The 144,179-nt window shown below is 35.6% G+C and overlaps 8 protein-coding genes, 1 non-coding gene and 9 pseudogenes across 11 annotated transcripts; 9 read left to right on the top strand and 9 right to left on the bottom strand.

Moving 5' to 3' along the window:
- Positions 1-13,572: 13,572 nt before the first annotated feature.
- On the top strand, positions 13,573-18,747 carry LOC120186824 (annotated as a pseudogene).
- A 496-nt stretch (positions 18,748-19,243) lies between these two features.
- Positions 19,244-21,042, top strand: LOC120186958 (annotated as a pseudogene).
- Positions 21,043-21,577: 535 nt separating this feature from the next.
- Positions 21,578-22,469, top strand: LOC120186863. The gene has a single exon (XM_039190697.1). It carries the CDS (start codon positions 21,725-21,727, stop codon positions 22,352-22,354), a length of 630 nt encoding a protein of 209 aa, XP_039046628.1. The 5' UTR covers positions 21,578-21,724; the 3' UTR covers positions 22,355-22,469.
- A 6,979-nt stretch (positions 22,470-29,448) lies between these two features.
- On the bottom strand, positions 29,449-41,264 carry LOC120186911. Its single transcript, XM_039190741.1, has 7 exons — positions 40,740-41,264; positions 40,489-40,654; positions 40,052-40,131; positions 39,123-39,230; positions 38,416-38,844; positions 29,984-30,151; positions 29,449-29,479 (listed from the first exon to the last, which is right to left on the bottom strand). Exons 1-5 carry the CDS (start codon positions 40,892-40,894, stop codon positions 38,751-38,753), a joined length of 603 nt encoding a protein of 200 aa, XP_039046672.1. The 5' UTR covers positions 40,895-41,264; the 3' UTR covers positions 29,449-29,479; positions 29,984-30,151; positions 38,416-38,750.
- A 179-nt stretch (positions 41,265-41,443) lies between these two features.
- On the bottom strand, positions 41,444-41,516 carry TRNAA-CGC. Its single transcript has one exon. It is a non-coding gene; the product is annotated as a tRNA-Ala (tRNA).
- Positions 41,517-42,030: 514 nt separating this feature from the next.
- Positions 42,031-48,544, bottom strand: LOC120186957 (annotated as a pseudogene).
- Positions 48,545-60,288: 11,744 nt separating this feature from the next.
- On the bottom strand, positions 60,289-64,359 carry LOC120186888 (putative E3 ubiquitin-protein ligase UBR7). 3 transcript variants are annotated; one of them, XM_039190719.1, is made up of 6 exons: positions 64,116-64,359; positions 63,857-63,993; positions 63,218-63,376; positions 62,123-62,383; positions 60,884-61,543; positions 60,289-60,598 (listed from the first exon to the last, which is right to left on the bottom strand). In XM_039190719.1, exons 2-6 carry the CDS (start codon positions 63,935-63,937, stop codon positions 60,512-60,514), a joined length of 1,248 nt encoding a protein of 415 aa, XP_039046650.1. In that variant the 5' UTR covers positions 63,938-63,993; positions 64,116-64,359; the 3' UTR covers positions 60,289-60,511. The 3 variants fall into 3 exon arrangements, with proteins under 3 accessions (XP_039046650.1, XP_039046651.1, XP_039046652.1); XM_039190720.1 differs by having other exon boundaries at positions 63,857-63,987; XM_039190721.1 differs by having other exon boundaries at positions 63,857-63,952.
- Positions 64,360-71,702: 7,343 nt separating this feature from the next.
- Positions 71,703-72,976, top strand: LOC120186814 (annotated as a pseudogene).
- Positions 72,977-73,826: 850 nt separating this feature from the next.
- Positions 73,827-75,799, top strand: LOC120186956 (mitochondrial inner membrane protein OXA1-like). Its single transcript, XM_039190762.1, has 7 exons — positions 73,827-73,970; positions 74,049-74,107; positions 74,639-74,714; positions 74,812-74,943; positions 75,043-75,150; positions 75,324-75,378; positions 75,506-75,799. The coding sequence occupies exons 1-7, from the start codon at positions 73,827-73,829 to the stop codon at positions 75,781-75,783; spliced, it is 852 nt and encodes a 283-aa protein (XP_039046693.1). The 3' UTR covers positions 75,784-75,799.
- A 279-nt stretch (positions 75,800-76,078) lies between these two features.
- LOC120186809 lies at positions 76,079-79,794 on the bottom strand (annotated as a pseudogene).
- A 19,173-nt stretch (positions 79,795-98,967) lies between these two features.
- Positions 98,968-100,162, top strand: LOC120186811 (ethylene-responsive transcription factor ERF061-like). The gene has a single exon (XM_039190652.1). It carries the CDS (start codon positions 99,076-99,078, stop codon positions 99,988-99,990), a length of 915 nt encoding a protein of 304 aa, XP_039046583.1. The 5' UTR covers positions 98,968-99,075; the 3' UTR covers positions 99,991-100,162.
- A 1,208-nt stretch (positions 100,163-101,370) lies between these two features.
- Positions 101,371-105,550, bottom strand: LOC120186810 (DNA primase small subunit-like). Its single transcript, XM_039190651.1, has 15 exons — positions 105,376-105,550; positions 105,215-105,265; positions 104,951-105,126; positions 104,736-104,813; positions 104,512-104,623; positions 104,216-104,300; positions 104,065-104,116; positions 103,908-103,969; positions 103,713-103,828; positions 103,510-103,631; positions 102,773-102,841; positions 102,536-102,593; positions 102,204-102,277; positions 101,963-102,011; positions 101,371-101,626 (listed from the first exon to the last, which is right to left on the bottom strand). Exons 1-15 carry the CDS (start codon positions 105,485-105,487, stop codon positions 101,484-101,486), a joined length of 1,359 nt encoding a protein of 452 aa, XP_039046582.1. The 5' UTR covers positions 105,488-105,550; the 3' UTR covers positions 101,371-101,483.
- Positions 105,551-108,232: 2,682 nt separating this feature from the next.
- Positions 108,233-110,689, top strand: LOC120186813 (annotated as a pseudogene).
- A 714-nt stretch (positions 110,690-111,403) lies between these two features.
- Positions 111,404-112,075, bottom strand: LOC120186954. Its single transcript, XM_039190761.1, has 2 exons — positions 111,656-112,075; positions 111,404-111,625 (listed from the first exon to the last, which is right to left on the bottom strand). Exons 1-2 carry the CDS (start codon positions 112,073-112,075, stop codon positions 111,404-111,406), a joined length of 642 nt encoding a protein of 213 aa, XP_039046692.1.
- Positions 112,076-112,481: 406 nt separating this feature from the next.
- Positions 112,482-113,379, bottom strand: LOC120186812 (hornerin-like). Its single transcript, XM_039190654.1, has 2 exons — positions 112,726-113,379; positions 112,482-112,603 (listed from the first exon to the last, which is right to left on the bottom strand). The coding sequence occupies exons 1-2, from the start codon at positions 113,362-113,364 to the stop codon at positions 112,580-112,582; spliced, it is 663 nt and encodes a 220-aa protein (XP_039046585.1). The 5' UTR covers positions 113,365-113,379; the 3' UTR covers positions 112,482-112,579.
- Positions 113,380-114,560: 1,181 nt separating this feature from the next.
- Positions 114,561-115,950, bottom strand: LOC120186903 (annotated as a pseudogene).
- Positions 115,951-119,234: 3,284 nt separating this feature from the next.
- Positions 119,235-120,782, top strand: LOC120186901 (annotated as a pseudogene).
- Positions 120,783-127,066: 6,284 nt separating this feature from the next.
- Positions 127,067-127,899, top strand: LOC120186953 (annotated as a pseudogene).
- Positions 127,900-144,179: the final 16,280 nt, after the last annotated feature.

Below are 144,179 nucleotides of genomic sequence, written 5' to 3'. Positions count from 1 at the left end.
AAACCTCTCCAAATACAACCAACTCTCTGATCTTGTGGAACCTTACATCAATATGTTTAGTTCTAGCACGATACACCTGATTCTTAGCCAAGTGAATAGCACTTTGATTATCACAAAGCAACTGAACTCCACCTTGTTGAACACCCAACTCCTTCACTAAACCAGTAAGCCATAAAGCTTCTTTTGCAGCTTCATCCGCTGCCATGTACTCAGCTTCAGTTGTAGATAGAGCCACAACAGATTGAACAGTAGACTTCCAACAAATAGGCCCTCCACCAAGAGTAAAGACATACCCTGTCGTAGATCTTCTATTATCCAAGTCACCTGCATAGTCTGAATCCACATATCCTACAACCAAAGGATTATCCCGCTGACTCCCAAAAACAATTCCATGTCCCACAGTACCCTTTAAGTACCGAAAGATCCACTTGACTGCTTCCCAATATTGCTTACCAGGTTTAGACATGTACTTACAAACTTGACTAACATCATGAGCTAAATCAGGATGAGTACATACCATCGCATACATCAAGCAGCCAACAACATTAGAATACGGAACCTTTGCCATATCTTCAGCTTCCTTATCTGTTTTAGGGCACTGTTCTGATGAGAGCTTAAAGTGATTCGCCAATGGAGTGCTAACTAGTTTCGCGCTGCTCATCGCAAACCTTTCTAGCATTTTCTCAACATAACCCTGTTGAGATAGCCGCAGTTTCCTTGAGTCTCTGTCCCTGCAAATTTCCATTCCAAGAATTTTCTTTGCAGCACCTAAATCTTTCATATCAAATTCCTGACTCAATAAAGTTTTCAAACCGATAACATCATCCATGTTCTTCGCAGCAATCAACATACAGTAATAGAAAAATAAAAGAACCATCATCAAGGCTCTTAACATAGACACAACAATCATACTCACATCGGTTGTAGCCAATCTTGATCATATAGGAGTCAAACCGTTTATACCACTGTCTCGGAGACTGTTTCAACCCGAACAAAGATTTCTTCAATCTGTAAACTAAATGCTCGTTTCCAGGTTGAGTGAAACCTTCAGGTTGCCGCATGTAGATCTGCTCCTCTAAATCACCATGCAAAAAAACAGTTTTAACATCCATCTGCTCTAAATGCAAATCCCAACTAGCCACCAATACAAGTACTGCTCGGATTGAAGTGTGCCTGACCACAGGAGAAAAGATTTCATCATAATCAACTCCTTTCTGCTGTGAAAAACCCTTCGCTACCAAACGAGCCTTGAACTTCTCCCCCTCTTTTTCTGTTACTGCTGGTTTCTTCTTATACACCCATTTGCAACCAATCGGCTTCTTACCCTCATGAAGGGGAACTAACTCCCATGTGCGATTGTGATTCAAAGACTCAATCTCCTCAACCATGGCTGCCATCCACTTGTCGTTTTCCTGACTAGTAACGGCATCATGAAAAGTAATCGGATCATCACTGCTAACAATAAGTGCAAAAGATACCAGGTCTTCAAAACCCAATCTGTTCGGAGGCTTTATATTCGTCCGTCTCACCCTGTCTCTGGCGAGACTATAATCCTGCAAATCATCCGTAGTGGAACCACCAGAAGTCGGTTGAGAAGTTTCTGGTTTCTCAACTGGAAACTGCTCGAAATCCACCACTGTTCATCAAAAACGACATCTCTACTAATCACAACTTTCTTCGCAACTGGATCCCAGAACTTGAATCCTTTGACACCTTTCTTGTAACCCAGAAAAATGCACTCCTTCGATTTTGCATCAAGTTTAGATCTCTCATCAGCAGGTACATGCACATAAGCAGGACAATAAAAAATCTGTAAGTTATCAAAACTAACATCATGACCGGTCCATACCTCTTCTGCAACTTTCCCAGCCAGCGATGCCCTTGGCGATCTGTTGATAAGGTAACACGCCATGTTAACAGCCTCAGCCCAGAAGTGTTTGGGAAGCCCCGCATTCAACCGTAAACATCTGGCTCTTTCATTCAACGACCTGTTCATTCGTTCCGTAACACCCATTCTGTTGTGGTGTCTTGCGCACTGTAAAATGCCTCTGAATCCCATGCTCCTTACAAAATTGTAGGAACTGTGAATATGTGTACTTCATACCATTATCAGACCGCAAACACTTGATTTTTCGTCCTGTTTGGTTTTCTACCTCAGCTTTCCACAGCTTGAACTTCTCAAAAACTTCAGATTTCTGTTTCAAAAAATACACCCAAACTTTCCGTGAAAAATCATCAGTAAAAGTAACATAGTACCTAGATCCACCCAAAGACGATGTCGTGGAAGGCCCCCATACATCAGAATGCACATAATCAAGAATCCCTTGAGTTGTGTGCTTCGCAGTCTTAAAACGGACTTTAGTATGTTTACCAAGAACACAATACTTGCAAAAATCGAGCTTACAGCTTTTGACACCATGCAACAAGTTTCTCTTGTGTAATTCTGCCATACCACGTTCACTAAGATGAGCAAGGCGCATATGCCACAATTTTGTCGTATCATCACAGGACTCAACAGAGTGAACTCCACCTGCAACGGTACTCCCTAACAATCTGTAGATATTCCCTGCAATCATCTTACCTTTCATCACAGTCAATGCTCCTTTAACAATCCGAATGGTTTCCCTATCCTCGTCAGCCTTAGGGATAAAACCATTCTTGTGCAAAGTGCCCAAGGAAATCAAATTCTTCTTCAAGTCTGGGATATGTCGAACACCACTCAATGTCCGAACGGAGCCATCGTGCATCTTAATTCTGACATCACCAATACCAACAATATTGCAACATCGATCATCACCCAAATAAACCGAACCAGAATTAACCGGCCCTGCATGTCGAAAACCATTCCCTATTTGGCGTGATGTGATAAGAACATCCAGAATCAAGAATCCAAGCATTCGTCAATTGTGTCGTTGAAATAGAAAGCATATCACCCTCACTGCAATCAAAATTATCATCCTCGACCACGTTCACAGACTTTGATGAGCCATCACGCTTCTCATCAGTCTGCTTTTTCAACTTTGGACAGTCTCGCTTCATATGTCCCGCCTCCTTGCACTTGTAACAGTGAATCGTCTTCTTATCCCTGGATTTGGATCTGCAATTCCGCTTCCCGGACCCTGCCTTCTCTGGCTTCCGTCCACGATCTCGATTACCCTTGACATATAAGCTATCGGCTTGAGAGCTTTCCCCTGCATTCTGCTTCCGCTGGTTGTGAGCCAACAAGGCTGCAGTAATCTCCTCAACGTTGATAGTCTCTTTCCCATATGTAAGAGTAGTCACCATGTGTTCGTAAGAGGGAGGCAACGAACACAACAGAATCATCGCTCTGTCTTCATCCTCAATTTTCACATCAAGCCGAGCCAGATCAGAAACGATTTGATTGAAGACATTCACGTGTTGTGCCAAATCGTGATCGTCCTGCATCTTCAGCCCATACAGTCTCTGCTTCAGATACAGTTTTGTCGTTAAGGATTTGGACATAAACTGACTTTCCAACTTCCTCCAAATTTCGTCTGGAGACGATAGATGCATGACGTGATACATGACCTCGTCCGCCAAGCATAATCGTATGGTTCCTGCCGCTCGCTGCTGCAATTCTTCCCAATCTTCCTCATCCATCGACGACGACTTTGTAGGTCGCAAAGCCTTCAAGATCCCTTGCTGCGCCAATAGATCCTTCACCCTCGTTTGCTATAATCCGAAGTTACCCTGACCATCGAATTTCGCGACTTCAAATTTTGCTCCTGACATCTGATACCAATTGTTGACGAAAACGGGTAAAGAAAACAAAAGAACACGAGAATTTTACGAGGTTCGGCAATGTGCTTACGTCCTCGGTGCCTAGGCGGCGCTAGAAGTTTTATTCAATGATATTTTAGGCCTAGGTTACATCTCTATTTATAATAGAAAACCCTGGTACATAATTACAAAATCAACCATGTACCGTACCGCGGGGGCGCAGCCCCCACACCCCTAACCCTCCTGTCCTCTTTACTGGTATATTTATGAACCATACCTAACAGGATTTGCCTTACAACTTTGTCGTTTTGAATTATAGTTAAGTTATGGTATACTAATTTGTTCTTTTAACTGTTGAAATAGTTTATTATCGTAAAGAAATCAAAGAAACCGACCACGGAATGGGTCTGACTAATAGATTTGATACAAATGGATCAGAATCAGATCTCACCCATTTAACCATAAAGATGTGTCAAATATTATAATCTTGATTAAGAATGATTAACAAATAAGTCAAGCAGGGTGTAGGAACACCGCCATTTGTCACCTTTACCTTCGTTGGTCATACCAAATCTCAATCAATCACCTAAATAAAGCAACACAACAATATAAAATTTAATCAAAGCCATACACACCCTCTCCTAGAAAACATAATGTATAGTACCACCCATTTTAATTTCCAGAATTTATGTTTCCCTTTTTGATGTAAGGTTTTTTAATGTAAGATTAACGTGCATCATCTTTTTAGTTCATGGTATTTTTTATTTATTGGAACGTTGGACAAGAAATCCGATGTTAAAGGATCATTATAATATCGTGTTGCGAGATTACTATCTTTTTTTTTTAACCGAAGAGTGACTAGAACATAAAATCTAAAACTGGATTACTACATCTTCATGATCTTTTGATTCTTTTCAATGAAAAATTAATTCTCTAATCTTTTAAAGTCGTTATAAACTACCCAATCTACATGATTGGAGATATGTATAACGAGTGGTGTGGTTGAGACTAGCCTTCTGCTATGATTCTATCTCCCTTCGTTTCCCTATAGGATGTTTGGTTCACGGCATAAAATATTATCAGGGGAATGGAATTCTCATTCCCCCGTTTGGTTAGCCAGTAATCTTATTCCCAATAATCTTTTATTACCAACAGTAGATTTTTTGGGGTATATTACCGGGAATGTGATTATCACATTCCCTTAGGTATTGTTGGATTACCGACATTTTGGACTAAAATGGCCTTAAAAAAATTTCTTTCAAAATTATCATTCTTCTGTCGTTGAATAATAAAAATTCAATGAAAGTTAAATTATAAATTTATCCTTAAACAATTTTATATTTACAAAAAAAATCCATAATTAGAATTTTATATGAAGTTCAGGGGTTAAAATAAAATTTTACCCTTTCATTAAACCTATTTATCTTTTCAATTTTGTAAAAAATTATATAAATTTTATGAATTTTTTAAAGAAAATATATAAATTAATTATAGTAATATTATAGTAGAATTCAACTTGTTAAAAAAACAAATATATAATAAGGATCATTTGGTAAAATATACATTCCAATAATATTTTATTCCTTTAACCAAACACGGTAATCTTACATTCCTACTAAAAGAACCAAACACAAAATATAACATTCCCAGTAATTATATTCCCTGGTAATCTTTTATTCCCTGGTAATCTTTTATTCCCACTGATAATCTTACATTTTGTGAACCAAACGCACCATAACAAAGTTCTTTAGAGGCTAGGTTAGGATTCTTTATAAGGCCCATCGTTCCTCCTACTTATGTTTTGTTGGGCTTTTTTTAAGTCTTCCAGTTTACCTTAAAAATCATTATTTAAAATCATAGAGTTTGTTGGTCTAAATATAAACCACGTCGCAAATAAGCTTCTATATGATGATGCAAATGGACCAACGCAAGCCATATGGAAAGGTTCTAATAAAAAGATGTACAATGGGCTAAAGAAACATCGATCTCCTTCACGTGAGTGACAACCTTCCGTGGTCTCTCATGTGTGCACTTATTATGCTCATTATGATCTCACCCTCTTTTTTCTAATAAAAAGCAAAAGCGAAATCACCTACGAGAAAGAGAGAGATTCACGTGAATAAAAGGGAAAGGAACTATGACAAATATCTATGTTTTTTTGAAAGATAATTAATAGATATAATTTGGTTTCATAGGTACACCATGTGCCCTAAAGTTTAAGCTTAGTTTAGAAGCTTCATCATTCACTTTGTGACTACCCCAAAATCAAAATTAATGGGTTTAGAGTTCCATTTTTGATTTGATTGAAAGTTCAATAAGTGCAATAAAAAAGGTTGTAATGTCTCAAACTTTCTTGTGAGACACCATTGATGATAGCTTCATTATAAGTCTCCGAAAGTAGTCTGACCCTTCGATTACAGCCTACAGGAACGACATTGCAACTTAATTATGATTTCACTGTAAAGCTAAGTATTAATGAAACCAAACAAAACCATATTAAGTGGATTAAGGGTCCCTCTCCAAACCTAGTTAGAAAGGTAAGAGTACACTATCTTTCCTGATAATAATCCTCCTCTTTATGATTATCTCTCCCAAATTCCAATGCAAATTTATATATATATATTTCACCAACTTAGCATGTAGTAGTAGAATGAAAGTTATTATTGACAACAAAAGAGTTTTCTTTGCTGTGAACGGTTCATTTTTTGTGTCTTGGTTTTTCATGAAGAGATATTGTTGATGAAAAGATAGTAATTAACTGGTAAACGATAATTATCATGAGAAAGAAGAAGGATCATTTAATTGTAAACAATTCCGATAAAGAAGGATAAGACGATAAGAGTGTGTTGTAAAAAAAGACAACTCCTCACTTATGCTAAAGGATATGTATAGTGACTTTAAGTGTGTAAGTTGCGGGATCATCATGACTATTAATAGGTTGAAGATCTTATCTACACAATATGATTGGTTGATGGAATGTTGACAACTTTTGATGTGTTTTCTTGGACCTCCAAAGCCCCTATCTCTTAAGATGTAACAGAAGTCATAAAGAGAAAACAATTACAAATTAATTAATTGAATCGATAAATTTTATTTTAAAAAATTCGGATCAAACTTTTAGTCGTCCACATACCGAAACATACGTAAAAGGAAGAGGAACGAAATGATACGTAACAGTATGAGGAAGTGGCAGAAGTCAATATACGTAAACATAGTAATCGGTGGTGCTTAGATTTTCTGGGTTTGGGGGATCGTGGTCTGTGGTTAAGCTCATGCATTTAGCCTATTTCACGCCCAACACATGACATGAGCAGCTTTAAAGCAAAGTAATAAAAAGAGGAGATGCAAAGCAATACATATACACCTATATTTGGGTTCTTTCTCGGCTGATAAGCTTTCATTTCTCTATCTCCACGTAGCACCTTGACGCCATGATTCTAGTTTAATTCTCCACCTAAAACCTTCTTTCCCCCTTTTTTATTTAACTTTATATGTAGAATTAATATAAGTTTATTATAAAGCAGAATAATAATCTATGTCTACTAATACCAATTAATATATATGCATCAATTTTGATGTTATTAACTTGGGAATTGAGAGAACAATATTAGGGTTAAGTGTTTGATTGTAGTGAGTAAAAAAATTAACTTAATTTTGATAATCTATTTGTTTATCATCCTAAAACCTAATAGAACTTCAATTAAATCTATAATTAATGTTGTTGTAAATTAATTTTTATACTTTTTTTATAATTTAACCTTTTTAGATTATTACATGTGTAAAAATTTTGGAAGTTTTTAAATAAATTTATAATTTGATTTTTTTTTTGAAATTTTAGAATCATCGTTTCTATTTAAATTTTATAATTTGTTTATAAAATTTTTGGGGGTTTTTTAAATAAATATTTGTATAATTTGTAAAAATAAATTTTTGATAATCTATTAGACCGCTTGAATAACTCAGTTAGCTTAAGTAAATATTTTAACGGTAATGATATGATATTTGTCATTAAAAAATAAATAAAACTATCGAGATGATAATTTTTTAAAATGATAATGTTGTATTACCTTATGATGACATATAAGCATCATCATTATTTTTTTGATGACGTGGACCAAAACGGAATCAAAATATAATATTAGATATGATTTTAAAATAATAATAAGATGACCAAAACAGAAATATAATACTAGGTTGATGATTAAATACTGAATTTACCCTAAAATTTTATGTCTATTTCGTATCATTTAAAATAATTTATAATAGTTAGAAAAAGTGATAGATTGATGTAGACTACAAAATAGTTTTATTTAAGCTTACGGAAACGCATAGAAAATTTTATACGAGTCTAAAGCATGATTTTGTTGTTGTTAAAATGTCATTTTCCAGTGATTAGCACATAATTCATTAAAACAATAAATTATTTAGTCGGACCTGACCGTTGGCTTTGGCGCATGGTTTTGAGATATGTTAATTGTTTTCTTGAAAGAGCACTTCTCACCATTTGAATTTTTGAACAAATCCCTCAAATTCAAAAAAGCCTTCAAACCCCTTAAAATGATAAATTTTGTATGTATTTAGTTTCATGAGTTTTCAAGAGATTCTGAAAAAAGCGATATAAGACAGTGAGACAAGTTCATCGATGTTTAGGTGGTCACAAAAGATGTAGGAGAATGGTAGTTTCTAGCGACATATAAAATGGATGAAATTTTTTTAACTTTGATGATAATGACAATGAGATAGAGTAAAAAAATATTTTTTCACTTCTATATCAATACCAAATTATCATGTCATTCTAATGTTAATGGATTAACAACTCAATAATACAGGGTATGTTTGTTTCACATAAAACGTAACTTTTTCCTCATTTTTCGGTGTTTGGTTCACGGAAAACAGGTAGATTGATGTAAAACATTTTTCTGGTCAACAAAATTGTCTTTATATTTTTTGAAAAATGACTTACGGTCTGAATTTTCTTAAGTCATTTTCTGAATTTTTCACTTTAAAGCATAAATACTCAAAAATATTATTTTATGTATTAAATATTGATATAATATTTTAATATCATGTTAATAAAAATATTAATTATTAAAACATTTAAAACATATCAAGTAATATTTTTAATATTATAATAATATATTCAGTTATATTATAATAATATATGATATTATATTTTTATTTTTAGTAATATATAATAAAATAAAAATAAAGTTATATTATTTATTAATTTCATAAAAGAAATATTATTTAATTATTAATAATGAATACTATTATTTTTATTAATATTATATAATGATATAGTAATATTTTAATAAAATACTTCAAAGTGTTTATTAATAATTTAAAACATAATATAATTTTTATTTCAATAGAATATATTAGTTTTAATATTTTTATTTATAAATTTATAGAAATAATATTTTAAAAATAATAATATTAACTTTTTATAATAAATAATATCTTTTATTATATTTGATATTTATAATAAATATTTTTTTTAAAAACTATCAACTAACAAAAAATAGTTTACACAACATCTCTCAAACACCCTAAAACGTTTATTTAATATTAATAAATATTCAGTTTATTATAATAATATATGATATTATTTTTATTTTTAGTAATATATAATAAATAAAATAAAGTTATATTATTTATTAATTTCATAAAAGAAATATTATTTAATTATAATAATGAATACTATTATTTTTATTTAATATTAATATAATGATATAGTATATTTTAAAAAAATACTTCAAATGTGTTTATTAATAATTTAAAAACATAATATAATATTTTTATTTCAATAGAATATATTAGTTTTAATATTTTTATTTATAAATTTATAGAAATAATATTTTAAAAATAATAATATTAACTTTTTATAATAAATAATATCATTTATTATATTTGATATTTAATAAATATTTTTTTAAAAACTATCAACTAACAAAAATAGTTTACACAACATCTCTCAAACACCCTAAAACGTTTTATTTAATATTAATAATATATTCAGTTATATTATAATAATATATGATATTATATTTTTATTTTTAGTAATATATAATAAAATAAAATTAAAGTTATATTATTTATTAATTTCATAAAAGAAATTTTATTTAATTATTAATAATGAATACTATTATTTTTATTTAATATTAATATAATGATATAGTAATATTTTAATAAAAATACTTCAAATGTGTTTATTAATAATTTAAAAACATAATATAATATTTTTATTTCAATAGAATATATTAGTTTTAATATTTTTATTTATAAATTTATAGAAATAATATTTTAAAAATAATAATATTAACTTTTTATAATAAATAATATCATTTATTATATTTGATATTTATAATAAATATTTTTTTAAAAAACTATCAACTAACAAAAAATAGTTTACACAACATCTCTCAAACACCCTAAAACGTTTTATTTAATATTAATAATATATTCAGTTATATTATAATAATATATGATATTATATTTTTATTTTTAGTAATATATAATAAAATAAAATTAAAGTTATATTATTTATTAATTTCATAAAAGAAATTTTATTTAATTATTAATAATGAATACTATTATTTTTATTTAATATTAATATAATGATATAGTAATATTTTAATAAAAATACTTCAAATGTGTTTATTAATAATTTAAAAACATAATATAATATTTTTATTTCAATAGAATATATTAGTTTTAATATTTTTATTTATAAATTTATAGAAATAATATTTTAAAAATAATAATATTAACTTTTTATAATAAATAATATCATTTATTATATTTGATATTTATAATAAATATTTAAAAAAAACTATCAACTAACAAAAAATAGTTTACACAACATCTCTCAAACACCCTAAAACATTTTTTCAGAAAATGTTTTATAGAAAATATAATTAATTTTAAGAAAAATGTTTTGTTACAATCATATCAATTTAAAATTCAATTGTAAAATTGATATTAAATCTAAAGTTAACTGGTATTAGTTGTAATTTATCCGTCCTTTAATCTTTGGATTCGGCCTTCCGAGTTGTGCGTCGGCACTCGGCAGCTATAGCAACTAACGAGTAACGACTACTAACAACTAACAAAGTTGTAAATAGAAAAATACCAATATACCCTTTGGAAACTAACGTTGAAGACTTCATAATTTTTTTTTATTAATTTATAGTGATTACAAGTTGTAATATATATTTTAAAAAATCTCAATCATTTGACAATGAATATTTAAATACTATGCGGTCGTCAGTGTTCGAACTTATAATCTTTAGAGATAACAATCATCATTTAATGCTTTCACCAATATACCTTTCATATTTTTCAGATTACCTTGGGATCGTGGGATCGAGTCTCACGGAGAGTATTTTATAATTCGGAGGTCTCCTACGGAAGCTGCTCTCAATCTGGCGTTGGAGGCAGCCTACTATCCTACCTCCCCCTTACCCCCATTACATATGGGAATAAGGGTAAGCTAATTTTGTTTACAATAATGATATAAATGCCAACAAACTTTGATGAAAATGTAATACCTAAAATTAATTGTTTCTATAACCTATTTATGCAGTTTAAAGACAAAAAAAAGGGGAAATTCATGGACCGTACCAAAATTAATTTATTTGAAATGCATGTGTTTCAAATTGATCTCAATGTTTCTTTAAAACGACTCCAAAGAAAAATGATGTCGAAATGTAATTCAATTACATACATTCACATAAGAAAATTAAAAGTTAGAGAAACAGTGATACTTTGAAATTATTTGAAGATTTACTGAAATTTTTACTGTAGGAATATAACGAAGTAATACTGTAATTTCTATTTAATATTATAATGCAATTTTATTGAAATTAAGGATGGCTTTTATTATCACTGTATAATTATTTTAAATCCTTAAATAATTTTACGAAATAATAATTCTATTTTGATTTTTTTATAGCATGTCACTAAATTAACCGGGATAAGATAACTAAATAATCTTGTAACTTTTGGACTTCCACTATTTAGTTTTGATTCATCGACCGGTTACCGTTTTTTATTTGCCTTTTAACTAGGGATGGCAACCCAACCCGAATCTGACGGATTCCGACCCGACCCGACCCGATCGGGTCGGATTTTTTTTAAAAAAAATTCGGGTTCGGGTCGGGTCGGGTTTTTTTTAAATGCATTGTTCGGGTCGGGTCGGGTTTAGGGTAAAAAAAATCCGACCCGATCTGACCCGAAAAATATATATAATTTTATCTTATATATTTAGGGATAATTACAATAATATCCCTCCATATATAATTTTTTTCAATTAAGTCACTGTTTTCATTGAATTAATTTTTTTTTATTTCGGGTCGGGTCGGGTTTCTAAGTCATATATTCGGGTCGGGTGAAACATTAATTTTGTCGGGTCGGATCGGGTCACGGGTGGAGAACCCTTTCTTCTCGGGTCGGGTCGGGTGGCCCAAAAACCCGACCCGACCCATTGCCATCCCTACTTTTAACCGTATTCCAACTTTATTGCCTACAAATCAGCTGCAATCAATTACTAATTTTCTTCATACAATTGCATGAATTAATTATTCAATTTAATATTTTCCTACTTTACCTTCTACGTCATCATTTATGTTTAATTTGTAGTTTAAAGTTATTCCCTTTTAATATCAAGATAAAGTAAATAAATGGTCTCCGACTAGATGGTGATGCTTTGTTGAATCTACCTACTTTTAAAAGTTATAAAACGGTCTTTCAACTATATGGTATTACTTTTTTGAGTCCCTAACTATTAAAAGTTATACAATGATCACCCGACTATTCATATATTTTAAACTCATCATTTTTCATTTAAAAAATTAACTACAATCTAAGTTGGACGTTAACTTATTGATTGTGATATGATAAAATTTGATCTTAGTAAGCATGTTACGTCTAGTTTATATGACCGTCAATTTTTTAACATAAAAGGGTAAGTTTGGAATATATGAATAGTCGGGTGATCATTTTATAACTTTTAATAATTGAAGGAATAAAAAAATAACATTATATAGTTGAGGGATCATTTGTGTACTTTACCCTTAATATTAATAAATACTCTGCTTTCTGCCCGCTTGAACCTCAACTAGAAGCTACAATATATTCCCAAAATAAACTGCTTTATCAAGCATTGACTGTAAGGCTTTATCAGTCTAATCTTTAAAATTGATAGTGTCCAATAATGATATGTCACAATTTTTTTATTTTGGAGTAAACTGAGATGGAAATAATAACTTAGGGACAAATCGAGACAAAATTGATTCAGGGTCAAAGTGAGGAAATGGTATACTTCATGGACTAAATAATGAATAAGCCATTACTAAATTTGCAAGCTTCCTCCTTCACTCTTTTCTTTAATGATTAAATTAAAAAAATACTTAAACAATGCTATCTTTTTTTAGGTATCTAAATTATTTTTTTGGTCAAATCAAATACTTAAATTATTATATGTAACCATTTTAGGTGTATCAAATTATTTTTATATCAAAATAAGTCTATAAATTATAATTTTTTTGCTTTAAGTCTGTAAAATATTTTTTAAATAATTATTTATTTTTGTATGATGTATTAACATCTTATTAGTCAAAAAATAAATTTTAAATTAAAAATATATTAAAACTTTAAATAATTAAATATAATAATTTAAGTACCTAATTTGATAAAAAAATAATTTAAGTGCCTAAATTAAAAATTAGCATAATTTAGATATTTATTTTACTTTAAATACTTTTTGAATTATTCATTTTTCTTTAATTAAAATGTGCAATCTCTTCGCACCAAACACTGTTAGAACTTAGAAATAGAAAGTGAAAAGAGAGAGAGAAAAGAAGTGAAAGAGCTCTTCTACTTTAGATCTGCTCTCTTTCAATGCTTCCTTGTTCCTGAGTTCTTGACTCGGTCTCGGACTCATCTTGCCATTACCAGCACGTTTCTGTTAGCTGAGCTCAACGTGTAGACCGGTACAATAGGCTTTGTTTTCCCACGCGTCTCAGCACATTTTGATTATTTTTTAGCATTTGATAGAGGAGTCGAACATATGGCATGTTTCCGGTGAATTATGCTGGAGCTCCGGTAAGATTGTGATCTGATATTTTTCCGGAAGAGATGTTTAAGTCGGCGAGATGGAGGAGCGACAAGAACAAGATAAAGGCTGTCTTCAAGTTGCAGTTCCATGCAACTCAAGTACTCTCATTCTTTCTTTAAAAAAAATCCACTTGTTGCATATTTTCTGGAAATTTTATTTAGGCATCTTTATTTGTTAGCTCCATTTCTCAGTGTTTCTAACTGTGCAACTTCATTCCCACAGTACTGAGAATGGATGCAAAATTTGAGAAACTGAAGAAAGAGCAAAACAATTACGACTCTCAGCAAATGTAGTTCAAACAGCGAACAGAGCCTGATTGGACTGTTTCCGAAACTGCTTGAGCTAGTTTGCTTGGTTAAAGATGTTGATCTTTTGAGAGTTTTTTAATGGTTAATAATTAGTTTGTTTTGTAACGCGATTGCATAATTTGAGGAATATTGAATTATTAATTAATTTCTGTATAATTTAGGTGGCGCAGTTAAATGTGCAAACATTGATGATATCCGTGGTTCCTGGCGATGGGGGAAAACCGACTACGAAATTTGAAAAGGCGACGGTTCTGGACGATAATTGTCGATGGGAAAAACCAGTTTACGAGTCCGTTAAATTTGTTCGAGAGCCAAAAACTGGGAAGATCAACGAAAAAATCTATCATTTTATTGTTTCATCAGTAAGACTCTTTTGATGAAATTGTGTTTTTATTTTCTTTAATTGAGATATAAGTAATATTTTATACGATCGTTGTAGGGGTCGGGAAAAGGAGGTTTGGTTGGGGAGGCTTCAATTGATTTTTCTGCTTATGCCGAGGCAATTAAAACTTCTACTGTTTCTCTTCCATTAAAGAATTCGAATTCAAAAGCAATTTTGAATGTTAGTGTACTCTCATCACTCTCTGTGTTTCTCTCTCATAGTTGTTTGTGTCACGTATTACTTCCTCTGTTAGCCTTTTTCTTTCAATGTTTCCTCATAAATATGTTGATTGATGTTTAAAATTTGAATTCAAGCTGTTGGTTTTGAACAGATTTCAATACACAGGCTGCAGGAAAATGGTGATCGAAGGTTATTGTCACTTTTTGTTGAATCCTTATTGCTATTGGAGTTCATTTCTGGAATCTTGGAGTGGTGCCTTTGTTTGAGAGTTTGAGTTTGTGTTGATGGTTTTTTTTTCAGAGAGGTGAAGAAATTGAAGATGCAAGTGTTAAATCACAAGATCGAAGTTTGAAGGCCCACTTGAGCAATGGGATTCAGATGAAAGCATTAAGAACGATACTGTTGAAGTAACGTTCCTATGCCCTATCTCATTTAGTGAATGTGTTCATTATGGGTTTTCTTATTGCTGTTGTTACTTGGGCCATTTCTTCTTCTCTAATCTTTTTTGTCTCTTAATACGTGCTTAATATAAATGGGGATTGAGAATGGATTTGCACGTTTTACTTATTGATTTGATCATTATCTCTCTGATAGGATGCGCCTTTCAGCAAAACCCCCCACAATGTTGAATTGCTTGAGAACCATAGAGGATCAAATGGATCTGACATTACAAGTTCAAGTTCAGATAGTAGCTCACTTGATACTCCAAGGGAGCTTGGAAATGGAATGAGGAATGGCAGAATTGATCAGGACCCTCCTACTTATCTTTCATCAATGAATAACACAGCTACTCCTAAACCGACACCGGTTGCCTCGACAACAATCTACGAGGAGTGGTCAGCAGGTTCGGATCAGCGAATGAGTACTGATGACTCTAATAGTTCTCAGGATACCTTTCCAAGAGAAAACTCCCAACATGGTTCGGATAATGAGATCGATAAGCTCAAGAACGAGGTCATTGCTTTGTCCAGACAAGTTGATGTGTCGGATATGGAATTGCAGACTCTCAGAAAGCAAATTGTGAAGGAGTGCAAAAGGGGGCAAGATCTCTCACGCGAAGTTGTTACTCTGAAAGAAGAGAGAGATGCACTCAAATTAGAGTGTGAGAAACTCAAGTCTTTTCAGAAGCAAATGGACGATGCGAAAGTAAAAAACAGGATCCAGTTTGAGAGTGGGGACCCATGGATTCTTGTTGAAGAAATGAGACAAGAGCTGAATTATGAGAAAGAGATGAACTCCAATCTTCGGTTACAACTGCAGAAGACACAGGAATCAAATGCTGAGTTATTGCTTGCAGTGCAAGAACTAGAGGAGATTTTGGAGGCGAAGAATGTAGAAATTTCAAATCCTCCCGACAATTCTGGATCCAATGGCAATGCTGAGGAAGTGGGAGCAGTTGTCTCAAGAAGCGACTCGGATGAGGATGAAGAGCAGAGGGCATTGGAACAGCTTGTTAAAGAACACAAAGGCCCCAAGGAAACCTCTCTCTTGGAACAAAAGATCGTGGACCTCTGCAGTGAGATAGAGATCCACAAGAGGGATAAAGAGGAGCGTGAGGCACAAATGGAGCAGCTAGCACTTGACTATGAGATACTGAAGCAGGAAAATCACGACATCTCATACAAATTAGAGCAAAGCCAGCTGCAAGAACAACTGAAGTTGCAGTATGAGTGCTCATCATCTTTTGCTAACATAAATGAACTTGAGACCCAAATTGAGTTCCTGGAAAGTGAACTCTATAAGCAGTCGAAAGAATTCTCCAACTCATTAGCCAGTATAAATGAACTGGAAACCCACATCAAAAGCTTGGAGGAAGAGTTGGAGAAACAGACACAGATGTTTGAAACGGATCTAGAATCTATCACACAAGCCAAAGTTGAGCAGGAGCAAAGAGCTATCCAAGCCGAGGAAGCCCTGCGAATGACAAGATGGAAGAATGTAAATACAGCTGAAAGGCTGCAGGAGGAATTTAAAAGACTCTCCATCCAGATGGCTTCTACATTTGATGCAAATGAGAAGGTGGTTACAAAGGCTCTGACTGAATCTAGTGAACTACGCTCACAAAAATTTCAGCTGGAAGAACAGCTCGAGAAAGCTAAAGAAGAGCTCCAATCATTTCGGGAGGATTATGAGACAAAACTCTCTAACCTTTCCAATCAAGTCAGTCTAAAATCAAATCAAATAGAACAGTTGTTGGAGGAAATTGATGACAAGTCTAAGAAATTTGAACAACAAAAGAAGCACGTGGAAGAAGCTAGTGCGGATTTTACCGAGGGATCTCCAACCTAAAAGATGAGATTGAAAAGATGACCATAGAAAAGAATTGCCTCCTTGAACAAGCTGAAAACTTGAGACTTGAGTTGGAACACACAAAAGCATTAGCTAAAGAAACTGAAGTCATGATGCAAAGAGGACATCTAGAAAGAAATGAACTGGTGAGTGCAGTTGCTTTGATGAAAAAAGAAGCTGCTAAATCACTAGAAGAATTGCAAAGCATGAACACCTGAAGGACGAGAAAGAAGCAGAAGTTGAATCTCTACAATCAGAGCTGGATATCCTCAAACTCAGTGCAATAAATTGAAACATTCTCTGTCCGGAGATGAAGCAGAGAAAGAAAACTCAAAAAGCACGTAGCTCAACTAAAAGGTGACCTTAAGAGGAAGGAAAATGCATTTACTGGCATGGAAAAGAAGCTGAAAGAGAGCAATGGAAGAGCAGCGGTTTCTCATGGAACAAGAACACCATTAAGAAACAATAGATCTCCCACGGGTCCTGGCAGTTCTAAAGAGGTTGCAAGCCTGAGGGAGAAAATAAAGTTGCTTGAGGTAAATTTACTCATCCAAATTCTGTATAAAATCAACTTCCACTTTGATTTGTTGCAAATGGTTTAACATCGTTTTGGGGATTCATGATCAGCCACAATCTTTATCATAATATTCCTCTTTCCCTTACTGAGATCAATTTTTCCCTTATAGTTTGTTTCTTCCTCAATGTTGTGCAGTTAAGGAAATCTAATATTCATAATGATTCCTTCATTTTTCATGGCAGGGACAAATAAAGTTAAAGGAAACTGCTTTAGAAACATCCACAATTTTTTTCCTGGAAAAGGAACAGGATCTTCAGAAGAAAATTGACGACTTAGAAAGCCGAGTAGAAGAACTCAACAAGCACAGCGCCAGCTTCTATGAGTACGAACTTCATAAGGTCGGTAACATTGTACCATGATTGAGATGAAAAAGGAAATAAGTAAACATTTTTGAAGTGTCATTACTGAACTTATGTTCTCTCCATAACATTAACTTGACGAGGACAATCTTGAACCCTAAAGATTGTTCATTATGACAAAATTTTGAAGTGTATTTCTTGTTTCGACTTATATCTTGTTTCGAAATGGTAAAAATGCAGGTAGTTAAAGATACTAAGGAAGCAATTGAATCAAATGGCGTTATATCAGATGGGAACTTAAAGGAAAGGTAAGATTTGAAGACAAAGAACTTAATTTTTGTGTCAGTTTTTACTTTCAGGAACAAAATAAAAGGTTTGAGTACGTGATAACTGCTTTCATTGATTTCTTATCTTCAGAAACGACGATGACAGTTTGCCAGTGAAAGAGCAAAAAGCCTGCGTTGTCGATAGAGACAATAGCCAGGATGAATTGATAGAGGAACTAGCAGCATTGAAGGAAAGAAACAAATCCATGGAAAGCGAGTTGAGGGATATGCAAGAGCGATATTCGGAGATAAGCCTGAAATTCGCAGAGGTTGAAGGTGAACGACAACGACTTGTTATGACGGTGCGTAAAATCAAGACCGCTAAGAAGAGCTAAAAGTAATCGATTTCTTCGTCTACAAGGTACCGCAATGTATAGTTGAAGTAGCAGCTGGATTTTACCCACACGGAAATTGCTGGTGAGACGGTTCTTTTCTTATAGTGAAAATAAATTAAGTTGTACAAAAATCAAATACGCATTGACCACACACCTAGTAGTTTCCATACATTGGTAATTTTATTTTTTCCATTTTCCCCTTTCACGTTTGATTCTTGTTCGCATAATTTCATTTGAAAACTTTCATGACCATTTCCATAAATATAATTATTTCATTTTCTGATTAAGTAAACCAACTCTTCTTCTACTCTTTTGGGGCGTTAGATTCCATAAAATTGTTTAATTTAGGACAATTTTCCCTTCTTTTATATAATTAGTTTTTAGATTTTTTTGTGCTGAGAAAATATAATTCTGATTAAAAAGGAAGTTTTGGAGTGAAATTCATTAATTGATCGAGTGATCAATGATGTTCATATTATTTCATCTTATACGGGTTTAAACCTCGGAAATTACCTTAAAATATAACTTCTACCTACCTAATAAAGAGAAAATCTTCGGAGTATATGAAGATTTCCTCTTTCATTAATGACATAATAGCTCATTTCAATTTTCAACTAACGAAAAGAGAAGGATAATTATCTTCCTATAGAAATTAAAACAATTAGATGCTATAAAAATCAATAAAGATCATGGAAATTTTTATACCCGTATTTAAAATTTATCAACTTTCTGCATTTTTTTAATCAATAATTGCTATTTTTATTAAATAAATATAAAATAATAATAACAAGTTGACAAATTAATTTTCTTATAATTCAATTGTGATATATATATTTTTATTATAAATAATTATTAATATAAAAAATAGTACAATAATCTAAAATAAGAGTAGATAAATAAAATAACTATAAAAAATCAAAATAAAGAAACCACGTCAAATAATTGTTGTCGACTATATTCAGCCCAAATAGTTGTCCATTAATTGATTTTAACACTACATTAGTATCTCCTAAGACAAGCCTATTGGTAAGATTAACCTTCAAATACATTTTAGCCACGTACATTACGCAAATTCGCAATGGTATTTCAGTAAAATCGTCCATCCCCCTCTGCTCGTTCTTTGAACTTACCCAAATGACCGTTACTGACACTCTAACGTCGCGGAGCTCTTAATTTCATCTAAAGCTTTTATATAAAGCCAACGGTTAGATTATCGTTCCCCCTTCCCTCTCCCTCGTCGTCGACGGTTCTATTCTGGCGAAAAGATCGTGCAGATCACAACAGAAACGGAAAGGACTGCCAAATTCGGTGGAGTCGTTTGGATCGTCAAAGCCTCGGCTCTCTTTTTTTTATTATTTAAAAAGCTCCCTCTTTTTAACATTTGATTTCTATTCTTTGTCCTTTTGGTAAAGAATCCGTTATCCCTCGTCCTGATATTTTTACCCCTTTTGCACCTTCACATAAGTAACTTGTTTCAGCTATGGTCCGATCTCTCTGACGCCCATTTCAGGGATTGCTTGTTTTTGTTTGGGTCTTTCTTCGTTTCTTCAATTCCTCACCAAAACGTGAAAGAGAGATAACATTTTGCAGAAACATTTCTGTCGTCCGCGTTGCTTGGGGTCCGGTTCGTCGGGACCCGGCTCACTCTGCCGGTGTGCCCCATACATGTATAGTTCAGTGCTTGCACAAAGGATTTAACCATCCTGATGGATTTGAATCTGCACCTGAGAATATTAAGGTAGGATCGTTGCAAATGTTTATGAAGAACTCTGGGAGTTGCGAAGACATGGGTCCTGCATCTTTCCCTGTGGAGGAATTGCATAAGATCAGTGTGTTCGACATAAGAATGGTGAATGCCGATCAGCATGCTGCGAATATCTTATTTCGAAAAGGAGAAGATTGCCGCACCGTGCTTATTCCTATTGGTCACGGCTACTGCCTGCCCGAGAATGTAAGAACGGCAAATGCTGTTAGACATGCTGATAGATAAATTTGAATGTTTGAACTAATCTCCTTTTGCTTTGTTTACAGTTTGAGGATTGCACATTCGATTGGATTTACTGACCACGATCGCGGAAGCCGTACTCCGTGGACACCATTAACTACATAAAGTCGCTGGATGCCGAAAGAGATATCGAACTTCTGAAATATTATGGATGGGATGTTCCTATTGAATGTGCCAACACGCTGCGGATCACCACACAATGCTGTTGAAAAAAGGGGCTGAGCGAGGCCTCACACCTTTCACCATCGGAAGCATCATGTGCAGAGAAACCGTGAACAAGGAATCCGTGATCGAGCAGATCGTCTGCGAAGCTCGGGATTCCTTACTTCCAGACATGAGCGAAACGGCGTTTATGGAAAGAGTCTCTCAAGTCATGGATTCTTGGCTTGACAAGCTCACGAACTGATGCATCACTTAGAATAAATATTGTATGTATTCACCTAACGACGAGTCCATTTCCGTATGGACATCGAATTACACGAACTTCAACGGCTTATCTTCTTTTACACGATCCCGAAGCTTTTCGTGTTTATTTTTTCCCTCCTTTCTTTCGCTCTGTCAAGTATCTGTATATTCAACAGAGAATAAGATAATAAAATACAAAGTATGGTAAGATTCTAAATATATATAGATTGCTGCAGGATCATAGTTCAAAAAGAGCTACAGAACTTGTACAGATGCTGAAGTTCTGAAAAATTTGTTCAAAATTTATCCAGGGAATATTATAAGGTTACATCGTCAATTGCATATGGAAGAAGTAAAGCAAATGATATACATGTACATGATGAACCTATTTTGTGTGTGTATATATATATATATGGAAATAAATGTCAGATGATTTATTAACAAAATAATCTAAGCAAAAACTGTGCTTTTTCTGTGTGGAAAAAGGGTACAAATTGTTTTCTTTCGTACCAATTTGCAGTGTTGACAAATAAGAACGGTGACCATGTGGAGAAAAGGAATCTACAGATTTTTCTTTTGACTCGCTTGGCCCTAGTAATTCAACAAAAGTCTTCACTTTTACCGTTTTACGTCACTTAAATAATTTTCCTTCCCCACTTTCCCTTGTTAAATACACTTTCCTCGCATCCAAACACCCCCTCACTACAGAAATCTTTTTTTTTTCTCCTTGATTTGCTTTCATCCATTTCTTAAAGAAGAAATGGTGAAGCCTCAAAAGCCCCCATCTGGCCGTACAAATCTAGCTTCGTGTATTGTAGCAACGATTTTCTTGATCTTCGTTGTAATAATAGGTCTCATCGTTTACTTCACCCTTTTTAAACCAAAGGATCCGAAGATCTCTGTCAACTCCGTCCAGATTCCGTCGTTCTCAGTCGGTAACAACTCCGTCAGCTTCACTTTCTCCCAATACGTTTCCGTTAAAAACCCTAACCGAGCCGCTTTCTCTCACTACGACAGCTCTATCCAGCTCATTTATTCGGGTTCTCAAGTCGGATTCATGTTCATACCCGCGGGGAAGATCGAAGCGGGTCGGACCCAGATCATGGCCGCAACTTTCTCCGTTCAGTCTTTTCCCTTGGCTGCGCTGAATGAGGCGTCGGCCGCAACAATTCCCATAACTCCAACGACGGGGCCCATCGGTGTTATTGGAGGGTTTGGCGGGAATAACAATGGTTATCGAGTCGGACCCACGATGGAGGTTGAGTCTCGGATGGAGATGGCGGGTCGGACTCGGGTTCTGAATTTCTTCACACATCATGTTGATGCTAAATCTGAATGCAGAGTCACCATTGCAGTGAGTGATGGTTCTGTTTTAGGTTTCCACTGCTGATTTTTTTTTTTTGTCTTTTTTAGTTATGTTAATGTAATTTAAGGGACTGATTAGCCTTTTTCTTTCAAGATTTGTTGAAAGAAGTGTATAAATAGTGCGCAAGTTGTTTTAGGAAGTCAAGCTTTTGTGCTTAAATTTACCCTACTATCTAGGGGGAGAAGGTGCTTCTTAGAAATTGGTGGAACAGTTTAGGCGAATTAGTTGGCACCTAACTGTTTGAATATAGTGTATAATCCGAGTTTAAAAAGATCTAAATTGATTGAAGTTCAAATTTAAATAAATGAACATTTTATATACCTTTTTTTTTAATTAAAAATAGCATATAGTGGTATGCGTTTGATAATGATTTAGTGGGTAAGGAACGGTGATGTTGTTCAAGGCAGGCGGGGCCACAGACAGCAGCAGACATTGAAAGCACCATTCATCATCCAGTTTCCACTAACCTCGAGATTCATGTCTGTCTTTTCGTTTTTCTTTCTTTTAATCCAACAGAATAGTAGTACACATTCCGACGACAAGTGTTTACTATCTCAGTCGTGCATGTCGGTATTCGAGTTTCCGATCCTGCACACAAATGGGAATGAGGTGCAACAAATCCAAGTGGTTAAGGTGATTTTTTATTAAAAAGGTTCACACGTTAAGGGGCTTCTCCCGTCCAAGATCAAGATATATTTAAAATTCAATTAGTATTTACATATGAATTACATATTGTTTATCAAGATGACGGTTGTATAATTCAAATTCAACCTTACAATTTATTCTTGAATCCCAACAATTTGAACCAACACTCGTTGGACTTGATTTATTATGTATTAAAATTGTATTTTAATGTTAAAAAGATAAATATGAGAGGCAAATTCAATCTTGAGACATGTGAGGAAATATAGTCAAATTTAACCATTAAACAATATTTGTTGAGGAAGTGGTGAGAAACGTTTTTGGAAGGACAAAAACAAAGGGATATGAAAGAAAAACTCAAAATAAAATTGAAATCGTAGGCTAAATTAATAATTATTGGGTGGCAAGCATGGTGCCTAGAGAGTCTAAAAAGAGATAATTTTTCGGTTTTCAAGATTTGAAAGAGGAAGCAGAGAAAGAAGCCTTTTTTACTTCTTATTTCTAAAGGTCTGGGATTCGTGATTTGAATATGAGCTATGAGCTTTTGGATTTTACAATGTTTTCCATATCTGCAGTTTAAGTGCTTGTTGATTTGCTCATTTCTCTGCAGTTCAGGGAACGGGTAACATACAACAAATATTTCAGCACAACCAGGATAAGTATAAGAGAAAATAACCTCAGTGATCAAAAATGTCTTATATATAATATACGATTTTAATCAATTTTTTTTAGATTTGTCAAAATGACCAATTAAATCGGAATGCGATTGATAATTCGCAACGCGATCTCCGGTATCGCAAATCAGTTTCCAGATTCGCAACACGAACTTCGACTATCGCATTGCGATTTACATATTCGCATTGCGATAGTCCAAGTTCGCGTTGCGATTTATTCCAATTTCGTTGCGATAGTCGAAGTTCTCGTTGCGATTTATTCCAAATTCGTTGCGATAGTCGAAGTTCGCGTTGCGATTTATTCCAAGTTCGTTGCGATAGTCCAAAATCGCAACGACGGTATTGCATTTGTTTCTTAAGAATTTTCTCTAAAAAAATAGTATTCGCGCGGACGTGTCGAAGACACGTATGACCACGACCACGACCACAACCCGAGACGGACGGCGGCGGCGCGCGAGAGTCCCCCTTGTTCTCTATCACTCAACAAGGAAGTGGGAAAACCAAGCCTTAAATACCATTCTCAATAGTGTTTCCAATACTATGTGGGATTGAGCATTACCAACACTTGTTCCCAATACTATGTGGGATTGAGCCTTAAATAGTGATATTATTTTTGAATGTTTTGCTTAAAATTACAATAATCGCGATTGATTGTAGATTGACTTTTAATTATGACATATTTAATAGTATAATATTAATGCAATTGGTTGCTGATTCAGTTGTTTTAAAGTGCATGATTTGTTAATTGTTTCCTGAATAATCACATTGTATTGGAAACAAGTGTTGGTAATGCTCAATCCCACATAGTATTGGAAACACTATTGGGAATGGTATTTAAGGCTTGGCTTTTCCACTTCCTTGTTGAGTGATAGAGAACAAGGGGGACTCTCTCGCGCCGCCGCCGTCTCGTCTCGTGGTCGTGGTCGTGGTAATACGTGTCTTCGACACGTCCGCGCGAATACTATCTTTTTAGAGAAAATTTTGGTTGTTCGTATTGCTATAGTCGAAGTTCGCATTGGAAACTGATTTGCGATACCGGAGATTGCGTTGTGAATTATCGATTGCATTGCGATTTAGTTGGTCATTTTGGTAAATCCAAAAAAAGTTGGTTAAAATCGTATATTATAAGACATTTTTGGTCAATGAGGTTATTTTCTCTAAGTACAAACTATCTGGGTAACTCCTAGACCCAACCTAGAAGTTACAACTGAATTAGAGTGACTATATTGATCATAATATGATCCACAAACGAAAATTTTTAATAAGTCGTTCTAAAAATGCTTACCAAATATAAAATCATAAATAAACTCATGTCATATTTTAAGAAGGCTGAAAAGTAAATATTAAACAATATACAGTATATAATCGAGATCATACTTCCGATAGCCAAATTGGTCCTATATCTGGATAATTTGAAAAAAAAAGACAGAAATAGAGTGAGGTACAAGACTCAATGTGTCCTATAAATTTAATCAGGTAATACCGCAATGTAGAAAAATTTTAAGTATAAAATAATAATTAAAATAATAATTGACTAATATTAAAATTTAGAAATTTTACCAGCAGAATGTCCCAATGGAAATTCACAATCTTACATTTCGTTCTGAATTAACAAAATATGCATATTACCTTACAAGGTGACATTAAAAATTGAATACCAAAATCAGAATACGGATTTAACCCTCATATGAGGATCCCAAACAAAGTCAGGACAGAGATATAATCTCATGCAGATGTCAGTACGGGAAATTTATCCCATGCAGATGTCAGAACGGGGAGTTTATCCCATACAGATGTCAAAAAGGGGAATGAGGTCCCATGAAGAATTAGGACAGAGACTAAGCCCATACAGAATCAGGACGGGGAATAAATCACATGTAAATTATGACGGGGTTTATGCCCTCTATAGAGGATCTCATGCAAATATCGTATATGTTTCAACATGCAAATTAATGGTGATATCACAGTATTCAGAAGTCAGATAGTCGTGTATATATAAATATATATAATCAGATCACAATCATGTTTATAGATAACAACATATAACATAACACGTTAAATATATCGAATATGTCAATGTGACACACTTATAAGAGAAAAATACATATCGGTCAGGCCTTATGTTTCTTACGTTTAGTATTAGATCCTATGGAATGTGAACCTCAAAACAATACTAGTCTATGAACACAGAATCCATAATTCTAAACGGTAAAAGACTATAAAATCACTAAATAATATTTACACATATCTCGAGACAAACGAGCATAATTGAGCTGAGTTGAGCGAGAACGATCATGATTAACTAGTGAATGATGCTGAGAAGCATGATCACATTCGGAAATCATATCAAAAAGTGAGTCCAAAATATCACAATTTACTTAATTAAATCATGATGTTAAGCAATAAAAGATGCAAAAAAAGGTTTTTGGGGTCAGAATTTAACCAAGCGTACTCGGGATGTCAAAAAAACATAAAGATAGGTAATTTCGGGAAAAAAATCAACTGTGAAAGACAAAATCAACGGTCAACAGATCAGTCAAACGGGTCGATCAAATGGGTTGGGTCAACGGGTCAGTGACCGGCCTAGCCGGTTCGGTCCAAGGGCAGTTCAGTCATTCCAAACTGTCGGACGAATCCCATGCACGCAAGACGGCGTGTGGGAGTGCATGGGGGACTTTACGGTGGCCGGAAAAAATACCAAATTTTGTAGAAAAATAATTCCAACTACATGGAATCACTTACCGGGGTCAATTTGCGAAAAAGATCGACGAAGATGAGGTTTTTAGTGAAACCCGAACATTCGAAACTTCATCGATTGCAAATGGTGATGGTGAACGAAAATCTAAGGACACCAAACAAACGAAATTGATGAGATGAACGCAGTGGTACCGAAGGTGTCGAACACCTCCTCTCAATTAGCAATGAATTAAAAAAAATAAAAAAATATTTTGTTGAGAGAGAGAAAATAGAGAAAGAACCGACTAAAGTGCCCATTTTTAAAAAAAAAATCAAATGGTAACCCCAAAATTTATGGGTTAGTTACAACCCAAAACCCCATATTTTTAAAGAACCCCAATATACTAGTAAACTTACCAACACTTCAATTTAACCCAATTTTTTTGGGTGTTACAATTTGCATTTATAAAGATTGCACTTCAAGTGCATATCCGGTCTCCACCACTGTTGCATTCCATCAGCCTGCTTGAAATCTTGTGAGGGGTAAGATTCACTGTCAAATATGCCGAAGGGATCAAATGCAGTGGTTCTGCAGCCTCGGCACCCCTTCTCACGACACTTGTTAATAGATCTCTTAATTAATGCTGGGTCGCTAATCTCTCGATGGCCCCGGCTCGGATCTCTTCCATCTTTTCCTATGCTCAAAGTAACCAACATATTCAGAGCACAAGTGGTCTGCAGGGTTCACAAACAGACATGGAGTCCATGTAGACAAAACGGCGAACGGACTTCCGATCAACTTGTTTCGATGTTACCCTTCGTGGCGAGAACGAATCCTGCCGTGATAACACTGCTCGCGAGCCGCTGTCCATGTATAACATTAGTATTTCAAGCACCCTGAACCAAACTAGACCTTCGATGATTCGAATTAGTCCTGCATACGAGTAACATACAACAAATATTTCAAGCACACAAGGCATTATCCACTAGCCAAGATTCAAGTTCTTAGACCTTAAATATCTTGTCGTTTTCTGTTCAACAGGGGAAGAACTTACCAATCTATAGTGTTTAGGTGCAAGGGGCCTGAAAGACCAAAATCTTTGCTCGCGGAGCTCATCACTGCATTTGCAATTCTTCTTCTTTTTGTTTCGATATTTGGAAATGCAAAGCTGCATGCACAAGCCAGTTAACCAAAAGCTGCCTGTAATTACATATGAATGGAACATGCAGTCTAAGGGCTTGCTCAATGAGATGCATTTATCAAGGCCAAGAAAGCATCAATTACAACATACAATGTTCCTAAGATTCAAGAATTCTTCAAAACCAACCATCAAATAGAATCATGGAACTACATTTTTAACATTTCAAAAGCCTAGAACATTGTTGGTCAAATAAATATTCACAAACTGCCATCCCCTCCCCCATATTTATTCAATTAGTTTATATAAAGTACCCTTCAGTAATCTATATTGAAAACTTTGTATCTGATTTATACTAATTATACATGTATATTAAAAGCAAACCCACCAACAAAAATGGCTAAAAAACACAAGAACTGAGTGCATCCTTCTCAAAATTAGCCATGTCACTGAAAGATTAAGGCAAACCCATCAAAGGCAAATGACTAAAACAATCAAACATCAATGCTTCATCGAGATAACAGAAGAAGAAAAAGAAAAGAAATTTCCTATTTACCTTTTGGTGGAATTGAAAATGATTGTGTTTCCTTTTTATATTATCTAAGGGGTTTTTGTAATAAATTTGAAGCAGATGGTTGGTGAAACAGCCATACAGGCATGAAAGTAGGGAGAAAAATGTCTCTGTCATCCAACAGAAGTTTCTAACGACGTGCGAGCTGTCGGGTTTTATTGCGATTCCTGTAACGACCAAGAAAGCAACGGATCCCGTAAGATACAAGCATTGTTTTAGCTTCCTTTTCGTTTCCCCAAAGGATTATTTCTAAAATAGGTATATAAAAAATATGTTATGTTTTTATTTTAATATTTAAAATAATTTTAATTAAATACAAAATTATCATAATTCTTTTATCTAAATATTAAAATATTTTTTTATCTTATTACATACAATTTGCTGCAGAATTACAAGTACCAAAATGAATTACATGAGAAAAATGGAATCCATCGTATAAAGAATAACTTTTGGACCAAGTTGTTGGAGTAGCTCTTGGGGGCAAGTAGTCAAACATATTGATGGTTCAAAGGGTATTGGGATCATTGTCAGGCATCTAATCTCCAATGTTGATTCCTCAACTTCTTTTTCTGATCCAACCAAAATTGAATCTCCTGGACGGAGATAAAGCATGTGATGATCCAACTGAGTGTTGCTTGAATCAGATACTTACTGGCCAGATATCTAAATCTGTTCGGTCGGTATAGATTGGGAACTAAGTAGTCTCTCTGCCTCGTCGTTTGCTTCGGCTTGGAGTTTCCGTTTCTGTATAAACATGTCAGAAGACAATTGATCAAAAAAATTTGAATGGCATGCTGAAGAACATAGCAGAAGGTGGAAGAGAAAAAGGAAAATTGCTTTGACATATAGGGACATGCCTCTTCGAGATTCTCGAGCTCCATGATTTGTTGTATCTGCTCAGCAATGGTTTCCTATAGAAAAAGAAAATTGTCAATCACATTACTTGTATGCTTGCTAAATGCAGAAAAGATATACGTAGACTGGTGCTCACTGCATTGCTTGCTGCTTCGCAGCTAGAACATCAGAGTCCATTTCCACTTCGATTTCGATCATTGAAGAGATCTGATGAGTAAAGGTACCACATATGTTATTCCGATACAATCCATAATGAATGAACATAAAGAAGAGTTGTCAAGGTTTCAATAATAAAAAGACCTACTCTTGCATAACTATCAATGAGTTCAATCCTTCCCCTGAGCGAGTTCTCCAAGCCTTCACGCACCCTTTTGATTCTACTTCTTCGGGCACTGAAAATAGATCACAAAGAAAATATTGTCCCGCTGTACTGAAAATAAATGATGATGGAAAGATGTTTAACTAAAGACCAGAAGGCATAAAATCTGTTAATAACACAGTAATTAATTTGTAAAGAGTTTCACCGATAAGAAGGTTCTCTTACAGCAAAAATTTTGTTCACCAATTGGCACATGCGAGCCAGCATCCACACCTACACCGTAAAAGGAACAAAGCTTCTTGAATAAAACATCAAGCCACCTTAGGATGAACTGATTTAGAAAAACACTATTGACTAATTATTGATTGAGAAGTGTGATCTATCTAACATATTTGGAAAAATAACTTCTTCCAACTTACAACTAGAAGATTAACAGATAGTCCAATCAAGCTCATACTTAGTTCCACACTATGCAGTTCAATTATAACCGTGAAAGAAAAATCATGTCATCATTCAATTTATAGAGAATCAGTCGTACGATCAAATTTAATGACCATCTTTGCAGATGCTCATTTCAAGTTGTTTAGCAGCACTGCTAGTTTTCAAAATGATAATGTGAAGTTGATGAGATGTTGTTTCAGGAATGCCAGGGTGAGAGAAACAAAGAGTTCCATGCACCTTGTGGCCTAAGTCGAAAATCTGAATACCAGGATGCCTAAGTGATGATCTAACTAGAAAAATAGTAGACTATGTGCGGTTGCCATGTCTAGATCGTACCTCTTTTTCAGCAGCTTCTTTTAAGTCCCGGATGCGAGACTGCAGTATGTCATACTGAGATAAAAGCTGCTGTTTGATAGCTGTTGTTTCCACCGATCTTTGAGGAAGCTGTCACCATCGATAACAGAATGAGTATTCATTTATTCTCCCCAAGAAACTTCTTTTCACCTGGCAGTATCCATAGAAATACTGGACTCAGATTCAGAACTGTATTAAATTATCCTCGTTGCCATGAGCAAGAAATAATACCTTACATCACTGAGGTGATACAATCAGGTAATTTTTAGCATTCAAACCAGAAACGTAGAGACTTAATGGTGTGAGAATAGGGATGGTAGATGGGTATAATTTCGTGGATTTCATACCGTACCAGCTCCAATTGGGGTGGGGATGGGTATTAGTTTAGTGGGTAGTGGGCGGGTACAGAGGTAAAAAGTCATACCCGCCGTGGGCAGTGGGTAGGTGATGGGTTTGAGACATTACTTGCCCCGCAAATGCCCGTCCCGTGTCCGCCCGCCCACTATCTATTCACCATATAAATTTTAGATCATTATAAATTTAGGCATAATTTCAAAGATTATTGTATAAATCTTGAGATTTTATAGGACATAACTTGTAATTTAACCAAATGTTAGGGCATAAACATTTTTAGAAGTGAATACCGCGATTTATGTAATCTGTGAGGTTGTTATCATGCATAAATTGAGATAACCTTGAAATTCATGGAGAGAGAGAGAGTTAGAGAGAGAGAGTTAGAGAGAGAGATAGAGTGTCAGAGAGGGAGTGGGTAACAATTTGAGTAAGAGGGTAACTTGGAGAACAGTAAAGGAAATTTTTCAACAACAGGGGAGTGTTCTGCGCGTTTACATTCTGAGCAGTTCTTCTAAGCCAAATTATAGAAACCATACGTTTGCTTTCGTTCAGTTTGCAAAGGAAGATGGGCTGAAGAAGGCGATAACAAATGTCAATGGGATTTGGATAGATGGAAAGAAAGTTTCGGTAGGAGTAGCTAAATACCAGAAGCAGAGGCTCAGTCAAGCTGTTAGTAGTAACGTCAGAAGAGAAGAAGATAAGTTGAAGAAGGGAATGACTCGGAGAAGAAGTGGTGGATCTGAGTTTTTCAATCATTTGAGGGATGACAGATCATATAAGGATGCGTTAGTATCTTATGATGGGCGGAGGGAAGTTCCGGTGAGTAAAGAGCCAAGGGAGGGTCATCCAGGAAAGGAAGCAGGTCTGAGGAATTTGTGGGAGATGCATATTCACTCAGATGATTATGAGTGGGTGAAAAGATCATTAACAGGGATTATCAAATCCCATTTTGAATTGGAGTTCGTAGTGAAGGGGTTGGCCAGTGAAGGGAGCTAAATGGGGTTATTCATGGAATTCTTGTATCTTAACCTTTGGCTCGAAGGAAGAGTTTGAGGAGGCATGGTTGAACAGAAAGGAGGAATGTTCTTTTGGTTTGATTGGCTCGACCCACTTATGAGTATGGATGGTGTCCCGATGGCTTTTTGTTCGGTGGAATTGGTTGGAGTCCCCTTGCTATGTTGGAATGTTCCTTTTCTGGAAAAGCTTGTTTCAAGGTGGGGGAAACTGGTGTGTATTCATGAGTCGACGGTTAGAAGAGAAGATCTGGCGATGGCAAGGGCACTGTTGAGGGTGGCCAGTCCTTATGATATTCAGGAATCTGTTACATTGGGCTCGTATGAGAGATCCTTTAAGGTGAAAATTAATGTGGGATCGGTTAGTACAAAACAGGATAACTCTTCAATAGCAAATTTTACGGTGGCCGATGATGGTGAGTTCAGAGATGAAGCTTCATCGGAGGAGAAAGAAGATAGGTGTTCAGGCGGGGTAGGTAGCTCAAAGTTGCTAGCTGAGGATTCTAGGGACACAATAGACAGATGGTTGGTAGGGGATGTTCGTACAACAGTGGTAGGCTGCAGTGAAAGTCAACATTTAATGTTGCAGGTTGGAGAAGGTCAACCTAGTGGAGGAAAGTTGTCAGATTTTTCAGATGAAGATTTGAATTTTAAAGGGGATTACTGGGGTCTTGGTTTAAGGAATGATATCTTCTTTGAAAGGGAGAAAGCCCAATCAAAAGAGTTGAGTGAGCCCAATTCAAAAACATTGATATTTCCCCTGCTGGGCCAGCTGTTAATTTAATTAAATTGGGCTATGGTCATTATAAGGAGTCTCAGGGGGAAATATTAGGAGTTCAGCAGCATCATGGTTCGGCTGAAACAAATACGCAGAATGTGGATAATGTTCCGTCAGACTTAATCCCAATTTCGATTCCTAGTGGGGTCATTGACTGAGGGACTTCAAAAAAGTCAAAGGATGAAAGGTTAAAGGAAGTAACAGTCCAGGATAATGAAGATAGTAGAGTGGAGGCAACAGAGGTGGTAAAGGAAGCAAGGCTAGTTCATATGGGTAGTAACCAAGGGTTAGGATTATATAAAGACTCTCTTGTAAATGGTTTAAGGAGTCGGAGTCCTTTAGATAATTTGTCTAGAAGTCTACATATAAGGAATGCATCGATAGGAAGGTGGAATGGAGGCTCTATCTCTAGAGTGTATAAAAGAACTAGAGACAGAAAGGTGTGGTTTAACCCGAGCAGGGAAGAAGGAGCATTGCAATCTTTGGAGATGACTGATCATAACAGGATTATAATTGAGCCTATGGCGAGTAATCAATCTCTTCCTGATATTGTGGAGGGAAGATCCATGGGAGTGGAGGAGGTAGGTGGTTCTAGGCACATTTCTGCAAAGGTTAGGAGTGTAAAAGATGTTGTAACAGATTGTCAGTCTGGTCCAGTGGTTAGGGTGGACAAAAGAAGGAAGAGAAGGCTTCTGATCAGGGAAGCTCTGGATGTGGTCAGTCTCCATACTGCACCATCTTCAAATTTCTCGGTATTTTTGGAGGAGGCTTTGGCAACATGGGAAGTCAGTAGAATTTTGGGGATTACATTCAAAGAGAGGAAGAAGGCCTTGGAAAAAATTATAAATTTTGAGAAAGGATTGGATGAAAGCAGGGTAAGGTTGGACTCGGGGGAATAGACTTTTGTCTACTTTTTTGCTCTGAGGCTTTGGTTTAACAACAGTCTTCATGATAAAGTTAAAGATTATTTCATGGAATGTAAGAGGTTTTGGTAAGAAGGAAAAATAAAGAGCTTTAGCAACTATGGTCAGGAAGCACAAACCGTGCATCCTCCTTATTCAAGAAACAAAGTTAGTAAATTGTTCTCAGACTCTTAGGAGAAGGATAGGTGGTAGTATTCTGAATGGAGGAATGTTTGTTCTAGCAGTGGGGTCTGCAAGGGGTTTAATGGTTATGTGGAATGATAAGGATTTTGAAGTTCTCAATAGTCACTTAAGTGGTCGATTCATAGCAGTTTTTGGGAAGTTAAGAACACAAGTGAAGAGTGCGTGATTATTAATGTGTATGGTCCTTCCATTGATTCGGAAAAGGCTGAAATTTTCAGGGAACTGTTGGATTTCGTTGCTGCTCAAACCGTGTTAGTCTGCATGGGGGGGATTTTAATGTGTACCTTGATCCGATAGAGAAGTTGGGAAAGTCTCAAAATTGGCTCTCTATTGATATTCTGTGAAATTTCTTGAACCAAACTAACTTGATTCATCTTCCTATGGTAGGGGGAAAGTTTACATGGTGTAATAATAGAGAAGCTTCTACTTGGGTCAGACTTGATAGGTTTCTAATTTCTGGGAATTTTCTGATCTGTTTTCTGAATATTGTGCAGAGCATGTTACCTAGGTCTTTATCAGATCACAATCCCATTGCATTGGAGGAAAAATCTATAGATTGGGGCCCTAAATCGTTGATGCCGGACAGAATAGTGATTATCTTGCAGGCGCTCTAACAAATGATTCACAAGAGAAAATTCGCCCCAAAAAACCATAGAAAAAAGTCTCTAGGGTTTAATAAAATATTATAAAATCAAACAATGCCCAAAATCAGTCCACAAGCCGGACTGTTATAGCAAAAAATCGTCTTTATTCGAATTTTGCCAAAATAGCAAAATCCCGAAAATCACTCTAAATTGAAATTCGAAATAAAATAAGCAATCTCCAAAAATCCGACCTAAATCGAATTTAAAATGTCTTATTAATTGACAATTGAAATATTATCATAAATAGTAAAAAATATCTAAATCTAGTGATTCAGAGGGGAAAACGGCAGAATTTGAGGTTGAAAAAAAGGTCACATGGAGCGTGCGCGTCGAAAAGAGTTTTTCGGATTGGGGTCTTCTGCGCGATTCTGACACCTGTAGCCAAAGTTATGGCCAAAAGACTGAAACATACTCAAAACGACCCCAATGAGAAACATGTCACAATCAATTCCCGCCTTTGCGCTGATCTGCCAATTCATGGTATCTCAGCGCCATCAAGGTGCAATCTGACAGCTCAACATCATCTGTCTCGGATCCCCTTGCATCAACCATTCAGATTTTTTAATTATCTATTAGTGGAGGAAGGTTTTGAGGATTTGGTTAAATCGTCCTTGGATAATTTGCGGGTGAGTAAGAGAAAAAGGGGTATCTTCAGTTTTTTACGAAGAACCAAAAAATCCATCAGAAACTGGTATGGCAGAAAGTTTCATGGGATTTCTGAGTCAATTACAGAATTAGAATTGAAGATTAATGATCTTGAAATTAAGCACAAAGTGGTGTTATCTCCCAACAGGCGTGGGATCAACTGTTACAGTTCAGATCGAACCTTTGGAGGTTGTATAGAATTGAAGAAAGTATTTGGTTCCAGAAATCAAGGGCTAGATGGATCAAAGATGGGGACAGAAACACAAAATTCTTTCATTTGTCTGCGTTAAACAAGAGTAAAAGAAATGAAATTTCAAGTTTGAAGTTTAATGGCTCTGATGTATCTGATCCGCAATTGATTAAGTTGCATATTGCGGATTATTTTAAGGAAGCCTATAATTCTAAGTTAACTTTGGAAGTGGTTGATTTATCTATGGATTTTGCAAAGTTGACAGTGGACCAATCTTCAAAACTTGAGTATTTTTCAGAAAATGAAATATGGCAAGCGATAGCTTCATCGGACAGTTCTAAAGCACCTGGCCTGGATGGCTTCACCATGAGTTTTTTAAAAAAATGTTGGCCTAGCTTAAAGGAGCAGGTTATGAAATTTTTTCAGGATTTCTACTATGGTAGGGTATGGGAACATGGGGTGAATCATGTGTTTATTACGCTCATTCTGAAGAAACTTAATCCGGATAATGTGGAGGACTTTAGACCAATTAGTCTTGTGGGCAGTCTATATAAGATCCTTTCTAAAGTGTTATCCAAGAGATTGAGTTGTTGTGTTGGAGATATCATAAGTCGGTCTCAATATGCATTCATACCGGGGAGACAACTGTTGGACTGCGCTTTTATCGCGAATGAAGGAATTAATTATTGGAGAAAACAAGGGTTGCAAGGGGTTGTTTTAAAAGTCGACTTTCGGAGAGCTTATGATACTGTGGAATGGCCAATTTTATTTAGAGCAATGTCAGAGATGGGTTTAGGCTACAGATGGTCCTCGTGGATTTCTCAGTGCCTTTCGACAGCCTCGATTTCGATTCTAGTTAATGGGTCTCCTTCGGAAGAGTTTTCTATGGCCAAGGGTTTACGACAGGGTTGTAGTCTCTCGCCGCTCTTGTTTAACATAGTTGGTGATATACTCCATTTGATGTTATCCAAAGCAGTCGAAAAGTATTGTTCCAAGGTTTTGTTATTGGGAGAGCTGAAAATTCTACTACATTGTCTCACCTACAGTTTGCGGACGACCTGATCATTTTTTGCCAAGCAAATATAACTCAATCAAGAATGTCATAAGAGTGCTGAGGATTTTAGTGTTATGGCGGGTTTGCATCTAAATTTGGTGAAGAGTAAGTTGTTTGGAATTAACATGGAGGATGAAGTATTAGCAGATTGGGCATCGCAAGTGGGCTGTTCAGTAGGTTATTTTCCAACAGAGTATTTGGGTCTTCCTCTGGGTGCTAAGAGAAATTCAGAGGCTTTATGGGATCCAGTTTTTAGGAATTTTAGTGCTAAACTTGTTGGTTGGAAAGCTTTATGTCTGTCATTGGCCGGTATGACAGTATTATTGAAGTCGGTGCTAACTTCTTTACCAATTTTTTTTCTTATCTCTATTTAAAATGCCTTGCAAAGTTGGTAATAAGTTAAATTCGTTAATGGCTAATTTTCTATGGGGTGACAAAGAGGAAAAGAGGAGAATTCATTGGGTGAATTGGAGTACGGTTTGTAGGCCATTGAATGGAGGCGGTTTAGGTGTCCAAGATTTGAATCTCACCAATCGGGCTCTATTGGGTAAGTGGGTGTGAAAATTAGCCAATGACAAAAATTCCCTATGGAAAAGAGTGTTGTGCAGCGAACACAAGGTTAGTTGCAATAATATGTCTATTAGGGAGGTCACTTATCCGCATTCTTCTTGGATTTTGAGAGGAATTGCTAATAATTACTTGAATGATTCGGTAGGAGATTGTTTTAGATCAAATTCGAAGTTGAAAGTGGGAAATGGAAAGTCCATTTCTTTTTGGAATGATGCATGGGCTAATGAGACTTCTTTAAAATTTCTTTTCCCTAGAATTTTTGTGCTCTCTCCTATTAAATAGGGGAAGATCGTAGATTTTGGAAGCTTTGAACCGAGCGGTTGGGTGTGGAATGTCGAAACTAGAAGGAATTTGTGTGATTGGGAATTGGACCAATGGATGGATTTGATGTCTAAACTGAACGATATCCAATTTTCAGAGCTGGTGGAAGATTCTTTATCGTGGTCTGCTAGTGGAGATGGTCTATATTCGGTCAAATCTTGCAGAAATACTCTTGCCAGTGAGTTGGGGGGTAGTGCTTTGTGGATAGAAGGGGTTTGGATGGGTCTTGCTCCACCTCGGGTGGAAGCTTTCCTTTGGCAGCTCGCACATCAGAAAGTAGCAGTCAAAGCTGAGTTGGTTAAGCGAGGTATACCCCTAGGAGATGATATTTTGTGTCCCTTGTGTAAGAAACAGGAGGAATCAGTGCAACATTTATTTATTTCTTGTTATGTTGTTTGGGAATTATGGAACAAAATAGCTAGTTTTTGGTACATATCGTTGGTGTTATCACAAGATCCTCCTTCGCTTCTTTGTTCATGGGGTGAGTTGAGGGTGAACTCGATGATTTGGAAATTTATCCCGGGAGTAATCTTTTGGTCAATCTGGAAAGTTAGGAATGCAATGGTTTTTGAAGGATCTCTTCTTGACAGAATGTCGTTGTTCTTCATTGTTAGATTCAGGCTTACTAAATGGTTCCTAGCCAAATTTCCTAAAATAACTATTCAGGAGGATGTATTGATTGGTAATCCATCCCTTTCAGATGGATTTTCACTATTGAAAGCTTAAGATCGTCATGTCTTAAGATGGATTCCCCCCCGGTAGATTTCCTAAAGATGAATGTCGACGGAGCTGTTAGGCTTGATGGTTCGGGTGGAGGAATTGGAGGTATAATAAGAGATTGGAATAGTTGTACCCTTTTGACTTTTTCAGAGAATGTTGGTCAAGGAACTCCTCCACTTGCTGAATTAAAAGCTATAAAAAGAGGTATTGAAATTTTTTTGTCTTCATGTTGAGAGTCTATTGGTAGGTTGATCGTTGAGAGTGATTGTTCGTCGGTAGTGGATTGGATTCATTCCGCGGTTCTGGCCCCAGTTTTTTTATCGCATCTAGTTTATCAGATTTCTACTCTTATCATGGGAATGGTTCATTCAGTGAGGTTAATTCCAAGGGCGTGCAATGGAGAGGCAGACAGTTTAGCAAAGAAAGGGATAGGTTGACTGTGTGAGATGATTATTATGGCAGTTGGAGTGTTTAAGTATTATGTACTGGATTTTAGTGTAATTGTTAAATCTTATGTAAACTTTCAGTATCAATAAAAGTTCTAAGGCACTCTTTTCCTCCTTCCGCTGATTAAAGAGCTTATTCTAAAGCTCCATTAATCAAGAAGGGGGTTTTTAACGAGGCCTTCCTTTCTTATAAAAAAGAAAGGTTGTTATCATGCACGTATAGGTGGGTACAAGCAGGTATAGGTGGGTATAGGTAGGTACGAGATGGATGGTGGGTATCCAGTTGGGTAGTGGGTGTGAGGGTGGATTTAAGAATGTACCCACATAGGCGGGTATGGATTTGAAAATTATATTAGCCGTGGGTGGTGAATAGTTAATGGATACAAAAATATTAGATGGATACGGTGATGAAGGAAGGAGTATTCACACCTGCCCGTCCATTTGTCATCCCTATGTGAGAAACATATAGGTAAATTATAGCCTTAATAATGGGTTGGAAGCTCAATTATAACAAGGTTTTATGGTTTTGCAGGCATAACGGTGGAACTAAAGCAAGCCAAGACCATGGTTTACCTGATTTAATTGCGGAAAAATCACAGCATTTAAAGTTGCTCCAACAGCAAGGGTCTCTACAGCAGCCACAGAAAGCAATTTTGGTAAGCTCAGGTCTATTATCCCTGACGCAGCATCTCCCGCAGCCAGAACAGTGAGAAGTGGAATGATAAACTGAGGCTTAAATATGGATATGTTTCCATCTTTTGCAGGGGCTCGTAGTAATTGTGGTTCCCGACCATCTTTGTGGTTTGTCAGGCACATCGGTTCCCCAGGGTAAAAGTTAGGTGCCTTAGGACTAAACTTGAAGGGTCCTACCTCTCTATAAACATTTGAAGGAGCAGCACAAGCAATCGTTACCCTTTCTCCTTGTGCAGGTCCTTGTGCAGGAAGATCAACTGTTTCAGCAGCAAATCTGTGCGTACGGGCCAGACCAGAAGGGGTTTGTACCTAAAATGTCGATGAAGGTGGAACTAATCAAATAAGGTCCAAAGGGGTTTATGTAAGAGAGTTGACAGAAAGTCACTAAAAGTGTTAAATCATATACAGAGGGTTAATATTTAGTTTCCATAATAAGAACATTGTGGAAAAAAAATCCTTTCACCGCTGATGAGATAAATAATAAGAACACATAGCACATTGAATTATACAAAAACCAAGTTTTCAATCCAAAAATGATATTGTCAAATCAGAAAACTGAATGACTAAACAAGGTAGTAAATGCGTACCAGAATAGAGTGAACAGCAGAAGGAACTCTTTGCTTGAAATATCTGCAGAGATTTTAGCCCCCTTTTCCATGCTGGAATCTCCATGCTGCGTTCGGCAGGAGGAGTTCCTTAGAAAAAGTGAATATACCAGCATCAACACCATACACGAACATAGTGTATTATCATCAACACATATTAATTAGTGCATTCATGATTGCGTATGCAATGCAAATTTCAGAAAGTTAAAAGAAAGTGTATCCAACACAGGTAAGTTCAACTTTATTCCTTATCGCAGCTTGCTATCGCTGACTTCTGTTTATCCTTCTCTTCATGTTTCCTCTTTTAAATTTAGCCGGGACTTACGTTTCTGTCTATAAACAGAGATTTTCACGCAGGGAGGATTACTTCAAATTACAGACGCGCATATGAAGACAACATATGAAAATTGTTCAACTATTTCAACTATGTATTTATTGACTATTTATCCATGCATTGTATTTTATCTTTATTTTTAATTTTCTTACTGCCGGAGGTCTTCCACGGAAGCTGCTCTCAACCTGGCGTTGGGGGCAGCCTACTACCCCACCTCCCCTTTACTCCATTGCATATGGGAATAGGGTTTTGTTGTTGTTGTTGTTGTTGGCATAGTTGTTGGACATGAGTATTTCAACAGAAAAAAAAATGAAATGTCTGAATTGCATAGACCAAAACTATCCAGTAAAAGCACTCGACCTTTATTAAAGTCATTTTCAAAGTACTCAAAGAGTGCACTAAACTTTCATGGCTGAGATATGAATACAAACAAAGCTTAAAGCTGAATGCCATGGCAGATAAAAACTTTCGTGGTTCGGAACATAAGGTTCAAACACAAGTCTGGAAAAATCAAATTTACATCTTCTAGGGAAAAGTCAAACATCCCAGAAAGTAAAATATAAAGAAACAAACCAACTTGATTTCTTCTGAATCGACACTCACTATGTTTCCAGAAACTAGCTCATACTTGTAGCGACATTTGGCGCAACATACAATCTGCAAAAATGTATAAATATAGAAAGCAAAATCTTGAGACAATATATGCATAAAGGTTCAAAACCATGCAATTACAACCTAAATGTAGTGGCCGTGGTAGCACTCTTAACAAGCATCAAATCCTGCGATTTGCAAATAAAGAACATTCAATATACCAGCACCAAAAACTAAAATGTATTTTTACTTGAATTCCAAGTTGTGGTTGAGCAACACCAACAGCTATGGAACAATTGGGACACCTTACATCTTTCCCAAAAGGTACATTTGATAAGAGAAACAAAATGACTCAGAAGGTTTTTCCAATCAAAATGATCAAAAGGAACATTTTTTAAGGCTAAAGAAGTTCAAAGTCCATACCTCCTCACTAGGAGAAACTCCAACTCGGCAAACATCATCGATTATTCTAAGAGCATCAGAGACCCTAACCAATGCTGCCAATCCCTGAACTAATGTAGTGTAAATCCCAACATCGGGTCTTGACCATTTCCACCTAACAACCAATGCCTCAGTCTCACTCACACTTATAACCAAAAAAAATGAATAACTACAAGAGAGATTTTTTTAATGTTTGAAGGTCAACCGGAAAAGATTTAAAAAAATGAAGACATGTGTCGAAGCTGGAACGCATGGCATAGAAAACAGACAAAGCCAAGTCAGCATTGTTACGATCAAGTGCGGCGTTTATTATCAGACGACAGTCAGAAACACTCACAACGCCGCCGTTTAGTTGACCGCTGCTTTCACTCTGGTTCTGAGCGATCATTTGGAGTCCTTCTTCGGAATCTTTAGTAGCCGAGACTCTGCTCAGTAACGTCTCGTCTAAAACGGAGGTTTCTTCGACGACGCCGTCTGATTGGTTTTCTTTCACGGAAGCTATGGGTTTGAAAGGTTTAGAATTTGAGAGAAGAAATGGGATTGGAGCGTATAAGGAGAGACGAGAGAGTGGAGTCGTTTTGGGAAAAGTCGGGTAGTTCAGTGTTTGGAGGAGAAAAGCGTGAGAGCCATGGTGAATAAGCTAAGCTCAGACTCATTTTTCGTATGCTTCGCTCTCTTTTTATGTTTGCTTGCTTAGTTTAAAGGGATTTTAAACATTCTTTTTTGGGTTGGGTATCACTGTATCACTTTGGAGGACGGATTGAGATGAGGAATGTAAGGTTCAGACTGCAAATGGATTCATTTGTTTTTTGCTGTTAATGTTCTTTGATAGATTTCCAGCCGTTGATACGGTATTTTATAGAAGGAACTGCCATGGTCATTGACGATGACCATAATAAATAAAAAAATATGATAATGGATGATGGAAAAACAAAATTGGAGGTGCGGGGAATCGAACCCCGTGCCTCTCGCATGCGAAGCGAGCGCTCTACCATATGAGCTACACCCCCAAGTCGTTAACAGATTATAAATTACAATTAATAAATTTACTAGTCTACAGCCTTTTGCTTCTTTTGGAAGAACATGTATATAGTAAAGGGGTACTCACGAGTCACGAGCCATACCATTTAGACGTTATGAAAACAAGAGACGTAATTAGAATTTTTTAGGTGCAATTAATATAAAATATTTGATGCAATTAACTATATAATGCATTTGACAAAATAAATTGTTTTGATGAAGAATTACATTCTTGGGGGTAACATCAGTTTATGGATTGTTCAGAACACTGCACTTGCTTAATAGCATTTTTTTTCCTCCACGGTATGTCAAATAGCTTATTCTAGCTAGCTAGGAGCAGACAGCTTTGAATTTCAGCTAACCTTATGGTTTTCTTAAATACATTCTCCAATCATCATAGTTAATCTGAAGCACACCACCATATCTATGATAGAGATTCATACATGTCCGCTCAATGTTACATTTGTTACTTGTACTCGAGCCTCCCAGTTGCACTATCAATTTTTACATAGAACCATACAACCATTTCTCTGCGTTGCTTGTATAGCTAACCAATTCTTGTGGCTTGAACCACAAGTTGGTTTCATCCTTGGCAGTCTCAGGACCATCACTCCCATGAATTATATTTCTGCGCACCAAAAGAAGAGCTGAATTTAATATACGCGATGAAGAAGTTAGCATATGTAAAATCGACATTAAAAACGGAAGCTTATACCTTCCCACAACCACTGCTAGATCACCTCCGATGGTGCCAGGCTCTGATTTCTGAGGATCTGTTGCTCCTATGAGTTTCCGGCCATATTTGATCACTCCCTCTCCTTCCCAGAACTTAGTGTGGATGAAGTTGACTTAGCTTAGTTAGGTTTGAAGCAAATACAACACGAAGGTGACGTATCTAGTTTCTGTTTACCATGGCAAGAACAGGGCCAGAGCTGAGGAATTCGCACAGGCCATTGAAGAAGGGTCTTTCCTTCAAGTCATCATATAATTTTTCTGGGAAAACTCCATTGATGGCCACAAGCTTGAACCCCTTGCGCTCAGAACGAGATATGATTTCCGAAATCTGGAAAAGAATAAGATGATGACTAATGAGAAGACATCTTAAGTTGGTGTTAAAGATTTGATGAATCCCATTCTCACCAGCCCTCTTTGTACTCCATCTGGCTTGATTGCAATGAAGGTGCGTTCCATCTGATTGAACAAAAAATGGTAAATTATACAGAGAACAGAATGGGAAAAAATGAACAGCCTACACGATTAAAAATAGAGTATTAGTGACACAATTGAAGCATGTAAGTTACGAAAATGATGAAAACACAAACATTCAGGGGTTGGGTTAAGGGGGGAAAGAGTGTGGAATTCATCCACAAAGATTACAATCAGTAAGCCAAGCATCTACGCTGCTAATACTCTTCATTCTGTTTTAGAATTAATTCCAAGAGTAAAAGTAGGTAGCACAATCAACTATGGGGAACCAGCTGTGAAGCCATTGCAGTAGATGGACACGGAATAGAGAGAGAGAGTGCATAGGCAAGAATAAGAAAAGGCAGCAGAATCAAATTAGATCACTACTGCAATACATGATTTTAGCAAGTGCACATTCATTATTCAGGGAATTGAGCACAATGTTGGGAGAAATTTATGGAAGATGGCAAGTCTAAAATGCATCACAATAAAGCATTTCCTCCCTACTGTGCCAATGCAAAGTATAATTTTTGTTGGAGAGGTCCAGGACGCCACAATGCTAAAACTTGGGCAAGGGGCTAGGCTCCTCTTCCTTCACCATATCAATTTTGTTTTACAAGCATGATCCAAATAACAGAAAGTACTACTCCAAATGAAAATAGAGGCATGCATCCGAATCAGATCACATAATTAACAAAACAGAGAACCGGGAAAAAAAGTTAAAAGTCATCCAAACCTGCCATTGGAAGAGCAAGAACTCCTGAAAGCCATGCTCTTGATGCATTAGCAGATGCAGTCCTTGCATGAGCCGTAGCTAAAAGAGGAACTTTACCGCTAAGCGAAACTGCAGCAGCAGCAGCTACAGCTACAGCTCGCCCTTCTACAGACCATAATATGATAGTTAAATTAAATAGCTTAAACCAGAAATGATCATGTGCAACAGTCTTAATATACGGATAAAAAAGTATTACCGGTTTTGCTATTATTTAAATAATAAAATTGGTAAAAAAATTACAGGAAACGTTATTATTTCTATCTAAAATATTAATGTTTTTTAATATTTCTAGTAAAGTATTCAACAATAATAAAACCGATAGAAAAAATGACAAAACCACACTGATATTTTAGGTAGAAATAATAATATTTTAGGTAAATTTTTACCGATTTTATTATTTAAATAATAATAAAACCGATAACACTTTTTTAACCGTATATGCACTATAGAACTTGTCGGACGTTCACGTTGTGTGACTACGGATATTTGTTTGTTTCTTTTCTGATTTGAGATCTGTAATATAATAAAAAAATAATAATAATATCTTAAATTAAAATATTATTAAAAGTTGATTAAGTAAAAATGCATAAGAGGTCCCTATATTTTTTTAAAAATTAATATGACACTCATATTATTATTTTTCTTAATGTGGCTTTAACTCAGAAAATAAATCTAATATGATTACCAACTTTTTTTAACATTAACTATTACGATGCTGACGTGATAATCCACGGTAGTTGATAATGTGACAAATGACATGATAAATGTGTTAAATTGATAACTCAAACATGACAGATAAACTGTCATGTTAGCACCGTGAACTATCACACCAGCAATATAACGATGAACAAAGGAAAATGTTAATCAAATGGTCACATTAGGTTTGTTTTATGAGTTGGAAGATCACATTGAGAAAAAAATGATATAAAGCCATGTTAATTTTTTAAGTACAGAACTTTTATGCCCTTTTGCCTTTTTAAAATTTAAACATATGTTTAATATGATTTCATGTGATAATAGTATTAATTTTAAAATTTATAAGTTTTATTATTTTAGTTTTAGTTTAAAATAACTTATTCAATTTATTTTTTATATTTTAAATTTATTAATTTAATTATTTTCTATGATATTATTAAATAAAGGTGATATAATATATTAGGAGATGAATAAACATTTTAAAAAAATAATAAAAATTAAATTAATATAATTTTAAAATGCTAATAATTAAATTTATAAAATTAATTTTGAATTAGGATAAATTTGATAGAATATATACGTTTTAAGGACTAATTTTTTATTATATTAGATCAATATCATGATTTCATCTAATATTTAACTTGTTAGTAATTGTTTGTACTAATATTTTAATTGAATAATTAAATTATAACTTATAGAAATAAAATAACTCTTTTGTAATCAAATTAATAATTGAGTGATATAATACGTATTTTATCGTAATAATAAATATACTATTATTGTTGTTGTTTCTGTTGATGTGCGGCTGAGATTTGATTGGACTAGGGCTGACGTCACTTTTCTTTGTTCCGCGGTGTGGTTGGGTTGGGTTGGGTTTGGCCAATAAACGCTCTATCCCAACTTGTAATATTAAAAAATATTAGATAAATTATAATCATGATCAATTAATTATACGATATATTCTAATTTACATAACACACTTTTAATCTTATCAATCACACCACTTAACTATTTAAACGATATTAATCAGATTATTGGTAAGGATATTTCTAATCCATAAAGAATCAGGTTTGATTCCCCCATAAACCATCTTTCTTTATTTTATTTTCCTTTGATCAATAAGTGATATATGTAACCATCTGATTTTTTTCATCGAATTAAATAAATTAAAATTAAAAAAATTACTAATCAGATGGCGTCACATGTCACAACAATTCATATCACCATATGATTGCAACATTAAATTATGAAATTAAATTAAAATTAATATTAAATTAATAAAATATATAAATTATAAAGACAATCTATAAGTATATTAATTTTATTAATTTCCATATCATATATACATATAATGTTAATAACATGTTACTTTATTAAAATCATTTAAATAATTTAGTTAATAAAATTAAAAATTAAATTATTACCCAATAATTAAGTTGTGACGAATATAATTTACCAGAAAAATATACAAAATGCTGTGGGCACATTACATAAAAGTAGAATCATATTCATATCACTCACAATAACTTTGTAATGATAAATGTCATCTTCTTCATCAAAAACCTTAGCTGTCTTGGGAAACTAAACAAATGAAAAGGACAATGATAAAGCAGATCTACTTAACTCTTTTGTCAATATTTATTTCCCAAACTACCTGCTGCAAAATCTTCTTTCTATAATATATTATTATATATTATATATTGGGTATTCCCGTTATAAGGGGTCTTTTGATCCGTATTGTCTGTTCATTTGGGGCTTAATCGCAAGAAAAGAATTTTGGAGAGTTGTCTTCTCACAGGGCAAAAGCAGTCAATAAAGCTCTAAAAGTACTATGTTTGGAAACCTTAGCATGCAAAGCTAGTTTATTACAATAAACCCAGGAATCAAACTTCTAATGAATACCAACTCTAAGACAAGTGCTGCTTTATTGGAAATGCCAATCCTATGTACATCAACAAAACAACTGTTAGTGGGATCCCAGTCCCAGTAAAATTCAATGTAAGCTGAGTTCAATGTGCTACATCTAATCTATGTTACACGGACTAGGGGCGAGTATTGAATATATGTATTTGCCCAGCATATTTGGAGGATCCCATACACATGATTGAACCGGACATAGATACTTCAAGGGGAACAAGGAATATGGATAACATGATTTCTGTTTGACCTCTATCCCAATTCCCAAGTTACTGTTAACAAGAGATCCCAATTCCCAAGTTAATGTTAACAAGAGAACTCGTAAATGATATTACGAACCGTTTGGGACTTTAACATCAGAACCCAACTTGCAGTCTGTCTGCAGAGCCGATAACCAGGTGTCCACCTAGGAAAAGAGAACACAATTGTATGAATATGTATTGAAGTTCTATTGTACTTGTCCAGAATTCAACTATGCTCCAAGGGTTTCTTTGATCCTACTTAAAGTCGGTGAAAACAATTTGGAAGGGTTCTCACAAATCACAATCTTCACAACCATCTATAGTCTCCATACTATGAACAAACATGATACGAATCTAAGGGCAACTAGTAAATTTATTTGCTTGCATGAACATATGTTTAATTCTAAAGAAATAAGAACATTTGGCATCAGATCAAAATTCATATATTTTACTAGCTTAAGTGCCAAAGACTGTCACGCAAGTTTTTCTGGTTTCCTCCAATAATTAATTAGCATATCTTCCAACAATTAAGAAAAAGTAAAATGAAGAATTGACATTGATTTGAGATAGAGCGAACTGAAATCTTATTACTACATGTGCTTGGCCGTACTTTACAAAATAACACAAAACTGGAGCAAGAAAAATTTATGAGTTTAGAATGGCACAAATAAATATTGTACTTGTATATATATATATATATTATGTAAGCAAAAACAAGGTATACCTGTACTTTAGAAACATGTGAACACTCGTAACGCAGTCCTTGACAAGTTAAGATATAAAAGGCATATTGTGTCCCTTCATCTTCTCTTACAAAGCTTGGCAGAGAACCTACTTCAACAACATGAGACAAAAGTGTGGAATCTTGAGGGCTCAAATCTGCAAAGTAAGAAGTTGATCAGCAAGTAATGTTCATAATCCACTAGCCTGTGCTATATTTACATTCGACCAGCCTATTTGCATGAATCCTTCATTGTTAGTGGTGATGCTTGACCAAGTTGAGCTAAGAGAATCTTAAAAGACATTATTTGAAACTTTGTGCTCATCAAAGCAGAGAACAATTTAAAACTTGATCACCTTGAATTTGAAATTTCAGCTACTTCTGAAAGGATTTTTTGTCACTTTCCATATTACACCAACCATGTACCATCATGCATCACTGAATCCAGATGCAATTCATAATAGTAAAAGAACAAAAAAGGAGAATACACCAAAGGCTAATCACCTGTGGAGGATAAATAGAAGAATATGCATTGGCCATGAAGAACAACAAATCTAGGAAGCCAGTCATCATATCAATATCATCAACAGGAGCAGGTTCCCCAGGTAAAGCTGTCCACCTCTGTGAATGAAAGATTCATAGAAATATCATTACCCATAACAGTAGCTGTGCATGCAGAGAGGATGCAGTAAGATAGCAAGATGAGCATATTCATACTGTTCGGATGTACAAATAGCCAGAAAGACGCGCAGACCGCAAAATTTCATCGATATGTTCCAACCTGCATATAGCAGAAACATCAATAAAAGAAATGTAGAAATATTGTGTCTAAATCTCAATAGTACACCAATGCTTCTAGGTATGGCGGACATACAATCTCAGGAAAAAAAGAAACCCATAAGTAAACATAGAAAAACCAATGGTTCAGAGACCATTATTTGCTAGGAGAACATCACATAACTTTCAGTTTAAGAAACAATAATTTTGCAATTCTAGAATCAAGTATAACTCTTTCTTATACTAAATCATTATGGAGAGAAATATATAGCTCGTGGATTAAAAGTCAAGATTCAACTCTTCCTTACTGAGCTTTCAAGTAAGCTTCTCTCTCTTCTATATCGGCCAGTTCTGATCTTAGTGATTCCAACTCTGCAGCAGTCAACTGAATCTGTATATGAACATAAAAATTCAGGTGAGCAATGTGCAACTATTAATAAAACCAAATGGCAAGATTCAAAGAGCATATGAACCTTTTCCTGACCATCAGCATCACTCCATGGCAAGCCACGTAAACTGAACAGATTCAACATGGATGCAGCCTTTCTAAATTTTCGCCGAGACCATAAACTGCTACGGGACCTATCCTAAAGCAGAACCAAAAGACATAGTGATAAGATGAACTAGAAATCCTTAGTCTCTTCTCTTTTTGACCTTCAGAAGGTAATACCTCAAAGAATTTCCGGTACTTGATTGTGAATCAGTTGAACTTCTGTTTGAAGAGAGTCACCCCTGGGAGGAGTTGAGACTTGAAAATGATCTGGAATCACCTTTATACTCCCAAAACCGTCATCCATAAAGTTACATTCACTGTAGGATGATTTACAAACTTATTATCAATAAACCAAAAATAGCAGTCAGACTAATACCGTATAACGGAACTTAAGATGTTAGAACAAGCTTCTAAGTCCAAGAAAGGGGATAGAGTATGTGCTTTAATCACTGGCTTATTCAGAAAGCTTTACAACCCGGGGAAATATTCTAGAGAAGCAGATATGAGAAGAATGAGTCCAAATGGTAAGAAAATTAATTTCCAACCCAGAATTCGATTTCTTTCAGAAGAAAACTATAAGTTCTTTCAGAAGTATACAACTAGCTAATCTCTAGAATACAACAAGATGTTTACATATGTGAAAATTCATGACATTTAGGGAATATATCAACCCCAATTATGCACCAGAAGCACCACAGAAAAAAACAGACCTAAAAATCAAAATAATAGTCATCAGTTAGACTTCATATAACTAAAAGTGTTCATATTCATAGCTCTATAGTTTCCTAAGTCCTAACGAGAAATTAATCAGCCAATATAATAATTAACAGGTAGATGGTTTCATCAACAGGAAATAGTCAAACCATTGAATTTCCATTAATTCTATGCATAAATACCGAAATTGGATCCATTAAACCATAACTAACTGCTCAAACAACTAGAAGAAATACGATTCCCATGAAGAGGAAAAAGAAAACAAGTGAAAACCCATGATCAACAACTAAAAGGAAAAGCTAGCCAAAAGAAGAAACCTAATAAGAACAAAATCCCCATTAATCTAAATCCGGTCAAAATAAGTGAATAGCCTAGGTTCTGCAGAGCTTACAGAAACAGTTGATCTCGTGAATCGTGTCAGCAGCAAGGGCAGAAGAAAAGGGAACAAATTCGACAATGATTTGATTAACAGATCGGCCTTTCCTTTTTTATATATTTACCGGTGGAAGAAGACTGTGGGTAGAAGAAAGCTAGGGGAAAAGGACTATGTGTTCCACCAATAATGTTTCGATTTTCGACCACTTTCCTTCCTAACCATCTCCGGTCTGTCGAGCTGTTTATTCGAGTTTTCTTACTCCTATCAGGAAAAGACAATCATACCCCCAGTGTTTATTAAATAAATAGGCTAAACTAGTCAGATGGTCAGCCAACTATTAGCTGCTATCAATTTAATCACTGATTTAGAAAAACTTTTATTTCATTCCCTCATTAAATCCACATTTAATTTGGTACGTCAACTTAAATAAAACAATGATATATATCATGAATCTTATTCTTAAAATTTAAATTCAAGCTTTTTCATGTTAAAATTATTTTGTTTTCAATCATGTAACAATTCTATTGCTTTGATGTAGCAGTCATGCATTTGAGGTTTACTCAAAAGGAACCTTTTTGAAAGTTTACCTTTCCTTCATTTTGTTGTTAAATTGATAGATCTATAAAGGTTGAGTGATCATTCGAGTAATTTATCTAAACAAATAAATAGAATCATAGTGTTGTAAGATAAGGTGGGGTTAGATTAGGATAATGCGGAACATATGTCCCAATCCGTATGATTATGAATCCATGGACCATTGTCGCCTAGTGTATTGCACATTTGGCATTAACTTTAAGTTAATTAATTAACTGTTCATTTTCTCTTTTTGAGAAGTCATTCTCATAATTAGAGTAAAGTATATAAATGGTCATTGATTATAAGATAATATTTTATTGAGTCCTTTAGTTATGAAAAGTTATAAAATGATCATTCGACTGCATGGAGTTGTTTTGTTAAATCCATCGACTGTTAAAAGTTAAAAAATGATCACTCGACTATTTATTATGTTCTAAATTCGTCATTTTCATTAAAATTTTAACAATCATTTGGGTTGGACGTTAACATGTTGACTGAGATATGATAATCATTTAAGATTATAAAATTATATTTTATCGTATATCAGCCAGGTTAGCGTATAACTCAGACTGTCATTTTAACAAAAAAATGATGAGTTTAGAACATAATGAATAGTTGGGTAATCATTTTATAACTTTTAATAGTTGAAAGACTCAACAAAACAACTTCATATAATTAAGGGATCATTTTATAACTTTTAATAATCAATAGACTCATAAAGTATTAAATATATAGTTTACCCTAAATATAATGATCAAGTGTTGTTGGCCACATGTGATTGTCTAATAAGCGATAATTAAGGCTTGTGTATCCCGTCTCCTGGAGGAATAAGTAATTACTCACCCAACATTAAATTATTGGCCATTAGGCCATTTAAGCACCAACCTTTTACCTCATTTTTACTCAACGGATTTTAGAGTTGGTTAAAACGAGGGTTTAATGGCAGCTCAGCCTATCAAACTCTCATGTATGAATTGTGTGCAGTTTTTAAAGCTCAGATTGGAATCATGGGCAATGATACTTCAGGCCATTATGTCATTACAAAATCGAAGTTCCCACATAGTCGGAGGAAGGGGAAGATTAAGAGTCCATGAAATTATCTTCCCTGTTGAAACTTGATCCGATGAACAGAAACAGCCACCCAACTGCCAAAAGTGTGCCAAAAAGGACCTAGAAGGTGTGTAGCAAGCTAAAACAGAGGACAAAAAATCGAATATAAGAATCATTCTGCCAGTATGATTATGTATGACAATATATCGGTTTTAAGCACTTAGCTTGAATGAAACATTTCTAACAACAGAAGACAAGAACAAAGAGACACATCATACAAACAGTTTGACCAACTTAAGATACAGTGCTGATTCATGCACATGACCAGACCCCGTAGAAAACTAGCAACATTTCTTAATTCTTATTGACCAAGCAGAGATAACTAAACAGGGATTGGGCGGGGCCATCCCCCAAAAATGGGTTTAAACACTTATTAGGTTTGATAAGTTTGAAGTTAGGCAATTTGACCCTCTCTATATTTAATCCTAGTTCCGTATCGATTTTATATGCATTTATTTCGGCTTCATAGCATAAAGTCCACATGCACTAAATTCCCTGTTGAATGGATCTCTTAAACAAGTCAGGTTAGTGATACTAAGATGTGCAATGCAGTTAACATATACCCAAAATTTTCATTTTCCTTGAAGCATTCGTGTTAATTCTATGTGCTCGACAGTCGACACAGATACGAGGCCTGATGTTCCAAAGATATAAAACAACTCCAGGTAACATAGGTTAGCATAAATGTTCAATACAGAAAACATTAAAATAATGACAAAAAGGAGCGGTTTGCATACCAAAATAGCCTTCATTTCCTCCTTGGAAACAGGTATTGTTTTGGGTTGAAGAGAAGCTTTGCCCCCAACAGTTGCAGGAGCCTTAGAACTGGAGAAGAAAGTTAGATCACCATCACCTCCAGTTTTGCTACCAGCTCGAGACTGCAATCCAGTTTCTGCAAAATCTTAAAAAAGAGTTGAGTTGGAATTCAATTCTATCTTAAGATTCTCGTGATTATGGAGGATCTAGCTACAAGAGAATTAAGAATGCCATTCTTTATTTTTAAGAAGAGTAATAGTATTTTTCTCTGATTCTTATGGCTTAATCTTAAGGCTCATAATTAGTTATGTCAACACAATATATAATTATATTTAAAGATTTGAACCAACATGTTGGTTCAAGTAATAAGCAGTTTGATATCGCTTAAACATGTCTCGAATTTGAGTCTTTGTGTATAGACAGAAAATCCCCGCTAGGAGACTCATTCACCAAAATCAGTTGTGCGACCCGGGTTGATCCAGACTAATCAGTATGAAGCCTGTTGAATGATGATTGTTAGCTGATGTGTACGGTTAGTTGTATAGTTAAGGAAGTTGTTAGGAGCGGTTGTTAGTTGGTTAGCTGTTGAGCAATTATAAGGGCTGTTGTAAACTCTTGTATATAAGGAGTATTATAGGTCAATAAATGATATGCATTCTCAATCAATATTGTGTTGTTATAGTTGTATTCTCACAAGGTATCAATCGCCATAAGTTCCTGGAGTTTTGTGTTTCTTGTTGTGTAACTCAGAGAGTGCTTGTTAAGTGTTGAAGGTGGTTGATGGATAGTTCGGTATGGTGTTCTTGGTCAAGTAGCGAATCTTTATGTCGTTCTTGTTCTTTTTCTACTGAATGTTCTAATTCAATGTTCATTATTAAGAAAATCAATGTGGTACTCGATGAAACAAATTTCTTGTTGTGGAAACAACAAGTTTTACTTATTGTTCGCAGTCATACACTTGAGCGTCTTCTTACCAGTGCTATGCAGTCTCCACCGGAGATGATTGTTGATGAAGATGGCAGTCTGGTTCCCAATGATGCTTATAATGATTTTGTAGCCCAAGACAGTGCATTAGCATCATGGTTATTGTCTACCATTAGTCCACATCTTCTATCTCAATTTATGGGAGGTGAGACAGCTGCATCGATTTGGGCTACGGTGTTGCAATACTTTGCAACTAGGTCTTCAACCTCGGTGATGAGTCTACATTGTAAACTTCAGTCCCTCAAGAAAGGAGAAGACATCATGCAGATTTATATTGTTAAAGTTAAAGAAATTTACGATGCTTTGGCTTCAAGTAGAAGCCCGATTCCTCTAGTAGGGCATATTGCTAGCATCTTGAAAGGGCTACCGCGTGAATACCAACCGTTTATGGTTGTCATTACGTCGAGTGGTGACATGTTGCCCTTAAATAAGGTCTGTACCATGCTAATAGATGCAGAGACGCAAATCGCTGGTTTTACAGCTCAAGAAGAAACGGTGGTGGCAGCGACTCATGTTGCTCGTGGGACTGGTCTAGGTGATTACTCCAAGCGGTCTTATTCAAGCTATGATAGAGATCATATGACTGCTGCTCGGTCTGGTGGTCGAGTAGGTCGAGGACTAGGCAGACCGCGTATTCAATGCCAGCTTTGTGGTAAAATTGGGCACTTAGTTGATCGGTGTTGGCATCGTTATAATGAATCATTTCATATTGTTAGTAACGATCAATCGAGGTATGATGAAGAATCTGCTCAGGCTCACACTGCTACTTTTGATAAGTGTGCATGTATGTGTTCTTCGAAGGGGTCTCGATCATGTTCTTCGAAGGGGTCTCGATCACATGCTTCATCGAGTGTTGATGTGTCAATGGCTGAACAAGAACAGTGGGTCATTGACTCTAGAGCCACTCACCATGTTACATCGGACTCAGATGTTGTAACTCGCAAAACTGTTTGCAGTAGTCCAGGTAAGCTAGTTGTGGTTAATGGTGCCTTATTACCTGTTGATTTGGTTGGAAGTACGCTCATGAAGTCTGGTTCTAGAGTACTATTAGTTAATGATTTACTTCATGTACCTGGCATAACACAAAACCTATTGTCTGTGTCCAAGTTTGCTAGGGACAACAATGTGGTGTTTGAATTCTATGCACAAGGTTATTGTGTTCGTGATGCAATTAATGGAGAGGTGCTTCTTCAAAGAAGAACGCAAGGACTTTATGTGTTCCCTAGTACTACTATGACAAGTGTTTGTAGAAATGCATGTGTAAATGTTGCTAAGGCTAGTGATGTTTACAGCCTTTGGCGTAGAAGGTTAGGGCATGCAAAGCATGATACTGTTGCTAGTGTATGCAAATCCATTGATGTACAAATTAATAAAAATGTGAATGAAATTTGTGAAGCATGTTGCATTGGAAAAAGCCATAAGTTTCTCTTCTGCTATTCCAAGATTATCTATATTGAACCTTTCCAACTTGTGTATATTGACATATGAGAACCAGCTCATGTAGCTTCAAATGGCTATCACTATTACTTGTCATTTGTTGATGCGTACTCAAGACACACTTGGGTCTATTTTTTGAAAGATCGATCGCAGGCAATAAACACGTTTAAGGTGTTTCAGCAAATGATTGCAACTCAATTTGGCCTAGTTGTGAAGGATGTGCAAAGCGACTGGAGTGAGAGTATCGAAGTCTGTCGGCTGTGTTGTTAAAAGAAGGGATTGCCCATCGTGTTGCCTGTCCCCATACATCCAAACAGAATGGTGTGGTCGAGAGGAAACATCGACACATCATTGAGCTCGCCTTGGTTTTGTTAGCACAAGCTGTTATGCCCTTGCGTTATTGGTACTATGTAGATGTTACTGCATTATTTTTTATTAATCGACTTCCTACTAAGGTTTTGGATGGATTGTCACCTTATGAGAAATTTCTCAGCAAGAAGCCAGATTATGCTTTCATGAAAGTCTTTGGGTGTAAATGCTTTTCTCACTTGAGGTTGTTTCAACAGCACAAACTTGAATTTCGTTCTCAACCGTATATATTCCTTGGTTATAGTCCTCAGCACAAAGGCTATATGTGTTTAGCAGCTAGTGGCAAGATATATGTTTCCATACATGTTATCTTTGATGAGTTTACCTTTCCATTTGCAACGGTTGAAGGGTTGAGTAATACATCTTCATCTAATAAACAAAGGTCTGTAGAACTTGAAGTTGTTGCTGACATGAGGCAATTTCAAATCAACATGGCTGGTGCAGGTCAAGGAACGGCTCCTGATGATATGAATTTGGTTGGCTTGTCTGAAGCAGTTCTACAGGAAGTTGTTAGTGCAGCAGAAGATAGTGTGGATGGAAACTCTGGTTGTGTGGGTCAGGACTTAGCTGACATGGGTGAAACTTCCCTAGAAGCTGCAGTTCAAGAAGATGATGAAGAAGGTGGTAAAATTGGTACAACTGAAGTTGTTGAATCGACAAATCAAAGGTCATCTGTGGCAGTAACTGGTTCGTTTGACAATGTTTTTCCTTTGAGAGATGTCAATGATGTCAGTTTGTTGAATCGACATTCGATGCTGATAAGGAGTAAGTGTGGGGTATTTAAACCTAAGTTTTATGCGGCTAGGTATGATGACATGGAACCTCTTAATGTTCATGAAGCAATTCAGTCACCTCATTAGAGAGCAGTAGTGCATGCAGAGATTGAAGCTTTAAGGAGGAATGGTACGTTGACCCTAGTGAAACTACCTGAAGGACGATCAGTAGTGGGGTGTAAGTGGCTGTTCAAGTTGAAAAAGAACCCTGATGGTTCTATTAGTAGGTATGAAGCTAGATTAGTAGCTAAAGGTTTTCTCAAATGCCAAGACATGATTTTGGTGAAACATTCAGTCCAGTTGTCAGATGTAGTTCTTTCACTAGTTGTTACCAATGGTTGGCAGTTACGCCAGGTGGATGTGAACAATGCGTTTTTGTATGGTGATATGCATGAAGAGGTGTTCATGCAACATCCACCTGGGTTCGAGCAAGTAGTTGTTGATGGTGGTCATTTGGTGTGCATATTAGAAAAGACGTTGTCTAGTTTACGCCAAGCCCCTCGAAATTTGCATTATAAATTAAAGAATTGTCTAGTTAAGATTGGTTTTAAAGAATCTTCAGTAGATACATCTTTTTTTGTCCACTGAGATGATGGACAGTGTGTTTACATACTCGTGTATGTTGATGATATAGTGTTGACTGGAAGCTCCAACAACCAGATTGAAGAAGTAGTGAAATTGCTTGGAAGAGAATTTGCCCTGAAGGATCTTGGTGACCTTCATTATTTTCTAGGCATAGAAGTTAAGCGTTGTGGCAGTTCTTTAATTCTTAGCCAAAGGAAGTTTATCCTATAATTGTTAATGAATACGAAAATGAGCAGTGTCAATCCTGCATCTACACCTATGCTTGTGTCTGCTAAGTTGAGTCAAGATGCGGGGGGTGTTGTTTCAGGATGACTATGAGTATCGAAGCATTGTAGGTGCATTATTATATGCTTGTCACACTCGTCCAGTTATTACCTTCAGTGTTAGTAAGGCAACACAGCAAGAACATCTGGTTGCAGTTAAAAGGATTTTGAGGTATTTGGTGGGAACAATTAATCATGGCCTGGTCATAGCACCTGCATTATCAGGATTCAATGTAGTAGCCTTTGTTGATGTTGATTGGGTTGCAAGCACAGATGATCGCAAGTCTGTCTCTGGCTATTGTGTGTTTGTAGGTGATAGTCTTGTAATGTGGAACTCGAAGAAACAAAAGTCAGTGTCCAGATTGACCATGGAGACTGAGTATAGAAGTGTAGCAAATGTTATTGCTGAAACAAAATGGGTGGATGCTCTCCTAAGTGATTTGGGTGCTGCAAGGCAGAAAATTCCAATAGTTTGGTGTGATAACAGCAGTGTTGTAGCCATGACAGCTAATCATGTCTATCATGCAAAGAGTAAACATCTTGAGCTTGATGTTCATTTCGTTCGTGAGAAGGTGGCATTGAAGCAAGTGTTCGTGAACTATGTGCCAGGAAGCCACCAGGTTCCTGATGGATTCACAAAGCCGTTAGTTGCTACTCGATTTGAAGTGTTTAAAGCCATGCTAAATGTGCAGACTTTCCTTTGGGAGGAAGAAGAAGTGGGGAGAATGTTGAATGATGATTGTTAGCTGATGTGTACGGTTAGTTGTATGGTTAAGGAAGATTTTAGGAGCGGTTGTTAGTTGGTTAGCTGTTGAGCAGTTATAAGGGTTGTTGTAAACTCTTGTATATAAGGAATATTATAGGTCAATAAATGATATGCATTCTCAGTCAATATTTTGTTGTTTTAGTTGTATTCTCACAAAACCGAATCAGGAGGACAATAAAAAAAGAATTGACATAGCCCTCTTGACCTCAGATGAAACTTAGGCAAAAAAGGTCTCCCGATACACTTTTTTAAGACATGGACGTCAATATATCAACCACGCCGTTTGTATCTCTTCTAACTGGTCGAAAGTTTATTTCATACGTACGTTCCAACATCAATCTTATAGTATCGACCTTGGAAACGTTGTATGAATGATTCGGATTACTTTGTTTAACAACCATACAACCTCTAAGCTAAGCCTCCATGCATGTTTTAAAGATCTTGAATCACCTATAATTCTGTGTTTAACATCGAACAATTGAGTCCCTTCTCTTAATTCCTATGGGTGAAGAAAATAAAATGATAAATATTACATAAATTCATGGCTAAAATGATTAAAAAAGTTCTTTAATTACCAAACTATAAACATATACAATTCTCTTGTTAAAATATTATTTAACCGTTAAACATTAATTTTTATAGTTTTGAAACTCAAAACATTAATATAAATTATGATTTTTTTTCTCATTGAAATACTACTATTCACATAAGAGTGAGTAAACAATCAGATTTGCACAAACTAAAAAGGAGAGAGAGAGAGAGTTAAATCCATCTGTATCTAATTCTCCATGAAAGATTGAATATAAAACATCCAAGGTTGCAGTAAAAAGGAGACAGACAGTCATCTATATTCAAAACCAAAAACTCCTAAGACTCGGTTCATAACTCACTAACCCGAAGATCCAGAACAAAAAATGTTAGCAAGGGTGTATTAATAGTTTACAAAAGGAAGGATTGAAGCTTTCATGAACTGATAACATCATCTTCTTCATCTTCTATGATACTCTCCAATGAAGGCCTCCAACAACACTCCACTTTATCTGATCTAGCTTTCTCCATTTCAGCTAAAAGTTCCCCTAACCGATACCCTCCATTACTGTTATTCTTCAGCTTTACTAACAACAACTCGAGCTCCTCTTTTGTAAGCACAATCTTCACCTTCATGCTGCCTTTTACACCTTCGTTTTCCTTCTCAGCAGCTTCACGAATCTCTTCTATTTCTTCTTCTTCAACCTCCTGCCTTGTTCTGAATGTCTTCTCCATACAGTTCCCCATGTTTTTTTCTTCTTTTTTTCAGCTGCAAAAACTTGTGAAATGGGAACGGAATGAGGTATATTTATAAACGAAATTAGGTACTCTAAATCTCCCGTATAATCAACACTGATTTTCTCCTCACGGGACTTGATTTTTCCGCACACTAAGTGACAAACTGAGCAGTCAACTTAATATAAACTAATTACAACTTGGTTTTTTATGGTAGTTGAGTATTAAAAAAACACTTGGCCCTCCATGATCGACCACTGCATTATAATATTTATATATATTGTCGGCATCTGTGTGCAGTGCATGAAGAAATGGTAGAATTTACGTAGACAATGTTCAACTACTTTTGATCTTTTGTTGATCTTAATGAAAACGGATAGTGACAATTAACAATATTATCAATCGTTAATAATCTTGATTTGAAAACACTAGTCTGTGCCTCGTTAAGCATCTTCTTCATCCATTGGGTGAAAGGTTAGAAAATCAAAAGTTACCAAAAGCAAGCACTATACGTTTATCTATAAAGAGAAAGGCCAAAAACAATATGTTTAAAGCATTGATGGTTTAATAAATCGATCTCCTTGGACTTGTTCAACTTTGTTTAATTAGGGTTTTGGTTTCTGTCAAACCACGTGATCAGCAAGCATATCTCTACCGCATGGTGTGGACATAGATTTTATGCACCGAAATTCAGTATTATTTTCAGAAGAAAATTCCTGAAAAATTGTGTGGATCGACCGTTTTGTTTCAACTAAATTGTGTTGTACAAACTGCCAACCAACGCTATTAATAAACCTTTGACACTGATGATTGAGACATGGTTGAAGGAGTTCCCACTTTGTATGAGGTTATCATGACAGAATATCGACGTTGAATATATTTATATTATTTGTTCAACAATTTTTAACAAAAAATGGAACTATATTTTACCACCTTGCTTAACCATTTTTGTTTTTAGGAAGAGGGTTTCGCAATCAAGGGCGTCAAAGCAGTGAAGATTATTAGTCGACAGTCTCCAAAGATTAGGTAGTGGGGAGTGACTGGTTTCAGATTATTTAAATGTTTTACCGTGGAAACACATTAACTTTTTTTTTCCATTTCATCGAGGACATAAATGCAACCTAACAATTTGTCTCCACTTTGTTTTAAATAGATATGTTGACGAATTTGCATATTTTATTTGAATGAAATTATATGATCTCATGGTTAGAGGTGCACAAAAAATTCGAATATCCGATTTTACACAAAAAATATCCGAAACTGGATTTGGGAAAAACCAATTTTTTTTAAACCGGATCGAATATTTTAAAACCAGATAGTATAATCGGTTTAGGAAAAAATTGGACGACCGGATTTTTTACCGGATTAAAAACCGGTTTGAAAAAAATCATGGGGTTTAAAAATCCGGTCTGAGGTTTAAAAAATTGGATGACCGGATTTTTTATCGGATTAAAAACTGGTTACATCATCCGGCCCTCCAAACCGATTATGATCCGAACCGGTTTTTTTATAAACCGGTTTTTTGGCTTAGTGAAAAAACCGGATCAGTTTTTATCCGATCCGGATCGGATTTAAATCCGGCTATGTGCATCTCTACTCATGCTTACCAAACACCATATGAATTGCCATTAGCCTTGTGAAACTATTGCCTTGTGATATGCACAATCATTATTTTGTTTATTTTCCTTCTTTCTCCTGTTCGTCTCGTGACTAACATTATATAGGCCAAAATCTTAACTGAAAATCAATAACAATCAGTCATCTTGATTTATTTAATTAGGGATACTACCTTCTTGCTTGTTGAATATAAAACCTATAGCCTTCATGAATAGTTTAAAAAAATCATTTAAACTGGAAATATACTAGACTACCTATGAAGGGCGGATCCGCCTGCCTACTTTGTTTGAACTCGTAGCACTTAAAACTTTAGTTGGGTCCCAGTATGAGAACAAGCACAGGCGGTTGGGCGTTGGCATGTTTTAACTTGGATAAAACCTACTAAGATATGCATAATGTATGCTAGAAGCATCTTAACAGGGTACATACATATTGTCAAACATAGCACAACTTCAGCTACTACAGAAACATAGTGTGAATACAAAGTCATCAAAGACAACTGCATACGGTTCATAATATTAGAGATAGCAGTTTTATGTTAAAACTCAGCAAGTGCAGTAATAATGTAATATCCACTGAAAAACCTTAAACTACACACGCCGGCGCTTGTTATTAAGGTTCTCGAACATCTGTTTGACATCCGCTGCTGTGATTGCCTTTGAAGGATCAACTGAGCCCTAAAGGGTAGAAAAACAAAAGTATTAAGCATAAATCTCAGATACAGCAGCTAAAGGTACATAAATGAAGAATCTGATGATGAAGGAACATGAAAAAAAAATGCACGGCTTCCTTGGAATATATTCAGCGCAGGTTAGAAACTAAAAAGGTGCACTGCACATTTTATCAAACAAAAAAAAAAGGTGCACTGCACATTTTATCAAAAAAAAAAAAAAAGGTGCACTGCACAATCACGGTCAAGAACAAATAACTACTAAACAAAAGATAGACAATCAATGCCATACCAGGAAGGACCGGAACTCATCTTTGAAATCCGCAATGCCATTCAGAATTTCCATTTTTTCTACATGACCGAGATTGTTAAAGAAATTCAATTCAGCACCCTCCCTTTGCTGCAACTTTTCATCCCTATTTTGCTTGGCATTTTCTTCATACGCTGCTATTGAATCCTCCCTGTCAAGTAGGTAACTGATATTTTTCTGCTTGTAAATGTCGAAGCACTTATCACATTTGCAGAGAGGATCTCTCCAATTCTTAGAAAGAAAGAAGGGTCTACTTTCTGAATCAAGTGATGCAGCCATCCAGTTTGCTACAAGAACACAAGTAGCATTTGAACTGGCAATACTTCCAGATATACTTGAGCTAACATTGCTCTCAGAGCCTTCTCCGACAATGGACTTCTCATCAGATGCAGCTTCACCATTAGTATCAGCAACCAAATGATCCTTTTGGACAGCATCAGAGCACGAATCATTGTAAAGTTTCCCAGCTTCATCGTTAGAAGGGATGTCTTCCACCACAACTTTATTTTTGTCAGCAGCGACAGGCTGTCTCCCAGATGCCAATATGGTTTTAGGATACATAGTCAGAAATGAACAAACCACTGAACATGCCTTGCATATGAAGTCCTCATATAGTGGCTCCCCTTCATCATCTCTAGGAATCTGTCATACAAGTATTTTCAGATCATAATCTGTTACCCAATACCAATAACTCAAAAGAATAGTGCAAGAGCTGCTAAATAGCAGTCGTTTTTTCATTTCCTCCTATGCAATATCCAAGGTCAAGTTAAGCTATTTACATTGCTCAACTTCAATTAAACCAACCATGTAAAAATTCCCCATTCAAAAGTCCTTCAAACAAATAAATTGTCATTAAAATCAATATGTTCACCGAGTTATTCCATGTTTACAAATGAATAGAGTCCATATCCATCTTTAAAGATAATATTTCAGGCCAGAGCAGTGTCAGTGGCATCAAGCTTAATATGAATTGAACTCTAAAGGAGGCAGCAGCAGTATTCACAAAAAGTTGATCATGAGCAGCCTACTGCACATTTCATAATTTTAACAGTGGCAAACAATAATATGGGCTTGTTCAATAGGTCATATCTATATTTTCCAATAATTTTAACAATGAAACCAAAGTATTGTACAATTTTAAAGGATATTTAGGCAAAAACTAGTGAAGAAAAAACCATGATACAAGAATGGAGTACATTCAGTGAGATGCAGCCTACCAACCTCATTGGGAGAGCTGGGACTGATATGCTCCTCGTGAAACCAGTCCTCACACATACAGCACTGCATCATTTCTACTTGTTCCTTGAGATCTGGATCTGGATAGGGGCAATTGCAGGTGCAGTATAGACCTTTGAAGTTGTGATTATATGAATTCTCTGTATTCTCCACATCCTTATTTGGGGAAAGCTTGCATGAGAACTCTCCAAATTTTGAGTTTCCACAATCACATCTAAAATTTCTCTTGGTCCAGAGCTCCAAAACCTTGAATGTGTTGCAAAAATGGAAATCCCTTACATTAATGTAAGCAGATAGAAATGATAGAATTGAATATTTATACGAAGAAAAACAAGTAAAATAAGAACTTTTCTTCGAAGAGCTTGACCAATTGGACACAAATAATATTTCAAGCATAACATATATAACTTAAGTCCAATACTCATGTAACATAGTGCATTTCTCTTATTTTTTCATGATAGCGTAAATAAATTATGTTCAGTACTCAAGACTCAAGTAAGCATGCAGAAATTCAAATCAACATATGAAATGATAAGAATGAAAACCTTGCATGCCACATGTTTTAACCTATATAGAATTGTTAAATCAATTTCTGTGTTCTTCCATTATAGAACATGTTGAAACTCAATAATCTATGACGATCCAAAAAAACCAAGTAATTGGACAGATGATAAAAATATGACCTGAATTCACTACCAAAGAGCAGAGTTAGATACCAGAAACAGCGAGCAGTGTGAATGTTTAATGCAGTTAACGCTGATCCAACAGCAAAGGGATCAATATTATTCCAAGTTAGAAGGACAAAATAAAGAAAAAGCCGCATCAGATGGAAATAATATGGACATAGGAATCAACTCCAATTTTGCAGTCATATTGACTGCTACATGACCCACAAAGAGCAAACCATAACACAACTCAGGTCGTGATCCGCATAAAGCAAAAACAATACACAAACTTCCACTTCAATAAATCATAATTTCAGTCCATCTTAAGAATTGAATCAATAGCAAAAATTAAAGCTTAGCACTAAGAATAAGAGATAACGTCCAATGCATTAAAGAATGGTGCAAAGGAAATTACCTCATGGCCATCATGGCAAGACAAGCAGCAAGCTGTGCAAATTCCAGCATTCCCCTCAGGGGTGCATGCCAAGCAAGAGAAAATTGCCTGTCTCTTCATGTAACCTTTAGAATATGTACACTCATCTCCCTCATCTCCACCCAAAACCAAATCTGCTTCCTTCAGATTAGACAATAAAAAGTTAAATATTGCCCAACAGCATATATAGCTGAAGGAAGCACAACATCACCAATAAAAACAACCAATAGCTAGTTAACTATTCTTATACTTGAGATATACTTGCATCTATTGCTTTTTCAGTATAAATTTAGGATAGAAGATGTGCATTTGAATGATATCATAGTATAAGTTAGATGCATTCCAAGCCAGCATAGAATAAACAGCACTTGAATTCCTGAAATTTTCTCAAAACTTAATCCACGTTCACAATAATTCAGATGTTCAATTTATGTTTTAACCAAAATTTATACTACCTAAAACTTAAATAAACTTGATTTTATCATTTGTAATCAATGAACAAAAAGAGAAAAATATTCCCATGTCCATAAGCGAGAAGAAACAGAAAAGCCCTAACTAAATTCTACAGTTCCTGCAAAACAAAACCCTAAACCCGATATAGAGGGTAGGGAGAGCTTTTACCAACTCTTCTTCTTCGATGCTCTCAAGATATTCGTTGATTGACACAGTCTGCTCACCATCATCGTCGAGATTGGCAGCCATTTCCCTCAAATCACCGTGACAGTCAGAACCAAAATCTCCGCTCTTCGAAACTGAAATTGGAAATGAACAAAAAATAGGGGGAGAAAAAAAAGATAGAAGGATAATTTACTTGTTTGGAGAATCTAGATGTGCCGTATAACGAAAATCCCTAACATTGAAAAAATAATAATAAATATACCTTTTCAACCTCGCAATTAACAGGTTTTGACGGGTCAGTAAGGAATCAGGTTCCTGTAGTACAAACGCGAGAGAGAAGATCAGAGAAAAAGCAAAAACATTTAGGGATTGAGAATTTAGAGCGGATGACTTAAGATGGGGTTTAAAAATACCTAGTAAAATAGAGTAGTAAGGGGCTGAGTAGCATATGGTCATTTTCCCGCCACAAAGTGCCCTAATAGAATCAAATTACGCGGCCCGTTCCCTCAATTTGTTTTCTTTCTCATCTACAAACGGCGCTATGTTTCACAATTTGCTAGTGGATAATACTCCATTTGGACAGGGTGTTCATAATTTGATTAAATCGAATTAATCGATTGAATCAAATTTTAGTCTGTTAAATTTTAAGTTAAATCAATTAATTGTTAGTAGTTTTTTCAACTTTGATTATCGGTTAATTTGGTTTAAAATTAGTTAATTAATAAAATTAATCGAGATAATTAAAATTATTAAATATTTAATATATTATATATATTATTTAGCTTTAGGAATACTTAAACTTCATTTTAATTGAATTAACTAAATAAGCCAAAAATAATAAATATTTAATATACAATATATATTTTTAATATATTATTTATAAACTTCGATTAATTCGATTAACTGATAATTAACCGAACTCAGTTTGATTAGATCAAATTTTTAAGAAAATTTATTAATAAATTTTGGATATTTGGATTGGTGGTTAACTGAATTAACATATTGAATTCCCTTTTTGAATGCAAACGGGCTATGTTTACAATTTGCTAGGGGAATATTCCCCATTATTCCTTCTCACTGGCCCAGAAACTCCATTTAGATGTCTACGGTGAGATTGTTTCACCGCACCATTCTCACTGGTCCCTTTTAACCACTGTTTGACAAAACATGCTCCAGTAGAATCTTTTTCTCTTTCATTTTCACCCTCTATCCTCTAATTGTTTTTATAAATATGAGATAACTATAAAATAATATTTATTTAAAGATTTTCAACACTTAAATAATAAAATCTCGTATCCTTACATATTGATATTTAAATTTGATACTTTAAAAGATAACAATAAATCTTAACAATTAAAATCATTTGATTCTTACTTCTTAAATGTATTTTATTGATTAATTGTTAAATATATTTTAAATTAATTACAATTAACTTTTCTTAGCGTTGTACCAAAAAAAGTTTTCATTTAGTTCGTATATTTAAAGGTTCTCGGGTTATTTATATATGGGTTATTAAAAAAATTATAAAATAATATTTAATAATAAATAAATTATTTTAATATTTTAAAAATAATATTAAGTTTTATGATAAATAATATTATTTATTGTATTTAATATTTGTAATAAATAATTTTTAAAAAACTCATCAACTAGTGGAAAAAATGTTTAAACAACATCATCCAAACATCGTAAAACGTTTTTCAGATGTTTTTTAGAAAAATGTATTTCATTTTCCGGAAAACGTTTTCCAAAAATGTAATTCATTTTATAGAATTCAAATTTCAATAATTCATTTTTCAGAATTCAATTTTCAGAAAACCAAATACAGCTATAGAAACAAACCCTAAGATTCAATCAATTAATGTGACATCTTCAAAATGATTTACAGTTAAACTGTATATAGGGTATTATTTTTAATGTCATCCTTGAACTTTAAAAGTTTAGTGAGCAAAACTAAAACAATATCAATATCTAACAACTAAACAATAGCTTCCCCAAAAAATATGAGTAAACTACACCATTAATCAATAACTTTAGGCATTGTCTTGTTTTGGTCACTAAACTATAAAAATGTTCAGTTATAACATTAAACTTTTCGAATTAGTGTTTTTAGTCATTGAATCGTATTATTGTGATGATGTGATTGTTTCTTTATAACATTAAAAAGTTTAGTGATTCAATCGAATTGGCTTTATATCAACATCTCAGTCCCTGGCAAGTAAATTGAAAATACATCTAACCAAAGCAAGAGGGCTATCCGAAGAAGCGGAAGTGATCAGCTCAAATGCTTCAGTACTGTCAACTTGCAAAATTAGGTGTCGAATACCTCTGTCCCAAACAAGAGACAAACCGTCGAAAATACTCAAAGCTCGGATTGGAGGATAGAGGAGATTCCCAAATACCTGTTCCCATGATGAAATTTTCATTGTGATCCCGTAAAACGCCTCCTGCAGCACCCAAGGTTTGTTGTCTCACCCATCCATCAGTGTTGAGGCAGTGGTAGCGGAGGCAAGGTGACTCCCATTGAACTTCTATGACAGAGGGACTAGAACTTGAAGTTGATGCAGCGTAGTTAGAGGAGTAAGTACATGCCCAAGTCAAGCTCCTATGGAGCAAGGAACAGATGGAAATATGTTCACCTTGGAAAATTTGGTTGTTTCAACACTTCCACGTATGCCATATAATTGAAGCGAATATTTGATTCCACGGCATTGAAGAACCAGCAAAATTAATAAGAGTGGTGGTAGAGAGATTAACCACGACCCAATCTTAGAGCTGAAGATTAAAAAAATTAGAGACACCGCTCCGTCTCACAAGAGAGCTCCACAAAGTCTTGGTAGATTGACAGTCACGAATAATATGCAGCGTCGTTTCCTCATATGAGCAACAGGCTTCGCAAACAGGATCATGAGCAATTCCTCGTTTACATTTGTTAACCTTTGAAAGGATCCTATCATGAGCAACAAGCCAAAGAAAGGTGCGCTATCGTTCAGGAATTTTTTGACTTCGAATCAAAGACCATATGGGGTGAACATTACCCCAAGAGGCAGTAGCAAGAATCTTATAGGCACTTTTAACAGTAAAGACACCATTTGCTTTGTGCTTCCAGTGAACGTGATCCATGCCTAAAGCAGAATTTGACGCAAGGATATTATGAAGATGAGGGATGGCTTGAGTACCCAAAACTGAAAGCAAGCGATGCCAATCCCAATTACCATTACCATCCGAGAAGTTAGCAACAGTAGCATCATCGGATGCAATTGAAGGAAATCGCCGCCATAAGTGTAGGGTCCAAGATTCGGAATCCAAATGTCGTGCCAAAATCAAATAAACTCTCCATTGCCAATCGACCAGGAAAGGTTAGCAAGGAAATTTGTCCAAATTTTGAAAGAGAACGCCATAGAGGGGAGCATGAAGCCCGATGAATGGTGAGAGGAGCCAGAAATGAGACTTTGTATTTTTCGCGCAGGATTTTTATCCAAAGAACACCCGGTGTTGTAACCAAAGCGTTACAAATTTTCCAACATAAAGCTGCATGTGTTGTGTAGTAACTGATGGCGGATCCCCATTCCTCCACATTTATAAGGTTGGCATACAGTATCACATTAAACTAGCGAAAAAGCAGTACCTATATCGTTAGCCTTCCAAATAAAAATGCGGATGAGTTTTTCAATACTCTTGCAAACATGAGCTGACAACAAAGAAGAATGCATGAAATAGGTCGGTATTGCTAATAACACGACTTTTGCCAAAGAGATTCTACCAGCAAGGGAAAGCATTGATGAGGACCAAGTAAAAAGCTTTAGCCTGATCATATCAATGATGGTGTTGTGTTAGAAATAGAATATAATAAAATGTAATTAGTTGGTATTGGTTTAGTCAATATTAACTGAGTTTGTTAAAGGTTGGTTAGTTTGTTAGATCAAGTTGTTAAACTTGGTTTAGTGGTGCTATACAAGTGCTGTTGTAATGGGTTAAAGACTCAAGCATTTTGTAAATCATTTCTTCACATTTAGTATACAGAGTTGCCTCTTTCACAGCTTCTCATCTTCATTCACTGTCAATTACTTTCCTTCGTCTTCTGGTCATCAATGGCACCTTTTTCACATGTTGTGAAGTTTAGAACTTGTGTCATGATAACTCACTGGGATGCCTAGATAGGTGCCCATATCCTCAACATGGCGAAAACCCAAGTGAGAGCTAATGGAGCGTCTCGCGTCTTGAGGAGTATTTGGTGAGAAGAAAATATCAGTCTTCGTTTTGTTGACAGAATGTCCCGAAAAATAGCTGAAAACATCAAGAGTGTGCGCCACAATGGGGGCATGTTCAGAAGTAGCCAGGGCATAAAGAAGAAGGTCATCTGTAAAAAACAGATGAGATAAAGGAGTGCCTAAACGCGAGAGGCGAAAAGGTTTCCAAGGTTAATTAGATGAATCAAACACTCCATAGATAAAATGAAGAGGTGAGGTGATAATGGATCGCCTTGTTGAATATATTTTCCAGGGGTAAAACTCGGACTGAGTTCACCATTTCATTGAACTTGCATAGTGGCCAAAGTGATTAAACCCATGATGAGCGTTACAAGTGAAGGCGAAAACGAGGCATCAATGAGAGTCTCATGGATGAAGTCCCATCTCAAACTGTCGAAAGCTTTCTAGAGGTCGACTTTAATAGCCATCCACCCAAACTTATCCTTCTTTAAGATCATGGAGTGCATAACTTCCTGATTAATAATGATGTTTTCTTGAATGTTCCGTCCGACAATGAAACTAGTTTGATGCTCGCCTACTAGCTTCGAGATAATACTTTGTACTCGTCTTACAATAATTTTTGTAACAAGCTTATAGATAATGGTACATAGGTTTATTGGTCGGACGTCATTAAAGCCTTCGAAGTGAGGAAAATTTCGGAATAAGTACAAGAACGGTACGGTTTAGTGATGGATCCAAAGAACCGCCCATAAAATTGTCTTTAATTAGCTTGCAAACTGAGCTTCCCACAACATCCCAATGTCTTTGAAAGAAGCTGGCATGAATTCCGTCAATGCCGGGTGCTTTAAGAGGGGTCATGGAATTAAGAGCAGCCCGTATTTCATCATCCGAGGGAATGAAATGTAAATAACGGATATCCGCATCAGTTAAACGAGGGAAACAATTGGAGAGCGGGAAAGAGCCCACCACCGAATTGCTATCGGAAAAAAGACCTTTGAAGTGAGAGGTAGCAGCTTCTTTTAAATCCTCATCATTGTCACACCAATCCCCGGAGTGCAATTTGAGCATTTTAACATTGTTCCGCCGACGTTTTGCAATAGCCTTGGAATGAAACAAATTTGGTATTGCGGTCACCAAACTGGATCCAATCAGAAGTTCCTTCTGATCTAAAAGATTTTCAAGCTCACCAAGTAATTTTGCCTCAAGCTTGATTAAATTACGTATCGATGCTGATCCAAAAGCCGTTGAACGCCCCTAAGACGGGCCATGAGCATTTTCTTTCTTTTTCCAATAGAACCAAAAACATTATGATTCCAATCATCAGCAGCTTTAGAGAAGTTTTCGATGACATTGATAATAGGAAGAGAAGAATCCCAATTAGAGCGAAGCATTCGATCAAAATCCATATGTGCAGACCAAAGTAACGAAAGGGAGCCTTCTTCCCCAAGCTGTTACGCGGTTTTGTGCAAGCCATAATTGGAAGGTGGTCGGACTTCATTCTCAATAAATGTAGGATAAAGGAGTCTGGAAAGACCTCGAACCAAAATTTGTTGCAGAGTCCCCGGTCGAGTCGAACATAACTAGCCCCACGGTACCATGGTACCATGGTACCCGAGGTCATATAATTCAGAGTCGATTAACATGCTTTGGAAGTCAGCATCAGGCTTACTAGTTGTTGCACAACCTTTTCGCTCATCATTGGATATTGTTGCGTTAAAATCGCCGATAATTAGCCAGGGCTCAGCAGTGGCGGGGGCGAGCAACCTTGATACGACCATAAAGCCTTTCGTTTACTCGGAGCCGGGCTAGCATAGATAACTGTTGTTCCAAACTATGAGGCGTAAATCCGTGGGCGAAATAAAAGAAAACGAGTCATTCAACCATAGCCGATGATTCTTCAGCTGAAACCAAAGCAACCTCAACATCTGGTAGCGTCATGGTGTCCACGTCAATCGCAGTCGTACATTGAGGTCAATTTTGGGACATGTTCACCTTCTTAGAATAACACTTTTTACCATTTGGATTTTTAGACATGCACTTCATACCTCTTAAATCTAGCAAAATCATTCATTAATGTTTAGGATTGTTACGAAAGATATCAGAAAACCATGATTTTTGATGGCCACAAAAGTAAAGAGAAACATAAATTTGGAGAAAATATGAAGAGGGGAAAATGCAATGTCATATAAAGATGTTTTTTTTTTAATTTCTACGTCATTCGATCATTTCAGCTTTAAAAATCTAATAATACTTAGAGAAAAATAAAATCAAAATCTTAGTGATTAAACATATAATTTACCATATATGCTCCACAAGTGGAAGCACCCCACAAACTATCTAAAGAGTCAAGACCTCAACTCAACTGCCCTACAATCAACCAGTGCTTCATAAAGGCACTGACGGAGCCAGTACATGCTGAGGGGGTGTCAATTGACAACCCAAAAGTTTCTATTTTTTCTTTTTGCCCATATGAATTATATATATATATATAATATAATATAAAAAAATGACACTCCTTTCTAAAAAGTTTTGACACCCTTTAATAAAAAAATTGACTCGACATTAAAAAAATATTTAATAATAAAAAATATAAAACTCATTTTTTCCACTTAAAAATTTATTCATGTAATTTTTAAATGGGTAAATTACATAATTGGTCACTTTCGTTTAAGTTTTGTCTAATTTTCCTAGTTAAATTCAGAAAACATAATATTTGGTAACTTTCATTTTTATTTAAGATTTGATCACTTTTATTTTTTATTTAATTAAGATGTGATCACTGAAGCTTGTATAAGGGGTTTCGACAAACAACCAATTGAATATGTACCCAACTTGATAAAAGAAGAATAAATTATATGTTTAATATTTTAACTATTATTTTTATTTTATTTTGATCATCTAATTATTTTCTTTAAAATTATATATGATGTTACGTTTTAATTTTATTTTGATTAATCATCGTTAATTGTCTAACGATGGTATTATTTTTTTAATAATTTGAAATGAATACAAGATAATATATGTTTGATAGACTCTCCACCATTTAATGATAAACACTCGTAAGTTCCTATAACTATTATCATGTAACTTAAAACATCAACAACTAACAATAATTTTTTAACCAATCTAAAATTTAAATTACTTGACTTAAATAACTTCAAATTAAAAAAAATAGAATACCACGCATAAAACGACTTTAAAGACGAAACCCGGTGCATGCATAATTTCCATGTTTATCAATTATCACGTTTTTCATGAAGTGGCTTCAAATGAATGCAATTTTGTCCTTCATGTCTCCTCAGTATTAATTTTTAGTAAGGTGGTCATTAATGGTAGCAATAGCAACTAGCAACCGTATGCCCCATGCTCCCATTTTCGAATTGTTAAGAAGCCTACTCTTAATTTATAATTTATTTTATAATTTTTAGTCTTGAAAAATATATAATATTAATTTTAAAAAGTAAAGCAAAAGGATATATATATATATATATATAATGATTTTAAAGAAATTATGAAAATTAATTTACTAAGTAGGCTAAGTAGTAAAAAATTATTATTCTAAAGAACTTAAGTTTGGAAAGCTGGAATAGTACATAATATGTATGTATTATTAACAGGCTAAAAGAAAATCTATAAAATTCTTCAACGCTTGTATTTGTTACTTTCCACTCAGCACTAGCAATGTCTTTCATTCGAATTGTCTTCTTCTCCATCTTCCTAATGCTCACTCTTCATCCATCGGCAAGCATTGAATTTTGCCGTGTTTTATGTGGGATTCAGCCGATTCACTTCACTTCCCTTTCCGCCTCAACACCCAACCTAGTCGATGTGGGTATCCCCGCTTCAATCTCTCCTGCAAAAACGAAACGCAAGCCACCCTTACGTTACCATTTTCCGGCGACTTCACCGTCGTAAACACCGACTACATCTTCCAAAACATATGGATCGACGACCCTGATCATTGCACTCCACAGCGTCTTCTGCAGGGACTTAATCTATCTGCCACTCCTTTTGAATTGCTACATCCTCGAAGCTACACGGTTTTCAATTGCTCCTCCTCTGCTTCAGCTACAGAACTAAAACTGCCCGAAGCAAGGTTTGTTTCTTGTCTTAGCGGCACGGATTTCTCGGTCGTGGCGGCTGTACCGACCGAACGGCTTGATTCGTCTGCGTCATTGACGGCGTCGTGTGCGGAGATGGCAGAGGTTTTGGCTCCACTTTCGTGGACTGGTTGGTCGGAACCTGGTGAGGGTATCATGTTGACATGGAAAGAACCTGATTGCAGGTTGTGCGAAAGCAGGGCTGGGACTTGCATGTTCAACAATGATACGGGCTTGGATGTCGGTTGTTCCGGTGGTTTTACCAATGGTATGTTCTATTTTGCAGTGAATGATGCATTAATAATTTTTTGTCCCACGTTAGTACACTTTTCATCAACCAATTGTCTTTTATTATTATTATTTTTATTAAATATAGGCATGAGCATTGAGGCTAAATTTGGCATAATGTTTGGCGTGGGAATACCCCTCTCGCTCATAGTTGGCCTAGTAATTCATCTCAAGGTAGCCCGTCGTCACAATGATCAAAATCCCAACCCGGAAGCATCTTCGGTAGTTAAAGGTCTTGATGGGCGGACCATCGAGTCATATCCGATGACATTGCTCGGTGAAATCCGACGATTGGCGAGGCCGAGCGATAACACTTGCTCTATTTGTCTTTCCGAGTACCGAGCTAAAGAGACATTAAGGACTATTCCGGGTTGCAATCATTATTTCCACGCCGCTTGTATCGACGAGTGGTTGATGTTAAATGTTGCATGCCCCTTGTGTCGTTGTTCACCAGAGAAGCATACCTCCATGGTTGCATCATCTTCTTCGTTACCGTCATAAATCGAAGATTGATTTACAAACAAACATATCTTTATTTTTGTATTTCATATCAAAATTTAAAGAAATTCAAAATATTTTTGTTTCATCCAACTCCTTCATTGTATGAAAAATTCTTATTGAATATTGTTAAATGGTTAGATATAAGGGAAAACAAAATTTGATTCGATTAATTTTTTTCTCGATATTAAAATTTGACTCGTAATTCACAAATTCGATTAGAGTAAAAAATATTTAAAAATGATTTATAAAAATAGGATTAAATAACTTAAAAACTTTAAAAATTAATAGATTATTTTTTTAAGTGTGCATTGGGTCTCTAAAGTTTCATGATATATTTATATCTGAAAAATATGAAGGAACATATTCACATATCGTATATAGTTTTATAAAACCATTTAAATTGTAACTATTTAGTACCACACATTTTAAATAGAAACTTTAATCACTGTATTCAAATCGATTTATATTTCATAAACTCGGTTCCACCCCTTTATAATATGAATACACTGGATAATTTGATGATGCAAATCATGTTCTAGTCTTTTTGTAATACTGCTGACGTTTCTAACAGTCATAACATAATGAAAGAATTGAGAGACATCACCATAGTGTTCTAGTTCTAGAAAATTTAGTCTACCTCTACTTGTCTTTGTACATTTTGGTACCCGCATAAATGCCAAAAAGGAAAACTATTACATTGGCATGGACAAGAGGAAGCATGTGTGGCTATTCCTCTAGATATTCTTTCTTCTTTTGAGTGACTTAAGTTTTGATGCTTAGAGACTGCTAATAGCTTGATTAACCAAAGTGATCTTGCTATTTCATTTTAGTATCGATCTCTGTATTTAGTAATTTGTGTTTATCTTGCAGCTAATGAGGCCACTCATGGAGGAAATAAGGAGCGGATGTCAAGCCAGGTCTGGTGCCATCTTCAACCATAGTCGTGTTATTATTTTGAACCATCTATACTCTATGGACAGCAAGCTGCTTTTTGCTGCGTGCATGATCGTGGAGCATGTTCAGATTCCATGGACAATTTTTTATTTTATTTTATGATAGTGAGTTCTCAACAAATTTCTTCTTATTTTTCTGCAGGCTAGTGATTCCTTGTCAATGACTGACGGTCAAAATGAAATGAAAAAGCTTTTCAAGGAGTAAGCCACTTTTCTATTCGGACAAGGCCATATGCCTGTTGAGAGTACTTGCCGTAATAGATTGTATACCCTTTGGTTCCGTGATTGAATCCTTTAATTGGCTTTTTATGCTATTATCTCTAAACTTTCGGAAGGGCCCTGGTTTGTATTCCGCTTCGATATTTTGTTGAAGGAAAATATGCTGGTAGCTTCACATTGATTGAAATGCGCTTTTAATTTATCTATAACGCTCTTATCCTTCTCCACAACAAACAACTCCAGGCCCTCATCTTAGCCTGACGTCATGATAGGTTCTTAATGTTTAGCATTTATCATGAAATATGTCTCGGGTGATGTTAAATGGATTTATTCTGTAAATATGAAGTTAGAAACACACATTTATTAGGTGTGAACTGTTTTAGATGATAGTTCATTTGGTGGTATTCCCTAGTTTTTGGCTGATCAGAAATGTGCTTGATACTGGCATCCACTTAAATGACATTTTAACTGGTTTTACCTGACAATTTCATTGTTTGTGTTAAATAATTGCAGATATGGTGCGACTCCGTTTACACCGCTGAAAGGGCTTTTTATTCAGGGGCCCATCTTCGTCAGCTTTTTCATGGCTGTAAGAAAAATGTTTTTGTAGTAACTCACTCTGGCTTGGTCTTAGATTGAATATGATACATTTAGAATTATATCTGATGACCTGTCTTTTACTCCAGATTTCAACGATGGCTGAGAAAATCCCATCATTTAAATATGGCGGAGCATATTGGTTTACAGATCTCAGCACTCCAGATAGTTTATACATCCTTCCGGTTTTGACGGCACTGAGTTTTTTGATAACAGTGGAGGTAAGCGTCCTATTTTGTTGGTAACTTAGAGCATCAAGCAACATTTTGCATGCCTATCTGTCGTTTAATCTGTTTTAATCAACTCCTCTATGTCCTCAGTGCAACATGCAAGAAGGTATGGAAGGGAATCCTGCTGCTAAAACTATGAAAAATGTTTCTAGGGTCCTTGCTGCTCTTACTGTTCCGTTTACCATGAGTTTCCCAAAGGTATCACTACTTCCTTTGCCGGCTTCTGCATGTTCTCGTATATGCCATCAGCTGTCAATACGTTAGCAAGCTCATGTAGTACATTTGCATTGCCTACTCTAACAAGCTGGTTTTGGAAAATAATGCCAAATATTTAGCTGCTGTTTATAATTTTCATCTCATTTATTCGGCAGGCCATCTTTTGCTATTGGATCACATCGAATTTGTTTTCCCTTACGTATGGCCTAGGTGAGTCGGTAAATTTCATGATATCAATAAAATATTTTATCGGGAATACCATAAGATATGATTGGCTTTTCCAATATATCTGAGTTGGTCTATAAATCTTTTCCCTTCCAAAATTTTAATTTTGCAGTGCTCAAGGCTCCAGGAGTGAAGAAGGCTTTAGGTGTTCCTGAAATACCGAAGGAAACAACTGTTACCACACAGCGGCCTTCCGTCGATCTGTATACGGCTCTGAAGCAAACTCTCAAACAAGCCAAAACAGCTTCACAACAGTCTACCTCATTTCCTGTTGAGCCAACAAAAGCATCAAACCAAATAGCGTCTACTTCTTCGTCTTCGACCATCAATCAGAGGCTTAGAACTTTAGAGAAACAAGTTAAAGGAAGGAAGAAAAACAAGAAGAGGTGAGAAAAGCTTTCCTTCCGGAAGTGAAATGAGGCTTATTGGTGTTATAGTTAAGGACCGAGAATGATTCTTATATTAGAAATTTTATTTAAAGTGTAGTTTATAATAACGATGGACCGGATCAAATATCGGGAGGGACTAAATTGTTTAGAACATATATCTAATTAAATATTAAAATTTTAAATTTACGAGATAAAGGACATAAGCTACTGCTCTGTAAGTAGAAATAAAAACATATCCCTTGCAATGTTTACTTGTCAATTTTCACTCATTTGACTCTCTCAATCCTATCAATTTCTCCTCCAAGCTTCAATGTTATTTCACCTACAACCCTACTTGAATACCAAAACAACAAGTAAAGTTGAAACTCCCCCTCAACAATGGAAGAAAAGAAAAGAAAAAGGAAACCATTTCCTTGAGTGCATTCTGTATAGCTGCACAATTGTAACACCACAATCCCATAAACCATGTGGAACGTCATCCATTCTTAACCTAAATTGTAGCTTGAAACCGAGACATCAGCAGGAGAAGCAGAATGGATGTATACGAATTCGAGACTTTTTCCGGCAGGTAAAGAGGTGAGCCATTTAGGGAAACCATAAGAATTGCCGGACTTGGTGAGACCCCATATAGGACCATAAAGCTTTGAGATAGAAAGCTTGAGATCCTTTAGTGTTTTGTAGGACTTGTTGGTCACTACTGTGGAATATCTGTAGTATGTTTTTCCCTTGGCATTCCAGGAACTTGTCATCTTCTGCGCTATGGTAATTGGACTAGAAGATGAGGCTGCAATACAAAAATCCCAAAGTTAGTAAGGATCTGTAACCAATGTAGATAACCTCAAACAGATATAAGAACATACCATGAGTTGGAGTCAATTCGGGCTTCGGTGCTGGTTTCGGTTTGGCAATGACTGGATTAGATGTCGGGACAGCCACTGCAGGGAAACCAAGGTCACAATCATCGCGATTGATCGAATACGAGAGAACTCGTTGAAACCATAAAGCTTAATTGGGATATAGTGTTAATTTACCAGGAAGGATTTGGTTATATCTTCCATGACCACCGGCTAGTCTAGCCAGAATGCCAAGGAGAGGAGCATTGTTATAGGTAGCAGGCTCTGTTTGTTCATAATTGTGCCTTTCATCGGCAAAGTTATCATAGGCATCAGGCCCTCCAACTACGGCACCGGTGAGGACGTTAGGATCACTTGCTTTCCTCGTATACCAATTGGCATAACCTTGTCGACAGGCAACGAATTTCGGGTTGACCTTGATCGAAACGATCGAGGAACCTCGGTGATGAACTTGGCGAGGGTAATTGTTTCCATAACCAACCATATAGCTTGTAGCTCTTGGATTGTCTCCGAGAAGGTAATCTACCTGAGAATTCAGCATTACAAAACATCAACAAAAAGAAAACACTTGGTAAAAGGCTTAATCAACGAAGAGATCGGTAATCACCTGAGATTTCGTGAACGCAAGAAGCTGGGATGGCGCGACATTTCCGGCAGCACACTTCAAGCTTCTCCTGGAGGAAGTGAGATAGTCAGAGTAGACAGTTGCTAAGAATGAAGCACTGGTCACGAACTGCATGTTGTTCCATCTTTGTCGGAAAATCAAACCACCCGGAGTCTTCTGAATGTTCCGACTACCTTTTCCGATCAACGAACACATGAAGTACTCTGCCTTCTGATGGTACCTTTCGAAAACCGGCGCATGGTGACCAGCTTTACCTTGCATTGAGAACTGCAGGTGAAGCATAAACCGTTGGTTGCTTGATGAGACATATTAACTACGTAACCCGATAATTGTACAACAATGGGTGAATTTGTTGAAAAATAAAACCTTGGCAACAAGGGTCTGAACCCCCAGCGTACTTGACGTCCCAACCGAACTCGCTCATGGCCCAGCCGGTTCCACCCATTGAGTCACCATTTCTACCAAGATAGTCCAAGTAATATTTATTGTTGCTAGCTTGGTACAGCCATGCAGCAGCCCACAACAACTCGTCCTACACAAATTTCCAACCCAAAACTAATTAATAACAAGAATTTCAAATCTCTGGGTTTGAATATAACATCTTACGTTCTTAAATTTTTATTTTTTTTTATATGAAAAATGAATATTTGTTTAAGATAATTTAGAGAAGCTTACGTTGTAGCCACTGACTGATCGGTAGTATTTTTGAGCAACAGTGATGCTGCTGTCATATTTGCCTCTGTATTTATCAGCAAATTCGAATAACTGGAAATAGAATAATTCAAATGTTAAATAAATAAAAAATCTTGAAATTTGCTGTTGAAGAATATAAGGGTAGGTTGTGTAATACGGGGAGAGACGCATAGGTAGTTTGGGAATATGGGTTTAATTAGGGTAAATTACAATTAGACGTCACTGTATTGTACTCAAATAAACATTTTGGTCAGTAAACTTAAAAAAACAAAATGGTTGTTACACATCAAATTATTATAAAATCATCATTAAATTTTACCAATTTATTACAAAATGGTCATTAAATTTATTGAACGTTTTGTAAAAGTTTAATAAATTGAATGATTATTTTAAGAATTTCGAACTTTCAGTGACCAAAACAATTATTTAAACATAAAGTAGTGATCTCTGGTGTACTTCACCCTTTTTATTTAAGAGTACCGACAGTGTTGACATGTGAGGAAAAGGAACGAATAGCTGTACAATGGACGGTCAAGATCTGCTAGTACGATAGATCTGTACGGTCAAAAAAGACAATTAATTAACCGTAATGGACGGGGCAAAGCGGAGTGCTCCCATGATCCAAATTATGCGCCGAAAAAGTTTACCAGCGTTATATAATTTTTTTTTCAATTTCAAATCAGAACATCCAAACGACACCGTTCTCATGGAAAAGCTACCAACTGTCTTTAACTACCTATTTACTACGGGTCTAAAGCTTTTCGTGTCAGTGTTTGGGAACTGAGGTAAAGCGAGTTTATATATATATATATATATATATATACCTGGTAGGCATGGCGAAGGAGCTCCCTGGAATACGCAGGGTTGGAGCGGCGGAAGACGATTGAGGCGGCGGCCATGGCGGCGGCGGTTTCACCGGCGATATCCGACCCGGGGTTACTTGGGTCGATCTTGTAAGCACGACGGTCGGTTGTCATATCCTCCGGTCTTTGCCAGCAGTAATGGTCACTGTTACCATCTCCCACCTGTAAATAATAAATAGACCAAAATTTAACTGGCATTGAATTGTTAATTTATGGTTTTTTTCTGTGATTCAAAAAGCAATATGAACCTCGCCGTAAAGGACATAAGGACGGGGATGAGCTTTGATGAAGTAGTCAGTTCCCCACTTGACGGCCTCCATGGCATGGCGGAGCTCACCGTTGGCAGCCATTTGTTTACCGTACTCTATTATGCTCCAGGACATCATTGTTACGGTGAATGCCATGGGCAATCCAAACTTCACATTGTCACCTGCATCATAGTACCCCCCTACCAAATCAACCTGCAAAAAAAATTCCCAAACAGATTGGTTTCTAATGGTAATTTTTGGGGGTAAAATTAAAAGAAAATAGAAACAGAATGGGAGCAGAGCTTTTAGCTTACCCCACTAGCCTTGCCGTCATTCAAACCGGAGTTAGCTCTCCATGTGATTCTCTGGTTACGAGGGAGGTAACCGGATCTCTGAGCTTCAAAGAAGAGAATGCTCTTACTCAGAGCTTGGCTATAGTCATGCCCAGCAAATGCAAAAGGAAGGCCAAATATCAGAAACAGAGGAACCATAGAAACCAATCTCATTAACTTCTCCATGTGTATTCGCAGTTATCAGAAGAAGAAGAAAAATCTGTCTCTGCAGCTGAGTATACAGAGTTTGTATACTGCAAAATAGGATTTCCTTAGACTTTCTAAAACTGATAAGAAAAACCCATTTTCATTTAAACAAAGTAGAGGAAATGTGGGTTATGAATTATCAGTTGAAAGTAAAAAAAAAAAAACTTGATAAACACACCAACACCAAGAAACGAGATTGTCAATTGAGAGAGGAACTCAAGTTTCTATATATGGTGGAGAGACGGAAGGTACCGAGAGGCTCCAAAGAGGCAGAGATCAATAAATGAAAAAATATTTTATTAAATTTGAATTATTTTCGTATTACAATATTAGTAAACATTAAACTATTTCAAAATATTTAAAAATAAATTAAAATTAAACTTTAAAAACAATTTAAAATAATAAATTATTCAACGATTAATTTAAAATAATGACTTGCTGAAATTTTCTGAGAGAGACATGTGGCATTTGCTAGGAAACCTGTACTGTAGGCAGCATATCGCGGTTAATTTGGGTTTTTGACTTGTAGGAAACATGCAGCACTTCCCGATATAGTTTTGAAATTAGTTGACTCATCATTATTTCAAACTTTTTAGTCTTTGAGTGGTGTTGATTTGATTTAAATTGCAGTTGTGCTTATGTTTTTTCCCTCGTTGTATTATATTTATTATAATACATCTCACTGTGGAACGTAACCTCTCTTATCCTGAAGAATACGAAGTGGGCAAAAACCCTCGCCATGCCTTAACTTGCCACGCAAGAAACAAAACAATAGTAATTTCTCATATGTAACTCTTCCCGGCAGCAAAGTAACTCTCCGCAGAGCTAATTAATTTGCCTGTTTGTACCCGTTGGTGATTAAAATATTTTAATCAAAACTTTGAATTTTATTTCACAGTTGATGAGTGTAACACAAACTAAAATCAATTCGCATGTGAAAACAATCGTTGAAATCTAAAGGGATCGACTGTGATTTGTGATCTCCCCGCGAGTCACGAACTGGGGACGTTATTTTTTTATTCAAAGTTGGTGCGGAAATTTCTTTTAAAGGGAAGCAAACACAATAGGATAAAGGTGGTGGAGCCATTAATGGGGGCTTCAAAGTCCTCCAAAGAGGTATGAAAGTCCTACACTGAGTTCATTTGCTTTGTTGATGTAAAATTTATATTAAAAATTTAAAAGTTATATTAGAGTGTGAACTTTAAAAGTTATTGTTATAACCATTTTTTTTTTGTAAAACAATTAAATATTATTTTAAAAACGATTATGACTTTAATTAAAAAAAATTGGTGATTATGGATTAATTAAAATTAAATTGAAAATGAGTCGCCATCGACCTTTGGGTTAGGTAGGTCGAATACCGAAAAACGTCTTTTAAAAACAATTTTAAGAAAAATAGTTTTATAAGACAAAAATTTGATCTACGTTACCAAAGATTCATTTAAAACAGGTTCGGGAGTCGGTTACGTGTGGGGAAGGATAAACACCCCTACAACGCCCAAAATTGGTACTGTGTCGCTTACACACCGTCGTAAATGATGGAAATTATAAATCGTATATAAAGTTAAAAATGATCTATTTATCGAACATTGATTAATTTGCTTCGAATTAAATAACTAGAGAAAATTCTTTAACTCGAAAAGAAATATCAAAATTAGTAATCCTCCATCGGGAAAGCTAACTCAAATATTTCTTATCAGTTAAAGAATATTCCCTCCTAATTAATATTTAAAAACGTGAATCGAATACAAAATGAAAATTTAAAATTTACATTCACACAAAATAAAGTGAGTGTCACTTAAAATACCACACATTGCATCATTTTAATAAATTAATTAGTAAAATATACTCGACTTGTTGTAAGTTCCTATGTCGTTAAAATGCCGTATCGGATCGTACCACTTCGACCAAGTAGTACTTTCCACGCCCAATCTACGCATACGTGTTCTTGAAAATATAATCGAATATTTCATACATATATAAAAATATAATGAAAATAAATGTAATTAGAAATACAAAGATTTACATTAAATTAAATTAAACACATTATTTACACAATACAAATAATTAACTAATGAGTAAAATACACATCCATACATAAATGACTAAAAATAAAAAATAAATAACATTACAAACCAAAATAAGATACCAAAAATAAGTAATTAAGGGATTAAAATATGATTAACGGAAATTCAAAGGACTGAATAGTAAATAAATAAAAAAAGTTACAGGACCAAAATAATAAAAACAGAAACATAAAGAACTAAAAAGCTAAAACAAAAAGTTAGAGGACTAAAATGGAAAAACAGAAACTTAAAGGGCCAAATAGAAATTAAACCAAATACTAACAGTGACTAAAATAAAGACTTTACAAATGTCATGACCAAATTAGGATGTCAATGAAAATGAACAATACACTAGCACAGTGACTAAAATGGAAGAATTAAAAATATCATGACCATATTCAAGCAATCACAGAAACATGTAAGATAAGTGACTAAAATAAAATTATTACAAATATGGTTACCAAATTCTAATAACGCAAATAATATAAAATACATGGAATCAGTGATTAAATTGAAATATTTTTAATTTATTAAAACCATTATCAAATATAGACAAAAATGCCATAAAGCATGGATAGTGACTAATATGTAACAGTGAAAAGATAAAGGCTCAAAGTCAAATAAAATGAAACTTCATTCAATGGCTAAATCGTGAGATTACAAAGCTCAAGGACCTACAGAGTAGTTTACCCATATCACGAAAACACGGAATTCCTCCCCCTTGTTAAACGTCGTCGTTTCGGTTTGGAGATATAAGCCCAAAACCGACTTATTTCCTTCCCCATTTCTCATTTGGCTCATCTCAACAAAATAGGGAGAGAGAGAGAGAGCAGAGAACTCTCTCGCCCTTCCCTCATCAGGGAAGGAACAACCGCCCTACACCGGTGGTGGCCACGGCGGCTCACGGCGGAGCCCATGGTGGCCGGATAAAAAAAGGTCCCAAAAGACTCCCTCACTCAACCCCAACCCGAAAAACAACCCCACCTAGCCTAAAACCAAACCTAAACCTTTAGATTTAGGATAGATTACCTTCGAAACACCGAGACTCTGACGACCTCTCGGATTCCACGGTGACTTTGGGGCTCCCCGGCTTCGAACCTAGGTAAATCTCTCCACTCTCTTATTTTTTCGGTTGTGGTTTTTGTTTCTTTTTTCTTTTTTTTCTCTCCTCTTTTCTGGAAACCCGAATGGTCCCCTCATCATCTCTTTCTCTTTTCTTTTATGTTGATCTTTTTGATTGGTGACTGATGGATGGCTGAGTTCGTAGGGAATGATATCCCTATATTAATGCTGATAACTCTTGGATTTGATGAGATTTGTTCCCATTTTTTATATATTTTTTTACTGTGATTTGTTTTGATTGATGACCTCTGTCACTGTTGGTACTGCTCAAGGAATGCTCGGCGTCGGCGAGGGGAAACTCGGCTCAAGCGATGGCTGATATGTCGGTGGAAGCTGAAAAGTCAAGCTGCGGCGGCTGGGAGACCAAGCGGCGGTGGCTTTGATATTTTTAGGGTTTAAAACCCTAACCTGGGGCGATCTGGGCCGTTCATTATCCTCCATATCTGACGGTAGATGTTAGAGGCGGCTGGGGAGATAGGGTGAAACCCTAGCAATGTTGGGTCAACTGTTTGGGCCGGTTGTAATGGGCTTTGGCCTGCCAAAATATGTAAAAATATAATATTAATAAAATAATAATATAAATATAAAAATAATAATTAATAATAATAATTTAAAAAATGCCTGGACAAAAATGGGTGTCTACAGCTGCCCCTCTTTGCGCATTCTTGTATTAACAAGAATAGGGCAAAGATGACAAGACAACACGTTTTTGTCTGATTCTCTTTCTTTTGCCTATAAATTGGATATGTGTGTTGGTGGGGACGACACTGCTCATACGTGATGAAGAGTTCTGGTCGTCTAAGGGTGACTCGGTTCCTACGTGATGAGGAAATCTGGTCAGGGGATGACACTGCTCATACGTGATGAAGAGTTTTTTTTTTGGCCATCTAAGGGTGACTCGGTTCCTACGTGATGAGGAAATCTGGTGAGGGGATGACACTGCTCATACGTGATGAAGAGTTTTTGGCCATCTAAGGGTGATAACTCGGTTCCTACTTGATGAGGACGGCTGGTTATCTATGGTTGACACGGCTTATACGTGATGAAGAGATCAGGTCGAATGATGACACGGTTCCTACGTGATGAGGACGGTTGGCCATCTTTAGGAGTCATGATTTCAAGAGAAACCGATTCAAAGATTTGTTTCAAAAGAAACAGACTCAAAAGATTTGTTTCAAGAAAAACAAGCTCAAAGATAATGTGTTTCAAAAGCAACTGTCTCGAAAGAGACAAAATTCGTTTCAAATGAAACAACTCAAAAGATGACGTTTAAAGGGAATTGTCTCAAGCGAGATAAAATTTGTTTTTAAGGGAAACGTTCTCAAATATCGGTGTTTCATGGGAAACTGTCTCAAATGAGACAAAATTCATTTCAAGGGAAACGATCTCAAAGATGTTTGTTTTGTTTCAAGGGAAACAAATTCAAAGATGGTAAATTTTGTTTTCCAAATAAACAAACTCAAAGATTTTTCTCAAAGAAACTGTCTCGAGAGAAACAAAATTTTGTTTCCAAAGAAAGAGATTCAATGATTTTTTTTAAAGACATTGTCATAAGAGACAAAACTTTGTTTTTCAGAAAATTGTATCTTAGTGAGACAAAATTTTGTTTCCAAAGAAACAGACTCAGATTTTTCTTCAAAAGAAACTGTTTTAAGGGATAAAACCTTGTTTCCAGAGAAACAAACTCAAAGATGATCTTGTTTTAAGAGAAAATGTTTCAAGAGACAAAATTTTGTTTCAAGGGAAACGACTCAAAGATGACATTGAAAGGAAACTGTCTCATGCGAGATAAAATTTGTTTTAATAGAAACGATCTCAAAGGTGGGTATTTTCAAAAGAAGTTGTCTCGAGAGACAAAATTTTGTTTCCAAAGAAACATGCTCAAAGATGGATTACGTCTTAAGTGAGACGAAATTTGTTTCAAAGGAAACAATCCCAAAGGTTATTTTTTCATTAGAAACTATCTCAAGAGAGACAAAATTTGTTTTTAAAGAGATATACTCAAATATGATTTTCAAAAGAAATTTTCCCAAGAGAGACAAAATTTTGTTTCCAAAGAAACAGACTCAAAGATTTTTTTCAAAAGAAACAACTCAAAGATTTTTTTCACGAAATTGTCTCAAGAGAGACAAACTTTGTTTCAAAATAAATAGACTCAAAGATTTTTTTTACGAAATTGTCTCAAGAGAGACAAAACTTTGTTTTAACATAAATAAAACTCAAAGATATTTGTTTCAAAAGAAACAACTCAAAGATTTTTATTCAAAAGGAACAGACTCAAAGATTTATCTCAAGAGAAACTGTCTCAAGAGAGACAAAATTCGTTTTAAGAGAAAAAGATTCAAAGATTGTCGATATTGTTTCTAGGGAAACAATCTCAAAGGTGTTTATTTTTAAAGGGGAAACTGTTTCACGCGAGACGAATCGATTTTGAAAAACTCAAGTGATATTAATTTTGTTTCAAGTACAACAAATTTAAATTTGTATCTCAGAGAAAAAAATGTCTCAAGCGAAACGAAATTTGTTTTGAAATAAACAACAATCTCAAGTGAGATTAATTTTGTTTCATGTGAAGCAAATTTGAAATTTGTATCTCAAAGGAAAAATATCTCAAGCGAGACGAAGTTTGTTTTAAAAGAAACAACAATCTCAAGTGATATTAACTTTGCTTAATGTGAAACAAATTCGAAATTTGTATATCCAAGGGAAAAGGTCTCAAGCGAGACGAAATTTGTTTTTTTAAAGAAATTATCTCAAGCGAGACAAAATTTGTTTTTTAAAAAACTGTCTCAAGCGAGACAAAATTTGTTTTACAAAAGAAATTGCCTATAGTGAGACAACATTTTGTTTCGATAGAAACAATATCAAAGGATACTGATAGTCTGTTTGTTCCTGTTGGCGGATGAAATGTCCTAATTGTTGACTTCAGGAAGTCACATCTGTGGATGTCATTGTTTCTTCAAGTTAGAGACATATGGTCATTTTCGAGCTTTGATTTCCTAAGAGATCAAAATGATGCATTTTTGACTGACTATATTGGATGTTACGATGGATGTCAAGATGAAATTTATTTGATTTTTTTTATTGAATTTGTCCTCAAGAGAAAAATGTCTTTAATGCACCTGATGATAAATGTTTAATGCAACTATGCAAAATCATGTAACATGCATGTATGTGTTGATGTATGTATATATGTATGTATGAGTTGATGTATGTTTCTCAATCTATAAGGAGAATGGTTGCGAGAGCAGTCTTCACTCTATCTTTGATTCGGTTTGTCTTCATTTCCACCAGGGTGTACTCTTTCAAACCTTGACCCGAGACAATTTGTTTTCTTTGCCCCATCAAATTTTGCCCCAAAATAGCTTCTCTTGTCCAGCTTCGATTCTGAGCTTCGGAGATATGTTTGTTGAATTCCAAGATATTTCCGGATAACTTATCTTGTTTGAAAATGTTTTTTTTTGAATTTTCAAAATTTTGAAAAATATTACCTCCTAATTTTCACAATTGAAGCAAATCATAAAACATGAATTCATTGGATATCAAAAGAATCAAATACTATTTTAATCATTGATAGTTACAAATCTTTGACAAATACCAAGATTGACAGGTGGGTTTAGAGGTTGGCTACCTAAATTCTAAGGTGTGTTTCCTCTATTTGGTCATCGTGAAGATCGTGGCATGTCCTTTTTCGTGGTTTGACATTTTGATCAGAGGCGAACAAAATGACACAACTAGCATAATCAAATGCTAGACTCTTTAGAACACTTCTATTTCAGTTCTCTAAAATCTTTCATTTGTTCAGGCTTCGTAGGTTCACCTAGTCAAGGTAGTGCAGAAATATCGGTCTAAAAATAAGATTCCTGAGTGCTCGTGTGAGTTCGACTATAATAGGTGTTCCTCAACTCCCTTAGTCCATATTCACCGAAACTCCTTATTTTAGTAAATTTGATTTGATTTATCATTGTTTAGCTAGCTGAATTCAGCTTTACTGTACATATATATATTTTATAATTGCCTTTGTTCGGCTAGCTGAATTATTCATGTCGTCACAAAGTCTTCGACTTGACAACCACAGTGGAGCATACACCGGATTGCCAAGTACCCGATCAATGTCATGGTTTGAATGTAATCTATTCATAAAGCCAGGGTTTTCGAGTTTCCTCTATAACCAATTGCTTTAGCGGAATAGCTCAGCTTTATTGTATACATAAATATGTTTTTTTTTGTTTACGGATTCCATTTCTTAAGCTCACTGAGGAAAACCTGTTATAGTCTCGGTGTTTGTTGAAGGTCAGAAAATCTCATCGTTAGAGTTCAATTCCCAAGCAACTGACCTAAACTAGATTCACCTACTTGACCATTCCATCTGAGAAGATCATGATCATCATTGAACGTCACTAACAGAAGTAAAAACTAATTTGCTTTGCAATTTCATGTGCTAGTTGCCCTATTTTGTCCGCTCCTAACACATACCTGAATGCCAAGATCGTTGATTGTTCATGCGAGGAGATGGTTAGATTGGTTCCTTCAAGGGAAGGGTATTTGCTTTGATGTATGATTGATTAGGATCAAAGGGTCTTTATTTTTCAAGGGTTCAATCTTGTCATTTGTCAAAGATTTACAACCTCAATTATTAAAATGCTTTTAATTAAAATGATATTCAAAGAATTCAAGATTAAAATTTGCTCATTGTTCATTTCCTAAGAAGGAAGCATTTTATTGAAATTGTTCAAAAGTCAAGTGATTTACAAACATTTAAACATAAGAAGAACAAAAGAAAAACAAATTCAAACAAGATGTCATGCATGAGAATGCAACAAAATCTACTGATGGATACCCCCAGCCGACTCCCGATCAGAATGTCTCGTCATACATTGAACGTCAATACCCCCTGAATCAATCAGATCTTGGACCTTGTGCTTCAACGCCCTACAATTCTCAGTGGTATGTCCTGAGATCCCAATGTGGTAGCTGCATATGGCGTTAATATCATGGCCTTCAGGATATGGGTCAGTTCTTGGTTTGGATTGAACTGGAATCACCAGGTTGTTCTCAATTAACACTGGGAGCAATTCCTCATATGTCATCTAAATTGGATTGATGCATGTCTTTTTACGAAAAACATTATGAGACACGGTCCCCATACTAGCTAAATCCACTAGACTGACCTCAGCTCTTTCCTCAATGTCAATATGGCTAGTACCACATATCTGGCCATTCTTGATAGCTCTTTCAATCATTTCTCCACACATGACTATGTCAGAGAAACTCTTAGTGGCAACCCCTATCATGTAATCAATATAAGGAGACTGTAATGTATCTATGAATAGAGTGATGAACTCTCTTTCAGTCATTGGTGGATGCACTTGAGATGCGACATCCCTCCATCGTTGAGCATATTGTCGGAAACTCTCATCACTCCTCATATCCATATTCTGCAGCATTATTCGATCAGGGATCATATCAATCATGTGCTTGTATTGATTCAGAAAGTTACTAGCCAAATCTTTCCAAGAGCGGACTTGAGCACGACTCAGTTGGTTATACCACCTAGAAGCAGGTCCAGTCAGACTGTTTTGGAAGCAGTGGATCAACATCTGATCATTTTTAGTGTATCCAGTCATCCTTCGAATAAACATCGTGAGATGGACATTAGGGCAACTGGTTCCATCGTACTTTTCAAACTCAGGCATCTTGAATTTGGGCGGGAGCACCAGGTCAGGAACTAGCACTAGTTCTATTGCATCCATCCCGTTGTGAGAGTTTTGTCCTCTCATTCCCTGGAATGTCTTTCTGCACCACTGTTTCAGATTCTCCGGGATCTCGTTATTGACTCTTTTCATTTGGCGGCTTGGAAGCTTATGGGGTGAAATAATTATTTGGGGACTAGCGTGGGCTATCACACATTCGGAGGTTCCTCCGGTCGAGGAAATCTTCTCTTTGCTTCTTCCTTGGTTGAGCTCAGCCATTTTTGTTACCATTTGGCCAACTAGGTCTTTTTGGTTTTGCAGGATACGATCCACAGTGGTCTTTTGCATCTGCTCCATTTTAACCTCCCACTCAACTTGCATCTTTTGCAAACTCTCGTTCAACTCTTTCTTTAATTCCTCAAATTTTGCATCCATTCTTAGTACTGTGTGAATGCAATTGCATAGTTAGAAGTGCTTCCTCAAAGTTTCCAGCAAGGTACGATTAATGCATGTAAACCTGCTTAAATGAATGTTGTGCAAAATGAAATGATGCAAATGCATAAATGTTGATCCCAACGATGAATATCTTAGAATAATTTTCACCAGTGATGAAAGCCTTCACATCACAAGACAATCCACTTTACAGACATGCATTCGCTTAGATGCTGAGTCTGAAATAGATCGCTGCTTCGTCTCGGATCTTCGTCTTCGAAAATGATGCCCCTCAAGCGTTTCTGTAATATGACTCCGTTAATGCCCCGACGATGCGGAAGTCAGTGCGTCAATCCTTGATGACTAGAGATGAAATGATTGTAAATGAAAATCTACTTCTGGAGTATTCTTTGGCTCAATTGATCATCATTTCAGTCTCGGATGCTGCACTATCTTCGAGCGAGTCTTATTCTTGTATTCTAGACTTCTTTTAGCCCTCAATGCATGTCTGTATATGCGACTACTTGATTGAAAACTTTCATCTCTTCTTGTGAAAATTTTCTCTCGAATATCCCCTTGCTGATCAACATTTTCGCATTATGTTATGATGATGCAATGCAAAGAAGAATGAAAAAAAGACACAAACAGCAGAAAATAGATAAGTTAGTGCACGCAAATAAAAGAAAAGAAATTAGTTTGTACATGTAAAATAATTGATACGGATAAAAATGTTATTCAGAGATAAATATAACACCTACCCCGTCATGATATCTACCCGAACATGCCTTCAATAGATAGCAATCCTACCCGGACATGCTTTCTACCCACAATTATCTATTTTCAAGAAATTAGTCCTAACCGCATGATATCTAGTTCGCATACTTTTATTCGAAAAGAAAATAAATTCTACGAACTTAGCAAAAGATAAGGGTTTAGAAACGCTCCTCCTTGGTGTACACTTAGTTTGGGTACCTACTGACGGACATAGGTTCGATATAGCTATACCTAGGGTGACCGTTCTACGGTTCACTATATGCATGGTTTTGGCTCTAACGGGAAAAAGGGACTCGAATTGTCCTTGATGTCGGTGCCCCATTGGGCTGCCAAACCCTCTATCCTCACCCATTACAGGTTTCGAACGGAACGAGTTCAATTCGAGGGGATTCATTGCCTTATACCCGTACGAGGAATAAATCCCTACGAAGGTATAAGGTATGTATCCCATGGGTTATTTGCTAAAACTCATACGAAGAATAAATTCTTACGAGAGTAAAGCATTCACCCCGACTAATTTGGATCGAAGCTCGTGTATAGAGCTTATGTTATGCTAATGCGAGTGATGTGTGTGAGGAGGAACATACCTACCTTCGACCCAAAAGGAAAACAAAACAAGGAAAAAAAATGATAAAATCTTGCCAAAGCTGAAAGCCAAAAATAAATGTTAGTATGACAAAAAACGAAGCAATTAAAAATTTCAATAAACGGATCATAAGTTAACTATGTACTCAAACTTATAATTTCCACTAAGACGACAATGTGTAAGTGACCTACAGCTTGACTCTCTAAAAAAGTTCCCCAGCAGAGTCGCCAAGCTGTTATAACCATTTTTTTTGTAAAACAATTAAATATTATTTTAAAAACGATTATGACTTTAATTAAAAAAAATTAGTGATTATGGATTAATTAAAATTAAATTGAAAATGAGTCACCATCGACCTTTGGGTTAGGTAGGTCGAATACCGAAAAACGTCTTTTAAAAACAATTTTAAGAAAAATAGTTTTATAAGACAAAAATTTGATCTACGTTACCAAAGATTCATTTAAAACAGGTTCGGGAGTCGGTTACGTGTGGGGAAGGATAAACACCCCTACAACGCCCAAAATTGGTACTGTGTCGCTTACACACCGTCGTAAATGATGGAAATTATAAATCGTATATAAAGTTAAAAATGATCTATTTATCGAACATTGATTAATTTGCTTCGAATTAAATAACTAGAGAAAATTCTTTAACTCGAAAAGAAATATCAAAATTAGTAATCCTCCATCGGGAAAGCTAACTCAAATATTTCTTATCAGTTAAAGAATATTCCCTCCTAATTAATATTTAAAAACGTGAATCGAATACAAAATGAAAATTTAAAATTTACATTCACACAAAATAAAGTGAGTGTCACTTAAAATACCACACATTGCATCATTTTAATAAATTAATTAGTAAAATATACTCGACTTGTTGTAAGTTCCTATGTCGTTAAAATGCCGTATCGGATCGTACCACTTCGACCAAGTAGTACTTTCCACGCCCAATCTACGCATACGTGTTCTTGAAAATATAATCGAATATTTCATACATATATAAAAATATAATGAAAATAAATGTAATTAGAAATACAAAGATTTACATTAAATTAAATTAAACACATTATTTACACAATACAAATAATTAACTAATGAGTAAAATACACATCCATACATAAATGACTAAAAATAAAAAATAAATAACATTACAAACCAAAATAAGATACCAAAAATAAGTAATTAAGGGATTAAAATATGATTAACAGAAATTCAAAGGACTGAATAGTAAATAAATAAAAAAAGTTACAGGACCAAAATAATAAAAACAGAAACATAAAGAACTAAAAAGCTAAAACAGAAAGTTAGAGGACTAAAATGGAAAAACAGAAACTTAAAGGGTCAAATAGAAATTAAACCAAATACTAACAGTGACTAAAGTAAAGACTTTACAAATGTCATGGCCAAATTAGGATGTCAATGAAAATGAACAATACACTAGCACAGTGACTAAAATGGAATAATTAAAAATATCATGACCATATTCAAGCAATCACAGAAATATGTAAGATAAGTGACTAAAATAAAATTATTACAAATATGGTGACCAAATTCTAATAACGCAAATAATATAAAATACATGGAATCAGTGATTAAATTGAAATATTTTTAATTTATTAAAACCATTATCAAATATAGACAAAAATGCCATAAAGCATGGATAGTGACTAATATGTAATAGTGACTAATATGTAACAGTGAAAAGATAAAGGCCCAAAACCGGCTTATTTCCTTCCCCATTTCTCATTTGGCTCATCTCAACAAAATAGGGAGAGAGAGAGAGAGCAGAGAACTCTCTCGCCCTTCCCTCATCAGGGAAGGAACAACCGCCCTACACCGGTGGTGGCCACGGCGGCTCACGGCGGAGCCCATGGTGGCCGGATAAAAAAAGGTCCCAAAAGACTCCCTCACTCAACCCCAACCCGAAAAACAACCCCACCTAGCCTAAAACCAAACCTAAACCTTTAGATTTAGGATAGATTACCTTCGAAACACCGAGACTCTGACGACCTCTCGGATTCCACGGTGACTTTGGGGCTCCCCGGCTTCGAACCTAGGTAAATCTCTCCACTCTCTTATTTTTTCGGTTGTGGTTTTTGTTTCTTTTTTTCTTTTTTTTTCTCTCTCCTCTTTTCTGGAAACCCGAATGGTCCCCTCATCATCTCTTTCTCTTTTCTTTTATGTTGATCTTTTTGATTGGTGACTGATGGATGGCTGAGTTCGTAGGGAATGATATCCCTATATTAATGCTGATAACTCTTGGATTTGATGAGATTTGTTCCCATTTTTTATATATTTTTTTTACTGTGATTTGTTTTGATTGATGACCTCTGTCACTGTTGGTACTGCTCAAGGAATGCTCGGCATCGGCGAGGGGAAACTCGGCTCAAGCGATGGCTGATATGTCGGTGAAAGCTGAAAAGTCAAGCTGCGGCGGCTGGGAGACCAAGCGGCGGTGGCTTTGATATTTTTAGGGTTTAAAACCCTAACCTGGGGCGATCTGGGCCGTTCATTATCCTCCAGATCTGACGGTAGATGTTGGAGGCGGCTGGGGAGATAGGGTGAAACCCTAGCAATGTTGGGTCAACTGTTTGGGCCGGTTGTAATGGGCTTTGGCCTGCCAAAATATGTAAAAATATAATATTAATAAAATAATAATATAAATATAAAAATAATAATTAATAATAATAATTTAAAAAAGGCCCGGACAAAAATGGGTGTCTACAGTTATATTAGAAATTTAGAGGATGTAAAATTAGATGACCCGCGGTCTGTTTCGTTGCATCATAGCTACTTGGGAAGCAGGGATGACCAACAAAGCTTCGTTGAAGGCCTGCACAATGTCTGTTTTTAGGCCTTTGGATGCTCCTCGACCATGTGATATCATTAATAGAAAGTAATAAACCATGTAATTATTAAGCACTAGACATGTAATTGAGGAAACTTTGTTGAACGAACGAACCTCAAGAGAAGCAAGGAATCAATGACCATGAGTGTCTAAAAAGCAGTGGAGACGTGGGCTTTTTCTTTTGATTGTAATAAAAGGAAATGATATTGTATTTACTTTTGAGGCATGAGAACAAAGCACGCACACATAAATATTTTATGCATTTCATCCTTTGGAGCCTTGGAGGTGATGGTGACTGACTTTGTAACAAGCGAGTCTATAGGAGGACCCTAGGGAAGGGCACCCCCCACATCATCCAATAGGCGCATGCAAATGGGACAAGAGACCTTTATCTCTGTAGTTTTTTTTTTTTTTTTACTTTTGGTTGGAAACACAAAGATTTCAAGAGAAAATGTCAAGCTTCCTCACTCCATTAATCACTTTAAACACCAGTAAATTTCGAAGCAACCATGGTTGACCTAGAAAAATAAAAACGGTAAACTACTATAGTCACTCACTCATTTTTGCGTATTTGTCAATACCGGATCAATAATTATTTTTAGGTGGACACATAAATATTAACAACATAAATTTTTTGAAAAGGGTGGGTATAAATAAAATTATAAGGTAGACACCATCGATAAATAAATAATTAAGCGAAGAAAATTCGAATATCAGGGTAGGCCCGTGCCCATCCTCAACAACATGTGGCTCCACCAATGGTATATGCATTGGTCATCCAACTACCAGTTCTCTCAAGTCATGTGTTGCATTTTATTTTTATTTTGATAACCTTTTGTTAAAAAATCAACTATGATAATTTTCACATTACTTTTCTCTTTCATCCTCAATAAGTAATTAATTGTTAAAAATTATCACATCATATCACGTAAGGATCATCGTTAATTTTTTAATAGTAAATGATTAAAACAGAAACAAAACACAACATTGGGTAAAAAATTTAAAAATAATAGTTGAATGACTAAAATGGAAATACAAAAATAGGCGGGCCACTAAATAGGTAGTTTACCCAAAATAAAAATATTTTTTTTTATTAATTTGGGATAAATATAAGGTAGTATATGTTTTAAGATAACTCTCAACCATTTGACATTGAACGCTTACACCCATGATATTCCTGATGCTCAAATCTAAGATTTTAAAGAATAACAACAATTCATTTATTACGGAATTCGCTTATTTCGTGTCCAAAATAAAAATATGGGACTTCAAAATGGTTACAATTATGTAGTGAGGCTTGTTGGGATGAAAGCGCAAATCAAGGCAGGTTGAGCTGAAGATACACATGCAGGGCCACCAGGTGGATTGAGCCAATCACGGAGAGGTGGTCCGATCTTACTCGCAATTTTTTCCCCCCAACAGCGTGGAACCATGATTTTGGAGCAAGTGAGGGAAAATGTCCTTTTGCTTTTGACTCCACTAACATTCCTGTGTTTCCCGCCACTGTTTTGTTTGTTCTACTATTAATTGTGGGAGCTTGATTAGGATAAAGTATATAAATGGTCTTCGATTATATGATATTACTTTATTGAGTATCTATACTATCAAAAGTTATAAAATGGTCACAACATAACAAACAACTATCGAATCTCAGATGACAGATTGACATCCAGCTCAAACTATCATCAATTTTTAACGAAAAATGAAGAGTTTGGAACATAATGAATAATCAGGCGACCATTTTGTAACTTCTAATAATTGATGGACTCAACAAAACAACATCCTATAATCGGAAGACTATTTTGTAACTTTTAATAATCATAGGACTTAACAAAGCATTGTGCTAAAGTCGGGAGACCATTTGAGTACTATATCCTTATTATTATTAATATCAACTAAAATACTATAAGAATAACTTAACAATATAACTAGATTATTTAGAATAAAATTACCAATGATTAGCCCATGATTTGCCCTTACCCGAAGGCATATTATATTTGACGGGGGCTCATCCTTGGTCTAATAATGGCCGATGCGTAGCCCATGTTTACTTTTTGCTGTGTTATTTTATCCATTTGAGCCCAATTCAAGATCTGTAGCTTTTCTCCAGGGTGGGTTGGTCCACGTCCAGCCCCATTTTACCAATATTTAACATGTCATCGAGTGACCTCAGTGATAAAAGAATTATTTTTATTCTTTGATGTCTTGGATTCGAGTACTGAAAATACCTAGGGTGTCAACGTTTAATGTCAAATGGTTGAAAGTTATCTTTGAACCGTTTATCCCATACTAATAAAAAAACATCCAACAAACAAAAATTAAGGCAAATATCTTTGGAAAGACATAATATATGATTTAGTAATTACGAGATGAGTTGCATGCATTCCATTCACGGAGGCTTAACATGCGCAAGCCTTTCAACATTATCGAAGCACTGCCTTAATAATTTGATAATTAAAAATAGGCTTAATGCTCAAATAAGTAGGGGTGTGAAAAATTAACCTATCTGGTTGACTTGACTCGCCGACCCGGATAAAAAAATCGGTTAATTTTCTAAAAAAATATCCGGCCGGATCGGCTACCCAGCCCGACACTTTCTGGATTGGGGCCGGGTCACAAAAATTGATTTTTCCAAGCGGTTAAGTTTTTTTATATATTAACTAAATATTTAATTTATAAAATTGAAATCCCTAACAGGATTATATAATATATAATCTCCGATTTAAGGGAAGTGTAGTATTTAGTATTTTACTTTGTATTAAACGTGTATTTTAGATTTATCTCAGTAGAAGATAAGATATTTTGTGAGTTATAATCGTCTCTTGATATAGTCTTCTAATGATATTGTAAATATTAATATTTTAGTTAATCTCTAACTCTAATTTTATTTGTAAATAAGGATAAAGTTTATTTAGTTAGGACTCTTAGATCAACTAGATCTCTAACTCACATATCAACTAGAAATCTAACACCTTTTGTATAAAACCCCTTGTACTGCTTTTATTTTTTCACTGTGAATAAAAGTCTTATTTTCACCAGCAAACACACAATTCTACATTATATTAGTTTAGGTTAGATCCTATTTCTCATTTTTTTTCCCGACATTTAAATTTGTCGGACTATGTAATTCAAAGTTTCGAACATTTAAATGCGTGTGTTTTTTTATTTAATATTTTGAAAAAATCCGGGTACCCGGAACATCCGGGTCGGGACACGGGTCGAGAAATCATCGACCCGGATGTTCCGGTTACCTGAATTTGCACACTCCTACAGATAAGTATACTTTTTTCACCGAATATGTGTATACATTATTTTTTGGCCATTTAGAAGTTTAACGAAACAAATGTTACCCCTTTAGGTGCCCGGACCATCAATGACGTTAATTTTCACCGTTAAGTGACACATGTCATAATATTATAATTTAAAAAAATATATATTATTTATATTTATAAAAAAAAACCCAAATTTCTTTTAAATTACAGAGAAAGGCCTCAAAATCCCCAAATCTTAACACAAACCCTCCGCTGACGGCCTCTCCGGCCACGACCGCCGCTGCAACCGTAGTCTTTGACATCATCCTAGTTATATGTTGTTGTAGTTGTTGCTTATTCACTATCGGAATCACAATTTTCATCCTAGAGTTCACGGTATATAAAACATCGATTTATCGTTGATCGATCGTCAATCAGTCATGATTTCATAGGGGTTTTGGTCGCCGGGGAGAGGGGAAGTCGGATGAAGCTTCTTTGACGGTAAAGGGTGGCGGGCGGTGTGAGTTTAGGGTTTGAAATGAATGTTTTTAAAGTTTAAGGGTTATTTCAAAATTTATGTGTTTTCTTTTTAAAATTTTATATATATTTTTTAAAATTATCATATTGTGACATGTGTCACTTAACAGATGAAACTAACGCCATTGACAGTCCGTGCACCTAAAAGAGTAATGTCTGTAATGTTAGATACTTGGATGAGACAAAAAATAACGTAAACACCTATTTGACAAAAAAATGTAAAATTTGAATACTTATTTAAGCATTAAGCCTTAAAAATAATTTTAAGGATCGCAACTTTAATGTATAGAGATTTCAAAATTGTAACTCCCTCCAATTCTCTTACAAGGCCTTGACTCCGTATATGCTCCGTCCCCGTCTGTGTCAAAATGGCGGTGGGCATGCTTTGCGAAAGCCCCCGACATTAACATATGCGTTTACTTTTTGTCTTGTTTTCACATTTAAGCCTATAAGCTACCTATTTGTATCGTTCTTAGCTTAAAACTTTTCATGTGTGAAATTCATTATATTTAGTTATATATATATATATATATATATATATATATATTAGTATCTCATTAAATAATTTCAGTAGTTAAAGGGAGTATTATTCTTCTTAGAAATCTTAAGTTCGAATAGTTGTGTATGATGTATATGAGCTATCAAAGGCTAAGAGTGATTATGAATAAATACCTATTTTATAATTACTCCAGACTATTTAAAATATTTGTATTGATATAAATAACTTACAGTTTTTTCCAACTATAATATATTATATAAATATTGATGATATTATTATATGATAATAAAATAATATTTAGTATGTGCATATATATATGATATAAACAATATACGATATTTATATGTAATTATGGTCATTTATTATTATTATTAGGATGGCCCCTGTAAGGGTTTTTGACAGAGGGAAATGAAATCATGACACGTGAATATGGGACAGTGTGGTGTAATTTATGTTGTTAGAGGCGGTGAGTGAATGAGAAAGATTGGCGTGTTGGGTCTAGAAGAACCATACGAGTTGAGGTCCGAGTGCTCATATACTTCCAAAACTCTACTTTTTCAACCCCTTCCCGTTTTCAACGATGTATACGTTTTGGCATTGCTGTCTTTTTGCTACAACCTTATACCGACATTGTTGAATTCTGTTTTGGCATAGTGACATTGTTGGATCTAAACCTAAAACTTCCTTGTAATACAAAAGTTGATAACAGAGTTCGATTAGAAGGTGTGGAACCCTAATCCTGTGCGTGTCACCTTTTCAAAACCCTATCTACACGTCATGAATGCTCCATGCCAGAGATTGGATCCCACATTGAAACTGATTGTTTCTGTGTAAAACTGGGCTGAATTTGTGGGAATAGAAATCGGAAAATGAAGCATTTAATACAATGTCTATGGCTGTTACGTTTCTGAACCTAACCATCGACTTCAGGCAGGCCCTGCATTTTAACTAATTCCATGAAAATGGAAGCAAAGGCATTGTCCTGTTGGTTCTCTATGTCGAATATTTAAAACGGTTGATCGGTTTGAGGGTTGGATAAATGTGTGTAAATGCATGAAATAATGAACGGCTGATAATCGTTGAGAGTAATTCATGTGCTATAGGTACGAAAAACCGTAGACTCCGACATAAGAAAAAGAAGTAATGGAAGCACTTTGGACGTTTATGGTGGGACTTACCTATTCCCAACAGAACTGGATATATAATCAGATTCCTGTCTTGTAAGAATGCAACTCAAGTCGCATTGGATGGGTTTTTTCCCGATATGATTTTTATTTTTGAATCTTACCTATTTGACGATTTTACGTACCAACTGACCCCGGAGTTCAAACTAGCAAGGTAACAAGAATCTTGCTACTTTTGGCTTTAACCGTGCAGCTATAAGTACACCAAAGCTGGCCCCGAACCCATACCCATTTATCAACAACAAGCTATTAATTGTGTTCTCTCTCTCTTTCCCTATAATCTGATTCGTTTCTTCAGTTCATTCTTGCCATCTTTTTTGGATCATTTTCTCTGTTTCTCAATCAATATTGTACCTTTTCTTTTTAAAGCTTTGAATTTGTTCTGCAAGGAAACGGGGCTGTATTTTAACAACCCTTCTTTCCTTTACAATTTCCTCTCTGTTTTCATTCGAAATATAACGAATCAGAGAAACACGAGAGATGCAAGAAATCAACCATCCATTTGGTTCCAACAATGGTGCCGATATTGGGTCTTCGGTATCACAGTTGATATTATCAGCAGGCTCCAATACCTTAGATTCAATATTCGCTCGCTGTGAACCATCAACAGCCACCGCCGGCACCGACTCTGTTTGCGAGCCATTAGGCTCTTCGGTCTATCTCCGTCAGAGAGATCTCCTTCAAAAATTCTGCCAAGGAAACGCTTCGTTTTCGCGTAACTTGGTGGAGACTCAGCTTCGAAACTTCCAAAACCCAGCATTAGGAAGCGATTACGTAAGTCCTCAAAAGGCGAAGAAGCTTTACAGGGGTGTGAGGCAGAGGCAGCGGGGCAAATGGGTAGCCGAAATCAGACTCCCGCAAAACAGAGTACGAGTCTGGTTAGGCACTTACGAAACGCCCGAGACGGCAGCTTATGCCTATGACCGTGCGGCGTATAAACTCCGAGGGGAATACGCAAGGTTGAATTTCCCTAATCTCAAGGATCCAACAAAGTTGGGTTTTAGAGATGATGCAACGCTGAGTGCTCTGAAGAACGCGGTGGATGCTAAGATTCAAGCCATTTGTCAAAAGGTAAAAAGAGAAAGAGCTAAAAAGAAGGCCAAAAACGGCAACTCCGATCGTCCTGTTGCTGAAGCCGAGAAAGATGTCAAGGCAATGGAACCGTGTTCGTCGTCCTCGTCTGTATCGGCGGCGGGTTTTAGTGACAATTTAAGCAGCGAATTGCTGTCACCAAGTGCATACGATGATAGGTTTGGGAGATGTGAGAATTCGCCGTCGTCTGTTCCGAGTGATTATACAGTGATGATGGCGGATGAAGCACAGTTTCAGGACTGTTCGCTTGCAAGAATGCCGTCTTTTGATGCTGAATTACTATGGGAGATTCTTGCTAATTAACATCTTAATGCTCTCAATCATTGGTTTAGGTTCTTGTAGTGTTTTTCTTTAGGTATTGTCTCTTCGGCCTTTGTTTTTGTATGGAAGGCATTAGATTTAGGGGTTAAGCATGTTAACTTTTCTCGAGTTGGAAACACACGAATTTGAGCTAGCCTAAGATGTTATTCCCATGTTCCAATTAAGCAAAAAAATATCTGGTTCATGATATAATAATAAAATAATGTTTTAATTTATTAAGACAGCAAATTCATCTTCTAATCTTAGACAAAAACCAAACACTCTTAATTTTTCTTTTATTTAAATAAAACATTTAAATAGCTTTTATTAGTAATTTAAAATCAATTTGAAATTTAACATTCAACCATCGAATGTAAAAACATGATAACTTTTTCACGACAATATGATAAATATATTGAAATGGTAGGCGTATATAATTAAAATTTAAATGTGGAAGGTGAGATATTAAACGAAGTACTTGGTTAATTCCTCGTTTCATATCTTGTTTATTTTTCGTGCAGTTGAAATGTAATCCAAAAACTCAAGTTCGCCATTATTTATAAATATTGTTAAATTCAAATCCCAAAAAATTCATGTTTTATACATGACTTCTAAATTAATATTTTACTTATTTAAAAATATTACATCAACAAATCGAACATAAATTTGAACATTGTCAACTATTAGACTTAAGATTTTAGGTTAGAAAATAAAAGTCGGACTAAATTCCAAATATGCAGAGTACAAGGACTTGTAGCATATTTTGACCAATAAGGGAAGTGCTTAACCATCAATTAGGTGGGCCCAATATAATGAAAAAACAAAAGGGCAGAGCAATAAATCTTATCTGCAAATTGCAATGCAATTATTAAGTGATGATACTATCTGTTGATAAACCGAGTCATTTTGATGGCGGATTGATCTAATGTAATCATACCCTACAAGTTAATTCAGATCACTTTCCTTATCCTGCAAGTGAAAACAACCACGCATACACTTTCTCGGTCATTGGAGAGAAAGAAACCGTGGTCCTCAAATCACCTCCATCGCATTTATAACAAGATTGAAAGATGACTATACACATCGTCACATTAGACAGATATGGTTGAACCGAGTACGACTTCACATTGGCAATGTCTGTATAGTGGTAACCCTGGTGATTAGAAAATAATACTATCAGGTTTCAGGTTTTCTCTTCACCAGTAAATTCTCCTTCTCGGCTTAACCCTTAAACAAAGCCTTTATTAACCTAACTAGTAAAGGCTTCGATTATCGAAAACATAGTAGAAAATGTACATCAAACCACTTCTTAAGGGGCCTTTGATGAACGAGTTAAGAGATGGAGACGTCAATTTATATTCCAGTTTAGAAGCACTTTCCATGACACATGAATCCCGACATTTGATTAAATACACGGAACATAGCATAAATTCATAAACTGATACATCAGAATCGGAACACAGACAGGTTATTTGATTATACTAGTTTAGAAAAGGTTACCAACTGAGGGCATTCTTTGACTGCTGCAGCTTTGCGTTGTAAGAACTTTCTATGCCCTCCTTGCAAGATTTTAGCAGAGGCTGTAAAAATGTTGTTCTGAAAAACTTGACCGACTCTCCAAGTGAGGTTCTATCGCCTTCTGCAATCAATCAAAGCCGGTAATATCAGAAATACTGAGTACTAATTGCAAGTGGCATTATCATTAGCCAAGTTCATGTCACAGCAGCACATCCTAATACATAAGTGATCAATCACATCAGTTTGTAACCCCTTATTGACTCCGGATATCTGATGCCTGACAAAATTGACCCCGATTTATGTCAAAGGGACAAGAGAAGGAAAAAAATAAAGCTACAACATGTTTAAATAAATGCTACTTTTCCCGGTATTTCATCTTCTACTATTTGCAGGCGACTATAAAAGCATACGGACCTAACCATCATAAAAATAACTAACAATGGAAGAATAAACATACCATTATCAGCATCTTGTCTTAGTCCTTCCCTGTTCAGTTCTTCCAGAAGCTGTCGGATAAATAAATCACAAGAATTTTACGCCAATATCTCTAAAAAGGAGCAAGAGCTCATACAGTTTACACAGGAAATGGAGTATAATTATTTTTCTTGGTTGAAATCTGACAAACTACAAAAATTGGATTTGGAAGTCTTCAGCACAAAAATCCGACAGATAAATAAAAGAGTTGATAGCACAAATACCTGGGATAGGGTTGGCACTATAGTTGGATCAAACTCATCACAATTGTTTGGGTCAATTGGAACACAAACACGACCTACAGGAAAAAAATGTTGAAGAACACTAATGACTACCAAAATTCATGCTGGGTTCTGCTCAAACGAAATTTCTTATTCCTACATATCCTGAGAAGAGGAACAGAAAAACATCCCCTATCATGTGGTATTGATATGTATGTCTCCATGCATGCATGTAAAGTGAGCTGACTAGCAAATTACGAAGTGCCCCAACTATGGTTTCTGGCTAATCTTCACATTCATAACAACTGACGTTGAACAGATTTTTCAACACTAACCTGTTTTTGGATGTACACAGAACGGTGCCTTCAGTAAATGGTTCATGTGCTTCGACACCTGACATACAAACAAACATATGAACTTCTTGCTTCAAAGATGCAATTTATAAGTACCAATTTATGAAGTAGGTGGATGTACTTCTAAGATGAATACTGATATTGTTGACAGAGAATGAACTAACAAAATAAGTAAACAAATAAATAAACAAAACCAAAAGGTGTAATACTGTTGCAGACCTCCATATCAAGCCTAGGGTACGTAAATGAAAAGACAATCTCTTCAACACATCTCCGTATGCCTTGTGTCTGGAAAAGGTGAATCATGCAAAACAATTCAAAAAGTTAAAATACAGTAATTCCGCCTCTAAAATAAAACATACGACATCCAGGTGATAAGCATATTTGAGATAATGTGTTTCTAATGAATTTAAACTTGCCCAGGAAAACAATCAAATTGTAATTGATTTTCAGATCATGGACTTATTACTTGATCCAACTCATTTATTGCTGATATTTTCAGAATGACTTTGATTGTGGATGATAAATAAAAAATGTCATGGACTCACTTTGCTGTAGAAACTTGTTTCTAACATGCAGTGGGCTCACCCCCTTTATTGTAAATACTTTAACATGCCTTGGACTCCCTTTAGGATCCATGAGGAATCATTACCAATCTTGAGTCTCAAAAGCCTATCAATCTGTTTGACGGCTATAATCAATTTACGATGGCAGTTTTATCTGTTTAAATATAGCAAACTCATCCTAACTAAGAATATTTTAGCAACACAGTTAGAGAAGTTAATCTAGAAACATATTTAAATCATACAACTGACAAAAGTGAATCAAGTGTTAAATTCACCTATTCAAACAGAATGGTCCATGCCACTGTTTGTGACAAAAATGTTTAAATAGAGGTTTCAACTTTCAACTGCAAGTAGGTTCTTAACACTGATTTTGAGCATACCAATTCATACCTTTTGTTTACCGGATTGCAGGACAGACTTTAGTTGATCCCACCTAACAAGATTTATGTCATCTTTTGACATGGAAGCTCGCTTATTCTCTTGCCACCTCCCCCTAAGTTCAGAAGCAACAGCTGAAAATATAGAACGCACATACATGAGCAACTGCTAAGATAAATGCCATAACTAGCCATCAAAGAGACTATAAATTTTACATGCATCAGGAATCATTTCTAGTATCTTCTCATATCTCTCTTCAGAGGAAAGTAAATTTTGATTTGGAAGCATTTTGGCCTCGAAAAAACCCTTCAGAACTTCAGTATAGGATCTCCTGCAAAGTAAAAATATGCCTCAGAGGAGACTGGAAGTCGAGAGTAAGGAACTTAAAAACAAAATACAATATCACTTACGCCAAGAAAGGATGCAGAACAGGGCCTGGTAAAGATATCTTTTTGTGACTATTTTCATTGCCCTGAAAAGGTACAAAGTTAATGTTTTCTTGGTATTAGGGGGGGGGGGGGAAGGGAAAGCCAAATCCAGATGCATTTCACAGCACTTGTTAATCACCTTGTACACACGGAAATAATCAGCAATAGCTGCCCTCTGTTCATTAGTCAGCCTGTAGAAGTTATGAGAGGAAAATTGATATCTTTATGTGATAATACAGGTAAAGGTATAGCAGAAATAATGTGAAGATTTCAAGGGTTTACTACATTACCTTCTGGCTTTTCCATCGCAAACCCAGCAGTGCACACCACGCCGACCACTATATACCCAGAGAATGTGATTAAATCCGAAGTCATCTACATTATTAGAACTTCAAAGTTAATTGGTGATGTAAGAAAAAGACCTGCACACATCATGCGCACTCAAGAAACCAAATGTGCCTATGTAGTAACGCAGAATTTTTGAAGGACAGCTTAATAACTCAGTCCCAACTAGAATACTGCCAGTTTAGTAAGCCGGCAATGAATTAAAAGTGCATTTAGCAAACCAATGTATTCCAGCTTTTACCTCTGAGAGCAGTATCAATCACTTTAATAGCAATTGTCATTAGAGGCCAGCACTGCAAGCAAACATCTGCTCCTGTGCAGCAATATCTAACATCATCATAATCTGTTATATCCTGGGAAAAGAATACAACATAACTCCAACAAATCAAACAACATGGTCGTTACATGTACTGAGATTGAAAAGTAGGCTAAGATGCTCAGTTTTCTAGAGGTCCAGTAGCTTACAATATCAAAAACCAATTCTCTCTCAACCGGAGTGAAAACATTGTCACCGCTTTGAGCATAAGCATGCCTCTTAGCAGGCTGCAGTACAGACAATAGATCATGAACAACCAATAAAACAACTGACCTGAATAACTAATAAAAACAAAACGGGCAGCTTTAACTCGAAGGGCTCCGAGAGACTATTAAAAATTGCGTAAAGATGAAAGAAATCTTACATCAACGCTATAGACAGGCCCAATATCTATCTTGAACGGACATTTCTCTTTGATGGAATTTTCCAGTTCTATAGCACTGTTGAAAGACTGGAATCGGATATAAATATCATTTTCTAGCGTGAAAGAAAATTCCCTTCTTCCAAAGTAGGACTTGTCACAAGCAGGATGCTTGCCATCTGCAGATACCGCATCGCGATATATATCAATACATGGGGGGGGGGAATTTCAAAGCACAACTTCTAGAATAGAAAAGGATTTTGTTACCATGTCCGTAAGACAACCACTTAAACATATCAGCATGAGGAAATAACTTTCCTGTCATAAAATTGGTTTCAGATTTCAAACACAAGTTCTACAATAAAAGAAATACTCCATTATTCAAGGAGTAAGATGAAAATCTACAAGAGACAAATGAGAATTTTCACCATAGTAGATTCTGAGATAGTTAGCGTCGAATCTATCAGGGACGGCATTTGCTTGCTGAGCTCCATCAATCACCATGTCATCTATTCCGTTTTCAGCTTCTTCTCTCGTCATCTTTGCTTCAAAATGAGGATTAATTTTTTGTTTAATATAAGAATTTGGGAAGATAGAGTTCACAGGAAGAGAGCAGGATGGCGGGAAACGAAACGGAGACTAGGGCAAATAAATAAAACCTTTGGCGGGAAATGTTGGGCCTGAAAACTCCGCCCAAAAAAAATAAGAACCACAAGCCCTAAGTAAGCAATTGTTTTGACTTTCACCACGTCCGTCCAAAAATCCTTGGACCTATCAGAACGGGTAAACTACAATATAAGTCACTTAATTATTTCGATCAATAGATTTTTAAAGATTACAAAATAATTATTAATTTTTTTAAATGAATATAAATATTATTATTAAAATTTTATATTATTATTGTAGTCACTCATCTTCGTCTGGGATTTTGTTTAGTATATATATAATGATAATATAATATAATTTTAAAAATATTTTTTTGAAATATATATAATATATAATTTTAAAAACATTTTTGAAAGCGTATATAATATATAGTTTTTGAAACATTTTTGAAAACGTATATAATATATAGTTTTTGTAAACATTTTTTAGAACGTATATAATATATAGTTTTGGAAATATTTTTGAAAACGTATATAATAGATAGTTTTGAAAACATTTTTGAAAACATATATAATATATAATTTTAAAAACATTTTTAAAAACATATATTATATAGTTTTGAAAACATATATAATATATAGTTTTTAAAAACGCTTTTGAAAACATATAACATATAACTTTGAAAACATTTTTTAAAATAGTTTTGAAAAAAAAATAGTATGTGGTTTTGAAAACATATAATATATAATTTTAAAAACATATATATGTGTTTTTTTAATATATATATATAATTCTTAGAGGCATAATTTATATACTTACATATTATATATTATATATTAATATTAATATTATTTTTGTTTTATTTTATTTTATTTTTGTTATTATTTTTGTTATTATTTCTTTTTTTAGGTCCGTTGGGTCCAAAATTCGGATCCAGAATACAGCCTAATCGGGTAAGCCTAACCCAACAGACATGGCAAGCTCGAGTGGGCTTGACCCAACCTAAAGTATTAGTGTTTTACATTTAACCAAGGGCGCTACAAGAAAAGAAAACGGTTGTGCGCATGGAGGCCACACACCAACGAGTTGGCCGAGATTTTCAGTCGAACGCCCGAGACTGAATCATCACGGGATTTTCGGCCCAATGATGACCTCAACAGAACGTGAACAGGTCGGAAACACAACCCCTTGAAGATCGGGGATGACCCTGAGATAATCGGGGCCCAAACGGGCGATCGAAGGCTATAAAAGTCTCGTCAGGGAGAGATCGAGAACAATACCGAGGAGGCATCACCGAAAAAATTAAAACACCAACCAAGCAACAAATAAACACAAGCAATATCAGCAAAACACACAAAAAACCGAAACACCAAAAGCAATTAGAGTAAAAAAATAATGTTCGAAGCAGAAAAGCAAGGATATCATCGGTTGCGTGGGAATAGGTAAGGTCGGGGGAAGCCATGGATCACTGGAAAAAAGAAGGTCTTCGCCAAAAAAGGTATAACCCGAAACTCGTCTTTAGATCTACGCTGAGCGGGATATTTTTTTCGAACTTTGGGCTTCGATTTCGTGTTCCTGGGGTCGAGAGGAGCATGTTTGTGTTGTTAGAATTTTTTTCGGCCGCCGCGTGACGGTCGGTGGTGGTCCGGACGGTTAGCTACGACGAAGGGAAGGTTGGTGTTCGGTCGGACAGTGTTTTTGAGAGTTTTTTTGCTTTTTTTTCTAAGTTTGGTTTAAAATGTATTTTGGATTTTTTTGGGTATTTATATTTGAGGGATTGATTTGTAAATATGAAATAGTTAAATTATTTCTGCAGTCTCTAATATTTTGATGTGTAATTCATTTTGGTCATCATATGCAATTTTGCCCTCAAATTTTTAATTTATTCAATTTAATCATCATTTATATTTTGCAAATTGGCCACTTAATTTTTTATTTTTTTATTGCAGCGCCAAATTAACTTTAATTTGACCTCCAATTCCTCGTATTTTCCAATTTAACCTTTTAAATTTATTTTTTTATTCAGGCCCTAATTTTTTCCTTTTTATTATTTCATTTTATTATTTAACTTTCATTTGGCTTTGCTTATTTAGGACAAATTTAAAATCGATCAAATGTAAGTAATTCGAATCGAATCCTTAAATTTCAATTTAACTTTTAATTTTCGCAATTAAGGAAACCAAGAAATTAAATTAGTACCGAAAGGACAGTACAAGGGTGTTAATTTTTCATTGACTATAACTGACTCCCGAATTCGACATATTTCTTGTAAAACACATATCAGTTAAGATGATAAATTGAGGTGATCGGTCAACCTAATTATTTTAAATATATATATATATAAATGATCGATGGTGGCTCTTACATGTTTTATTTAAGTCGGAACCCGATTTCGAACCCACCCGAAAGGACGGTTACGACAATTCATGTTAAAATAATAATTTTATGATAATTTAATACATTTAATAATTATTTTACAGCGTTTAAATTTTAAAAATCAAAACAATCAGTGACCCGATCCATAGTTTACCCTATCGAAAACAGCCAAAACCAAAATTCCTGCTGGTAATCACCAATCAGTAGTAATCGCCACGGAAAGTACGAATAAACAATAATAGCAAAAAAACATGTTTTTTTTACAAAATATTAGAAAAAGGGGAAAATACGCTGTATCGGTATCACTTCCCCCAATTTTCTATAATTAATTATCCAGGCGATGAGATGAGAAAGAAGCAATCTGGACCTGGCGATGGCGTTTCATTTCGGATCTTTCTAGGACTCCCCGGTAATCTTACCAGAACCCGCTAACCCTCAGCGTCGGCTTTTGGACCGGTGTTTCCTCTTCTCCCCCTCGGGCTACGGTTTCTGCTAAGGTCACCTCGATGGTGACCAATAATTTATCACCATGAACGGGAACGGGTTTAGTAAGATGGAAGAAGAGTTCATCAAGAGGCACCACAAATTCGAGGTTAAAGAAAATCAGTGCAGCTCTGCGCTCGTGAAGCACATCAAAGCTCCTGTTCATCTCGTATGGTTTTCCTATTTCTTTTTCCTTTTTGTTAAAGAAAATCAGGCTAATAGAACCGATTGGGGTTTTACTGAGTGCTAGGTTCATACATAGATCTGAGAATGTTTTTGGCTGAATTCAGTAAATTTTGGTTTTAGATGTCTATTTTAAATAGCTTAGCTTAACTTTTAGGCGACGTGTTATTGTTGGGATTTTTCCCTCTAAACTTTTTTTTCATTGCATGTGGATTCAATATACGAGGAGTCCGATTATAAGTGGGGATTTGTTAGAATTTCGAATTTTTCATTGAAAATTGAAGCTAGATTAATGGTTCGTTGAATGTTATGTGATATTAAACATTTCTGAAGCGATGGGCATTAGAAATAAACCTTGGGCTATATGAATCGTGTATTATTTTAGAGTTGCAATGTAGAACATTAACAACTTCCATTTAGACTGTGTTTAATTTGACATCCCATATCCAACCTAAATCTTGTGTAGTTACAAATGAAATTACTTTCAGATTAAGTTTGAGGTTTTACCTCACTTTCAGATTAATGAATGAGGTTTTTGATCAATCAGGTCTGGTCATTAGTAAGGAGGTTCGATCAACCACAGAAGTACAAACCATTTGTTAGTATGTGTGTTGTGCAAGGGGACCTTCAAATTGGAAGCGTTAGAGAAGTCAATGTTAAGTGAGGTAGGCCACAACTAGCACTGAAAGGTTAGAGTATCTGGATGACGATGAGCATATTTCGAGTATGACGATTGTTGGAGGAGATCACAGGTTGAAGGTATGAATTTTCTAATTGGTTGAATTAATTACACACCTCACACATAATTGTAAATGCATTGAACTCCAATAAATTTAAGTTTTTCATCATATTGTCTTGACTGAAATATAAGTATTCATCTAAAGTAACTTTTCCCTCCTCTTATTATATAATTTGATAATTTCCTGTAGGATTATGAAATGCATAAATTACTTGAAAATATAACAAGGTTTTGGATATGGTAGCTTGCAACATGCGAGGTGGAGCATTGCCTACGCTAACTTTTTTTCCGATGAATATAATAAGTTAACTTTTTGTAATCAGTCATCTGATAATGTCTGTGACTTGAGTATGAATTGTTAAAATGGTCAAATTCATTGAGCATTTTAGAAGAATTGTCGCGTTTGAGATGGAACATAGCCCTGCAAAACTGGAAATCAGAGTTGTAAAACTGGGGGATATATATCCCTATAAATTGACTAGTAAAATATCTTTCTGCTGAATTTGACTAGTGGAATGAATTTGCTCTGTAATTGCCCTCTGTCTAGGGCAATTTATATGCGTTATGTTGCCTTTTCATCTATCCAAACTATTATGGTTTCTTGTGCTACTAGCACATGACCTGGACCACTTCTTTTTGCGGCTGCCCATAGTTTTCTTTTCCTGGTTTCTTTTCATTTATGTGGAATATTTTTATTTGATACACATACATGAGCAATCAATGTTGTTTATCATGTCATTGAAGATGCGCTTCAGTTCTGTGATATGTTGTTCTGCCACCTTTTCATATTTGAATTTATGAGAATTATATTGTTCCAATTCTGCATCGACCTCCCTATTTTTCTTTATAATTCAATCCTGTACTTTGGTTATGGTCTAATTTGATGAAACTGCAGAACTATTCATCCATTGTAACGGTCCATCCTGAGGTCATTGGTGGCAGAACAGGAACGTTGGTGATTGAGTCTTTTGTGGTGGATGCAATGTACCAGATGGGAACACCAATGATGAAACAAGCTACTTTGTTGAGGCACTGATCAAGTGCAACCTCAAGTCACTGGCTTATGTTTCAGAGCATTTGGCTGTTCAGGATCGCACTGAGCCAATTGAAAGAATGTGAATAGTCGGGGCTGAACTCGTATCATTAGAAGCTGAATAGATAATTCAGGCTACCTTCGGTTTGAGTCAAATCTATTTCCTTATACTTTATGCATCATTTTACCAGAACATTATCTTTAGGTGTGTTGTGTCGATAATAGCATACAATTCAGCTCCATCCTCGGTCTACAACGGATTTCCAAAATGAAGAAACAATTCAGAAATTTCTCTGTTTAATAATATGGTGTTGTATTGGTATCTGGATGTATATATCTGTACGGTAGGAAGTTGATATTCATACTATTAGTTTTGCATGTATAAACCATTCTGCGTTTGGTGGACATATTATATGTTGGTACATGATCTTATTTACTCATTTCCAAAATAATATGTTACACTCCTTATTTTGTATTACTATGTAAAAAATAGTGTATTACTTTATCAGTCAACATGTTAACATCCACCTTAGATGACCGTTAATTTTTAACATAAAAGAACGAGTCTAAAACATAATGAATAGAACAAGTTCAAAATATAATGAATAGTCGGGTGATAATTTTATAACTTTTAATAGTCATGGTACTCGACAAACAATATTATATAGTTAGAGGTCTATTTTATAAATTTTAATAGTAAAAAAGAATCAATAAAGGAGTATCCAATAGTTGAGTACTTTACCCAAAAAAATAATTGAAATTAAAGTTATAAATATATAATTTTATCAATTCAAAATTATATATAATAATATTACAAGTTTAATTGAAACTTATACTAATTTTAAAATTAGTCTGTTATTTTTTAATTTCCATATAAATCTAGAAAAAGGGACGTGTTACAAAGGAAAATACCATATTATTGATCATCGAAGGACGCCATGTTATTTACAACCGATAATGAACTAGTTTAAACACAGCCAAGCAAGAAAAAAAGTTTAGATGGCATGACTTTGATTAAATGGCGTGTATGATACCTTCAAAACTTAATCAAAAACTTGCGAATCCTCTTCACGAACCCTCCCTCGCGCCTTTCATCTTCCTCTCCTCGGCGATGATGGCGACGGGTGTGGTGGTGTTCGTCGTCGTGATCTTGTTCACGTTCTTTGTTATAGTGATGAGGCTTCCTAAAGTACTCTACATGCTCCTTCGACTCGGCGCTGTTGTCGGAAAACCTAGCCCGTCTCGCCTGGATATGGGGACCAAGGCGACGTGACTGATCGGTTTTAAAACCAGTTCTCTCGTCGGGCAGAACCATATCGTTGCCATAAGAAATATAGCGCTTGCGCTGGAGCCGCGGGTTCGAAGGCCTGAACTTTTTGTGGAAATGGCAGTCGTGTTTATGACGGAACGGAACCAACGGATGCCTGGGGAACTGACCGTTTACGGGACGGAAACTGGTCATCGTCAACGGGAAAGAATCCAAGTCGGAGTCGGCTCCCAAGGTTTCATAAAGCTTAATATCAACTGTTTTGGCGGGTTCAGAGTCGCGTTTCTCGCCAGGGACATCGATGACGTTTGTGATTTTATGGCCGGGTTCAGGTAAATCGGTGTCTTCCTGGCTGACGGTCTGTTCCGGTAGAATAAAGCGGGCGCCTGTGACGGTCAAGACGAGAAAAACAACAGTGAACAAAACAACGAGTGGAGCCATTATAGTTAGCGAATTTAACTTTAAAGAAATTATGATTATTATATGAGGTGGGAGGCGAGGTAATGGCGGAAGCGGGCAATGGGGTTGACCGAACACCTGGTTTTAGCATTTTAGGATTGCAGAAAGAGGAATGTTTGAAACAGTCGCATGCCACAAAATAATGTTTTTGACTTTCAACTTCTGTCCGACCATGGTCGCTCAGTTTCATACTGAAAAGTATATACAGGAGAATTTAACAAAGCACTAACTTAACTCATCCAGAGCCAGAGGTCTTATATCAGTATAATTAAGTTTTTATTGGTAAACTTATATCATTAAGCAATAGTATCATATTTCATTACTGATTTTTTGTTACACATACATGATACATTACATATTGAAACATCAAGACACAGAGAGAGATCTTTAATTATTCTTTTGTTCATTCCTTCCCATGGCGATTTTATTTTATATCGTCTGGCTTTTATATCGCCAACATCTTCACCATGTTTGCATATAGTTCCATCATAATACCTTGCTTACGCAGACCTGTAAACCAACCCAAATAGAGAAAACAAATAGTAATCATTAACAAAGAAAACCTGATCAGCTGAAGAACAATGTAGGTTAATATGATTCGTTTATATGTTCTAGGAAAGTAAGATCATTACCGTCCTCTTCCGGTGACCTTCGTCATCACTGTCGCTTTCGCTGTCACTGCTGCTGTTATTACCTGAAAGGCCATTCTTTATCTTCCCTATCAGACCCTTAACCGCCTGGGTGCCTTTCCCGACGAGGCGTCCACGGCCTCCGCTGTTGTAGTGCGACTGTTTGGAATAGTAAACTTCGCTACGATACTCGCAAGTTTCGTTTTCGGTCATTCTATAGGTCATGTTTCCGCCGTGGCCATATGTTTGGGGCTTCCTGTACCCGTTTCCGTGGCCTGACAGTTTGCCGCCGTGTTGCGGCGGGCTATGCTGCATTCCATGGTTATTGAACTTCCCATGGCCGTTGGTTCCGTCATGGCCATAGCCATAACCAGGCTTGGTCTGATGATGATGACCGTGGATTTGAGGTTTCGACATTGCATTTCCGTGGGTGCCATGAGATTTGCCATATCCGTAAGCGGTGTGGGATTCGCTCATTCCATAGGTGGGGCAGCGGATTTGGGCATGGCGTTCGTGTTCACTGTAAGACATTGAATAGCCATTCTGGCATTGGTTCGACTGGGATCCCCAACCGGAACCGCCGCCATAATATCCTTGGCCCAAGCCTTTCTCGGTGGTCTTGTGGCACTGCAAAGAACCCATTGCTGCAATAATCTCTGGAACTCTCTTAGTTTGATATTGCTTGATGACCAACTTGTGCGGAGCACAGTATATATATAGGCATGGTGGATTGGATTCTCTTTCTTAATGGATTACTCCTTATTTATTTATTTATTTATTTATTAGTGGGCATCTAACCACTTTTCTCTGAAAAGAATCTCATTCTCAATGGACGATATGCTATTGATCGAAAGAGAGAATCGACAATTATGTAAGTCATGGAGTCACCGGCCCAGGTTCAACCTTATAGTAATCCCTGTGTTGTTCCCTAATAAGGCTTTAACATTTTTATTAAGTGCATTCTTCTGGTGATAAATCAATTGAATATTCCTTTTGATTGTGTTGTATATATTTATTTAATAATATCTTCAAGTTTATGAATATATTCCTATATATCATTGAAAGTTTTGGAGTCACTCTTTTGATAGTGGCAAAATTTTTATATTTTTTTTCTTTTTCCACTATTTTATCTTTAACGTTGTGTTGTGAATTATCTTTAACATTGTGCTGCCTCTAAATCTGAGGGGAGAAGCGAGAGTTTATTTACTGACAGTAGGAATTGGCAGGTGATCAGTAGTAGGAGGATATGGGACAAGGTGAGAAATAGGAGGAAGAAGGTGAAGTGGCATAAGCTTATCTAATTTCCTTCTCATATTTCTAAGCTTTCTATTATTGTTTGGATGATTCTCTTAGATGGACTGTCGACTAAAGATAAGCTTGGGCGGTTTGGCATTTCTACTTATGTGTTGTGTGGTCTTTGCGGAGTTGAGGGGGGAGACGAGATATTTTTTGTTTTCTTCTTGTTCTTATTCTTGTGGCATTTGGGATGAGCGGAATTACAGGCGTTTTAGGGGCTTCTCGTTCTGTTGATACAATAGTGAATTGTGTAAAGGAGTTTGCCCCATTCATATTGTATAGATCTTGTATAGATAAGAATGATATGATGACTGGGAGGTTGTGTATTAAGTGGGAATTCTTTAATTGTGTGGTTTCTGACCTTGGTTGTGTTTGTTGTAGCAGCTGCTATTCTCTTGTATAATGAATTTCTTGACTTATCCAAAATAAAAAAATAAAATTCATTTATTTGATAACAAGTTTTAAGATTAATTCCCAACATATTATGTATTATTTGTTGATCACCGATGCATATTTATCGGCTTCAACATACAAGCAACAACAATCAACAATTAAGAGAGACGACCACGGCAAGTCGCCTTCCACATTTAACACTATCGTCCAATATGTTCTCCATGTCGTATTTGTACACGAAACCCATCTTCACCAACTTACTCTTGTCCCATGCAATGCCTTCCTTTTCCTCCCCCATCAGCCTGTAAAATCCATTACGATTCAATCAATATGATATAACTTACGTATTAATATTATAGAGATTACTTACTCTTGTGGTATCTGGTGCTGTGGATAATTGTCTCGAAAATGAGCTGCGATTTGTGTGATGGTCGGATTTGCAGCGGCGCAAATGAACCGGCCAGCCATGGAAGGTTTCTCCATTCAGAACACATGAGCTTCACAAACGTCGTCGATGTGAACAATAGGGATCGATCCCAGGAGTTGTTCCATATATTCTAACGCCACGAAAGTGGATAAGTTCCCGATGAGCTGCGAAATCATGACAGCCATACTTGATGGCACGAAGGAAAGAAGAGTCTCTCCTCCAACGAGCCCACAAGCTAGACTCAGGACTTCTAGCTTGCCGCCGTTAGTGTTAGCTTCGCCGTTATACCTCAATGCCTCCTTCTCCGCCAAGGTTTTTGATACGGTATACGTCTATAACATCACAGGAAATTAAAAGTTTTGTTAACCTGAGAATTAGTGTGATTTTTAGTGGAAAAGTGAACAGAAAAAATTTACTGATCCGCAGATACTGAAGGCCATGAGTGGATGCAACATCAAAATGCCTCCAATACGATTCGTTTACGCAAGAGTTGACGTTGAACCCATCTTTCGTCAATGGCGATGCTCCTAGAACTGAAGCCGTGTAGATGATTCGTTTTACGGCCGGCGATTGTAGGCATGACTCGGCGATGCTTCTCACACCTGAAATCGCTGCTTTGATGATTTCCTGCATATGTAATAATAATTTTCAAAGGTTATCTATCTAACTAGATGAAAAAGGAGAAAGACGAATCAATAAACCTGCGAGCTTTGAGTATCTGTTGTTTGCATGGGAGTAGCCACGTGAAACACAAATTCACACCCTTGGATTGCATGTTTGAACTCATGGGGATTGTATATATCAGATTGAAACAAAACCAGATTGGTGGCTGCACCAGGCAGGGACTTTAGAAACCCTACTTTGGATTCATCATCTGCAATTCAAACTATCATCAGAAATTTCATTAACTGTAAGAAAAGAAAAGAAAAAACACATAAATATAGAGAGATGAAAGAGAGAGAGAGAACCCAAGTTTCGTATCGTTGCATGAACCGTGTAGCCTTTTTCGAGGAGCTTCTTAACGAGCCAATAACCTAAATAGCCAGAACCTCCAGTCACGCAGCAGATCTTGCTTGTTTCTTGCTTCTCCATGGATAATATCTTGTTTAATTTCTTCAGGCCATAGTTATAATCATAGAAGAAGATGTGCCAAGTTAATTATCTTTTGTACCTCATCAGATGTCAATTAGACATTGTCAACGAGACATTGTCAACGAAACCATTATATTAAGAATAATATAAGATAAATCCCACACTCAAAGTCAGTCGACCGTTCAGATAAATCATCGGTGTGTTCGATTATGATTTATTATCGGTATATATACACAATTTTGTTTGATGTTAAATTCTTAGACGTTGAAGTTTGAACCCTTTTCCATTCTTCCAAAGAATGACTGTGACTTACATTACATACAATTTATAGACTATACGTTATATATTTACATTAAAATTATTGACACTATGACTTACTAAAGCATTGACTTAATGTATTATTAAAATATATAAAATACAATTGAAAGGTGTATAACATCACGAAATTAATGGAAATTATATTCTACATTCTGTAATCTTGTAAACATCGTAGTTTTAATGTGAAAATTTTGATCACGCTTTTTTATACATTATTTTATAACTGTTAGGAATTGTCTGTCCAACTCAGTTGGTAGAGTACAAGGCTCTTAACCTTGTGGTTGTGGGATCGAGTCCCACGGTGGACAATTCATAATTGCTGGAGGTCTTCCACGGAAGTTGCTCTCAACCTAGCGTTAGGGGCATCTTACTACCCTACCTCCTCCTTACCCCATTACATATGGGAATAGGGTCAGCTAATTTTATAACTGTTAGCTTGATTTTTTTTTCATTTTTAATTAATCAAATGAATATGTTTACTTTAATTATTTTGTTATTAAAACATGAAAAAACTATTAGTATAATTTTTGATAAAAATTGGATACTACTTACTTTAAATTTTTGCTTCTTCTAATCGTGCCCACCAGCAACATTCATCTTTAGATTGGATTTCAACTTCACGACGAATGATATCCAATTCAAGGCTCAACTTCACAACGAATGGGCCATCTACGATTTCAACTTAACGACGAAGGATATCGTGCCCACTAGCAACATTCATCTTTAGATTGGATTTCAACTTCAAGACGAAGGATATTCAATTCAAGTCTCAACTTCACAACGAAGTGGCCATTTACGATTTCAACTTCACAACGAAGGATATCATGCCCACAAGCAACATTCATTTCTAGATCGGATTTCAAGTTCACAACGAAGGATATCCAATTCAAAACTCAACTTCACAGCGAATGAGCTTTCTAGTTTCATTCAGAGTCAATTTCAACTTCACGGTGAAGGATATTGGACTCAAAACAATGCAACTTATACAAGATTGGATTTCAACTTCACGACGAAGGATATCCAATTCAAGGCTCAACTTCATGACGAATGAGCTATCTACGATTTCAATTTCACGGTTGAAAGCATCTCCAAAAACTTGTTGATAAAATCTTTGTTCATTGGATCACTTAATTGTCAAGCTTGAAAATGTTTGCACTAGAGCCATGGGGTTTATGTGGAATTATATTACACTTTTGCTGAGGTATAATTAGGGTTGGGCATGGTACTCGAACTCGACGGGTTTTGATCTGACCTGATCTGATCGGGTTAAGTTTTTTTTTAATTTTCTGGTTCAGGTTGGGTCGGGTTTTTTAAAGGTGATGTTTGGATCAGATCGGATTCAAGTTTAGGGTAAAAAATACCCGAACAGGCCCGACCCAAATTTTTTTTACCTTATATATTTAGTAATAATTACTATAATACCCTTCTATATATGTCTTTTTTAATTAAATCACTGTTTTTATTTAATAAAAATAATATTTTTATTATTTTAAGTCTGGTCGGATAGAAATCGAATTTTATCTAAAAAAATTGGATTAGATTCAAGTCAAATCGTTAGGTGTAATATATGAAATTTTCGGATCGAGTCGGGTTCGCCGAACCCTACCCATGCCCATGCCCACCCTGGACAAATGTAAACCCACTGCGCGAAGTGTTAGTGGATCGAATTTAAATAATAAAAAAGAAACCCTTTAATTTGTCTAATCTGGAAGTTCCACATTGAAGACCCAACAAACACGTACGAATTTAGTTCATAAAGTTGAATTCCGTTCAAATTCATTGAATATGTCTGTCATATTCAGAGAGGATGACCAATTCCTTCCGCCAATAGCCCTTCGCGAGGGAAACTAACCAGCTTTTATAATATTTTAATTGTTTTGTTTACTATTTTTTAATTTGATGATTTAACCTTGACATTATTTTACATTTTTTTCACTTAATCATTAAATAATGAATGAAATTATACAAGACATTTAACTTTTAAAATTTGCGATAAAATCGTTATACATTCAACTTATAAAAATATTTCTGAAATATTTCTCATCACAATTTATCTTAATTTTTTTTATTTCTTTTAAATTTAATCATTTTTTTTCAAATCATAACAATAGAGAGATAAAAAAGGAGTCGAGCAATATATTCATAGTGATATTGAAGTTTGTAGATAAGAGTCATTTTTCTCTAAATTATAGGTTGAAGTTTCATGAGTGTTAACGAGAGATTGAAAAATTTAAACTTATATTGTGATAAAGAAACGATGAGTTGAGTTCATTGGTATCTACAGTGATCGGAAAAGATGTCGAAGAATAACAATTTTAAAAGGGATCCTGACATGAGAATGAAATTTATGAAGCGAGTTTGGGGTCAGGGTAGCTCCACTATGGCTAAAACACCATAGAGTTATGCCTTGCATGTGCTCTCAAAACTACAGTTGTGACTCCAGAAGAAAAATGGAATTCCACCATTAAAAAACTATGAAAGGAAAATAAAAATTTAAGCACGTGAAGAATGAAGGACCATGCATGTATTATAAAAATGGAAACTTCAGTGCACGTAACTCGTAAGCGCTCTATATTTCGCCCACATGGATAAAAGCGGAAAGAACAGAGCAATAACTCGGAATATGGTTTGGAATTTCTTCGCTTCTGTTCTGACTCTCTCCTGAACCTTTACCATTGGTGTCCGATAAAAAGGACAAATAAGCGTCCGTTTTACAAAGGTTTAATTGGTCAGAATTTGCAGTTCAGACCTCTTTCTTTTTAAATTCGTTTTCTTTCAGTCAAATTTCAAACTTTCTACATTCCCACGGCCTTTTTCTTTCCTCCTTTAAAAGCCCCAGTTCAAATTTTGGAGTTCCATGGTTGTTGTTGCTTCTTGCTCTTCACCAGTCAGTTTCTTTCAGTCTCTTTGGCTGCTTCTGCTTCTGTTCTTCATAACCAAATTTTCCTACAATATATCTTTCTCTGAGAACTGTTTCGAAAAAGAAAAATGGAGCATATATGGAACTGGGAGAAGGGGACACTGGTCAACGAGCTGATTCGAGGAATGGAGTTAGCGGAACAGCTAAGGTTGCATTTGGATACAGCGTCTTCTGCTGAATCCAGGGACTTGATTGTACAAGAGATTTTATCTTCATATGATAAAGCTCTTCTGATTTTGAAATTCAATGGCCCTGTGTCTATGGATCAACAGCAGCCGCAACAGTCGCCTCTATCCATCGATGGCGGCTCTCGGAGAGATGATTTGGATAAGGGTAACCAGGATACCAGAGATGCCTCACAGAAGAGGTGAATTCGGAAGCTACAAGTTGTGCTCCTTGTATGTGTATGTTGTTCATTTGATGCTGATGATTCTTGTTTTTGGAATTGGGTTTTTTCAGAAATATGTTGCCTAGATCGACGGACAAGGTGAGAATTACTTCCGAAAGCCTGTTGGAAGGGACTCATGATGATGGCTACAGTTGGAGAAAATACGGCCAAAAAGACATCATGGGAGCCAAATATCCTAGGTGACAACTCCTTTTCCCTTATCGTACTTGAGATGACCTGATCATTGACTAAACACTATATTGATTAGTAAAAATCCTATTTTATACTTTCGCAGAAGCTATTACCGATGCACATACCGGCACACGCAGGATTGTTGGGCAACAAAGCAAGTCCAGAGATCGGAAGAAGATCTCACCATCTTTGAGGTGACTTACAGGGGAGCTCACACATGTGCCCATGGAAACCAGGCGGTTCCACCACCTGCATCACCAGAAAATCACAACATAAATCGACCAACCTTAATAATAACAATAACCAACTATTGCAATCACAAGATATCCTCTCGAGTCTTCAAAACGGCCTAAGGGTCAATACAGAGGGATTAGACAATAGAGAGATGGCACCTTTCTCGTTTCCTTCAACATCATTCGAGTTGCTAAAGAGTGAAAACCTTAGTTTTTCACCTTCAGGAGTACTTGATAACAACAAGATCTTAAGCAACTTTCCTTCACCTTTTATGTCCCCTGCTACACTGAATTAAACTACTTTTCAGCTCCGCAATCTCCAGTGAGCAACTTCGGAGGGATTCTTAATACACATAATTCTGAATCTGATCCAATTATGGACTTGGATTTCTCGCTCGATCAAGTGGAGTTCGATCCAAATTTCCAATTTGACACCCCAGGATTTTTCGACTAATTCTTTTTCACACTCAAAATAAAGAGTAAAGGTAGATGTAGAACTCGGGTTCGACTGACCAGATTAGCCGGTTGCATATGTTCACTCTAGCATTGTTTTCGCCAGGAGCTATTGTACAATACATAAGTCACTTACAATTTCATGTTGACTGCAAGGCTTTTCTCTGATAACAAGTTTTGGTATTTATTCTAATTGCAGTTGCAATAATATCGGTGCGCAAACGTACATAAAAGGTAATGTTGGCTTTATAGAAACCTTCTGGTCAAACACATAATCACTGTAATGTGCTTTAACACTTACTGCAACTTCATTGCAAGCTGCAAATGAGTATTAACTGATGGTCACTTAAATCCTTATAAGTTGTACATAACATCACATAGTATGAAAGGAACAAATCCTGAATTTTAGAAGAGAAGAATCTGTATACAACTGAATGAAAGCATCTACATTCCAATAATCCCTTTAGTAGACACAACATTGCCTGTTTTGACCATCATAAGATGGTATACATAAACAAATAAAACCCTAGTACATATAAGAGATTTTAAACAAGGACACTGAAAATCTGGCAGCATCATTGGTTCTAAATTGGAAAGGCGAAATCTGTTGGGAGAGATTCAGAAATGAACCGACAACCGAGCTCTAGTCAGCAGCAAAGAAGAATTTGTATGTTGCATATGTGCCAAGGGAATCTTTGGAGAACAACAAGAAAGAAGCATTGCCATATTTTTTCAATGATTTCATATTTTTGAAAAGTTTATATCTTAAGCTCTATACCCGAGCTCCAAACCCTATTTAAGTGGGGGTGAAAGCGTCGCATTCGTGTGAATTTATTACCGTGCGGACCTAGCAAGTAGCATTCGAGATTCATATACCTTATGTTTTCGTGTGAATTTATTCACTGTTCGGGCATAAGAGAATGTTTCCTCTCGAGTTTAACTTAGTCTACACAAGCTTGTAATGGGCTTAGGACTAAGGGTATGACAAGCCAAAGGGGGCACCAGCAAGGAGAACTCGAGTACCTTTTTAGAACCTAAACCGGAAACTATAGGGAATTATAACCCACCCAAAACCTCATTTCAAACCCTAGGATATCTGAATTATTTCCTGCTTTATTTTATGTTCAAAGCATGTGAACTAGAAATGTATGCGGTTAGGACTAGTTCAAAATTAACATGCAGGATAGAGATCATGTCCGGGAAGGAATATAAGCATATGGGGTAGATATCATGTGGGGTAGACTTTTAATTTTCATCATTTTTTTATTATCCTTATCTCACTAACTTTTTCCTTTCATTTTTGTTCTTTACATTTTTTATCATTTACATCATTTAAAAGAGGTGTTAATCTACAAAAAACGTGTTTGTTAAACCTAAATAATTTGCATTAATGGACAAAAGGGTTGTAATACAAGAGGTGAAAAACGCAGAGGTCCAACAATGGTCAGAGAGACAATTTGCAAGACAATTCAACCAAAAAGGCGTGGTACCCGCAATAAAATGTGCCACTCTGCTGCATTGCAAAGGAATCAGAACAGACCGGGATTTACATCGAGCACATCAAAAGTCGACCTTTTGAGTTGGCAAAATTTATAGGGGCAAGACGCGAAAAAGGCTATTAACCTGGAGAGTCCCTTTAAAGACAACAAGAGCAGGGTAACAAAACGACAGCTGAAATTAGAGGCCATGGTTGAGGAATTCAAGAAGCAAGCAAGTAAACTTAAGTATTTCCTTTCGATGGAGGCCTCTAATGACGTACTCGTCGGGAACCGGTTCAACAAAAGATGAAAGCCTGAGATGTAGTCATTCGAGACTCCTTGAAACAAGTACAAAAAATAGCTCAACACTTGTACGGTTTAGCCAGAGAAGCCGGAGCGGTTCGACAGGGTCTTCAACCGACAACAGACAAAGGCATAGAACTAGTCAACCTGTTAGAAACTGTTCGGGGTCTAGAGGATTTAATTAGAATATACCTTGAATATTTTTGTCTCTTAAAAGATAAAAAACTTTTGTCCCAATAAAGATTATTTATAATAACATACATGTTTTCGGATCAATGCCTCGAAAATTTCATGCATTTTTGCATTTTGCATCTACATTTCATTTTTAAGCATTTTCATAAACATGAAATTTCTTCATGGAGGATTCGATGAAGTGTTCTTAACCACATGACACCACATGAAGCAAGATTTTAAAATTAAAGAAAAAAATTGAAATCAGTACAGTGGGAGCCTGATCAGCTGATTGTAGGACAGCCTGCCAGGATGATCTGAGAAAAGAGTCCCCATATCCTAAGGGCTATGATGTTAAAGCTGTGTGGGAAGCTCTAGACATTCCTCTGAGAACTGTAAGACACTGAAGCACAAGATTCAAAACCTGATGGATTCAGGGGCATGAACAATCGAAGAAGGGGGATTTGCATCTACCATTTACATTGGGGAGCATTGTCTTGTTTGAACACGTTTTGATCTTTCATGTTTGCCTAATCTTTTAAACGACTGAAGTTATGCTACCTTTTAAGGTGGAATAATTGAACGAGTTTTAATATTTAATTCTTTGAATATTAAATGAATTGAGGATTCTTTTAATTCTTCAAGAATTATAGATTTTTGACATATGACAAGAGTAGACCTATCTTATCATGTCTAAAAACCACAAAATAAAGTACCTTGATTCTTTACCCAAAATAACTCATGGTCATTACCAAAAGACCAGATTTTTATATTATCACCCTTTGAAACTTTTGAACATTGCCTTTATCTTTTTGATGCACAAAGAGTCATACCCATACATTTCTTTGAGTCAATAAAATCACACCATTGTCTTTTTAGACTCAAAATCGACATTTTTATACCATTAAAACCTAAGGCATTGAGTTGTTCATTTGAACATGAGCATTCTTCTAAGACACAACTTGGGGCATCTAACAGGGAGCCTGAACATTGAGACATGTTGAGAGCAAGAACAGAAAGAAGAATTCATTCTAAATAATTCTATCATGCATTAATTACACTGTTTTCATGTGAATAAAATTAATCCTAAAAATCTATCCCCATGGGGATACCTCTTCTGTGAAGACTTCCATGTATGAAATGATGAACGACTTTCTTTCTTTATCGCTTCACAACAGGAGAAAATATATATCCCTTATGTCCCTTTTGAGCCTATAGTATTTTTCTTCTGATTCAACCCTAACCAAGGATCACCCTCCACACTGGGGGGGCAAGGTGAAAGAAATCTGCTCACATGAGTGAAGACATCAATCCAAGGAGATGCCAAAAGGTGAACCAAGTGCCAAGTACGAATATCCAATCAAGAACAAAAAGAGAAGAAGAAAAAAAAAGAGAAAAACAAAGAAAAAAGCAAAAAGAAAATAAAAAAGCAAAAACAAAGGAAAAATAAAGAAAAAAGAAAACAAGACACATATGCCAAGATTCTCTCGATTCAAATGACGCATCGAGATTCAAATTATGAGATTGATCAAGCACAATCATTCTAGAATCACTTCACTCGAAGTTCATGTAGCATCGAGAGAAAATCAAGAGAAACACATATTAGCATATTCAAATTGAGCAAGATAGGATTAAAGGCATCAGAATGAATTGATCATTGGTTCAATACCCAGAAATACTTATTTGGGCATATTTATCCTTTTATTTCATAACCATGAACCATGGCCTACGTTACGTGCCTTAAAAGTCTCTTTTAATCATACATGGACTTATGACCAGAAGATACTATCTTCATATTTCATCCCGCCCATCAGGATTAATCTTTATTTGCAAAAATTTTTCTAAAATCTTTAATGCATGATAGAGGAAAAAACAAAGGGGGGTTCAAGAAGTAGATTCTGATTACGCCTTGAAACCAAAGGAGGATTCGAGTTGAAAACCTAAAAAGGCAGCTCGAATATATAAATTCCTTGATAAGTCATCGCACAATCTGAGTGTGACCATGAAAGCTGGGAGTCGGAGAACACTTACAGTAAAGGAGCATGCGAGCTACCCCATAAAACCATTGAGAATCGAATAAACAAAAATACCAAATCGTTGACCAAACACAATAACCTGAAACTTTTTTTCCTTGTTTAACCATTTACCAAAGATAACTTTGATCTTGGCACTTGTCAAATAGCTATAATTTATTAAGGGATTAACAATGTAATTAATTATTTAATATCCAATCAACTTTAGTTTTATGATTCGTTTCAATTGTAAAACCGTGAAAGGGGCAATATTTTCAAAACTTTTGATTAAACATTTTTCGAAACTCTTTTAATTGATATTTTCAGAACTTTGAAAATAAAAGAGAAAGAAGCATTTTTTTAAACAAGACAATCTCTCTAGAGTGGATCTTGGTAAATGACATGTGACTCTCAGACACAAAACCCATGCTTAGAATCAATGCTGAAGCAAGAAATGAGAAACAATGGGGGCATCTTTGAAGATTCAATATAGAATATTGGGGCATATTTGGGGATTCAACATCCCGATGCGAATTATCAGATCTTCTGAAGGCATTTCCTCCACATGCAGGAACAAACAGACAAAGAATGAGGCTCCATCCAGGAGATAAAAAAGAATTAATTCATGTTGCATGCATCTTAGACATCACATTTATCATTTTTAGCATACATAATTTTTTGCAGCTTTTTGAGTCAAGTGTCAACTTCAAGACGAAAGATACTCGATTCAAAAGCACATTCAAAAGTTGAGGGTGGTTGCTTGACCTCACAGCGAAGGGGCGGCTGTCTGACGACAAAACAACTTTTTGAGTCTCGTTCAGAGTCAATTTCAACTTCACAACGAAGGATATTGGACTCAAAGCGACACAATTTCAACTTCACGATGAAGGATATTTAAGTCAAGGCTCAATTTCACGACAAAGGCGCCATCCACGATTTCAACTCCACGACGGAGGATATCGTGCCCACACAACCACGATTTCAACTTCACGACGAATGATATCCAATTCAAAGCTCAACTTCACGGCGAAGGGGCTTCCCAGTTTCATTCAGAGCCAATTTCAACTTCACGGCGAAGAATATTGGACTCGAAACAATACAAGCTTTGATTTCAACTTCACGACGAAGGATATTCAAGTTAAGACTCAACTTCACAACAAATGGGCCATCCACGGTTTCAAATTCACGACGAAGGGAATCGTGATCACCATTAACATTCATCTTTAGATTGGATTTCAACTTCACGACGAAGGATATCCAATTCAAGGCTCAACTTCACAACGGAGGGGCCATCCACGGTTTCAACTTCACGACGAAGGGAATCGTGCTCACCATCAACATTCATCTTTAGATTGGATTTCAACTTCATGACGAAGGATATCCAATTCAAGGCTCAACTTCACAACGGATGGGCCATCCACGGTTTCAACTTCACGACGAAGGGAATCGTGCTCACCAGCAACATTTATCTTTAGATTTAATTTCAACTTCACGACGAAGGATATCCAATTCAAGGCTCGACTTCACAACGGAGGGGCCATCCACGGTTTCAACTTCACGACGAAGGATATCCAATTTAAGGCTCAACTTCACAACGGAGGGGCCATCCACGGTTTTACCTTTATGACGATGGGAATTGTGCTCACCAACAACATTCATCTTTAGATTGGATTTCAACTTCACGACGAAGGATATCTAATTCGAGGCTCAACTTCACGACGAATGGGCCATCCACGATTTCAACTCTGTGACGGAGGATATCGTGCCCATAAGGAGCAATGCAACCCTTGGATTTCAACTTCACGACGAATGATATCCAATTCGAGGCTTAACTTCACGACGAAAGGGCCATCCACAATTTCAACTTCATGACGGAAGATATTGTACCCACAAGCAGCAATGCAACCCTTGGATTTTAACTTAACGACGAAGGATATCCAATTCGAGGCTCAACTTCATGACGAAGGGGCCATCCACGATTTCAACTTCACGACGAAGTATATCGTGCCCAATGGATCGACTTAGTGTCACAACAAACACTATAAAGTCCCAAATCAAAGAGAACATGACAAAATCTTTTTGTCTTTTTCGTCTTTGTCCTATCCTTGTTAACACAAGAATGCGCAAAGAGGGACAGCTGTAGACACCTGTTTTTATCTAGGTTTTTTTAAATATTATTATTTATTTATTTACTATTATTATCATTATTAATTATTACCTAAAATAATCACCTAAACCACTAAATAAACCAAATACATACTCACTAAACCAACCCACTACCCCATTTCCAAGTTTCTCACAAACACCACCCAACAACCACCACAACCCCATTAACTAAAAAACAAAACCTCATTTTCTAAAAAACAAAACCTCATTTTCTTTTTTGCTTTTTAAGGGGCCACGCAAATATCAACTATTCTTTTTTTGATTGGGAAACGTCTGTGCTTTTAATATAAAAACAGTCTTCTGATCAAAAAGGGGAAGGGGGCACAAACGAAAAGTGACGAAGCATGAATTCCCGTGGCCTGCAGATCCGATCCAAATGTGAAAGGTGGAGTCCTAACTCATCTTTTCCATTTCAAGCCTTTGAAAGAAAAGCAAAAGCCTATTACCTTGTTCCCGCAATGTAAAACCCACCGGCGCCTATTCATCGTTTCGGCTGCGGCGGATGATAAGCTCTCCTCACAACCTCAAAGGCCCTGACCCTCGCAACGCTCTCATTCAAGTCACAAGGGATTCATCAAATTTGTTGGCTCATGAAGCTGCATTTACACTGGGTCAAATGCAAGATACTGAAGCTATTCCTGCTTTAGAAGCTGTTCTAAATGACCTTTCTTTGCATCCCATTGTTCGTCATGAGGCAGCTGAAGCACTTGCTGCGATTGGTTTAGAGAGTAACATTCCTCTTTTGAAGAATAGTTTGGTTCTAGATCCTGCTCCAGAAGTTCAGGAAACGTGCGAATTGAGGAGTTAAAATCTAGCAGTATTGATGATAAATTATCAATGATAGAAACGTCACCTTTTTTGTCAGTTGACCCTGTTGCAGCAGCTCCATCTCATTCATCTGTTGATAAACTTCGGAAGGTGCTATTGGATGAGGAAAGAGGCATGTACGAGAGGTATTCAACTCTCTTTGCTCTCCGAAACCATGGTAGAGAGGAAGCTGTTTCTGCCATTATTAATTTCTTTGGGAACCAAAAGTGTTTTGTTGAAGCATGAGGTTGCTTATGTCTTGGGTCAGTTGCAAAATAAAGCTGCTTCAGCTGCACTTAGCAATATACTGAGGAATGTGGGTGAACACCCAATGGTTAGACATGAACCCGCTGAAGCTCTCGGCTCCAGTGCAGACAATCGAAGTGTAGCGCTGCTCAAGGAATTTGCTAGGGATCCTGAGCCCATCGTCTCTCAGAGCTGTGAAGTCGCTTTTAGCATGCTGGAATTCGAGAGAGCAGGAAAATCATTCGAGTTCCTCTCCATGCAAACTCCTGCGGTCCATTAGAACTGGTAATGATCACATTGTCAAAAAGAACGAGAAAGACGAGAGATGAAGTTTGTGAGGGATTTAAACTTTTTTTCCTTTTTTTATTTTTCTTTTAATTTATTATTATTGTTTTTATTATGTTTTTTTTCTTTTGATTTTTTTAACATTTATTTGTTATTTTTTGTATAACATTTTCGACCATTTTTTAAGAGATTTTTCAACTAATCAAAGGTAATTATTCGAATTGAATTTTAAATTTCAATTTAAATTTTTAATTTTCGCAATTAAAGGCAACCGACAAGTTAATTGGTATCGAAAGGGCGGTTCAAGGGTGCTAATCCTTCTTTGACCGTAACCGACTCCCGAACCCGACATATTTCTGGTACAACGCAGATCAGGTAAGATGGTGTCCGATCCACCTAAATATTTTTAAAGTGATCAGTGACGACTATAACACTCATTTTTCAAGTCGAAGGCCAATTTCGGGCTCCACCCAAAGACGACCGCAACAAGAGAAAATTAGTATAATTGTAACAAAACCACCAATAGAAAAACTAAATTGCAGAGGAAAAACATCCAGTAGTAATAAAGCTTGAATAGAACTAAACCGAATGAAGACATATTTTATTTGTTCCATAACCCTCATTTCTTTTCTGTTTGCATTGAGGAGAATGATAGTACTAAATTGCTGAACCTCAACCGCATTATAGAAACATTGTTATTTTTAGCACATAAAACACACCGTAATGTTCACAACACCCGCAAGCGCGACTCAACCGCAATTTAGTACCATGCCAGAATCCTGTACCCTATCTTTACTGTTTCCCAACATAGATGCATTTAGCAACCGATTGGGTTTCTTTTAAAAACATATAAACATTAAAGAAGACAACAAACTAAATTCATAATATCAATTAGTGCAATGAAATTATATGAAAAAGGAACACACAAAAAATCCCAGAAAGCTCACTGGTGGCGCCGACGAAGACAAGCAGGAAGTAAAAGCCGAAAAGGGTGAGCTTCGGAGCAGACTTGGACTTGGTGATGAAGTACAAGAACCCTACGTAAGGAAACAAAGAAGCTGCAAAAAGTTGTGAAGCAATGCTTTCGGATACAATGTTTGGTGCCCATGAATCCACTGGCAAAAACCACATGTCGTAACCGGTTTTCGCCCTGGCACAATTTTTTTACTTGGCGGGAAAAGTGATGTGAATAAATGGTTTTTAAAATGTTTAAGGAGTCGCCATCGGCCTTTTGGGTCAGGTAGGTTGAATACCTAAAAATCATCTTTTAAAAGAGTTTTTAAGAAAACATTAGTTAAAAGATAAAATTGTCTGCATTTATATCGATTACATTTAGGGAAGGATTAACACCCCTATAAAGCCCAAAATTGGTACTCATTAATTATAAATTGTCTATTTTATTAGAAATTTAAATATTCAAAAATATATTTAATCTATAATCATGTTATTTCAAATTTATTATTATAATTTTAAGAAAATCTATTAATTTATATATATATATATATATATATATATATATATAAATAAGATATTTATTTATTTAAAAATATCAGAAAAGGACTTCTAGGTGCTTTAAGACAACTCTTTCCTTAATATAAAAAAATAAATAACTATTAATAAAATATTTAAAAAATAATTAAAAAGTAGATTAATATATATAATTTATAAAAGTAATATATTTATTTATTTAAAAATATAAGAAAATGAACATCCAGTTGCTTTAAGACTGCCATTTCTTAATATTGAAAATTAAATATATATTAAAATATGATTATTTTTCTTAAAAGTAATTTATAAAATTAATTTTATAAATAGGATTTTAATAGAAAACAAATAAAACAAATAAATATTATATATATTTATATGACTTAAGATAATAATAAAATACTAATTTAAAAGTATTGAAAAATAAAATACAATACAAAATATAAATAAAATTGCAATAAAATTAATAAAATAAATTTAAAAAAACTTATAATATTAAAATATAGATATTGAAATTAAAGATACTAATTCGAAACAATATAAAAGATAGTGATTTAAAGGTGTAATTTACCCTAATTAATTAATTCGGGTTAAAATATAAATCATTAAAATCTAAGGGACTAAATATGTTATTTACTCTAAAGTATATATAATTAGGGCAGGGACTAAATTATAATAAATAGAAATTTGAAGACCGAATTAAAACTTATAAAAATTGATTTTAGTGACTAATTTGTAAGGATACAAAACTAAAAGGTTTGCGGAAAGAGTTTTACCATGTATGAAATTACACAGGAGTCCCTCCCTAAAACGGCGTTGTTTGGGGAGGGATTTAAATACCCCTTAAAACCGGCCTTAGAACCAACCTTTCTCATTTTCCTTTTTTTTTCTTACTAAGAGAGAGAGAGAAAATTTTTTTCTCATCTCTCTCTAACAGACTCCACCCAAGTTCCGGCTGGCCACCGTTTCCGGCACCGATTACTGCCGTCGGTCACCGTCGACAGTGGCCGGATTTACAAAAATTTCCCAAAATGAATATCCCGGTGTCCTAAGACTGAGTATGGTTTTATTTTCCCCTAAAAACACCTAGATCGTCTTAGATCTAAAAGAAACCGAGGTATTTTACCTTCGGTTTTCCGGTGGCTATGGCGACGAGAAGCTTCTTCGAGGGTAAGTCGCTATTTTTTCTCCTCTTTGTCGTTGTTTTGCTTATTGTTTCTTGGTTTGGTATTGTTGTGGATTGCTTGTGTGGTCGTCGTTTTTCTTTCTCTGTTGTTGTATGTTTTTCTCGTTTTCTGCTGTCTCTGTCTTGTTGTGTTTTAATTTTGCAGGGGATGGCCATTTATAGGCCTCGTCAGAGCTTCCTTCGGTCTGGTCCCAAGAGGGCTTTTCGGTGAGTCACCGAACTATGTGGTGACTCACCTTGTAGCTGCGACGTGGGTGGCATATGGCTTTACTGGAGGTTTCGTCGAGGGCGACAGAAGGTGGCTGAGGCACCTGGCAGTAGTTGGTTGAAGCAGTGGCGTCGACAGTGGGGCGTTGGATCACCTGGCAATGGAATCGACGGCTGGGATCTTCAGGAAACCCTAGAAGGGTTAGGGTTTATTTTGGGCCTGATGGGTTTGTTGTAAAACGGGCCTCGGGTTTGTGCCTGAATTTTTTATTTAATAATAATATATATAATAATAATAATAATAATAATAATAATAATAATAATAAAATGAAAATGAAAAATTAATGTCTACAGCTGCCACTCTTTTCTTATTCTTGTGTTAACAAGAATAGAGTAAATACGAAAAAAACAATAATTTTCATTTGGCTTCTTTTGAATAGGATGGAAATATTGAAAACATTCTACCCAGAGGTCTTATGAATAGCCTTGAGGTCTTATCATCTTGCACTGTAGGTTTTACAGATGACCCGAAGGATTTTGATAACATCATGCACTGAAGGGCTTATAGGTGACCCGAAGGTTTTGAAAACATCATGCACTAAGGGATTACAGATGACCCGAAGGTTTTGAAAACATCATGCACTGAAGGGCTTACAGATGACCCGAAGGTTTTGAAAACATCATGCGCTGAAGGGCTTACAGATGACCCGAAGGTTTTGAAAACATCATGCACTGAAGGGCTTACAGATGACCCGAAGGTTTTGATAACATCATGCACTGAAGGGCTTACAGATGACCCGAAGGTTTTGAAAACATCATGCACTGAAGGACTTACATATGACCCGAAGGTTTTGAAAACATCATGCACTGAAGGGCTTACAAATGACCCGAAGGTTTTGATAACATCATACACTGAAGGGCTTACAGATGTGGGAAATAGTTTACTAAGTAAGAAACTATGGAAATCGTTTTCTTACTATTCAACAATTTCATTTTTAGAAAAGATTAAATGAGAAACTTTGGAAATCGTTTTCTCATTGAAATAACTTGTTGATTGGGTAACATGCCCCATTTTAAAATAATGTTTTTTCTGTGGATTGCGTCCATCAATTCTTCAGATGTTTGCGTGATTCCTGCATTTGAGATTTTGAATTTTACCTTCTTCTTGTAAGGTATTTTTCATCATGAATCTTCTTTTTCATACGAAAATCTGAAAAAACTTATGTTTGAATGCAATCAGATGTATCAATGTAATGCATTGTCTATTGTGTAAATGATGTTCTTATGAATGCATGAATGTTGATGCAATCTTCATTTAACTTTAAAGTGGTGAACTTGGTCTTCTTTCACTTGATCATTCATTTCCAGGGTTACCTCTGGATTTCAGTGTAACAACCTATGCCATAAAGCTGAAGAACCATTTGATCAACTAGTATCTTTGTATCTTCTTTGCTTGCATTTAAAATCTCAGAAGAAATATTTCATTTATGGAACTCTTGCCGTAATCAGAATTATGACCTTGATGCCCCATTTTTGTCTTTGATAACATCGACTTTCTTTGTTTGGACTTGTGTATAAATCCAATAAAACTTTCATCTTTGAAAAGAGAATCTATCATCTTTGAGAAAATCTATCATCTTTGAAGAATGTGGATGTAGATATGCCTGACTCAGCAAGGATTAATTAGGAGATCAGCATCTGTTCTGATTTAACTCTAAAAACAAATCACAAGGAAGATTTATCTTAATTCCTTTCATGTCTCCACATTTAATTGGATCTTGAACAAGACAACTTGGACCATATGATGTCGAGATGCTTAACAACAAACTGTCGTTCAACTTTAGTTGGCTCCACTAATTTCTTGTTGTTAAAATTTCTGCTTCCCTTCTGTGGAAAGAAATATTCATTATATCTCACTTCTGACCTTGGGGTTGAAGAAGTCAAACTTTATTTCAGATCAATAAATGAAAACTCCATATGATAGCAACATTGGTTCAGCACCATAATAACTGGTTCGTAAAATATGTGACAATACATTCATCATTTCTCGTGGCTTCTGCTCAGTTTTCGTAAAGCTTTTGATAACACATTCATCCTTTCTTGTGGCTTCTAGCCAGATTTCTGATAAATAAAGCTCTTTGTACAATGTTCAAAGCTTTTCTATGATGTTACAAGACCGCTTGAGCAAAAGTCAGTGGGAATACAAGTGAGATGCATGTTTTCTTCCATAATGAGTGTTGTAGGAAATAGACACACATCAGCTATAGGATCCATGTACAGAAGGAAGTTCATGGAATTCTTACTGCTGGAGATGAAAGAACATTATAAACCAAATAGATGAAAACTCAGTTCATCCTGGCTGGCAATGATAACCCTAGTAACAACGGGAATAAGAGTAACATACGTAAGATGAGCCTCTTTCTTCAATGTCATCAAGTAAGTGAAAACTGATGTGAAAAATGACTTCATAGCCTCAACAACATGATTGAAACTAACTGCCAGGAATCTCAAAGAAATATTTTCAATCATAACCTACACACAAAAGATCAAACTCGAAGTCGAGATCTTGAGGAACTGAACCCTGGATCAAATGGTCTGCATGGAAACCATCTTTATCTATGCAACCTTGATGTATCTTAACAAAGAACACACTGTTATGTGACATATGGTTAAGAAGATTGGGTATTTGAAACCATACTTGCTGAGTAGATATTTTTTTCAACAACAGGACCCTAATGCAACTGCCTGATGAACGAAGAATTATGTATAGTCAGCTCGACTGTCACTGCTTCATCATTTTCAATCTTCATACCTTTCTGTCTCATTGGAAATATTTGCTCAAATCAATGATATTTAACACATGATGATGTGGGCCTTCAGCATGCCCCAACATTTGCTGCTTGTTGATGTGAGTTTTCAAAAATGTCCAAATATTCATGCTGACGTGGGCCTTCAGAATGCCCCACATGAATCAATTATGTTTGAAATGGGCGTTTGAGATGCCCTAATATTTTGCTTCTGATTCACTCTCAATGTCTGTTTGATCTGAATATTATGATCCCCACGACCAATTTTGACAATGCACTATTGTGGATACTTGCGGATTTATCCGTGCCTCAAATCTGTTTATCTTGAATACTCTCATTCTAATGTCACTAAATAGCGGTATTGTTCAGTAGCTTAAAGATTTTTCATGTTGCTACAAACATTTTAAGAAATAATCAATCCTTCTGACGAAAATGTCTGAGATATGTGCCTCTTCTGAATGAGGTGTCCATTTTTTGGATCTGGAGGGATCTAGTCAGACAGAGTGGTATAAATCGTTTGGTAATTCATTCTAGGCCGACACAGTGAACCTTGTTTTCAGCGAAGGCTATTGAAAAATCCGCACCCATGCTACATGTTGATTCTGATAACTATTCATCTGATTATGAAGCGATCTTTCAGGATGATTTCACAGATATTGATAGTTCTTCTGATACCAAGGAAATCCTGAATTCTGATTCTGATGAGGAGAATAAACTGTTATACTTGACGAAAATGGGCTACTCAGGCTGAGGCTTCAATAGCTATGGAGAGATGTGTTCTGGATTTATCAATTACAGAGTTAACAGATTTTATATGTGTTGCTCAAATGGTAAGGCTGCTGACTCACTTCTTCCGGTAGAATATAGGAAGCCATTATGCAATGTCCCCAAGAAAAGGCGAAACTTGGGCTATGATTTTTGAAAAAGGAAGAAGCAGAGGAAGCTTGAAAAGAAGCTTCTTAATGAAGACGATCATGCAGTTCATCTTCCAAATCCAATGATTGGTTTTGGGGTTTCTACCGAACCAGATCAGATAACTCAAAGAACACTTCCAGAAGATGCTATTGGGCCTCCTTATTTCTACTACGAGAACGTGGCACTTGCTCCAGTTGGTGTTTGGACCGAAATGTCACAGTACTTATACAATGTAGAGCCAGAATTTGTAGATTCGAAGTATTTTTGTGCTGCTGCACGAAAAAGGGGCTATATTCATAATCTGCCAATTGAGAACAGATTTCCTCTTATTCCGCTTCCTCCACTCACCATATATGATGCTTTTCTATTGACAACAAAATGGAGGCCTTCCTGGGATCCAAAAACAAAGTTGAACTGTTTACAAACATGTACAGGAAGTGCCAAATTGACAGAAAGGATTTGTAAAGCTCTTGAAGCTTATAACGATGAGCCACCTTCGAGTGTCCAGAAGTATGTTCTTGATGAGTGTCGAAAATGAAATCTGTTAGAAGGAATAAAGTTGTTCCACTTGAACCTGATGAGGTGGAAATGCTTCTAGATTTCCCTAAAAATCATACATGAGGAAGAGGATCTACTAGAGACATATTCCCCAGTGGTATCAATGTCCTGTCTCTTTTCTCTGAGATCAATGATGCAGAGGTTGCCTTCTACTGTCTTGGCATATATTTGGAGATAGATGTACAAGAAATGAATGGTGATCGGTTGGAGCAATTGATGAGATGTACTGATTCGACCTTGTTGTTGGTGGCATCCAGTGTAACAACCTTATCGGAAGAAATAAACATCATCAGGATGAACTAGAAGATTTTTGTTGGTGCATTTCCTTGCAATGACTGCTACAGTGACTGTCTCTTCTGCTGCTTCAAGATACACACCTACATATCTCACTCTTCTCGAACAATGGAAAGGTTTAGTGGATGGTAAAACTGGTTATCTTTACTCTTGGAATCTTGTAACCAAGGTTACCCAATATGAAAGATCTATAAGTATAGAATCTGTTCCAATGTCTTATTCTGTTCTGTACCATAAGTTCTCAAATTCAAGTTCAGTAATCTTCTGAAGGACATAATGGATATAATCCTAATAAGGAAAAATGATCGACATGGAAGAGGCAGCAATGATGCATCAAGATCTGAACCAGTATCACGGTATAACCAAAATGCAAGTGGTGACTTGTTCATTCCCATAATATACCTTAATGGGACTTATGACTCTGTGATTGGAGAATCTGCGAGAGACATGAATTGATGGCTGGGGAAAATAATTTGTCTGATGATGCTTATCGCCCTCAATATGAAATAAATGATAATATTTCTTGATGAACTGCTAATAATGTCACAGGAAAGAGTCACAAGTTCAATTCTCTAGACTTTCTGGCTCATTGAACCATTTGCTTTCAAGAATACTTCATCATTCTAACATCACTTTCTTTTTCTGCAATAGAAGTAGAATAAGCAATAATTTGCTTCAAGAACCTTCCTCATTTGAGACTGTCCTGTTTGAAAATGTTTTTCTCATTTCTTTATTGAATAATGACAGAATTTTTGTAAAGTATTGCCTTTTACAGGTTCACAATGGAATCAAATCATAAGCAATGAGTTTAATGAATATCAAATAAATCAACAAAACTTTTAAATCATTCAAAAATCATAGTCATATGGCAATGTCAAAATTATTGACTGATTTAAGGTGTAGGTTGATTCTGGTAAAGTAAGGTCTCTCAGGTTAGTCCAGCCTATATGTCTCTTTGGGTTTCCACTAACTTGAAGAAATGATTGTTATGCTCATCTCGTAGAGATACTTTTCATTGTTATGCTCATCTCGTAGAGATACTTCTTGTTTCCAGACTCTCAGGAATGTCTTTAGGATGTGTGGTGCTTCATTAAGAGATTAAGATCGTCTCTTATGTCGTTGTTGCCCCATTTAATATTCGAGCCGCCTTTTCAGGTTTTCAACTTGAATTCTCCTTTGGTTTCAAAATGTTATTTAAAAATTTACATTTTGAACCCCCCTTTTATCATTTTTCATATCATGCATTAAAGATTTAAAAAACCATTTTTTGCAAATAAAAATCAATCTTGAGAGGCTGAATGAAATCTGAAGATAGTCTCTTTCACATAGAAATCCATGTATGATTAGAATGGACTTTTCAGGTACGTAACGTAGGCTAGGGATTATGGTTACAAAAGAAAGGGATAAAAAGGCTCAAACAAATGTTTTAAGGGTAATTGAACCAATGATCAATTCATTCTGATGCCTTTAATCTTGCATTGCTTGACTTGGATCTGTTTTGCTGGGGATTTTCCATAAGATTTATTCATCTCCAGCATTTCTCGTACTTCTTATTGAATATGAATCTTTGAACTTATTGCACTTGATCAACCTTGTAGCTCGAGGCTCAATAAGTCACCCATCTTGATTCAAATTTTTTTCATTTTTTCCTTTTTTCTTTTATTTACTTTATTTTCATTTTTTCCTCTTTTTTTATAGATGAGTATAGGACTTCAATTGCTTTGAGCACCTCATTTTCCTCTTGCATTTTGGAAATTCTTTCGTTATTCTTGAATGGATTGATCTTCAAGCACTTTGCATTTGATCTACCTTGTAGTTCAAAACTCTCTCCATTTCATGAAGATTTGCCTTTGTAATTGACAATCTTTATTCCTGTGAGCAGATATTCTTCTTCTTTCCTTCCAAGGTGGAGGGTGATCATTGGTTAAGGTTGAATCAGAGAAAAAAATATTATAGGCTCAAAAGGGGATAACAAAGGATATATATACATATATTTGAAAGGATAAATGAAACAATGTCATTCGTCATCTCATACACAGAAGCCTTTGTAAAAAGAGTTATTCCCAGGGGGATGAATATTCAAGATTAATATTTATTTACATGAAAACAATTTAATTAATGCATGATATATTTATCTAAATCAATTTTTCTTCTTCTTCTTTGAGTATGCCCCAATCACTTGAAATTATATTCGATAAGTTGATCCATGATGCCTCATTTCGTCTCTTATTGTAGGAAGATTCACGAATAATTTGAAAGTTTGGTTCTTTTGAGTTTTTTGATTTCACTGTAAAAAAATGATGGTTTTGTATATGGAAGGACAAAGGTGTGACTTTGGAAGTCGTGTATATAGTGGAAGGTAATGAACCAATCAACTCTGCTTGAGAAGGTAAACATCTGGATTTGGTGTCTCAAAAACAGGTAAAGACGTGACTTCATAGTCTCAGATGTATTGTATGGTCAAGATTTGGTTTTAGTAAGGATCAAGTAATTGGCATTGGATGGGATATGGAAGGTATAATTTTACCACTTGTCAAAGATCTATAATTCTTGAAAAAGAATATTTAATCTACTTGATACTAAAAAATTTCAAGATTAAAATTTGATTCTTTGCTCATATCCATAAAAGCAACACAAGTTTATTTATTGCACACCAAGACATAGAAATGAACAAAAACATGTTCAAACAAGATGCTGAAAATAGAAAGGTACTATAGTGGTAGATAACAACTTCCACTTGTTTTTTTATCATGCCTCATTACTCCTATAATGTTGGGTGTGTAATTAGACTAGGGTTCTTATCCTTATTTGCCCACCATTTCTTAATCATTTCTTGTGTCAAGACTCCTTTGTCAACAAGTATCTTTATTTCTTTTAACAATGGTCTACAATTACCCGTAGAGTGCCCAGATATCCCCAAGTGGAAATCACAAACACTACATTGATCATAACTATGAGCAGAAGGGTTTGGTGTCACTTTCGTTGGTCTTGGTGTGATGTATTGACCTTTAATCAAAAGAGGGTACAAGTCTGAAATGGAAGTTTGGAACACTTACAAAGTTTTTCTTGATCGCATGACTTTCTTTGGTCGATCCGAACAAATACTTGCTCTTTTTCTTTTGAAGTAGCTGGGATTCTGGATGCGATATTCATTCACATAATTCGCTTTCGCTTTTTGATACGTTGGGCTCTTGGATGTGACTTTTGAGTTTCCTTAGTTGATTACATTTTCAATTAATTCTCCACTTGTCATAAAATTCTCGAATTCCTTCGTCTGATTTGCCTGCATTAACTCGAAGAAATGAGCGGGAAGGGAATCACGAAACATATGTGATATATCTTCTTCTAACATGGGAGGTTGAACTTGTGCTGCCACTCCTCTCCATCTTAAGGCATAATTCTTAAACCCTTAATTGGTTTTCATCTTTACTCCTTGAAGATTCATACGTGTTGGAGCTAAGCCTTTAGTATACCCTGTCAATTTTTCTGGCCACTGATCTTGTAGTCTTTTATAAGATTGATCCATTATTTTCATGATGATGTACAATAATATGAATGAATGGTCTCAATTTTACTATTACAGAACATTTCATGAATTATTTATATGTTTTTATAATTAATGTGTATAACAATACTTAAATAAATAAAAAATGCGAAAATGTATAAATGCAAATTGTGCAATGCAAAGATGTAAACATAAAAGTATGAATATAAAATGAAAATGCAAAGATGTAAAATGCAAATGCATGTATGAAAAGGTGTTACTCAAGAGTGATCATCTTAGAACATATTTCATTGAACACAAAAGTTTCCGTGCATCAAACAAAACTTTTACATGTAGGGGATAACTTTCACTCCTAACTTCTCTATTTCCCTTAAAAGCCAAATTAACTTCCACTCATGCTCAGGTGTGGAGTTATCAATCTACCTTAATTCTCTCGTGAAGCCAGCTAAGTCCACCATCTTATGAGCCACATTGTTTGCTTGAGCAGCAGCTTCCTTCATGATATTGTCTTTTTCCTTTATCTTTTGTGTCAACTCTCGAAGTTGTAGACAATGTTGTTCATTTTCTCTTGTGAGAGAATCTTTATGTTCAAGAAGTTCTCGTACAAGATATCCATAATCATCTAAACATTTCTTCAATGTCTTGTTCTTGTCCATAGTGGCTTTTAATTCAGTATCGATCTCAAGCTGATGAATATGATATGATGCTTCCATGTTGGTTATAGCACTATTCAAGCTTTGATTTTTGACTTGACATTTTCCCAATTCAATGACAGTTGTATTGCGTCTTACTTCTGCAACTCTTAAATCGTGAGAAAACTTCTTGGCTCGACTTTCATGTATGTCACATTTCTTTTTCAGTTTGGTGACCCCTATTATCCATTCTTCTGGGGTGTTTCCTATGCCAACATTTTGAAAAGCTTGACTGCCCTTCTGTAAATCTTCTTGCATGGTTTCCATTTTGGTGCTCAATTTATCGTTTTTAATCTTTAAATGACGTATTTGAGCCTTAGACCTCAGCAAATCTTCTTCATTCTGGGCGCCCCTACTGATATTCTTTCCTTTGGCCACTTTTGGTATTAATCTAGTAGGATCTTCAGTTACCAAACTAGGTCGATCATTTATCATAAATTGTAAGGTTCCATGATCCAAAAGACTTTGGACTTGTCGTTTGAAGGCAAGACAATTCTCAATGGTATGTCCTTGAGCTCCGGCATGATATTCACAATAAACGTTGATGTCATACCAATTCGGATACGGAGGTTGAAACGGTTTTATGTAGTACGGAGCCACTTCTCGTGCTTCAAGTAGCTTATCATATAACTCTTTATATGATATAGGGGTAACATCAAAATGAGAATCAACTTTTGTCTTGGATTAAACTTGAGTTTTAGACATCGGGAGCAAATTAAATTTTGATGATTTCAGATTGCATGATTTCATCTCATCATTAGGAGCTTTTATAGTTGTCACCACTTCTTTAGTATCTCTAGATAGTCTGTGAATACGAATGATGACTGTATGTGATTGGTTAGGATCATAAGCTCCTTGTATATATGAGATTGCAAGATTATGTTCATTGACCTCTCTCTCTTTTTGTGCAGGGGTCTCTTTTCCTTTGGCTAAAACAATTATTCTTCCCATCATCTTGGACATCTGCTCTCTTATTTCTCGTATCTCCTTTTGCTCTTCAATGGGCATACGATCTTTGGGTGCATAGCTCTCCTCTATTCTCGGAGTTCCCTCATGATGCCTTTCCTTGGCTGCGTCATATTTTGTTTGATCATAAAACTTTTTGTCCATATATGATTTCTTTCCAATTTGATGAATAGTCTTTCAAGTCAACACCTTTTGGTTATGCCATGATCATGCAATGCAAACAAAATAAATCAATACAAACAAGTTAGAGCAGAATAAAATGCATGGAAAAAATAAGAAAAAAAATAAAATGGTTAGTACCAACTAATGGGAAGAAAAAAATTTCTATTTATCAAGGTATAAATCCTAACCTCATGCTTTCTAGTTCCATGCCTTGTTTGGAAAAATTAACCTAACTGCATGATTTCTAGTTTGCATGCATTTATTCAGGAAAAAGAAAAGAAAAGAAATTAAATGCTAGAGCTTATTTCTCCTTGGTGTACACTTACGGACAGAGGTTCAATATTGTCTTAGATTGGGAGAATTTCTAGGGTTTATTTTATACAGGGTTTCAGTTCTAAGAGTAAAGGTACTCGAACTGTCCTTGTTGGTGCCCCCTTAGGCAGACAAACCCTCAATCCTAGTCCATCACAGACTTAAGCGGATTAAGTTCAATTTGAGGGGACACATTTCTCTATGCCTGACACGGAGAATAAATTCTCACGAAGACATAGAACATATGAATCCCGAAAGCTACTTGCTAGGTCTGACACGGAGAATAAATTCTCACGAAGACGACGCTTTCACTCCCACTTAAAAGGGACAAGCTTGATTATAAAGCTTATGTTATGTAATGCAAGTGATGTGTGTGAGGAGAAATGTTCAAACATCTGACAAATAAATAATGAAATTTAATACTTGAAAATAAAACATCATTAATAAAAAATAATATATATAAATATTATGAAAATAATAAGTATAAAAATTTTGAAAAGAAAGAATTATAAATTAAATATATGAATTTTTAATTTCTAATTAATAGAGATAATTTATAATTCATTTAAAAGCTTGACCAATCCCCAGTGGAGTCACCAAGCTGTCGAATCCGGTTTTCGCCCGGGCACGAATTTTTACTTGGCGGGAAAAGTGATGTGAATAAATGGTTTTTAAAATGTTTAAGGAGTCGTCATCGGCCTTTTGGGTCAGGTAGGTCGAATACCTAAAAATCATCTTTTAAAAGAGTTTTTAAGAAAACATCAGTTAAAAGATAAATTGGTCTGCGTTTATAACCAAAAATTTTAATAAAAAGGGATTCATGATCGATTACGTTTAGGGAAAGATTAGCACCCCTATAACGCCCAAAATTGGTACTCATTAATTATAAATTGTCTCTTTTATTAGAAATTTAAATATTCAAAAATATATTTAATCTATAATCCTGTTATTTCAAATTTATTATTATAATTTTAAGAAAATCTATTAATTTATATATATATATATAAATAAGATATTTATTTATTTAGAAATATCAGAAAAGGACTTCTAGGTGATTTAAGACAACTCTTTCCTTAATATAAAAAAATAAATGAATATTAATAAAACATTTAAAAAATAAAAAAATAGATTAATATATATAATTTATAAAAGTAATATATTTATTTATTTAAAAATATCAGAAAATGAACATCCAGTTGCTTTAAGACTGTCTTTTCTTAATATTAAAAAAATAAATATATATTAAAATATGATTATTTTTCTTAAAAGTAATTTATAAAATTAATTTTATAAATAAGATTTTAATAGAAAACAAATAAAATAAATAAATATTATATATATTTATATGACTTAAGATAATAATAAAAAAAATAATGAAAATAAAATACTAATTAAAAGTATTGAAAAATAAAATACAATACAAAATATAAATAAAATTGCAATAAAATTAATAAAATAAATTTAAAAAACTTATAATATTAAAATATAGATATTGAAATTAAAGATACTAATTCGAAACATTATAAAAGATAGTGATTTAAAGGTGTAATTTACCCTAATTAATTAATTCGGGTTAAAATATAAATCATTAAAATCTAAGGGACTAACTATGTTATTTACTCTAAAGTATATATAATTACGTCAGGGACTAAATTATAATAAATAGAAATTTGAAGACCGAATTAAAACTTATAAAAATTGATTTTAGTGACTAATTTGTAAGGATACAAAACTAAAAGGTTTACGGAAAAAGTTTTACCATGTATGAAATTACACAAGAGTCCCTCCCCAAAACGGCGTCGTTTGGGGAGGGATTTAAATACCCCTTAAAACCGGCCTTAGAACCAACCTTTCTCATTTTCCTTTTTTTTCTTACTAAGAGAGAGAGAAAATTTTTCTCTCATCTCTCTCTAACAGACTCCACCCGAGTTTCGGTCGGCCACCATTTCCGGCACCGATCACTGCTGTCGGCCACCGTGACGGTGGCTGAATTTACAAAATTTTCCCAAAATGAATATCCCGGTGTCCTAAGACTGAGTATGGTTTTATTTTCCCCTAAAAACACATAGATCGTCTTAGATCTAAAAGAAACCGAGGTATTTTACCTTCGGTTTTCCGGTGGCTAAGGCGACGAGAAGCTTCTTCGAGGGTAAGTCACTATTTTTTCTCCTCTTTGTCGTTGTTTTGCTTGTTGTTTCTTGGTTTGATATTGTTGTGGATTGCTTGTGTGGTCGTCGTTTTTCTTCCTCTGTTGTTGTCTGTTTTTCTCGTTTTCTGCTGTCTCTGTCTTTTTGTGTTTTTATTTTGTAGGGGATGACCATTTATAGGCCTTGTCGGAGATCCCTTCGATCCGGTCCCAAGAGGGCTTTTCGGTGAGTCATCGAACTATGTGGTGACTCACCTTGTAGCTGCTACGTGGGCAGCTGGCTCTACTGGAGGCTTCGTCGAGGGCGGCAGAAGGTGGCTGAGGCACCTGGCAGCAGTTGGTTGAAGCAGTGGCATCGGCAGCGGGGCGTTGGACCATCTGGCAATGGAATCGGCGGCTGGGAGCTTGGAGGCGACGGATGGGATCTTCAGGAAACCCTAGAAGGGTTAGGGTTTATTTTGGGCCTGGTGGGTTTGTTGTAAAACGGGCCTCAGGTTGGGGCCTGAATTTTTTATTTAATAATAATAATAATAATATTAAAAAGAAAAAGAAAAATTAATGTCTACACCACCCACGTACAATTGCTCCTTTCCTTTTAACAGCTATTCCATCTTTGTAAGTCCTCAAATTTCTGCTTGATTTACTTGGGTTTGCTTGGTGATTCTGGAAGAAAGAAGAACCCAGAAATGTTACAGGGAGAGGATAAGTGGATAGTTTAGACCAAGGTTGTACACAGGTGAGATTCATTGAACTCAGTTTCAGTTATTTGTCGTGTTCTTTTGGAGCTTGGATTTGCCTTTCAAGTGTAGATATTTGATCTTTTGGATTTTTTATTTGGGTTTAATGCAACAATCTGGCAACTATGTGTTGTGACATGGGCTGATTGCAGTGGGCATCAGCTGAATATACCCACAAAGAAAAATATATATACTATTAATTTAGTGGTAGAGACAATTGCCTTGTAAAAATTTAAAATTATTATATATTATATATATTTTTATTATAAAATTATTTTTACATCCTCTGAAAATTTATAGATTCA

The sequence above is a fragment of the Hibiscus syriacus genome, unplaced genomic scaffold, assembly GCF_006381635.1.
Source record: "Hibiscus syriacus cultivar Baekdansim isolate YM2019G1 unplaced genomic scaffold, ASM638163v2 tig00113721_pilon, whole genome shotgun sequence".
Lineage (NCBI taxonomy): Eukaryota > Viridiplantae > Streptophyta > Magnoliopsida > Malvales > Malvaceae > Hibiscus > Hibiscus syriacus.
The sequence above is the reverse complement of the archived record's forward strand: the minus strand, read 5'-3'. Positions and strand labels throughout refer to the sequence as shown.

Excerpts from the sequence above, each read along its gene's own strand:
- LOC120186863 (XM_039190697.1), top strand. The coding sequence starts at position 21,725 with ATGGTGAAGCCTCAAAAGCCCCCATCTGGCCGTACAAATCTAGCTTCG.
- LOC120186911 (XM_039190741.1), bottom strand. The coding sequence starts at position 40,894 with ATGATCGCTCAGAACCAGAGTGAAAGCAGCGGTCAACTAAACGGCGGC. Across the intron at positions 40,655-40,739 it reads ATGCGTTCCAGCTTCGACAC|AAGTGTGAGTGAGACTGAGG; the intron begins ATGTCTTCATTT and ends TTTTTTGGTTAT. Across the intron at positions 38,845-39,122 it reads CTGCTGTTCACTCTATTCTG|GTACAAACCCCTTCTGGTCT; the intron begins GTACGCATTTAC and ends TCGACATTTTAG.
- LOC120186888 (XM_039190719.1), bottom strand. The coding sequence starts at position 63,937 with ATGGCTGCCAATCTCGACGATGATGGTGAGCAGACTGTGTCAATCAAC. Across the intron at positions 62,384-63,217 it reads CTTGCCATGATGGCCATGAG|GTTTTGGAGCTCTGGACCAA; the intron begins GTAATTTCCTTT and ends AACACATTCAAG. Across the intron at positions 60,599-60,883 it reads ATGAGTTCCGGTCCTTCCTG|GGCTCAGTTGATCCTTCAAA; the intron begins GTATGGCATTGA and ends TCTACCCTTTAG.
- LOC120186956 (XM_039190762.1), top strand. The coding sequence starts at position 73,827 with ATGAGGCCACTCATGGAGGAAATAAGGAGCGGATGTCAAGCCAGGTCT. Across the intron at positions 74,944-75,042 it reads GTTTTTTGATAACAGTGGAG|TGCAACATGCAAGAAGGTAT; the intron begins GTAAGCGTCCTA and ends CTATGTCCTCAG. Across the intron at positions 75,379-75,505 it reads TTCCCTTACGTATGGCCTAG|TGCTCAAGGCTCCAGGAGTG; the intron begins GTGAGTCGGTAA and ends TTAATTTTGCAG.
- LOC120186811 (XM_039190652.1), top strand. The coding sequence starts at position 99,076 with ATGCAAGAAATCAACCATCCATTTGGTTCCAACAATGGTGCCGATATT.
- LOC120186810 (XM_039190651.1), bottom strand. The coding sequence starts at position 105,487 with ATGACGAGAGAAGAAGCTGAAAACGGAATAGATGACATGGTGATTGAT. Across the intron at positions 104,814-104,950 it reads GGCCTGTCTATAGCGTTGAT|CCTGCTAAGAGGCATGCTTA; the intron begins GTAAGATTTCTT and ends TCTGTACTGCAG. Across the intron at positions 103,829-103,907 it reads GTTCTGCATCCTTTCTTGGC|GAGATCCTATACTGAAGTTC; the intron begins GTAAGTGATATT and ends TTTACTTTGCAG.
- LOC120186954 (XM_039190761.1), bottom strand. The coding sequence starts at position 112,075 with ATGGCTCCACTCGTTGTTTTGTTCACTGTTGTTTTTCTCGTCTTGACC. Across the intron at positions 111,626-111,655 it reads TGCCCGACGAGAGAACTGGT|CCCCATATCCAGGCGAGACG; the intron begins TTTAAAACCGAT and ends CGTCGCCTTGGT.
- LOC120186812 (XM_039190654.1), bottom strand. The coding sequence starts at position 113,364 with ATGGGTTCTTTGCAGTGCCACAAGACCACCGAGAAAGGCTTGGGCCAA. Across the intron at positions 112,604-112,725 it reads AAGGTCACCGGAAGAGGACG|GTCTGCGTAAGCAAGGTATT; the intron begins GTAATGATCTTA and ends GTTGGTTTACAG.